The sequence below is a fragment of the Camelus dromedarius genome, chromosome 5, assembly GCF_036321535.1.
Source record: "Camelus dromedarius isolate mCamDro1 chromosome 5, mCamDro1.pat, whole genome shotgun sequence".
NCBI lineage: Eukaryota > Metazoa > Chordata > Mammalia > Artiodactyla > Camelidae > Camelus > Camelus dromedarius.
Window position 1 is genome coordinate 200,092 of NC_087440.1, and position 121,896 is coordinate 321,987.

The 121,896-nt window shown below is 42.2% G+C and overlaps 2 protein-coding genes across 5 annotated transcripts; both read left to right on the top strand.

The window, feature by feature from the left end:
- Positions 1–29,372: 29,372 nt before the first annotated feature.
- Positions 29,373–111,647, top strand: USP3 (ubiquitin specific peptidase 3). Of its 4 annotated transcripts, XM_064485444.1 has the most exons (15): positions 29,373–29,507; positions 54,504–54,564; positions 58,582–58,713; positions 72,300–72,383; positions 75,416–75,497; positions 76,704–76,786; positions 78,023–78,136; positions 80,541–80,654; positions 86,138–86,284; positions 89,182–89,288; positions 89,463–89,543; positions 107,522–107,640; positions 108,754–108,867; positions 109,025–109,092; positions 110,854–111,647. In XM_064485444.1, the coding sequence occupies exons 1-15, from the start codon at positions 29,417–29,419 to the stop codon at positions 111,017–111,019; spliced, it is 1,563 nt and encodes a 520-aa protein (XP_064341514.1). In that variant the 5' UTR covers positions 29,373–29,416; the 3' UTR covers positions 111,020–111,647. The 4 variants fall into 4 exon arrangements, 3 of the variants coding, with proteins under 3 accessions (XP_064341514.1, XP_064341515.1, XP_064341516.1); XR_010380803.1 differs by lacking the exons at positions 109,025–109,092; positions 110,854–111,647 and adding an exon at positions 107,871–108,069; XM_064485445.1 differs by lacking the exon at positions 54,504–54,564 and having other exon boundaries at positions 29,376–29,507.
- A 5,260-nt stretch (positions 111,648–116,907) lies between these two features.
- Positions 116,908–121,457, top strand: FBXL22 (F-box and leucine rich repeat protein 22). The gene is made up of 2 exons (XM_010993525.3): positions 116,908–117,262; positions 120,299–121,457. Exons 1-2 carry the CDS (start codon positions 116,928–116,930, stop codon positions 120,642–120,644), a joined length of 681 nt encoding a protein of 226 aa, XP_010991827.1. The 5' UTR covers positions 116,908–116,927; the 3' UTR covers positions 120,645–121,457.
- Positions 121,458–121,896: the final 439 nt, after the last annotated feature.

Below are 121,896 nucleotides of genomic sequence, written 5' to 3' on the forward strand. Positions count from 1 at the left end.
TGTTCAGAAAAAAATAAAATGATACATCCAGAGACAGAGACGGGGGAGGGGAGAAGATTAAGGCAAATAGGGGACCATGAATATTTAGGGAATCTGGGCGAAAGATGTATAAAAATTCTTTGTACTATGCTTGCAACTTCTCTTTAAGTTTGAGATTATGTCAAAAAAAAAAAACATGTAAAAACTTTGAAAGCAGTAGTAGAGCCATGTGCTGAGGGACACAAGGGATTTGTGATTGGAAAAGGGACTTGTAGGCGAAGTAAAGACTTAGAAAAGTGCTCAGGGTGGGTGCTGGCGGGCCCATTTCACAGAAAGCTGCACTTGGGCAGGTTCTGGAAAGAGGTGTCAGAGTCCTCCAGGAAGACAGCAGGAGGAGAGGCCTTTCCATGAGCAGCCAGAAGTACAAAAGAGCAGGGCACTGACGGGCCAGAGTCAGGTGCGGCCGAGGCACTGTCTGTGGGCAGTAAAGCTGGATGTTCCGGTTGGGGCCAAATTTCAGAGGACCTTGAATGCCCTGCCGGGAGGCATCTGGACTTTATCCTCTGAGCAGGGAGTGGGCAACAGGTGATAAGATCTATGTTGGAGACAGTGGGGAGGGTAAATGGAGCAGAGCAGGATGGGAGCCAGGCCACATGTGACCAGCCCAGCGTTTGAGGAGTGAAAGAAGATGCCAGGGGTCTGAATGACAGCCTTTTGGCCAGACGGAGAAGGGCGATATTTACATCCCCCCCGCCACTCTGGGGAGGCAAACTGGTGCACCATTTTGGTGCTCTGATTCCAGTTTGCTCTGCACTGCAGAGGGCACAGGACAGCTGACTCACCAGCATGGGCGAGCCCCCAGCAGGCTCCCAGGGTGGAGCAGATGCAGGGTGTACAGCCAGGGATGGGGGGCCACTAGCCAGCCCCTTGTAAAAGGCCTTTGCTAAATTCAGGGAACCACCCCCACTCCCTGTCCCAGCCAGTGTGGCCTCTTACAGTCCCCTCTGTGCCTGATTTCCCAAGATTCTAGTGCGCTCCCCACGTGGCTGCTGTGGCTGGTTCTGCCATGCTTCCACCCCAGGAAGCTAAAGACCTGGCCACAAATTTGGTTCCTTTTATTGCACAACAGTTGGACGTTTTTCAAATCACATTGAGCCAGTCCATTCATTCAACACTCAGCAAATATTTGCCTGGTGCTACTGTGTGTTTAAGGGACTTGTCTAAGGAAAGGGAAGTGGGTAGGGCAGGAGAATGACTCGGTTATGTTGTGATGAGAGTGGTTTTTCTCCTTGAGATTTCACTCGGCGTATCCACGTTAGACAGAGATTCGTTTCTCATCAAATTTGAAAGGAGTTGTTATCTCTAAGTCGTTCCTGGCTTAACGAGGATGCCAGGCGACAAATGGCATTCTGAACAGCATATTAAACTCTCGTGGAGCAAAATGATCCCCGTGTGACCGGATGACGGTCCTCAGATTCATCTCCAGTTCTTTCTCACCCAGGGTCCTCTACACGGTCAGGGTGGTCCTGATGATAACGAGGGTGATGAGCACTAAGTGTGTGCGAAGCACTCCGCAAAAATGCTTTCGGGACATCATCTCCAAATCTAGCCACTTAATCCTGCAAGGTGGATATTTTACACTTGAGGAAATTACGGTTTGGAGAGGTTGATGGATTTGTCCAAGGCCACGAGGCCACTAGGGCCAGGGCCAGGATCTGAACTCAGATCTTCTTGTCTCTAAAGCTTATGACCGTTCCAGGGTCATGCCACCTCCCACCACTTCAAGATGCGAAGGAAGTTTCAAGTAAATGGATAAAAGCATTATCCCAAGGTGACTGTTCTCAAACTTTAGAAAGAGTCGACATCACCCAGAGGGCTTCTTAGAATACAGGTGTGTGGGTCTGTATCGAGGTGTCTCGGGGGCGCCTTCTGGCAAACCCAGGTGATGCCGATGCCTCCCGGTCCGGGGACCACTCACAGAACCACTGCCCTGAGTGAGAGCAGGGAGCTGACTCTACTGGCTCCCCTGGACCCTGCCTTTCTGTTCAGCTTGACATCTCCAAAACCTCCCCATTTCTCCTGTCTGAAGAGGAGGGCCGAGGCAAGTGCCACCTCCCTTCTCCCCTCCGTTTCCATGGCAGCCTGTGTGAGGCTGCAAAGCGCCGAGGTCCCTGGCTGAGCCCTTTGCTCCCTGTTCTGCGCAGACTGGTCCCCTGGTCCCCGTCCTCTCTCTCTGAGCCCCACCGTCATTCCCAGGCCCCCCCAAGCTTTCTTTTGCTCACTCAGCGCTCCTCTGGGGACTGATCCTGCTTGCACCTCCATGGTTGGTCAAGTGTGAAATGCGAGCTCTGATCGCCTCCAGCGCACTCTCCTGGTCTGGGGGACTCTGGCCCAAGAGGGAGAAATCTGTTCCAGGGCAACGTGGGACACGGAGGTTGTCTTCGTCGTCCTTGTTCCTCTGAGAAGATAAACTTTCTAGGAGCTTGGTAACCTTCCCAAGTTATAGTTTAACACAGGGACGTGTGCTTCAAAGGCTCATGAGCTTTTAGATTCGGGAGAGACAGCTGAAAAGAGGAAAGGAAGGAAATGAACACTTAGTATCTGCCATGTGTCAGCACAAGGCCAGAGGCTTAGCATGTGTCACAGTGTGTACTTTTCACAGTGACCCAATAACTTAGGGCGTGTGTGCTTTCGTCCCCATGCACAGTGGCAAGTGCTGGAGCACATGCTTAGCATGCACAGGGTCCTGGGTTCAATCCCCAGTACCTCCTCTAAAAATAAATAAATAAACCTAGTTACCTACCCCCCAAAACAGATTAAAAAAAAAAAACAAAACCTGACATTCTAAGAAGCTCAGCAGCTGGCCATGGTCACACAGCCATTTAGTAGCTGAGCCAGGATCTGACCCCAGGTCTGCCCCTGCTCTTTCCGCCACCACTGACCCATCACAGTGTTGATTTCTCTCTAACTCTGAGATGAATTGACTGAGCTTCAAGCCATATGTAAGGCCCAGAGCCTGGCTCACTAAGTCGGGGTCAGCCATGCAGTGGTCAGTGCCGGGGAAGCTGCCGGGGAGTGGCAGGAGGAGCTGAGGAAAGAGGCCAAGGTCAAGTGTTGGGTGAGCAGGTGGGAGGTGGCAAGAGTCTGGAAGAGTCGGTGGCCAGAGCGGCTGGGAGCAGGCGAAGGCAAACAGGATCGTAGGCCTCTCAAAGGAAGATGCCACAGCCAGCGGGGGCCTCAGCTCAGGCAAAATGAACGGCTGTGCTGTTCTGAAGAGCCAGGTGCCAGCCTTCCTGGCCAGGCTGTGGGTCTACGTGAAGGTACCTTCTGCCTGGCACGTCTGTCAGGTGCCTAATTTTGTGCCCAGTGTTTTGTGAGGTGTTGAAGCTACACTTTAAAAAAATAAATAAATAAAAGTATCCTGGTCATCAAAGAGCTCACAATGCAGGAAGAGGTGCAAGCCATTAACAAAATGAAGCCAGATTTTTAATATGGTTTCATTATTTAAATTATTAATAATTGAAATTATGGTTGAATAATTTAGTGTAATTTTGGGGCTTTGTAGCTTAGAGCATGTATTCACACACACACACACAGGGTGTCCAGGGCACTCCCGCAGGGCAGAGAGGAGAGGCTGTGCTCATCATTCTGCCCTTCCACGCCCCACGGGCCCTCGGCACACCCAGTGGGGCGCACAGAGAGGGGAGTCCTGACTGCTCCCCAGGGGATGGGTGAGGTTCCCCAAAAGTACAGTACTGAGCTGAGTTTGGAAGGATAGGTAGGCATTCTTTATGTAGAAAAAAGGAGGAGGAGGTTACTGCTCTGCTATTTCTTTTCCCATGATTTCGGCGCCACAGGTCCTTTTGGCCTTAGCTGGGAGGGAGCCTTGAGGTGAGCCTCTCAGCCTCTTCCGTTCCGATCTGAAAGCCCTAACTCTTTTACATCCATCTTCCTGTGCCAGTTCCCTCCGAAAGAGCCAGAACATCTACAGTGCCGGCAGGCATGCATCTCAGGGGCTGGTGGGTGCGCTCTCAGCTGACTGGGCTGGCTCGGGGACAAAAGTTAAGATCCATCTTTTCTCTCTCTCTGCCTTCCATTTTCCTTCCATGACTGTCTTCCTAGAGTCCATCCTGTAATGACCATGACAGACCAGGGACAAATGAAGGAGGAGCCATCAACCCTGCCTGTCATCTGTCCTTGTTAAGTCACTGAAAGAAAATATTAGCTGGAATCAATGAAAAATTGGGCATGAAGCTGGGGACGGGGGGGGGGGGCAGGGGGGAGATTTAAATGTGCCTCTTAACTAGTGAGAAAGTAAGTTCTGGGTTGGAAGTCAGCAGAGTGGCTTCGCCCTAAGTAGCTGAGGGGCCAGGAGCTGGGAGGACTCGTGTCAGAATCTCAAGAGGAAGCGATTAGCCGGGTGGGGAGGAGGGGGAAGGGGAAGCCTTCAGGCTACCAAATGGTCACTCAGCCCAGCAAGCGCTGAGAGGAGTTTTGGGATGAGGGACGACCAGTCCTCCACCCCAAACAGACCTGGCTGCCCCCTGGCGTCCTCCGTGGCAGGCCTGGCTGAACACTGCCCAAGCTTGTGCAGCTCCTGCATGGGGACCGCCTCTTCAGGGGAGCCCTGACTGCAGCAGGTGGAGAGCCTGGCCCTCGGGCTCTCAGCGGTACCCAGGCAGGCTGTGGCCGGGAGCCAGATGGTGGTGACTCAGGCAAGGGAAGCCCCAGCAAATTTACTGCGAACCAGTTATGCAACCTCACCCTGTGATCGGCCATCATTTGTCTCCTCCCAAGCCCAGCCCGTCCTCACCCTCACCCCGTGTAGCCGCCAGCACAGAGTCTGTGCAGAGGCGGCAAGACCAGGAGGAGAAATGATACTTTACAAACTGCATGGTGACCGAGATTTTAACAACCAGGTTGAAGTACAAGCCTGGAAAACCTTAAGGGGATTCAAATAAGTTGCTGACTCTGTGGCTAGGGGGGGAGCCGGGCCAAGAGGGGTTAATGTAATTATGGGAAGAAAGCTAGTTTCATGTTGGCCAGCATCGGATGACTATAAAAACAAACCCATCTGACTCACTTAATCCTCACAATAACCCTTGGGGTTATTTGGGTTTTTGCTTTATAATGGAGGTGAAATTCACACAAGATGGAATTAAATATTACAATGTATACAAGTCAGGAGCATGTAGCTCATTCACCATGTTGTGCAACCACCACTTTTAGCAAGTTCCAAAGCATTTTCATCACTCCTTGGCGTTGTTTTTAATGCCCTTGTTACGGTTGAGATACTGAGGCTTAGGAAGGTGAAGTGACTGATTCAAGTTCATTGATGGCAGAGACCAGACTTGAACCCACATCCTCTGACTCCCCTGGAGGGACATTGTCTTCAGGCTTTGGTCACAGCCTCTGAACTGACTTCCTGTCCTCTGGTCTCCCCTCCCGCCAGTTGTCTTACACATAATTAGTAGATTCATCTCCTACAGCCAGGCTCTGATAGTACCATTCCCCATCTCAGCCTCCCAAAGGGTCCTCATTAGCATCGAAATAAAGTCTGAGCTCCTTTATCCACTGTAACCTTTATGTTGATGCAATCACCGAGCAACTTGTTTCTTTCCAGCTCATGGTTCATGGGAAATGCTCTTGCATCCTCACCCGGCAACCCTGGGACCAGAAGCTGATCCCAGCACAGTGCCTCTCCTATACCTCATCCATCAGCTGTCAGCCTCCCTGCATTTGCCCGTTAGACTTCTTGGGCAGGATCTGACACCAACCCTGGTTCTGAAAACTGTTAAGAAACACATATCAAGTTCTCTAAGTGCTGCCATTGGAGTTTCCCTCACTTGACTTGAGGGGAAAGACAAGAACCTTCTCTCTCTCCACTTTATTAGCTAAGTTATTTTAAAGTCAAATAATGGGTGCAAAGCAGATATAGAATACTTTGATGCCACCATATATGTGTTAGTTGAAAAGATATTCCTGGTATTTTGCAAGATGCCAAAAGGTAAAATCCTATATGTGGTATATAATTCTGTCTCAGAAAAACATCTATCTATATAGAGAGAGCACATGTATGTTTTGAACCCATGCGTATATTTGCATAAGAAAAAGTTCTGAGAAATATACTCCAGAATGTTAATTGCAGCCCTCTCTAGGTGACGTAATAGCGAGTGACTTGACTTTTTCCCTTTTGCTTATGTTCATATTTGCTATGTTTGGGATATAAAAATACGGCCTGTATGATAAAAAGAAGACTAAAGAAGAAAAGGGTTGTGGTAATGCTCTGTTTACCCACCTCAACATGGCCTATATTACAACTAATTGTAATTTTACAATTTATTACAGTTTATTACAACTAATTGTATACATCTGCTTTTCCCTCACCTTGGGGACAGGGATGTCATCTCATTCATTATTGTCTTCTCCCTGACACACTCAACAGTTATTAGCTAGCTGATGAGTGGACTCAGGCCCTTCTCTCCCCTCTCCTGAGGGGCAGGGCTGGTGTAAGTCCCTGATCCAAGCTCCTCAGCCCCCCCTCCAGGAGGTCACTCTCCTGATAGTTCCCAGCCCTGGGTTCCTGAAGCTTCCTCCCAGGCAGTGGTGCCAGTGAGTCAAAGGCATACGCAGCTACCTCATCAGTCTCCTTCCTTCACTAGGCCAGAGTCAGAGGGAGAACCAGCAGGACTGTAGACCCAGAAACTCTCTTGTGTTTGTGGGTTTCTTCTCTATCTGATTTCGCTACTGGAAGGCGATGTTTCATTGCCAGGGCAACCAGGAGGGGAATCTGCACAGAGCAGCCTCCACCTTGACCTTAACTCTATTTTGTTAAACTCCCACTGGCTTCTGAGCTCACTTCACATTTGTGGTTGCGAGAATGTAAACATTCTTCAGTTCTGCTGGGGTTTTGCCTTCATCTTGTCTTGTCTGTCTTCATAAGGTCTGACTGACACGTAGAGTTTCTCCTGCAATTTACTAGCTTAACTCACTTTATTTTTACCCACTAACCTTGAAATCTTTCACTCCTCCCACACTGTCTAGTGATCAATATTGCTCACTCAAAATAGATGAATATGCATTTTCAATGTATTAAAAATGGGCCAGCATGTCAGAATTGGAAATTTCCAGTTGGGAGAAAGCTGGAGGGGACAGCTTAACTGGGTTTGTTTTGCCCTCTTGATTTGCATTTTTTCCTTGGTTTTCCTTTTCCAGCTCCATAGTGGCACAAACACATATGTTTCTAAACTACACTGGAGTGGCAGCTCTCGGTGGCGTTGAAACCAAGCAGGACCCTGCAGGGCCCTCCTGGGTACAAATGTCCCTCTGTGTCCCCCATTTCTTGTTTGTAGAAAAAAGTTTAAGCCTCCTAGGCCTTCTCTGAGTTCCAAAGAGCAGGCGCAGGCAGTTGCTAATTAGAGAAGAGAGGGAATGCAGGAACAAAGGACAGGCAGTCAAACAAGAAACATAATGATAATAGTTCAGCGATAAAACAGAGTCCTGGTTCCCCCTCAGGGTATATACGTAACACTGATACACATCTTGGAGTTGTTCTGCTGCAGGAACTGAGACACTGCAAGCTCCAACCCAGGTGAGGAATGGTGACTACATGCTGAGCACAAGCATGTAGACCCCAGACTGGTTGGAACCAGAAGGCTGATGATTGAGATTCCTGGAACATCACCCTGTTATCTCCTCACCACCAAACAATCAGAAGAAAGTCATATACCCTGCAGCCCTTACCCCAAACATTGCCTTTAAAAACCCTTCCCTGAAAGCCATCATGGAGTTCAGGTCTTCTGAGCATGAGCTGCCCATTCTCCTTGCTTGGCACCTGCAATTAACACTGTACTTTCCTTCACCGCAACCTGGTGTCGGTAAACTGACCCTGCTGCGTGAGGAGCGAGCAGACCCACCTTCAGTTCTGTAACAGCATGACCTGCTTCGGGTGAAATATGAATGAATTCTCCCCCTCCTTGAACAAGGCTCAGCAGTCTTGTTACCAAACCAAACTTAGGTCCAAGCAAGGCTGGGGTGGGCCTGGGAGGGCTGCAGGGTGCATGACTTTCTTCTGATTGTTTAGCAGTGAGGCTGTAGCAGGGCGATGTTTGAGGAATCTCAATCATCAGCCTTCTGGTTCCAACCAGTCTGGGGTCTACATGCTTGTGCTCAGCATGTAGTCACCATTCCTCACCTGGGTTGGAGCTTGCAGTGTCTCAGTTCCTGCAGCAGAACAACTCCAAGATGTGTATCAATGTTATGTATATACCCTGAAGGGAAACCAGGACTCTGTTTTATCCCTGAACTATTATCATTATGTTTCTTGTTTGACTGCCTGTCCTTTGTTCCTGCATTCCCTCTCTTCCCTAATTAGCAACTGCCTGCGCCTGCTCTTTGGAACTCAGGGAAGGCCTAGGAAACTAAAGCGTTTCTCTACAAACAAGAAAGGGGATGGGGCACAGAGGGGCTTTGTACCGAGGAGGGGGAGGTGTGCAGGGTCCTGCTTGGTTTCAATCCCCCCTTTTCTTTGATACTCTTCAATCCTGAGAGGGAGAGGTGTGGGACAAGAAAGGAAATCAAGTTTTGGATGGAGATGTTAATCATGAACTCAGCAGGGGAACTCGGTTCCCTGGACTCAGTCTCAGCGTGATGGGCAGAGAACTAGACTCCTCAATAATGATGAAACTCACGTAGTGTCCAATTTCCTCTCATTCCATCTTCTGTCCTAGTTAAAATGTCTGTGAATTGGACTCCATTTCTGGAATTAAGTCCCCAATAGAGTTGTTTTCTGGGGAGCTAAGCTTCAGCAGTCTAACACTAGCCTTGCCTAACGCCTGACTCTTAACTGCTGAAAGGAATTAAATCTAATTAAATAGAATCAAATCACACGGAACTGGTAGACTACTAACCAGCCTTGCAAGTAAGGGCTACTGGCCCTTTAAATGCAGCCCAGATTGAAGCCATGGTGTCTGAGAGGAGGCAAGCGCAGCTCAGGGCCCGTTCTGATGGTCTGGGGAGGTTTCTCTTCGCTCCTCGCTCTGTGAGTCCGTTGTGGTTTCTCATAGTCACTGCCTGTGGTAAAGGACTGGCTTTGAATCAAGCCAAAAGTGAGAGTCTCTAATGAGAGCCTGGGTGTGAGCTCAGCCTGGGTGTAAATGAGCGAGAATGAAGGAGGAGGGGTGGGAGGAAGAGAGGGAGGTGGGCTCCCCTAAGATCAGTGAGAAGCATGAGAACATTAAGATGTGAAATGAGCCATCTAACTCATCTGAAATGAGTCCAGACCACTCTGGTTAGACCCCTGTACCAGAAGTAGCTGAGAACAGCCAAACCCAGAGAAGTGTATACAGGCAACCTCAGGGTGCATCCAGACCCTGCACTGGGGCTAGAAGGGAAGGGAAGGGGGGAAATCAGCCACTCTGCTGGGTTTTGCAGTTGGTTTTCACAATGGAGCTGGGACACAGACATTATTCCCATTTTATAGATGTGGAAACTGAGGCCCAGAAGGGCGAAGCAATGTAATGGAAAGGACATCACCTTGACAGGTAGACAGAACTGGATTCTAGCATCCCGGGCTCCATCCCCTACCTTATTTACTAAAAATAAGAAACAGTTTCTAGCCTCAGGGGCTTCCAATCTGCTGCTGAGGTCTGAGTGGCAAACATACTCCCGGCATGACTTTGGGTAACTCCTGCCCATCCCTGCCCCTTGAACTGCTCGTCTGTGAATGGGAGATATTGGTGCCCACCTTACAGAGTTGTTGTAGAGATTAAACACAAAATGATGCACAGAAAACAAGACCCAGACACATAGGAGGTAGTTTTTCACTGAGTGTGACTCCTCTTGCTCCTTGCCCAAAGTCAAGCAGCTGGCAGGCCATCAGGTCACAAACCCAGGTCACTTGTCCCCGTGAAGGCGTGAAGTGGAGCTCTGCTTTAGGGCAGGACCCCTGTGCCTCCTCGGGTCTCTGTGTGCCTGCCCAGTGAGGAATCAGCCCCTGGAAGGGTTCTTCCACACCTGGGGATGAGGTGGGGGGGGGTCCACCATTCATCCTCCAACCCGGCCTACTTGCCCAGCCCGGTGACCACCCCCTCTGCTAAGCTCACCTTCAGGTGACACACCCTTAGTGTCCAGAGAAGGGCTAGTTCTGTACTAAAGCACTCACAGAAGCCGCAACTCAGACCTCAGCCTACTGACAAGTCTTAGTGCTTGAGCCTCTGTGTTAATGTTCACCACTTCCCCGCCTGCTGGCCCAGATCCCATCACCTTTCGCATGGAGGTACAATGTTTGTGGCCTCCCCCAGGAAGCCTTCCATCACACTGTTAGTTGCAAGTAACTCTACCTTCTACCGCTTATCTGCTCTTGGCCCTCTTAGAGCATTTGTCACGTCCGGCTCGGCATCTCGGTGGTTTGGGTGTGCCTCGTCCAGGGGACTTCCACTCCACTCCCCAGGAAGGAAGGCCCCCTCTCTCCTTTTGCCTTCAGTGGTTTCTCTCCTGCCTCCTCCCCAACTAGGGAGGCCCTGCTCCTCAGGGAGAGGTCAGCAGGGGACCTCCAGTTTGCATCTGACTGCCTGAATCAGGTGAGAAAGGAATGAGAAAACCATTTGGCCTCCACTTTCTCAGATAGGGCTTTGCCAACAATAAAAGCTGATGCTTTCAGCCCTGGGTCAGGTTCTCAGTTGGTTGAAACCCAGAGAGGAGAGGAGTATGTTTGCCACGCAGACCTCAACAGCAGATTGGAAGCCACCTGAGGCTAGAAGTTGTTTCTTATTTTTAGTAAATAAAAAAAAAATCATGTAATTCTTAATACACAGAAAAAATGTAGCCTATCTATAGGTTGTGAAGCACAATAATAAACACTATACCTAAGAACTAATCTGTGGTGGGGGAAGGATAAATTGGGAGCTTAGGATCAGCAGATACAAACCACTATGTGTGAAACAGATAAACAGCAACGTCCTATTTTATAGCACAGGGAACTGTTTCAATATCTTGTAATCAACTACAGTGGAAAAGAATTTTTAAAAAGAACTAATCCAATCTCCCTCCTCCCACTTAGCCCCCTCGCCCTGCCTTCTAATGAAAGGTAACCACTAGCCTGTATTTTGAGCCTAATGTTGCCCCCTATCTTTTTTTTTTTTTCAGTTTAAGTAAATATGTATGCAATTCTGACCTCTCTGTACTTTAACTGTGCTGGTTTCTTCGGATGGGGTTCCATATAAATAATATCAAACTGAATCTAATCTTTAGTGATGATAAGATTTACCATTTAAAGGTAGCTATACACCCACCCTGCAACTCAGCAATTCCACTCCCAGGGACATACCCTAGTGCCGTGTTTCTTAGACTTTTTGGATTCAAGACTCTTAGATGCTCTTAAAAACTGCTGGCGATCCCATCCCAAAGAGCTTTTCTTTTTAATGTGGGTTCCATCTGTTGATATTTACTATATTAGAAATTAAAACAGAAACATTAAAAAAATTACTATTAATTTTAAAATAAACTCATGACATATTAACACAATATATGTTATGGAAAAAATTATATATACTTTAAAATTTAGGGAGCTGAGTGGCACCATTTACATTTTGTAAGCCTCTTTGTTGTCTGACAGCCTGACACAGACATGTAATTGGAAAAGATATTTTAATAGGTTTTTTTTTGCTAATTGTGTGCAAATCAGACAGCCTCTGGAAAACTCCACTGCATATGCTTGACAGGAGAGTGAAAAGTATTATGAAAATAGTTGTGACCTCATGGACCCCATAGAAGGGCTTCAGGGTCCCCTGTGGGTCCTTGGATCATACCTGGAGACCTGTTGCCTTAGTGAAACTTGCACATGTGTGCCAGGAGGGACGTGCTAAGTTGTTTGTTGCAGTGTTGCTTGTAATAGAAAAAACTGGAAATAACTCAGTCATCATCCATCAACAACAGAATGAATAAATGAATGACGGTTCATGCACACAACGATATATTTTACAGCAGTGAAGATAAAGCCTCTTTTCTGCATCTCTGTACATGGTTAGTCCGTGTATTAACAGAGTTCTTGCATTTTGATTGGGTAGCTCATCTGATGGGTGTAGACTAGAGTGTTAAATGAGGCCATGCACAAAATAGGTATTTAAGAGATGGGCAAACAGTGAACATACCCAAAGATTGAGTGGAGAGACACAGCCAGAGTCACCCACCTTCCTGTCGTGACTTATGTAAAATTCTCAGGCTGAAACCTCTATTTTCTGAAGCACTTGATTTCAGCCTAATGATTAAAAGCTAACTTCCTGTTTTGAAATGATGTGTGTGTCACAGCAAAATAGTTTGCAAACAGTGGGACTTAATAAGCACCAGTACAGAGAATTCAGCAAATTTATAAAGGACCTTCTTCCCTTTGGAAGCTTGAGAGCACAGGGCTGAAAACAAGTACATTTTGTGTTTAAAACTGAGCCTTCTTGCTGGAATAAAAACATTTCAAAGCAAGATCTTCCCACACATCTGATCCCCAGTCAAAAGGGAAGAAGGAACAATTGAGAGCTTTGTAGAGGCCGAACTGGCCATTGAAATGATGCTCAGCAGCACAGAATCCTAAAGGTTGTAAGGAAGTAGACCCAGGGTTCCTATGAATGGAATTGTTTCCCAAAGGGCTCCCCCCTCCACATCCACCATCCCATCCCCCGAACACACGCACACGCGCGCACACACACACACACGGGTTGTGTACAGTGCACTCTTTCAGATTAGAGGTACAATTGGTGGGCTTACTGTGGCCAGAGACGACTGAAATGAGTAGGTGTCATCAAGGGCAGATGTTTTATCTGTATTTCAGACACACACTTTCATTAGCCGTTATTAACACAGCGACACCTCACATATCCAGGGGCCCTTACCCAGCAAACTCACAAGTCTTGAATATAGATTTTCCACATAGGAGCACTTTGATTTTTTTTTTGAGATCTCAAGTATCTAATTTTTCCCAAAAGATTTTCCCATTTTGTAGTGTCCCTGAATGGCCCACCAGTTGCCTCCCTAGCTTAACTCCCAAGGAGCAGGCAGCCAGGTAAGGACCCACCAGGCTGGAGACTAGAGATTTCTTCTCAGATGAAACCTGCCCAAGGGAACAAGCTGAAGAGATTGACAGTTGAAGGTCACATAAATAAACGGTGGGACCTCTGCCTAGTTATCCAGCCTGAAGCCTTTTAATCAATAACTCTCTCTCTCTTAGATTTTCCAGTCAGCTTTTTCATGCTGCACTCTCAAATAAGGATAAATAACCAAAAAATCATATAATTGAGGAAAAGGCTCTAATTTAAAAGATATGCTAAAACAAAATAGTAAACTCAGAGAAAATAGAGGTGTTCAGAAAAGAGGAGAGAAAAAAAAATGCATTCTATGATTAATCCCCAGGAAGAGAAAATAATATATCCATGAAAGAGGAACAGGGTGCTGTGTTGTTTTTTTTTTTTTAAGAAGCATTTAATTCCAAGAGAGTCCTTGGAATTAAAAATATAGCAGAGATGACAGCGCAGTGAAAGAGATGGAAGATGAAATTTAGGAGATCTCCCAACAGTAAACAAACAAAAAATCTCACAACTTTTGGTTGAAATCTGGCATTTCAGATGGACTTGCTTTATCAATAAAAATTTATTCAAGAAGCCTTGGTTTAGGAAATCAGATTTTTAGTATTTCCTCCTGAGTCTCAGACACGACGGGACTCGACCTTCCCTTTCTTGTGTTTTTGACTTCCAGGAGTGAAACTTTATTTCAAATGGAGAGGTATTTATATGAATGAGTCCAGGAAATGAAATCAAATGCTGGTTTCTGGCTAACAAGGAACGTATTACTGACTGAGAAATAGACAGATAAGCCAATAAAAAAAAGTCCAGAAATAGACCCAAGCATATATGTGAATGTAGTACTTAATAAAATTGGCATTTCAAACCACAGGAGAAAGAGCCATTCAATAAATGGTAATGAGACAGTTGACTGAACACTGTTTTCCATGTGGGAAAGCTATTTAAATTATATTGCTACCTCACTCTTTACTCTAAAATAAGTTCCAGGTGAATAAAAAACTCATTGTAAAACAAGAAACCATAAAAGTATGGGGAGAAAATGTAGGTGAATGTGTTTATAATCTTAGGTAAAGAAAGCCGGTCTAAGCACTCCGTGAAATACAGAAACTGGAAAGGCAAATACTGATACAGTTGAGTAATAAAATTGTAAAATTTCTGTACAAGAATAAACATTAAAATGGCAAAAGAAACGAATGAAAATGATTTCAATGTATATGATAGATAATTGGCTAATTTCCCTAATGTACAAAGAGTTCTCACAAATCAATAATGGAAGAAAACCCCACCCAAATGTATCAATCAAGATCCAGTCAGGAAAAGAGAAACCATGCTAGGTAATTCAAACAGGGAAAAGTAATGCATCTGATTACACAAATGCTGGAGGGTCAAAGGGCAACTGGGTAATAGATTCGAAATTAATATCATAGAGAGCTAATGTCACTTTATAAAGAGCACCTAGAACCCAAAAAGAAAAAGACCAACAACATCACATAAAAATGGGCAAAGTGTATGAAAAGAAAATTCACAGTTAAGAAAATACAAATGGGTTTTAAACACATGAAAAGTGCTCATTCTCATTCATAAGAAAATAAATAAAAGTTAAAACTAAAATGAGATGATATTTTTCACTTATTATTTTGGAAAGATCAAAAGCCATTAAAAAGAACAAGTACTGACTTAGAACCATCCAAAATAATTTAAGTGGAAAAAGCAAGTGGCTGGGGTGAGGGGGAGAGTGTAGCTCAGTGATAGAGTGTGTGCTTAGTACGCACAAGGTCCTGGGTTCAATCCCCAGTACCTCCATTAAAGTTAAATAAATAAATGAATGAATAAAAACCCAATCACCTCCTGCCCCTCCTCAATAAAAAGAAAAGAAAAAAAAAAAAAGCATGTGGCCATATGGTGTGACCATTTGTGCCCCAAAAGGGAGGAAAAGAATATATTTACAATACATATAATACAAAGACATATATAATAATATAAACACTCTGTATATATACATACATACACTAATAATCTCTGGATGGATGGAGAAGAAAGAGTGCTAATTACTGTTTTTGTCTTCAGGAAGGGGACCTGGAGAAAGGGGAACTTACTTTTTACAGAGTACCCTTTATTTATTTATTTATTTGTATTGTAAAATACACATAACATAAAATTTACCATTTAAAATATTTTAAAGTGTACAACCCAGTGACATTTAGTACATTCACAATGTTGTGCAACCATCACCACTACCTAGTTATAGAACATTTTCATCACCCCTAATGGAGACCCCATTCTCATTAGCAGTCACCTCCCACATCCCCTTTCCCTCAGATCCTGGCAACCGCTAACGTGCAAATAAGAAAATCTCTATGGATTTGCTTCTTCTGAACATTTCATATAAGTGGAATGATATAATATGTGGCCTTTTCTGTCTGTCTTCTTTCAGTGAGCATAATATTTCAAGGTCCATCCAAATACTAGCATGTATCACTACTTTATTCCTTTTTCGTGGTTGAATAGTATTCCATTGCATGGATATACTACATTTTGTTTATCTATTGTCAGTCGATGACATTTGGATTGTTTCAATTTCTTGGCTATTATGAATAGTGCTACTATGAACATTCATGTATAAGTTTTTGTTTGAACACCTGTTTTCAATTTTGGGGATATCAACCAGAGTGGAATTTCTGGGTTGATGCTAATCATTGAATACTCTTGTGGGGAGAGGGGGAGAGTATAGCTCAAGTGATAGAGCACATGCTTAGCATGCACCAGTGCCTGGGTTCAATCCCCAGTACCTCCTCTAAAAATAAATAAATGAGTAAGCCTAATTACCACCCCCTCAAAAAAAAAAAAAAAAAAAAGGGAAAGAAAACTCTGTAGTGACTTTTGAATGTCACATGCATATATTACCTAACCAAAACTTGACTGTTGTAATACAAATATCGAAGTAGAGACAAACATATTGTTTTATAGTTACAGTTCAGTAGCCCTGCATAATCAGCACTGGATCAATAAGCGGCCTCACCAGGCCCCAAAGAATCTTGAGGTGTAGAAAGTAAAATATAATCCAGTTAAAAAATATGACTCAGAACCAGTAGGTCTTCAGGCTACAAATGCTCCGCATCATTAAATGTTCCGGCAGCTGTGCCTTGGTGAGCGTGGGAAGGGCTGTGAGAATGTTTTCTAAATCCATTTTTTTTTAAAAGGTAAAGCGGTAATTAAAGTTGGCTTGGACCCGGTGATTATGTTGGTTTGTTAGTTGCGTGTACTTTCCCTGGGAGCCCGGGCGGCCGCAGCACCACGGATGTCCTCTAGGGGGCGATCCCTGGAGAGACCCGAGTCCCTGGTGTTGCTCCGCGCTGGTGACCGGGGAGTACTCAACTAGCAGAGCTTTTACAAAGGCAAAAAGAGGAAACGCTGTGATAAAGAACTCAGGGCTAGAAGGATACCTGGAAAACATACTTCTCAAGCCCTTTATTTTTTATTTGTTTTTAAACAAGGAGACTGAGCTCCAGAGTGGTTGCTGATGGTCACACAGACTTTAAACATCAAGTCTAGAAACGGCTGCGATGTTGCTATGGAGTGTGGGGAGAGTCGCTTTCCCAGTCTGATAGCACTGACTTTGGATCCCTCCTCCCTCCCTCTCCCCTATTCCCTGCTCCACCCAGTTCCCACCTCTTACTTAAAGATGAGACCTAGGACCAGTCTTAACTTTTCTGAGCCTGTTTCACTATCTGTATAATGGGGACAATAATATCTACATAACGTGGGTGAGGGAAGAAATGATAACATGTATGTATAGGACCTGGCTTATGCTTGGCGCATAGTAGGTTCTCGGTAAATCTTTGTCGTGTGAGCCAACACGTTCCTCCTCTAGCCCTCTCAGAGACAATGGTTCTACTGCTGGAATAAATTTGTATTGATGGCATTTAAGGCAGCATTCTTATGGCTTTCTCCTATCTAGAAGGCTGACCTGAGGAAGGGAAGGAAAGGAGAGTTTGGGGTGAAAAGCTCCTTTGTGGAGCCTGAGCAGCCCCAGTTGCTGCCCAGTTACTGCCCTGCTCTGCTGCCAATGCTTGGAGGCCCTCAGAGCTCTCAGGTCCAACACTCTCTGCCAGAAAGGTGGGGTCCCTAGTGAGGGCAACAGAGTCACATCCTCCTTGGCCCAGTTCCCGCCTCTTCCCAGCACTCCGACAAAAGGCCCAGTTTGGCTGTTTTAAGTAATACTAATCAAAGTAGTTAATAAGAACTGTCGTTTATGCCTGGCTATAAATGATCATGCGTGTCCTCAAACACTTCAAGATAATGTGGTGATCAATTGTATTTGGCTGCATGATGAAATTCTGATCATGATTTCTGTCTTCATAATTCATATGGCACCAAATTTTTTAAATTAGGTAAAAAGTTGTAATTGTCATAATTTTGGAGGGTGGAGGGAGCAGGGTGGAGATGGAGCTGAAATATATATTTTTCATTATAAAAAATGTTGCTGGCAGGTGGTAGAGTACATGCTTAGTATGTGTGAGGTCCTGGTTTAAATCCCTAGTACCTCCATTTAAAGAAAAAAAAAATGCTGCTGTATCCAAAACGGGGGAAATAGAGAAAAGAAAGTCTCCCATAATTCCATCATTCAACCACTGTTAGGGTTTTTCAGTAGATTTTTAAAACAGTCTTTAAATATACTTTTTTTTGGAGTTGTAATCAGGCTAACATTTCTTATTAGAAAAATTTGACTCCCTCAGTGCCTAGCAATGATATTCATTCATTCATCAAACGTTTCCTAGGTGCCTGCTATGTGCCCGGCACTCGGGTACAAAGATGAATTAGACAGGATCCTCGCTAGGATATTGTTCCTTTTCCTGTCACAGCATTTTCAGTTTGTTTATGTACCTGCTAAATAGAGCTCTTCATTGAGGGGAAGCCCTCAAAAGAAGAGGACACTGATAGATTAAAGGCAGGATGGGAGAGTGTGTCTGGTGAGGACAAGGAACAGCAAAGAGCCTGATGTGACTGCAGAAATAGGAAGTGCTCAGTGAGTACTGGTTGAGTGAATGAATTATCCCAGCATGGACTGCACACACTTCGGTTTAGTCCTTTGAGTGCCAAAGTAGTTCCCAAATTGCATCTCTCTCTGCCTCCTTTCTTGCAGGTTTTAAAACCTGTGCAGATAATATCCTCTTGAAATTTCTGACCAGTTGTTCAAGATCTCATTCCTCTCACTGTCTTCCTCTAACCTCGCTTTTCATTGAACTGAGAATCTGTTCATGACTTTTGAGTCTTCCTCTTCTGAGTCAGTTGCATGGGTCTCTGTGTCCTTCTTGGTCTGATTTCCCCAGTGCCTAGAACTAAACCTGGTTTAATTAAGTGATCAAAGATTTCTTGAATGAGTGAATACATTTCCCCTTGTGAGTTTCATATTCCTTTTGACATCGCCCTTACTTTAGGCTTTCCGTTGGTCATACCCATGCCAGCTTCATCTACTCATGCTTTTTTTGAACTCCCATGAGTCACTGTCAGTTTTTTACTCAGTCTGTTCCTTTCCCCGGGAGGGGTGCCACGTGCTACCTCCCAGGGTTGCCCCATGGCATACCAGCCTCCTGGGACTTAAAGAGGCCAGAGATTTTTTTTTTTTAGAGAAGGGAGGAGAGAATGCCTGACTGGCTGCGCACCCGGTACTCAAAAAAGCAGGCTGATCAAGTCAAAACTTTCATGCCCTGGGCCTTTCCCAACTCCACCCCAAGAGTCTATCAGAGTGTGAATCTACCGTTCACACAAGTTCCCCAGGAGAACAAGAAGCTACAGGAAGTCAGGCAAGGAGTAAGTTGGGGCTCCAATCTGTGATTAGAACAAGTAAGATTCATACTTTCTAGTCACCTCCAGATTTATCAGCCACATGATAGCATCTGCACGGTACCACACCAAAATGTCTTTATAGGGCTCTCATAGAGAAACAAGACAAAAAACCCTGGACTGGTGATGAGGAGACCTGGGTTCTCTTCCTGGCTTGGCTTCTTTTTTTAAATTCATTTTAATTGTAATTTATTGCTTCAGCCTTATTAAGGCATCATTGACAAAAATATAAGCTATTTAAAGCATACATTGTGGTGGTTTGATGGGTGTATACATTGCAAACTGGCTTGGCCTCTTTAGGTGTCAGTTTCCTCATCTGTAACAGGGTAATTGGACGACATGATGTCCAAAAGACATTCAAGTGCCAAGATCCTAGTCCAAGGTCCTGTCTCCAAGGAAAAGCCTGCCACGTGGCATTGAAATCTTCCCACAGTGACTACTCTGCAAACGAGGATCACCTCCATGCTCCGCCGCACAGCACTGCCCTATCACGGGGAACTCTCTTTTGGACAGGCTGGTGGGAATGGTGCACAGAAGGAAGATCAGCTCATTCATGGGAACTCAGCCCTGAGAAGTCTCAGGAGACTGAAATATATCAAAACGCCCATTTAATACTGTGTACTGAGAACCACAGGGGCCACACAGAGGACATTGCTGTTTCCTGCCCCACCCTTCTCTGCCCCACTCTAAACCTTGCCCTCTTCACTTCTTCCCAGGATGGCTGCTCCTGAAAACCCAGGTTAGCAATTGGTTTGGTATGTGTGAGTGTCTCCATGATGACGGGGCTCCCTGGTCCTATCGAGTCCTGTCCTGCTAGGCCTCCGTTCCCCTCACCCTCAGTGCCAGAGACATACTGGCCAAGTTCCTTTGGAAATGCCCTTTTTCCTTGCTCCTCTCTGCCTTTCCTACCTCTGATTACGCAGGCTCACGTTAAAGTATGGAGATGGCTTTGGGGAGGCTCTCTAGCAGATGCTAATCTCTCATAAATGAAACTGGAGGAGCTGATTTCCTGGGAAGTGTCTGACTTCATTCGTTAGGAAGGGTATGGCCCACCTCCTACAGGGCCCAGGGCTGCCAGCTTTTGCCACTCCCCTCTTTCCTCAGGATGCTTTCAGTCTTTGCCATCCTCTCTGACCTCCTTGCAACCAGGCCCGGGTTGCAAGGTCATTTTCATCTTCCAGTGTGAATATTCTAGTAGCCTTCTCCCCAGATATCCACTCCAGGGGGTTCAAGACAAGAGTAAAAGCTTCAAAAGTGTGTACCTGATAAAGGTGGTGACTCATATTTATCAGGAACTACTTTATGAATGGCAAGAGTTCTATGTACATTATCTCAGTCATTCTTGACCACTCTATGGGGACCTATCATAGTCCTAGGTACTATTGTAACCTCCAGTTTATAGGTTTTGGACCTAAGAGATTCGGAAAGAGTAGGCCGCTTGTCCAAGATCACACAATTATTAGGAGGAGGAGGGGCACTCACACTCACTTCTGCCCATTGCCAAAGACAAGGCTCTGTCCATCAGGTCACTGTCTTCAAGGACCAAGCATTTGTTAAGAACCTCCTGGGGCCAGGACTATGCTAAACATCCAGGTGAATGAGGGTGGGTAAGCGCTTGCAGTCCAGGGATACCAGAATCCTCCGAGATTCTAACTGGGAGGTGCTACAAACAGGGAGAGTTCTACTCCAAAGCAGACTGAAGTAGATGCTGCTGCTAAGGACAGGCAGGGTCCCATGGGAACGTGGTGAAGGAGGGAGGTCACTCCATGCTGCGTGAGTGGGAGGAGGGGGAGGGAAAGAAGAGAGGGAGGGGGAGACGAAAGAGAGAGAGAGGAAATATGAATGGCCCTTGTGCTGACTTTGGTAGATGGGAGGACTTCCATAGGCTGGAGTGAAACAGGCCGAGTAAAGAGCTGGGGGACGAAGCCAGGGCGAGAGCATTGAGGGTCTGCTCAGCCTTCAGGCTTGTGTGGGGCTGGGGAGAGAACCAAGGCCGGCAGGTCGGTCAGGGCTAAATTGGGGGGGTCCTTGATGCCACGGAAGGGCCTACGCTTGCTTCTCGGAGCAGTGGGTAGCTGCTAAAATCTTCTGATCGGGCACAGGCAGGAAGCGATGATGCAAGTTGGAGACTTGGCAAGGATGTGGCCTTTGGGTGGGTCCTCCCTTCTTTGGCCCACACCCACTGCCAGGCTGGCCACTCAGGGGGCACCAAAGAGGACTAGTTTCAGCGGTGGGAGCTCCCAGTCTTAGCAAAGGCTGAGCATGAGGCCCCTTCAGGGCCTGTGGGAGGGGTTCAGGGAAGGAAGTGTCCTTTTTTTTTTTTTTTTTTGAGAGAGAGTGGTCCAGTAGGAACCACTGATGGTCCTGGGGTAGGAGGAGGTGGTGGGCATGGGCAGAGGAATTGGAAAGGAAATGCATTCTGAGACATGGTGAAGAAGCATCTTTTCAACTCAGCCAATGCAAAATAAGTATCCTCACCCCTTACAAATTCAGGCTCACTTCTGACTTTGAAAATCTTTTTTAAGGAAGTGCGGATGAATTTTTCTTTCATGTGCTGTAAAAACTCAGTGAAATTGAGAATGCAGTTGCCTGGGCATTCAGTTCAGCAGAATGGTTTTGTTTTTTTTTTAATTCAACTGTAAGAAAAGGAGATAAATGACTATAGACGAGTTCATATCAGGATGTCACATAAAAATGCCTACTGTGGATGACCACAGGCAGAATCAGTGATGCAAGCAGAAGGTGACAGCCTAGGACCCATTTGAGGGGTGCAGGAGAGGCAGGCCTGCCTCCGGAGCCATCTCTTTCCCCAAGAGAACCAGCGCATGCATCCTGCACACAGGAAAGGCCAAATGAAGTGCACAAAAAACTCTTTTCTAGGCATTACTGTGCACAGACTCTAGCAGGCGAGGAGCACTCTGGTGTCAGAAGCTGCCCAGGGGAGTCTGTGTTGCTGGACAAACATATCTCTCTGGGACCAGTTCCCTCCTTGTGAAACTCCTGGCCCTTCCAGTTTTCTAATCATTTCTGTCCTGAGGGCTCTCGGGGTAATTTTCCATGAAGCCTTGCTGCTTCTGATCTCCATTTCCAGCCTGAAAGCACCAGCCACTCCACGGGTAAACGAGAAAAGCCAGAAGGGTTCTAAGGCCCTTTCCATACTTTTCCAGCACTGTTCTTTGGATGGTGATAAATGTTAAAGACCATTTTTTTTCCTCCTGTTGCTGCCAATTGATAACTGGGTCAACCACAGCAGAGCTTTGTAGATGATGTAATTATAAAATATGCTTATAACCTTTGGTGTGATTACATAAATGCATAAGTTGTGGATATTGGCGACTTCCGATCGTGACACATGGGTCTCTGTTCTCTGTTTCCAAACATTAAGTGTTTGGCTAAGGGAGACAGAGCAGGGAAGACACCATTTTGGAAGCAGCTATTATTATTCCTATTTAATAGATGGAGGTTCCAGAGAGGTCATGCTGCTGGCCCAAGGTCACAAAGCAGACCAGTGACAGAAGCAGGAGCCCAGCCTAAAGCCCCACCTCTTTCTAGTACATCAGGCACCCCGCAGAAGGGTCTGGCACTATGTTCTGGTTGTATAAGGAATTCATTTTCTGCTTATCTGAATATCCCGGATAGCTGAATTGTCAGGTTAAATCAAGGTTAGGAAGGGAGGGTGGGAAAGCAGAGATGGAGGTCCTCTAAGCCTAGGATCCTTTTCCCAACTTCTTAAAGTGTCTGAGCCTCTCCCTCTCAGTGGGCTTTAAGCTCCTCAAGGTCACAGTCTCAGAGATCTGGTCACGATTATGGCCAGGGGAGTCCCAGCTGCATTCGAATGGCCCCGATTTGTTTCTAGCTAGGTGTGCACTGTGGTTTTAATTTGCATTTCCCAGATGACTAATGCAGTCAAACATCTTATAAATGTTAATAATTCTTAGTAGTTCCTTTCTTTCCTCTGTCTTATCTCTGATCTTTCTGCATCTTTGCAACCTTATCCCCTCTCCCAGGGCCTGGCAAAGTGCAACCCGGAAAGATTCCAGCGTCCTGGGGACCCAGATTTCTCTGTGATGATAGTTCTCTGCTATAGAGAGTCCACAGCCCTTTACCGTCTTTCTGCTTTCCTTGCCAGCCTCATATTTCACCTTTCTGTCTCCCTGCACATGACTCTCCAGCCAGACTGGCCATCTCAGATCTCTAGGCCTCTGAGCCTTTGCAGATACGGTTCCCTCTGCCTCTCTCCCCCACTTTACCTGGTTAACTTCTAGGTATCAATCAAGTCTCAGGTCAGATGTCACTTCCTCCAGGAAGCCTTGCCTGATGCTTCCCCCACCCCCCACCCCCAAGCCTGGGTGAGTTGCTCCTTGTTTGTGGCTAAGCAACATCCTGTACTTCCCGTCGTCGTAGCATTTATCACGCTGTGTTGCAGTTGCCTGTTTGCTGGTCTGTTTGGCCCCTTTGTTCATCCCTTTGAGGCCTTTCTGTTGTTTCACTTGTATATACCATCAAGTGAAACAACAGACAGTGAGCCTTGATCATCAGTGATGTCTGTTGAATGAATGATCTGGCCTGGATCCCTTTAAAAGGATAAAAATCTACCTTCTGGGCCAGCTATACTAAAATCAATTACTTCAGGCCATCACTCTCCACCTCCCACATCAGTCCTCCTATGTGACAAGGTCTCAAGGAGATGAACATTTATTGGGGGTCTACTGCATACCAGGCACCAAGCCAGGCCCTTTATGTGTGAAGTCATTTTCACAGTCTAAAGTGTGAAAGCTCCCTGTAGAGATAGGACTTTGAAACTCAGAGGCTCTGATGTCCAATCAGACAATGAACAAGCAAGGGGAAAGGAGTGACGTCACAATTTTCATCCCGATAGTGACAGAGATGTCAACAGAGGCGGCCCCCACATAGCATGGAGCTCTAAGTCCCTGTACCTTCAGTGCCTGGTGTGTGGCAGGAGTGCAGACAGTGGTTGTTGAATAAATGAACAAATGATTGGAGAGGAAACACAGAAAGAAAGAGTAGAAGACCCATGTTTCTTTCTGGACCTGACCTAGTATATTTCCCCCACATGTTGATAAACAAAATTGGACATTGGAGTATTTTTGTCATGGGCAGCTGTCCACAGTGCCAGCCGAGGCTGATCCTTGTGATTTCTGCTCACTCTATTGACGAAAAATGACTATGCTCAGCTACAAAGGAAGCTGAGACATTTCTTTTGTGAACCCGGGGAGGAAGAGAAAGCAGATTTGGGGTGAATAGCTGGCAGTCTCTGCCACAGGATACAAGGATGGTGTTGCCTCTGCCAGTGTCCCTGGGTGGCCATGAGCTATCATTGGCTCGATCGCTGGATGTTCACTCTAGAACAGCCCTTGGGGGCCATCAAGGCCTAGGTTCAACCCCCTGATTTTACAAATGGGAATCTGGAGCCCAGAATGTTAAGTGACTCCTTCACTTGACCAAGAGTTGTTTGGTGGTAGAGCCCTACGATTTTGCTTAATTGGTCCCATGCTTTAGCTGCAAAGCGGGTCTTTAAACAAGAAAATCTTCTCATCTCCTTCAGAAAAGTGCTGCAAAGTTCACATTTCAATGATAAAGAAGAAAGCATTAAGAGCAATACAAATTAAGACAATGATATAATGATAATTACAATGGTACTGATCCTTTCTTTAGTTACGCAGAGGCTCCTCTGTGTCCTCTGCTCCCAAAGATTCTTCGTTATTAGGAATGTCAGCTACCACCCCAAAGTATTGCAGGATCATTTAGCTGACCACCTGTGTGAGGAGTGAAAGTTGTGTAAATTTGCGCAATTATTTAAGTCTTTGAGCTTTAGCTTTTTCATCAGTAAAATGGAAATAATACCTCCATCTCAGGTTTGTTGTAGGGATTAAAGAAGAAATGAAAACCACTGATACAGTACCTGGTTGGGAACCACTGAATGTCAATTTCTTTTCTTGCAAAGTTGAGGTCCTTTCTGTGACTACCCAGGCGACCATTACGCAAAATGACTGATGCAATCACTCTTGAAAGGGGGCACTTCCAACAACATTTAATCAACAAATATAATCTTTTCCTAATATCTGCAATTGCTGAACTAGGTGCTTAGGATCCATAGATGAGAAGAAAAGCATCTGCCCCTAAGGGAGACTGAAACATAAACAGAAAAAACCAGCACCATGTGACAAGCTGCAGGGACAGAATGGGTGATGATGGTGAGGTGGGGGGAAGCTTAGAAGTTTGCTTGCGTGAGTGATGGAGTGCTTCCCTGAGGAGGTTATGTGCTTCAACTGGAAGGAGTCAGAGCCAGCCAGGTAGAAGGGAAGGAAGTGGGGGAAGGACACAGAAGTGTAAGGAAGCACATTTTCTATAATGAAGGTGCTATTTTAGATATTGCTGGAACAGCTTTTTTTAAAAAGCTTTAATGAAAGAGAATGGACAGGTGACTGTGATGGCAGAGAGTTTCCAATTTTATCTTGCCATACATGGGGAGTCACTGAAGAATTTTGGGCAGCAAGATAATGCAGAAGGGGTGAATGAAAAGAAGTGGGAGAATGACAGCCAGTTGAGAGCTAGATGGCTGAAACCCACACCCAACCCCATCACTCACTTAATCATTTAACAAATAGTTACCGAGGACCTGCCATGCACCAGGCTGAATTCCAGGAGCTGGAAATCAGGCAATGAACAGGACTAGCAACGTATGGTTCTCATGGAGAAGACTGACAATAGGTAAACAAGTAAACAAGCAAGGAAGTAGCAGGTGAGTGCCTCTTGGAAAATTAAACAAGGTGAGAAAAGAGTCCCTGAGCGGCTGCTCCTCACCCTCTCCCCCTCCTTCTTAATACTCACCAAGCCTCCTCTTGATGGAACTCTGGTTTCCCAAGGAGGCTTTGCTCCCAGAAAAATCTCTAAGGTCAATAATTAACCTAGCTCTCTAGGCGCTGCCAATAAGACTTCTTCCCCAGGGCCTGGTCAGCTTGTAATCCATGCTTCGGGACCACCGATTCTGCCAGAAATCTCAAGTCTGAAAGCTAGGGGAAGGTCGCAGCAACCTTGAGACACCCCCGCTCCCCCCCCCCCCCCCGCCTGAGGTTCCCATGGCAACGTATGACCCACCCACTCCCAGTACAACCCTTCTCCCCCCTTTTATTATATGTATATATCCCCTGAAGAAGAGAAACGTTTGATAGTAGGGTTAAAATTGTGCCTTCCTCTCCTCTGAAGAACACAAACTTTTAAAACGCGGCCGCCGCTGCTGGCAGGAACGGTCCCCCTCCCCGGTCCCCGCCCCCGGGACTCCCGGAGGCCGCGCGTTCTCCAGCACGGCTGCCGGAGGCTGGTTCAGCCCCACCCGGGCTCACTCGCGTGTAAGTCAGAGCTCGTCAGCGCCAAAGGGATGCGGGCCAAGAACCAAAAAGCGAACGTTGGTTGTGTTAAATGTAGCCGAAGAAACGAGGGACTGAAAAAGCAGATTTCCCAGTATGCCCCGTGGTCTTCCCCCGCTTGACACATTTGCTTACCGCGAGGGTTTTTTTTTTTTTTTTTAAACTACGAAAACTTTCAGAGACACAGGAAAGTTGTAGGGAAATCTAGCAGAAGTCTGATTTTTGCCCAGCTTCTCTGGACTGCCTGATAATCACAGTTCCCCCTCTGCGGTCTATAGCAGTCAAGGTGACTAATTTAGGACCTCTGTTCGGAGGGGGTTTTATTCTAGTTAGGGAGAGAAGACTCTAATAAAAACATTTCTTTTTTTTTTTCTTGTCTTAGCAGTTTACACCTTACAAGGTGTTTTCACATTTCTGATGCCTTTAAAATCATAAACTCAGAGCTGAAGGGAAATTTAGAGATCAAGGGCGGGGGGGGGGCGGGGTGTGTGGGGGGAGACAATTACCTGGCATATACTAGGCCACTTCCCAAACGCCTGCCCATGGTAGACATTGCTAATCGATCACTCATTCATGATTGAACACTTAGTTATTGGATGCCCTCCACATTCCACATCTTATGTTAGGAATACAGCAGGAAACCAGGCAGACTTGTTTGCTACCTTTATGGACCTCCAAGGGGAAGACAGACATTAAACAAATAATTACGGGCCTGAACAGTGTTTGGAAAAGGCCGAGTGTGGGGGCAGATAAGGACATCACACACCTGGAGGTAATCTGGGGGTGGGGCAGGGTCAGGAAAGGCCTCCCTGAGGAAGATATATATATATATATATATATATATATATATATATATATATATATATTTTTTTTTTTTGCAAGTGATGTTTTAAGCTGAAGTCTAGATAATAAGGAAAGTGAGTCTTTCCGAGGGTGAAAAAAGAAACATCACATGCCAGGATGAAAGATGGCGTGAGTCAGGGCAAGTTCCACAGCTAAATGAGGGGGCATGGATGATAACTAGGCGTAGGTGTGCAGAAGGAAACTGAGGTTGATCCAGCCGGGCCTTGAAAAAGAATCAGTTGATAGGAGGAGAAGGTTGGGAGAGCCTGATCAAAGGTCAGATTTACTGTTTATTCTCCTACTTCCTAGGAATTATTCTCTCACATGCTGCCACTTAAGAAAAAACAAACAAACGGAAAAAAACTATAAACGATCCACTACCTACTACGGGGTGGCAAGTCTCATGAATTGTCACATCTTCCTTGCGGGATAAATATTATTTTTTCCCGTTTTACAGATGAAAAGTGCATGGGAAGACACTTGCCAAAGTTGATCATCTAAGCAGAGCTAGGATTTGAACAGCTGCACTTTTCACGATTCGTCACTGACATAAAATCTCAAGACGGAGGCTTGCTCTAACAGCAATCAAACAAAACTCGGGAAGCAACGGAAGAGCTATTCACTGAGGAATCGTAAATACTATTTGGGGTAGGGGTGGGTGGGGAGGGAGATGCGGCAGGTGAGTGAATGGACACGGTTAGGCAGAGAGGTGCAAGGAGGAAACCGAGCAGTGGCGGGTGGTGTGGGTGATGGCGAGGCGTGAGGAGTGACTGAGAGGGGCATCTCTGGACTGCTCCGGGACTGCACCGCGGGGAGGTGCCTTGCTCTAACCACTACCCGGCCCAGCCCGGTTAATCATTTCCTGACCTTCCTTCCTCCTCTCGCCCTGTCCGCAAGATTGCCACATCAGCTCCCCCCTCCCCGTTCGCCTCCTGGCCCTGCTGCTCCTTTGCCGGGTTTTACAAGGAGCCCCAACTTTGAGGCAATGTTTGTAATAGCCTCGGACATCCTCAAGGCCGTGCCCCTGAGAGATCGCAGGTTCGCTTGGGTGTAACGCCTGCCCTAGCGGCCACTTGAGGCTTGCCCTGTGCTCTTTCTACGAAGAAGCCAGAGAGGCGGGCATCCAATTCTTGCACGGATTAACCAAGTACAAACTCGGTTTCCCCAGCGATAAATTTACAAAGGGGATGGTAAAAGCAGCTGGCGGGGTGGTGCAAGGTTTAAAGGAGGTATTGTGTGTAAAGCCTGGCTAGGAGACAGTAGTAGGTGTTAAACAAATGTCAGATGCCTTCCCTTTTTATCACCTGGTAACTGGGACCTCGCGCTAAGCAAACCCAGGTTTCATCTATCTCACTTAAGACTTACACCTGATGGTGAGGTAAGACTGTCCCACCACGCGCTGGAGGTAACGCAGATGGTGAGTCACAGTGCCAGGGTTTGTTCATGAGCGCCCCCGCGGGCCCAGCCATTCAGCACCTAGATGGCTGGCTAAGGCCACTTGTTCAGAACCTAGAATCCGGTCAGTATCGCACCTGCTGCAGGGAGAAAAGCACTAACGCTGTACTGCTCTGGGATCTACGCAGCTCGCTGGGCCACCAGGGGCCAGGCGCTTAACTTCTCTGAGCTTGTACCTTCGTGTGTAAAATGGGGGCTACAGTGCCTGTCTGCCCGAGTGGTTTTTACTTTCTTCTTCACACTTTCCTGTGTGGCCATATTTGCTACCATGGTTTAGTAAGACCACCCCACACTACACAGAATCAGTCTTCTATGACTGCGAGCAATCGCTGGGCCGCGGTAAAAGCAGCAGACTGGCCAGGCGTGCCCCAGCTTGGCGCCCCACCCTTCTCGGGGCGGGGGGAAACCGCGGGTGCTTGGCGCAGCGGAGTTGGGAAAGTCACTTCCGAGCGTACCCTGACTCCGCGCCACCCTCCTGCGAGCACCGGGACCCCACCCCCGCGGGAGAGGACGGGGGCGGGGCCGAGGCTGGAGGCGGGGCCTGCCCAGGGGCGGGGCGGGGCCGGCCTGGGAAGACGGAAGCCCCCAGCCTAGGGGTGGCGGCAGAACCCGGATTCCGGAGTACCACGTTTTCCGGAGCCGGGCTCCTGGAGACGGCGGGCAGGAAAACCCGGCGCCCGGAAGCTTTTGCTTTCTTTGACGCAAGGGCTCGGGACGCAGCCGCCGTCGGCCGAGCGCCCGGCAAGGAGCGACCCCAGACGGAGCCTTCAGAGTCCCTCGGTCCCCCACCCCCCGCCGCGTCCGGGAGCCTCAGTCCCTCTCGCCGCCCTCCTCGTGGCCATGGAGTGTCCGCACCTCAGCTCCAGCGTCTGCATCGCTCCGGACTCAGCCAAGTTCCCCAACGGCTCCCCGTCGTCCTGGTGCTGCAGCGGTGAGTGCGGCCCCAGGCGGCCCTGCCGCGCACCCGAGGCCCCGGCTCCGCCGGGCCTGCCGTCTAGGGGCCGCGGGCGGCCGGCGCGCGGACGCGGGGAGGGGTGAGGGCGAGCCGGGCTCGGCGGCTGGGGAGGGGTACGCGGCGAGGTGAGCGGAGCGGCGGCGGGCGGAGCGGCGGCGGCGGCTCCTTTGTTTCCCGCGGCCCGACGGTCCTGCCGGCAAAGGAGAGGCCCGCGAGGGGCTGGAGCCCGCGGGGGCCACAGCGCGTGGGGGCGGCGGCGGGCGGGGACCCCGGCCCGCGCGGCTTGCGCCCCCGCGCCGCCTTCCAGTGCCCGGGGGCTGTGCTGGCCCGTGTCGCCGGGTCGGGGGCGGCGGGGGTGGGTGTCCTGCCCGCACAAGGCGGCCGCACGTGTGGCGGGGCTCGAGTTGCGTCTCGTCCTCGACCGCACGAGAAGAGCGCCGCTCTCGGGGCGAAGCTTTGTCTGGGCTGCGGAGCGCGCTGGGGCCCTTCGCTACCTGCCCCGGCCCCGCTTCCTTTCCCTTCCCCGCATGCTCCGGCAACCAGATCCACGCGGGGCGGGCGGGAGCCCCGAGCCCCAGGAGGTGCTCCGAACTCAGGCGGCCGAGGTCGGAGTCTTTCATCAGCTAGGGAGGGTGAAGTTTGAAAACAGGCTTCGGGCGTAAAAGCTCGGAAGGCTGATTGAGCAGCTGCTTTGGAGGGGCGGCTCGAGTCGCCTTTCAAATCTTTGGGGTTGTCTGAAATTGCCTTGGGATTCCCGAGTTCATGTGCTTTAGGACAGTTATTAGGTTTATGTAATGCTTTTGCGTTGCCTAAGCATCTTAACTCCTTCTGCCGGGCCCCTTGGAAGCCCCAGTGCCCTCTTATTGTCTGCTCTAGCGACTTAGGGTCGCACCGGCCACACTGCTTTGATTACTTCCTGGTAGGGCCCTGGTGCCGCCGACAGTCTTTGTTTATTAGCTTTGAGATGATCACTGGTAGCGTGGGTTGCAGTGTAAAATTCGAATTGTGGGGTTTTTTTTTTTAAATCTTAAGTTCATCTGACGAAATAAAGGCAAGAAAACAGCAATGATACGATTTAGCTGTGTGACGTTTCTCCTTGTGGGTTGCAGCAGGGAAGATACTTTAGAGAATGCCTTAACACTTTTGACAGGTTACTTCAATATGATGATTATGTCCTTGGAGAAAAACATAGGTAACGCCACAAAGAAAATTGTACTGTAGGATAAGGAATAGAAATAAGTGCGGTTTCCTTGAGCTCCCAGAGGTTTGAAGCTGTGCTTGCCTTTGTAAAGTCAGATTATCTTTTTCTGCATGAAGTCTATAAAGATTAACCGGTTAATTGGTTTCACAGTGCAATATTGCAGTCCTTTTATGAGGGTGCAGAAATTTACCTACGAATGTTTCTTCCACAGTAAATGTTGAGTATGAAACAACAAATAAGGTGTATCAAACTGCTTTACAAATTAGTTGGTGATGCGTTAATTATAATTGTAGCTATAGCTGTGGTGCTATAACTGTAACTTAATTTTCCCAAAAGAGATTTGAAAAGAAAAATGACCAAAGTAAACACTAGGAAAAGCATACCTCATGAGGAATGATGAAATTACCCTTGATCATCTGCGGTTAAACTACAGGGATACAAAGCAGACAGCACACTTCTGCCTTTTTCTGGGTAAAAATCACTTAAAATTTTAAAATAGCCTCACTGGACACATGCATTTAAAAAAAGGAAAGAGTTTATGTAAGTGGCAGATACCCTGTTGTGAGTCAGTCTTGCCTTTGTCAGTCAGAGTGTCCACTTGTCTGTGGAAAGGAAATGCAGAAAATTGAGTATCTCTTGTGGAAGTTAAGTGAAAATGGAGCATAACCAAGAGGTTTGTGCTGATAAAAAGAACAAACTAGTATGTCTGGCCCTAGGGGACTAGTGGTTTGTGTCTAAGGGGTAAGATGGCATCTTTGCATCTTGCGACAAAGTTTGTGGCATTGCTTTGGGAGGGTGGTTTAGTCATGTGCTTGGATTTATAGAACGAATAAAGCTAGTTTCGCACCTTTATGTGGGTTTTCCCCTTCTGTTCATGTGCTGTGAATTGAACCCATTTCGTGTGGGCCTCCCATTTTAACCTATTGGCATCCATTCATTGATGTAATCTCATGTTTTTGTATTGAGCTTGATCTTGTTCTTGCCTGCCTGTTGTTTCAGTGACTAAATGATTATTAAATCTATGAGTCCTTAACTAATTCATCATCTTGGAATATTATGTATGCTGGTATTTATTCTCCAACACTTGGATTTCTTCCTTTCTCTTTTTCTTTTTCTTTTTTTCCTTTTTGGTAGGGCACCAAAAGGGTAGCCAGTGTGTTGAATAATGTGGTGACCGGGTATTGAGTCTGATTGCCTTCTTATTAGGGAGGGGAAAATCTCTGTTTTGGCACGGGGATCATAAAAGTAATGCCCTTGCCTTGTGTTCTTTGGGAGCTTGCAGTTACACCACAGTGAAACAGCCTTGAGGCAGCCAAGCAGATTGCAAAAGACCAACATCCTAGGCTCTCCGAGGTAGCAGTACATCCTTGGAAAGTAGTTCTGTTTCCTCTGAGTGTCGGCTTGGTTTCATTATGTCATCTGTTAAAGAAAACGTTTACTTCACAGGTTGCTGTTAGGATGAACAAGGTAATTTTTGTGAAAACTTTTGAGAAACTCCTACACACTGTTCAAGTTATAGGTGGTCTTATAGATCAGAACATCTTTATAAAGCGGACTTTGGATCTAAAAATCTAAAGCCCCTTAAATAGGGCCTAGGACAGACTGGTTTTATGCTGAATTATGTTTTACAAGGAGATGTATTACTCAACAAGATTAGGCGGTGTAAGAAGTAATTATGCCTTAGAATTAACTTGAGCTTCTTATCTATGGAAGGCACTGGGTACATTCTGTTGTATTTGCCGTGTAATTGTGTACCACAATGGTTCTCAAGCTTTTTATTTTCAGGGCACCTTTATGCTCTTAAAAATTATTGAGAACCCAAAGAGCCTTTGTTTGTGTGGCTTTTATCTATTGATATTGCTGAACTAGAAATTAAAAGAAAAAATTTAAATATGTATTTATTAAATCATTTACAGTTGACAGTAGTAAGTCCATTGCTTGTTAACAGAAATAATACTTTATATAAAATAACTACTTTCAGAACAAAAATTTGGTGGGAAGAGTGGCAGTATTTTAATTTTTTGCAACTTTTCTTTTGTCTGGCTTACTAGAAGACAGATTTTCATATCTGTCTTTTTGCATTGTCTCTTGAGATGCCATACATCATGTAGCTTCTGGAAAACTCCATTGCATGCTTGTGAGAGAATGAGGGTAAACAATAAAAATAACATCAATACTGTTTATGAAAATAGTTTGACTTCATGTACCCTCTGAAAGGGTTTTGGAAACTCTAAGGGGCTCAGGACCACACTCTGAGAACTCACTAGTAAACAACTGTAGTAACAGTTAAAGACACCTGCTGTTATCAAACTAGCTTTAGAATATTAAAGAATTCCTTAAGGCCTTAAAACTAGCAACATTTATGTGTATGTGGAGACTTAACAGAGTTTGTGAAATATATTAGCTAGAACCAGATCATGGGGTCCAGTAGTCCTTTGCTCTCAAAAAAGTTACAGTCTAATCTAGTTGGGGAGAGACAGGAAGCTGACTGGTTAGAAGATAAATCCATGTTGTGGTTTAAGGTAAATGTTGAAAATAGCAATTTCCTAATAAGGTAAAAGTTGATTTATGTCTAATTTTGCTAAAGGCATTCTTGTTTTAAATGAAAACATTTTAAATAAAAACTAGGACATCCTCTCAAGGTTTTTGTTAAGTGCACATACCAGATGTTATTTTCAGAAGCTGGAGGTTTGGGCATTTATTTTTATGGGTAAAAGAGTTGAACCAGTGGCAAAATACTGAGGGAAAAAAAACACAAATTGTTTAAAAAGATGCCCTAAATACAACTGTTTTAATAACTAAGGAAAGCCAAAGACTTCAAGGGTTTGGGTTGAATAGCCAGTTAAATTGGAGATATTTTAATAGCATAGACATGAGAATTTTCCCCTGATTAATTCTTCAAAGAGTTGAGAATGCCTCTTAAAGTTTCCAGTACAGCTCTCCCTCACATTACCTAAGAAAAGTAAGTGTAGATTAAGTAAACGTTTTGCAGTTTTGGCTGTATGGAGAGTAACTCTTTTTTTTTTTTTTTTTTTTGAAGCTTCATTTAGTAGGATGGAGTTCTGAGTGTTGATTCCTTGTCATTGGTAGTAAACTTGAAGTTTGTGATAAAGGTGAGAAATCACTATCACAGAGTGATGGGTTATTTTATATTGTATTTCTCTCACAACCTACATCTAAAGAACATGCTTGTATGCCCAGTAGACTACATTTTTCTGGATAGGATCAGTCATTTGTTCATCATTAGGTCAAATGCATTTATTGCTTTTTAGTAACCCAGTATGAAATATTTATTAAGTAACTAGCACATAATAAGACACTCAGTGAACATTTACTTAATGAATGAACTTTTCCCCATTTAGATGGTGGTTGGAATGGCCTTAAACTTTATGTTGAAAATAAATGAAAAGTAAGAGAGCTTCTCCCCAGAATGCTTTCACCAGTCCTCACTCCCGGTTTTCAGTCTGTAAACTTCGGATTGTGAGCAAATGACCATCTGTGGTGGTGTTACCACAGTGAATTTGTATTCTTTTGACATTCTGTGTTTATAGATGGGCAGGTGGACATTTTAGTAATAAATGTGGATGGGCCAGTTTAAAAAAAAAGTCAGTGGACAGGTGATCCTTTTTTCACATTGATTTGGAAGATAAGTATTTGAATTTTATATACTTTTCTGGGGAATTTAAACTTTTTTGGTAATGTTTGTAAGCTTAAGTCAAATGTAATTTGTTTTTCTAGTTTTTCTGGCGGTATTCCACCCTCAGCTCCAGCTCCAGAACCTTAAAGGAGCCTCAGCATATTTCCAGGGTCTCTGACTAATTGGTAGAGATGTGAAAGGCCTGGGATTCAGAATGTGCTCCATGTGTGTGTGAAGAGGCTGCAGTCTAGGGATTCAGCCTCACATTTTGTTGTTGTTGTGAAGTTTTGACAAATGGGTCAAAGTTATTTTCTAAATGGTATTCTTAGTAGTGTACGAGGAATATCCTTCATGGCCTAAGAAGAAAGGACGAGGTGGAGGGAAGAATTCAGACTCTTTTGTTTCGGTTTCTCCTTTATTCTCAAAATAATTCATTCTCATCATTAGCCTTAGGCTCTTATAACATCCCACTTTTTCCTCATTGAAATTTATGCAATTTCCTTCTTTGCTGGAACATAATAGATTAATTTTGGATCCTTCAAACCAGATTTAGAAATACTTAGGTTCTTCTAATGTTTGTAGCTCAGTAAGCAGAACAGTGAGTAATTTAGTTTGTAGCTCATTGAGAAACTTAAATTCCTGTTTTAAAATGTAATTGAGTCCCTCTTCTATCAGGGAGTAATTTACAATTATGTTTCCCCCAACCTACTTTGTTTTTGAGTTTTCTCCCTCTTCTTGAGCTGTATTATGTTTTTTTCTTTGAAAAAAATGTTGATCTCCTTTGATTAAGTTTCTTAACCTATGGGTTTTGTGTTCAACCTAGGCATTCAGACAGACTTGGGTAGTAGTTTATCAGTGTCCGAAGCGGAAAAAATGTCTATGGCTTAATGTATTTTAGTATTTTATATTTATTCAAAGCTCCTTTAAACATGAGAGCAAATGCATTCTAGGTGTTTTAATAGAGCTTTTCTGGACAGATGGCTTAGAAGGAAGTACTTAGATTCTCAGCAGGGGCTAGTACTTTTTGGAGAGTGTATTTATGATGAAGCTTACCTTGATTGACAGCTTAGAATGCTGAGAATAACATTAACAACAGTAACAGCTTGTTCATCTTTCCTAGAATTGTTTTGTGCCAAGACCTCTCAAGATGCTTGGTGATTTGTAATAGTCTGTTTTGAGAACGTATGTAAGGGCAGGTATCTTTCAGAATGAAAGGAAATTTATCTAAAAACTGTTCATTGCGATTGTATCCTGAAATCCTTCCGGATTGTTGAATGATCTTTGGCTTAGAAATTTGTAAACACAAATCATCTTTTAACTGCTGTGAGTCTGCAGATGTTAATATATATAGCAATTCCAGATGTTTTCTCATCTCTTAGTTTTACTGAGTAGGAGGAGAACTGAGAACAATATAAAGTAACTTCAAAGCCATTTGCTAGCATTTAATCCTGGCTAATTAACTACCTATCCTTGTAGTTTTTCCTGTTTCATACATTGTGAAACTGAGACAGAGATTAACAGTTGCTTAAGATGCTTGGGGGTATTAGAGAGAGCCCAAAGCTTAAATTCAGATACCATTCAAACCATGTGTTTTAGCGTGCCTTTGTAAAAGCAGGGGCTTAATTTTGTCATCTAGTCACTTAATGTCTGATAAATTTAAAGAATTCTAAGTGTTTGGAAACATACAGGAAATAATTCCTTTGAAGATTTTTGATGTGAAAGTACATTTTAAATTCTACATTTTGAAAATAATTTATTTTAAAATTCTGTATTTGATTAGTGCTTCCTCCCCCTGTTTGATTAAAATGCCAGCAAGTTGGAACAAGATGGGTTAGTACAATTTGGAAGAGAACTGTTTTTGAATGTTTTAATTTCAGTTCAGATCTAATTTTTTTTTTTTGTAGGCTGAAATTCACATTACTTTAGTGCAGATAAACCAACCTTCAGTTAGCTTTTGGGTGTTTTATAAACGTGTCTCTCTTCTTGAAGTTGCCCTGTCCCATTCCTTCATTTTTTTTCTTCTAGAGGAAATTCTTGGAGGTGGTTTGTTATGGGGTGGGGGTGGGGGAGAGAATTCTTAAGATAGGCAATTTTGCTTTTGCCTCTTGGTAGCTCAGAGGTTATTTGAATCTTTGCTTTTAGGCAGTATACTTTGTTGATTCCATTTAGTTATATTCTAAGATTTTCCAATTGCATTTCTTATAAAAGTTAATTATAGTCTTTAGACTGCAGTGCTTAAAACAGACTTCCCTCCCTTTTTTCTCCCCCTCCTTCTTAAAGACATACTGAAAAGTAGGTATATGTGTGCTATTTACAGATGTATAAAATGCAGATGAGTTTAGGAAAGCAATTTCACTTTGAAAACTATTGAAATTAAACTTGGACATTGAAAAATGAAGTTCATAGTTGTCTTAGTGTTTGTGTTAAATACTTCACCATTAATCAGTGCTAGCTAATTATATTTTATAAGACTTTTGAGGAGGGAATTGAGAATTTATTTTGAATATGAACCAACTTGTGTCTTTGAAAAGATATAACCAACTGGATTTTATCTGGAGACTTGGTACTCTGCTTTAGGTTTGAGTAGCTCTATCCATTTTGAGTTGATGTTCTTTCCTGATACTTGTTTCTTTGTTCTTGTTGGGTTTAAGGCAGTCTTGTAGAAATCTGCTTGCCTATTTATCCTTGACCCGCCTTGAAGACCTTTATGGACTGTTCTTGTACTATCTCATCACCAGGACGAGCAGGCTGGTGATTAGCTGTCATGTCCCTGCAGGTTTAATGTAACTGACTGTGATATTACACTTGTTGTTTTAGCTTCTTTAAATCTTTGTCCTTACTGAACATGTTCAGATATTCTTTTTTAAATAATAGATTATTGTTCATTCCTTTGTTTTGAACATTTGTTGCACAGTATTGGGATGGTAAGATTTTTGGTCAAAGTTTGTGAAGATCATGCTGAAATTTCTAGGGAGCAATTTTTTTTCTTTTTGCCACAGATTGTTTCCCTGGGATAATTGATAGATAATATGTTGGAGAAATATTCTAATATAATATTTTTAAAAAGCAACTTAACTTAGATCATCTGGGGCTGACACTTAAATTGTTGATTGATATTTTTTATTTTAGTGTCACACAGTAAAATTGAGATTAACTCTATTTTCCATCTGAATTACTTTGAATGTTAATTGTGAGATGGATGCAAATGTGGATTGGGGAAATTGTTAAATGTGGATGGAAATGTTGATTGGAGAAACTGTTCTCTACAGCTAAAGACTCAAGCTTCACCTTAGGTGTATGAAGCAGCTGCCAGAGCTCTAATTCATGCTGTGAGAATTTAATTCCAATTTAATTTAACTGCATCAGTTTCATTTCAGTTATTTCAAGTATTTTGTTTGTGTATAGTTTTTTAAGAGCCTCATTTAAGAATTTTTTTCAGGCTTTTGTGTATTTTTTATTTGAATAATTAATAGATATTTTTGGGGAAGTGTGGATCAGATTTTTAAATTGTACCTATTGGTTGTAAAAAAAATTCCAACTCTTGGTTTTTGTTAAATAATTAGAACAGTTATTGGAGTTTACAGGTGCATATTTTCTGTTATATTGGGTTTCTAGCCCTTTAAGCAGAGTATAAACATGTGCCTAGTTTATGTTTTTTCTTTCCGTATCTTCATAAATAGACCCATTGATTTTAAAAGAATAGCTTCCCAGCACACCTGTAAGTACAACTGTGGTGATTCCCCGCCCCCTCCACCGCCACTTTGTGCTTTAGTGCAACCTTTATTATATAACCACAAAAAACTGGGAAGAGAACTGTGCACTGCAGAAACTAGACCTGCGCTCTAAGTGAAGTCTCTGATAATAAGAGCTCCCTAACCCTCTTAATTGTTTTACTTATTTATGGAAGTGAGTGCTTCCTCTAAAATATATATATGCATCTTTTCTTATATTGCATACACTTGCTTTTGTTTTGAAATAATAGTTGTATGGTGTTTACATTTATAGCTTGATTCATTTCTTTTGAAAATCCCCCTGTTGTTTAACCATGGATTCGCTTACTCAGGTTGTTGGCAAGAGCGTGGAATTGCATCAGATCTTGCTATATTAAATAGATGGGAATATTAGATGCCAGAATTTTTCTTAAGTGATTCATGGCTCTTGTGTTCATTCTCTGTATCATCAGCTTCCTAGGGAGAGTTCTTTTTGAAACAATATAAACTCCTGGTAATTTTTATGCAGTTAATTTGTATCTGGTCGTTTAAAGGCCAGAGTGGCCCATTTGACTCTGACTTAGTCGTCTGCTTTGACTTCAGTGGTTTTAATCCTTGTCCCCACTACCCTTTCCTCTCATTTGGAGTTCGGGGCACAGTTCCAGCATTTAGCCAAAGACTGCAGAACAGATAAAGCATGCTAGCTTCATTAGGTGGTTTTCACCAAAGTGGATGTGAACAGGTCTGAGTTTGTGATAGAACGAGTGATTACAAGTGTGTCTAGTGCTTTACAGTTTTTGAGACCATGAAGTTTCACATACCTTCTTTCTATATTTTATTTTCATTTGATGTTGAAAACTGATCTCAGAAATCCATTTCAAAATAGAATAGAATGTTTGAGCCAGTGAGGGGACCAGTCTTATGGGTCAGAATTTGCCTCTGTGTAGGAAATCAGCAGGACCAGATGCCCTGTCTTTTCTGGCTCTGTAGGTATCTGGATTTGTTAACATATAGATGACAAATTTTGACCAGCTTTGAAATTACATTCTTTAGCAGAGGAAACATATCATTAGCTCTGCAAATTAGCCTTGTAGTGTTCAGGGAATTCAGTAGGTGCCTGGCCCCAGATGATAAACTGCTATTGTAATTTTTATTTCATGTAATAGAGTTTAGGCATTTTTTTTTAAGATGAAAAAAATGGTTTGGGCAACTTCATGAATTGATATGGCTGTTACATCAATCTACTTTTTAAAGATTAATTCATGTTTTCAAAAAGTTACACACACACACACACACACACACACACACAGTTAAGTCATAGTATCAAATGGTTTAAAATAGAAGAGCAGTCTCCTCCGCCACCGCCAGTCCTCCTGTCCACAGACAACTGCTTTCAGCTCGATTTAGTTTTCTCTCTCATATTTACCTACATGCATCTAAGTAATATACTGTTATTTCTTAATTTATCCATTTTAGGTATCATCTCTTGACATCTTGCTATGGTAAATGAGGACATTAGTGTTTGCGTTACCCTCCCCTCTGCCCCTCTCTCCATTTCTCAGTATAGTTAGATTACAATTTTTGATTAATATGGTGACTGCTTCTTTTCTTGCCTGGCATTTTATTTTTCCTTGAGTTAATAACTGCCTTTTTAAAAAATTGCTTACTTTGACTTCTACACATTTTCTCCCGAATGTAACCTATAAATCTGTCAAATGTCTATGAGTATTATTTTCCTAGCACTTTAAACACGTAATCTCTTAGCTTTTTTTTTTTTTTTTTTCCTGAAGACCTCCTTTCCGGAGCGCTCTGGCTCCCATCTGAGCTGAGTCTTCTCTGGGCCGGTTGGGCAGTTTTTATCCTGTGATTCCCTTGCTGTTCTCTTGTATTGGATCTCCCATTTCCTAGATCCCAGGTCTTTCTTTTCCTTGGTTTATTAGACCATTTTTGCTGGATTACATCATTTAGCTCCCTTCTCGGGGGAGGCAAGCTTTTGACCCCATGCAAGTCTGACACTTTGATTTTACCTTTAATACTTGATTGCTGGACTGACTGTAGACTATTAGTTTGAAAAGATTTTCTTTTAGAATTTTGAGAGCAATGTTCCTTTGTTTTTAGGCTTCCAGTGCCTCTGTTGAGAAGCCTGATGCCCTCCTGATTACTGTTCCTTCATGTGGGTCCTTTTACTTTTTTTTCCTGGAAACTTTCAGGCTCTTCCCTCCAGCCTTGGTGGTCTGGAACTTCAGAACGATGTGTCTTCGCCTGGTTAGTTTTCCTTTTGTTGCCATGGGTGCTCAGGGGACTTTTCAGTCTGCACATTGGAGAGTACACTCATCCTCCCATACTGAAATCTCCTCGTTGCTGCATTCTCTTTGTACAGCTCCTGTTAATTGAATGTTGAGCGCCCTGGGTGGAACCTGTAATTTTCTTATCTTTTTATTTCTTTGCCTTTTGGTTCGAGTTCCTGAGCTTCTTCCTTTTTTTTTTTTTTCCCTTCCACTCTTTCTATTGAATTTTGATGATAATATTCTTAATTTAAGGGCTTTTTCTCATTTTTCTGACCATTGCTGTTTCATCCATTCTGTTCCTGTTCCTTTGCTATATCTTTTCTTATTACTTCTGGGTTTTAGAGTTTGTTTTGAAGCTTTTCTGTGCTCCCTGCATTGTTCCTGTTTCCTCTGGGTTCCTCTGTTTCTTTTCAAAATGATTCTCCCAGACAAGATGTTTTCTTCGAGGGTCTTGTTTTATCTTTGTCTATCTTTTCATAGAAGAGTGAGGCACTGAAAAGCTATGTAAGTTTGTCTGTAACATTCGTCTGTAAGGGTGAGGCTTGTCTGCAGTGGGCTTCACTGTGAGGTCGGGGAGCAGGCTACCTTCTTCAATGGAGAAAGACATCTTTGTGGAGTTTTTTTGTTTTTTTGCAGCATTTAGTTTTTCAGTTTTCCATCTGGCGGCTGTACACTTGGCCACTGATGTTCTGACATCAGGACGTAGGAAGTTCTGTGAATCAGTCGTTCATCACAGCCCTTGGACCCCCTTGTGTTCAGTCCCATCCGTACCTTTGCTGTCTGCTGTGCTCAGTGTCCCTGAACCCAGAGACCCCTCCTGTCTACACTTTCCTCTGCCAGCACTTAGGTTGTAGCTTCCTTCACGCTGCTTAGGTTGTTACTGCTCCTCTAACTTCTTCCTGACTCTCAAAAATGTGTTGAAATCTTTTATCTGCTTTGCTGGCCTCACATGTTCTCTTTATCTTTGGGAGTTAATATCAACTTAATTTCTTTATTGTCCGGTTTAGTGGGAAATTAGGATGGAGAAGAGAGGGAAGCAAGAAGTTGGTCTGCCATACTTAATTTGGTGTCTATTTTTAAATGAAATATTTTTAATCTGGTTTTTAGGGCAAAGTGCTGAGAAATGGATCTGATTAGTTACCCTCCAGAGAGTTAAATCACTCAAACTGAAATTTTGCAGTACTGTATTTGAGTCAAAGTTCAAACTCAGATTTACCTTCCCCAATGAACAGAGCAAAGTATTGTTGCTATTACCAGAGTCAGCAGAGAGAGTAGGTAAGCCCAAGGGTTTGACTCTGCTTGGGAAGCCAGATCACAAGCCAGACGTTGGGTATGTAAAAGAAACATAGTTGTAAAGCCACTTGGACTACTGCAGTCAATATGTTGTACTATTTTTACTAGATTAGTTCATCATCCATCAATAAAGGGAAGTTAATGTCAGGTTTATAGTACTCTTTGGCTCTGCACGATAGTAATTTAACCTTTTCCCTTGTGTTTCATAATGAAAAAAAAAACATGTTCTTAATTGGAAGTAAAGAATAAAATTTCTTTAATCTCAAAAAACCTTTTTATTTTGATACAGTTTCATACTTAAAGAAACATTAAGAATAGTACAGAGAACTCCCATCCAGTTGTCAACATTTTCCCACACTTGTGTTACGTGTGCATCTTCTTTTTATCCACCCTCTTCCTGCCCCCCCAGCCCCTGCCCACCTCCCCACTGCCTAGTAATTTGCAGACCTAATGCACCTTCATCCATAAATAGTTTAGGTACCCCGCCCCCCGCCAAGAACAAAGACTTTCTTTTCAGTAAGTACAGGATATTGGTCAAAACAAGGACATTTAATAACTAGTACAATAGTATTATCTAATGCACATTCCATACTCAGAGTTCTCCAGTTGTTCCAGTAATGTCCTTTATAGCTATTTCCCCTTTTTTGTCCCCCCCCCCACCTCCCACAGATCTAATCCAAGATCATGCTTTTCATTTAGTTGAGATCAATCTTTAGTCTCCTTTAATCTGGAATAGTTCCTTATCCTTTCTTTGTCTTTCACATCTTATTTTTGAAGAATACAGGCCAATTATTTCATAGAATGTACTTCAATTCGAGTTTTCCTGATGTTTCCTTATGATTAGGTTGAAGTTATGCATCGTTTTGGTGGGAGTACTGCAGAAGTAATGTGTCTTCTCAGGGCATCGTGTCAAGAGGCATGTGAGGTTGTTTGTCTCATTCCGGTGATGTTAACTTCTATTATTTTATTAAGGTAGTATTTGCAAGGTTATTCCACTGTAAATTTACTCTTTTCCCCTTTATTATTAATAAGTAACTTGTAGGAGATGCTTTGTAATTTTATGGATGTCTTGTTCCTCGTCAGACTTGCACCCAGTAATTTAGCATCCATTGATGATTCTTAACTGAATTAGTTATTACTAGGATGATTGCAAGATGTAGATTTTCTATCTCTTATTTCTCCTAAATATATATAGGGAAGAGCTTTCCTTTCTCTCCCATTTATTTATTCATTTATTTTATTAACACGGACTCATAGATTTTTATTTTATTCTGTGATACTCTGTTACTTATTTTGAGGCTCAAATTGTTTTAGATTTGCCTAGTGGGAGCCCCTTTAAGCCATAATTTTGAGATGCCCCCATTGTTCTTGGAGGCCGTTCTTCCTGGCACAGCCAGACGCCCCAGGCGTGGCCTGCCCTAGTCCTGAAATCAGTCATTTCTCCAAGTAGCCCTCCTTCCTTCTAGTGGGGAGTAAGATTTATAAAGTAAGATTTCTCAGCAAATAGGAGCTAAGAAACATAAATAAACAGACATGTCTGTATCTCTTTGTGTGTGTGTGTGTGAGACCATGAGTTCATACTGATACCTGAACTCCAGTTCAGCCCTACAGGTCTAGTCTTGCTCTTTCTGTCCCCATCAGTGAGAATCTGGTTCCCATTATCCTCAGCGTTCGTACTTGTTCGCTCAGTTCCATAAGCAGAGAAATCAGGTCCGAGCTGCTAACCCATACCTTATAACTAGAGATCAATATTTGTTTATAGTTCTTTTTGTCTGTATACTGACAGTGTATAAAGTATTACGTTCAAAAGTTATTTGGGTTAGTTTCCTTCCCTCTTTTAATACACTTATTTACTTGACATGCAGTTAGCTTCATTTGTTTGTGTTTGATTTCCATTTTAGATTTTTCTCCCACCTCATCCTTGCTGATTTTACTTTTTTATGTGTATAAAACATGAGTATGGTCTTCAGAGTTAAAACGATAGAGTTAAAACTATAAACTATTATACCAAAAAGTGTCACCACCTGATCCTTCCTCTCATTGCTACCCATCCCTGTAGACAATCAATTACTTTGATCTACCCTTCCTGTGTTTCTTTTTATTAAAAAAAAAAGTACATGAGTATTTTCTTATTTTTTCTCACAAAAGGTAGCAAACTAAGTAAATTCTTTTGAAATTTTCTTCTTTCATTTAATAGTATATTCTGTTTATCACTCCATGTTTGTAGTAATTTTCCTTATTATTTTTAACAGCTTCATAGTACTCCATTTGTGATGTCACAGTGAATTCAAACATTCTCCTATGTTTGGGCATTTAGGTTGTTCCCAGGATTTTACAGTTGCAGACAATGCTGCAGCTAATAGCCTCACACAGACATATATTTGTATTATTAGGTATCATCAGGGAAGAAGAAAAGTTTAACTTTTTAATTGAGCAGTAATAAGTTAGTGGTTTTATAATAATACTTCAAACTATTTGTCTGCCAGCTCCTATCTTCCCACCTACTGTGATCTTACAAATGTATTTAAGGCTGTGGACGTGGAATAATTTATTGTACTTAGATTTCTAACTGGGAAACCTTGAAATTCGAGAGCTGGAAGTGGCCTCGGAAGCGTTGTTAGTCTAGGTCCCGGTTCATTTTAAGCAACTGGCTGTTCCTTTCACATGCTGATCAGTGCTTTTTACCACCGAGTACTCAGACCCAGCTGTTTCTAGTGCTTTTCTCTTTTAATTTAATTCGTGTTGGGTTCCTTCCTGTCCTGCTGTTAACTGGCTGCTCCCTGGGGTTATAGAATGGCAGTTGGATAAGACAGTTACACATAGGGTAGAAACAAGGGTTTGGGCGTCCATTTTCTCTGGTAGGTCTGAGCACATTAGTGAGTAGCATAAACGCAGGGGCGCATCTTGGATTCCTAGATAATGCTGCTGGCTCTCCAGCAAAAGACTCCCAGTCTTTTGTCCCAGCAGATGGGCATTGAGGTGGTGGTGGGGGACCTCCTCCTGCGTTGCCGGATAACCAGGCCAACACAGCTTCCCTTCAGAAGGGCCATGAAAGGATTATGTATATGTTGAGATAATGATCCCCTCAACCTAGGGTTGCCTGGAGCCTCCAAGCAGGTCACTTCTGGCCCCGAGATGACACCGCAATTTATGCACATGCTCTATTCAGATGTTACCATTTTTCATGCATGTCCTGACATGGAAAAGGTTAGGAAAGTAGGCTAGAGCAATCTCAAATTAACCTCTAAGAGCCAAGGACAGTGCCTCTTAGAGAAGAATTGACTTATTTAGAGTAGAAGGTTAAACCTAAATCTGTAAAAATAAGCTGATCACCATATCTTAAATCTGGTGTGATTTGAGATCATTTCTGTTTACTTCTTTGCTAAAACAAAAGTTACAAATTGAAAGAAAAATTTTTTTTAATGACTTGGCCTGAAACCCTGCTATATGGATGTTGGAACACCCAAGGTATATTTTGATTTTTTAGATTGGTGCGCCATGATTTAATCTCTGTTCTGAATACCTCTCAGGTGTATTTCAGTATGGTTTTGACACCTAAGTTGCTTCTCTACTTACATGTTTTATCTGAGTAGTATCTCATTAAGTTGTCTAAACCTCCTTGTGCATCTCTCAAAATGTGCTTCTGAAGTATTTATTTTACTTAAAATATATAAAATTTAATGATTCTGACATTAAGGTAATTATTATAGTTGTTACCAATTTTGAAATAAGCTTATTAAAATAGACTATTTTATCTCATTCATTTGATGTTTTAAATATAATTTAATTTAAGGTCAGATAAAAGAGGAGTTTCTGAGGGATTTTTGCTGACTTTGGCGTAGATATTTGGAATGTTTCTCTGAAAAGGAATTGTCAGCTGCAGGTCCTTTTAATGAGTGGAAACTCAGGGGAAAAGTTCTGAGAATTAGTAGTCATGGTATATGTGGACATATGTTAACTGCTTTGTATAGAATCGCAGTCACCAGAGTTAACCCCTGGCAGCCGTTTTGCTCTCTTTAGCGTATGTTTAAGGGAAGGGAACTGAGCGTCACTGGGTGCTTTCTGTTCGCTAGGCCTCTTGTCGTGTACTTGATACCGCTTGTCTCATGAGTCCCCTTACCGAAGCCGTGCGAGGCAGAGGTGGTGTCTGTCCTGTTGACAGATGAGGAAGCAGGCTCTGGAACCACCTCCTTAAGGCCGTAGAGTAAGAGACTGGCGCAGCCAGCAGGTGAGCCTCAGACTGTTGGTTCTGGAGCCCGTGCTTGCTTCATTATGCCACATGATCTCTGACGTGTTCCTTTTGAGTCCACAGAGTAACAGTTACATCCCTAGTAGGGTAACCAAGTCAGTTTGGTACATTTTTATATTAAAGAAGGAAGGAGTTGTTTTGGCAGGGTTAGAGGCCAAGGGCAGGGATCAAGGCCAAGGGCAGGGATCAAGGCCTCGGTGTACTTCAACCAAAATGGCGTGGAGCATAGTTCTGGTCACCGTGCCCATCTCCTGCTTCCTCCTTTGGGGCTAGCTATGCACCATTTTTCTGAGAACCTTAAAAGTGTAAGTACTTCCTCAGAAATCCTGGGAGTCTGGTCAGGGTGTGGGCTCTGAGCCAGCTACAGAGGCCTGGGATCAGACATTGCTGATAGGGTGTGATGGGGGTCAAGCCACGCTGGCTGAGGACCACGTCAGGGCTCGTAGTAAAGAGAGAACTGGAAACAGAGATGGAGTAGGGTGTTCTCAACTCAGAATTATCTACAGTCAGTTTTTCAAATCTAACCTTCAATAAATGTGAGGCTTCCCGGAGTGCTTCTTAAAAAGCATAAACCAGAGAGGCAAAAGGAATGAAGGACAAGGCTCTGGAGCTTTAAATGAAGAGAAAAGGAATTCCTGCAAGTGCCAATGACACTTTTAAAAGAATCTTTATCAAGAATTTGGGAATAATGTCTTTGAGATTTTTGAAGGTTGTTTTTACAATGTAGGGCAACATTAGGAGTGTGGTTTTGCTCAAGAAAGAATTGGGTTGTCATATGGTATTAAAATCTGGGTTTAAAATATTGATGGGATAAAGAAAGAACCGTTTCAAAGGATGGTGGCAGCTTAGTGATGATGCGCTGCCATGCTTTACTCTCGTTACCTCTGTTGCAGAGAGGATAGTCTAGTCTTCAGTTTTGATTCCTGTGGGGTAGAACCTCTTGAAGGCTCTCATCCTCACTTCTACTAAACAGCAGCGTCAGTCATTCCAGCGAGTTGTTCGGCAGAGGTGAACGGCGGAAGCTCTATCGCTGATGCTCCTCCTTCTCCAGGTGTCCTGTTATCTCTTGCTGCGTAACAAACTGTCCTACATCTTAGTGACTTATAGCAACCATTTTATTTTGCTTATGATCTTAGGATGGGTCAGGAGTTCAGGAGGAACTTGGCTGGTGTGGTATCGGCCAGAGAACCTGAGGCTGGAGCATCCACTTCCAGGATGGCTTCTCAAGTCACATGTCTTGTGCCCCTGTGTCCTGGTCTCCATTTCTGCCCCTCTCCCTTTCCCACCTACCCCTCCCCTCCCCAGCCTCTGTGGTATCATATTCTGCAAGGTCTCTCTGTGTCATTTGGTTTCTCATAGGATGTTGGTCTCAGGGTGATTAGGCGTCTCATGTGGTGGCTGGCTTTCCCAAGAGCAAGCATTGCAAGCAGTAGAAAGAGGAAGCCGTCATTTTCTGAAAACCTAGACCTGCAAACTGACACGCAGTCCCTTCAGCCATACTCAGGTGGTCACGGCACTGGCAGAGCCTGTCCAGATTGCATGGAAGAGGACGCAGATGAGCCTCTGATGGGAGGCGTGTCAAGGACTTTGAGGTCATCTTTAATCTATAGTAGGGCCTTTAAACAGAGACGAGAGAGTGGCTATGAGAAATCCTGGACTGTGACTTTACCAGAAAACAATTTACTCATCTAATGATTCAGGAGAGATTAACATTGCTCACCTTGAATAAGAATGGGACCGAGGCAAGAGAAAACTGCCAGAGGAGGAAGGTGGAGAAGATTGCCTTTCCTACAAGATAAGCTTTATTTCACCACTGCCTTCCTGCCCTGGCCCTGGACGCTGGGCTCTGTGATCTCTGTGAGTCCCAGCTGGCTGCTTCTGACCGCTGTGGGTGTGGGGCTCATGCTCAGTCTCCCAGCCCTGCCTTGGCTCCCTTCCTGGGCCCTGGGCACCTCCTGTTGCTCTGTATGGGAGCTCTCCTGTTCCCTGATCCAGGGAACCCAGCACCCACTCCCAGAACGAGCAGCCTTGGGTTCGGGTGATTGAGCGACAGGCAGTGGTTCTGGCTGCCCTCAGGCTGCTGTGGCACCTCTGGCATTGCTCAGTGTAGCTGGCTTCCCTGGACTACGTTATGGCCGAGTCTCTGTTCTCTCTATGTGTTATCACTCTTCCCCACTGTGATTTCAGAAGATTCAAGTTGAAGACAGCAGAGACTTCAGGACTTTCAGCATAGAATAGGCTTGTGAACATACAATTCAAAGAGCATCCATGGTATAAAGGTTATATACCTTTTTCCAAACATTTAAAAATATGTCAGTTGGAGGGTAAGCTGGGTTACTCCTGGAATATGTTTCTACTTACATATGTACTGGAATATTTATAGAATTTTTATACTAATTCTGCCCTGTCCTCCAGTTTCAAGAGGAATAACCGTTTTACTACTGATGCTTTTATGGAGAGAGAGAGAGAGAAAGAGAAAGAATTTTGAATAACTGCTGCAAACATTTTTTCATTGATCATGTTTTTACAAACCTGTAGAGCTGTAATCTTGGATTTTGGTGGATCTTACCACATATTTAATAATTTAGAATAAGTTTATTTCATTAGGACAACATTTTAATACCAGTATCTTTAAATTTAAGACATTTAAAACAACTTTTTACTATAGAAGAAGTAATGCTTTTTGAAAAAATTCAAACAGTATAGTTGAAAGTAGGTCCGTGTGGCTCTAATCCCCCGTCCCATTCTTTTTTATGTGACTGTTAGCAGTTACTATACACCCTCCTAGACTTTAAACATTTTATATACAGGTATATAATATATACACAGAAGCACATAGTGTGGAATCTTTTTAAAGCAAAATGACAACTTTCTGGACTTACTGCTTTGCTGCAGTCTATACCTTCAGACACCAAGTTTGAGTCCCAGTTCCGTCACTTACTAATTTATTAGCAAGGCATATAACCCCTGTGCCTCAGCTTCCTTACCTATAAAACAGACCAAATAATAGTACGCACTTCCTTGGGTTGTAGAGAGTTAAATGAAGTAATAGTTATAACGGTGTGTAGTGGCGGTTGGCACATAGTATGTAAGAGATAAATACTAACCTTTAAAAAAAACTCATGTTACGGATGTTTTCTTAAGAGTTGCTGATCTTTTCGAGTGTTGCACTTTAAAACATCCTCTGAGTTGCGGGTGGGGTAGTGTTCTGAGCTTTACTGCTGTGGCAGCATGTCTGTACTGGTTTTGTACAGCGATTCCACACGCTTCCCACCCTCACTGTTGCAGTGAGTTGCTGTTACTGATGGGCAATGAGATGGGGATGTGTTTGCCTTTAGATTATACTGCATTAGCAATTAATCTTTTTGCTAAGCCTTTAAAGAAAATTAGGAGGAGAGTGGAGTTGGAGGAATTATATCTGTAGGGGAATGATGTGATTATTTAATCTACTTTTTGCTTTATCTTCTTTGAATAATTATATAATTAGAGGGGACCTGCTAATTACTTAGTCCTCATTTTATGGTGAAGAAATTGACCCAGAATAGTAGTGAAGTTCTCTGTTGTATCGCTAGTAATGGTGGGCCCAGGACTGGCATCCTGGTCATCAGATCCTCCCTTTCTACATCTTTAAGAAGCTCAGGAGCCTCTCTACCAGTTAAAGCAGCTGTTGAATAATGGATGCATTATAAGTGGCTTGCCTGTCAGTGCTGTGTGCTTGAACTGTTTTTTGTGTAGAGACAGTGACTAAGTTGTATCATAAGCACTAGTGCGTGATGTTTTATAAGAAAAAAATTTAGAATTTCAGGAGAATTGTTGATGGGCTTTGACTATCACATGTATTCTGTATTATTTGGTTCTGTGTAGTGAATACTAAGGGTATTGAAGACCAGTGGTTATGTGGGGGGAACGTCACACTCAGTGAGGGTGCCACTTCGTCTTGTGAACGCCACTCGAAAACGTTCGTGCGTAAATAGGCCGCTTTAAGCACGGAGCTCCCTGGTTTTCTGCCCTTCTGTATCTCTTGATGAAGGAGCAGACTGCTGTTCTCTGGAATGTAGATCACTTGGTTGCCTTCCCTCTGCCTCTGTGCCCTGTCAGTTCTCACCCCCAGGTTTCCGGGAGAGTTAAAGCTTTGGGCGGGGGCGGGGGGCTTCAGGAAAAGGACATGAGTGTGAGCGTGTTTTGGAGGCTGGGCTCCTGCACCTCTCTCCCCGCTTCTCCTTTGTGGGGAATGGCCCTAGCTCAGGAGAGGATCAGACTCTCCACTCCCTCCCGAGGGGCGCTGCCGCCCACTTGCAGGGCTTGTGACGAGGAGGGGAGGAGAGCAGGGCTGGGGAGGCTCCTGAGGCTGAGGCTGCAGCAGGAGGAGGGGAGAGGAGGGAGCTCGACAGTACCGGCCTCCCAGGCTGCGAGGCCCGGGGGCTGAGAAGGGAGACACCCAGCTGGGGTTGGAAGAATCTAAGCATATGGGAGAGATGGCTGGAGGAGAGTAACTTTGAGGACGTTGTATAATCTGAGCGAAAGAAGACAGGACTGTTTATGAGATCCAGAACCCTGCTATGGCCACATGTAACTTGGGAGAAATACACTGCATGGCTTCCTGGCCTTGACGTCACCTTGAAGTGTAATTAGGCATAATAAAAAGAGCCTTTATATAAGTTTTCAGACTTACCTTTTTGAACTTCTACAAGGTTCCATCCTTATTATCCTCTTTCTCTCATGTACCAGCATTTAAGATTAAGACAATAAAAAGCTTCAGTTTAATATTTTTATGTTTTGCTGAATAGATAGTATATTTATAACTTAAAAACATTTTATTGCCTATGGTTTTATATACACACACATGCACACACAATATAATATATCAGTTATATTATGATTCTTGTAGTGTTTTATAGAAGAGCCTGGAAAATTCTAAGGCAGTTTCCATAGGAAATGTGTTCATTCTACAGATAAATTTGAAACTTGTCTGCTATAAGTTGAGACTACCTTTCATAATAAGATATTTCCTCTGGCTCCAAGTTTGGCAACACGGCCTCCCTGACCGTCTCTGGGCTCCGGTCTGAGGACAAGGCTGATTATTACTGCGCCTCATATAGAAGCGGTGGCCCTTTTGCGCAGTGGTCCAAGTTCATGGGGAGGTGAGACCAAAACCTGCCCTGAGCTCACTCAGCTCTTCTCTCCAAAGTCAGGCTTTCATATTTTTCTTATTAGTTTGTTCTGAAGTAATTAGGAAATTAAATAAAAATTTAAAGATTTCATGAAGGAAAAAAAAAGGTATTTCCCGCTAAGGTAATTAAATGATTTTAAGATTATTTGTAGTATTCTTTTATTCATGCTATGCTCTGTTCTATTCTTAGTTTTTTGAGATTTTAAAGTAAAAAAATAAATTTAAAAATTGAGGGTTTAAAGCCAATATTTTTTGTTCTATTCTTAGCTACAACTCTGGATAAGGTGTGTGTATACAGAGTGAATATTCTCCAAAGCAATGTAATAAATGGCTTCAGAATGCCCCATAATACCCATTGCTATAGCTTCCTGGCCTTCAAATGTTTCTGGTGGGAAAGTATTAAGCTCTCAGAGAGTACTGTCATTTAAATAGCCAAAATCAGCTGTCCTAACACACATCGTCTTAATTTTCTTACTGTAAATATTTATGATAGAAGAAAATGGGTTTCTTAACTCAGAAAGTGAGGTCTTTTTTGAGATTTGGTAAAAGGCGCACTTATTTCCAATGTTTTAGAAAGTCAGTACTATTTTATTTCCTTTTATTCTTTTTCCTCATCCGTGTCTTAAGTGCCTATTTATTTATTTGAAATGCAATTCACATAATATAAAATTAACCATTTTAAGGTGAACGGTTTGATTCAGTGCATTTAATACATCTACACCTACCACCTCTATCTTGTTCCCAGATATTTTCATCACCCCAAAATAAATCCCATACCTAGTAAGCAGTTACTCCCCGTTCCTTCCTCCCCTCAGCCTTAGGGTACCTTTTTTAAAATTTGAAATTGAGAAATTAAAAAATTAATACAACTTTGTGTTATAATTGATATAAGACTAGGTTTAGTCTGTTCTAATGGTTGTAAAATCAGATCACAAAACTGTGTATGCTTCATGTATATTTACAACCATAAGGGGGAGAAAGGAATACTTGGTAGGAAACACCAAAGTAACAGTGATTTTGCTCTAGATTTTCTTTTCTTCATTTAAAGGAGGGGGGAAAAAATCTTCCTATAATTACACAACAAAACAAAAATAAAAACAGATATTTAAAAGCTTGGGCCTAAACTTACTATTATTATAACATGATTATTTCAGGATAATATTAAACTTCTTTTGGATTGAGTACAATTTTTTTTTTTTAGTATTTTTTGAAAGAAAAATATTTGCTGGAGGAACAGAACTACATAATATTTGTAGTTTTTCAACCCTCCAGATTATCTCAGATCATGAATTGTTGTTTCAAGTAAGCTGCGTTCTAATTTATTTTTCATTTAAAAATGAATTTCATGGGACTTTGTTTTCAAACTATAAAAACATCATATTCTTGTTGATAGAAATAAAATACCACAGGGGTGTACAAATAAAAAGCTACCAGTCTCCCTTCACAATAGTCTTCTTTTGTATCTGCTTAAAATAATTGTAGCAGTTTGGCAGTCTGGTTAGCCTTTGTCATGTGGCTTACACACACATATAATAAAATCGGACCTAATTGAGTGAAAATCTCAAAATGCCTTTAGGGTGGCCCCATCTCTCTCTCTCTCTCTCTCTTTTTTTTTTAATTGAGTTACTGGGGATTGAACCCAGGACCTCAGGTATGCTTGGCATGCACTGTACCACTGAGCAGTCCTCCCCACCTCCCAACCCTGACTCTCGGGGGGGGGGGGGCGGGGGGGGCGGCTCCACTCCCCCTTGCTATCAGTTAATGTAAATGTGTGAATGCACCTGGGAAAGGCAAGGCCCCAGGCTAACTGCAGGGGGACTCTTACCACTGAAAGCTTTCTTATTGAAAAATAGTGCCCTGTTGTGGCCAGACGGGCAGTGCATCACTGCACTCTCCTAGTCTTCCTTGCCCTCTCCTCCCTCTTAGCATAGAATGAATGTATGTCAAAAATTTATTCGTCTCCTTAATGAGGGAACCAGCAGGATGGTAAAGCTGATTCCAAGAGCATTTGAGAAATTAAGTGTATGCAGGCACTGAAGAACGAATGTTGAAATAAATTGCTAGACTAAATAAATTGCTAGACTAGATACAAAATTGGTTAACGTCCTGCAGGTAGTAAAACCATAACCTTTGGAGTCTGCTGGACAGAAATTATCTCTACCAAATAAAATATATAAGTTTACCTGTAACGTTATGGAATTTGGGTCCTAATCAGTAGTAAACAGCAGGCCAAACAATGGTATTTTAACTAAATAATCTTTGGGATGTTTATTGTACAGTGTGTTTCATCACACACTGAAAGTGCTTGCAGTTCTTGATTCACTTTATTTCCAGGTTTGGCTAATTTTTCTTAACAGTGAGATGTATGATTAAGCAAGACCAATATAGTGTAGATCAGATCTTGGAAGAGCTTGGTATCTTAAACTAAGAAATTTAAACCTCCATTCAACAACTGTTTATTGAGCACATACTGTGTGCCCGGCGGTGGATTTGTCATAGTCCCGAGTGTGTAATTGTGCTTTGGTGCCCCTCCCGTGCCCGTAGGAGGCCCACTGGTGGTTCTCAAGTGTTAATATTAGGGAGTCACCTGGGAAGTTGTTTTTCTCAAAATAGACATGTCCTTTGTCCTTCTGTCCCAACCTCAATGTAGATGTCCCTGCTTGAGTAGAGCATGTGTGTTTAGAAAAAGCTTTACAGGTGATTTTTATATCCCTTTCCTTTAAAAAAATGTTGTGTTTATTGGGCTTTCGTTAAAAGGAATCGAATGAGTAAACAGCAAGCGAAATTGCAATCAATATTTTTAAAAGTTTCCATACCCCTTCTTGGCTGCCCCATCTCTATAATAAAACTAAAATAATGTCCTGATTATACCCTCAGCAAGAACTACATGCCGTTGTCGTATTAGAATTACATTTAATCCAACTCAGACATTAATTTGGGAAGAACTGGGCTTAGTCTTCTAATTGTATCCTTAAGTTATGCCTCTCGCTGAAGAAACTTAAAGAGTTGTCATTTATTTGTGGACGTATATGATCTGCATGGCAAAGACGCGATTGAAAAATTAGACTTTAAAATGTTTTTAATGAGGAAAAAAGACTGTCATTAACTTATTGGAGACTGTGGTAAAGGGAATAAGTAATAGAGGAGAAAAGTGTATATGTGTTTAACTTGTGGTGAAACTGTTTAAGTCAACAATTAAAATGAGCAGCTGTTGTGGACATGAGCTTAAATTCTCTTTGGTTTAACTTTAATTCGGCAACCACTTTGTGTAAATGCACTCACACAGCAGGGATTTGTGATTTCACTACGCCTCAGCAGCCGTGGAATTTATAACTTAATCACAGGATGTGATATTACAGATTAGGGGAGAAACTGGGAAATAACATGATACAATTGGTATATTGTGTATTTTTCTTTTTATTAGTGTGCCGGTCCAACAAAAGCCCCTGGGTCTGTCTGACTTGTTCAAGTGTCCACTGTGGAAGGTGGGTGACATACTTATTCTTGCTTTGCTACCCAGCTTGCTTTTTTCAATTTACCTTAAGCTTTGTGTCAAAGTTTTATTGATTTGGGTTTATTTAGCACCACTGCTTAATCATAGTGTGTACGTAATTCTCTGTAGGGCTTCCCTCTCCTAACAGAATCCCTGTTCGGTGATGGAACTGAGGAAAATCTGGAGAACCCTTTTTTGTTGGTACTCAGAAGAATTAATTTGATGAATAAGACAACCTACTAGTAATATGTGACAGTCTGCTAGTAATAAAAGATGAAATAAGGAACTCTGATGTCTTATGGTTGTTTTAAATCCCTTTTATTAGGGTAAATTTAAGCACACTCAGAAGTAGAGAGTATAATTAATTGAACCCTGTATTTTTACCGCCCAGCTTCAACACTTATCAACAGGTGGCCAATTTTGTTTCACCTATTACCTGTGCCAGCCTTACCTTTACTGACTTTTGAATCAGATCCCAGATAACACATTATTTTTCTAAAAATAAAACAAAACACTAGAATATTTACAGATCGTTCTCCCTTGAGAACGATCTCCCTGTTGGGGTTATTAATGCTGTCTCAAATGTACCACATGTTTCATTCCATTAAGACTTAACACCCCCAACCCCAGTTCCAGCCTGAGCATTTCCTCCTAGGTCTTTGCTCCAAAATGATGTTACTTAAATATTAAGTACGTTAGTAACTCTTCTAACACAAACTCAAATAAACATCCACCTTTGTGTGCCTTGTAGTAGCGCATTTATTTCAGTCTCTCTTTTAGCTTGGAAAACCCACTTTGAATTTACTTTAGAAGTTAATAGCCCGGCAGCAGGGAGATGGGAAATCATACCAAGTGGCACAGGCTGAAATCTGTACTGCATTTATTTGGACTGTTTCCCCACTGTTATTTATAAACCTTCATTGCATGAAGAGAGCATCTTATTTTCAGTCCTGGAATTGAGTATTTTTTTTCATGTACACTTAAGAGTACCTTTGGAGAATGTTAACTGTGTATCTTAATTGTGGTTGTTGTGGTTTTGAAATCTCTAGGATTTGGGGAACCTGAGAATACTTTGTACAGATAACATTTTTTTAAAAAAAGAAGAAAAGTAGAAGCACTTAAATACTGCACTTTGAAGAGACAGATTCCTCTCCTAGATTTTGAGAGGTGAGAGTTATAATGTAATAAAATTTATGTAATTCTATTCTCCAGTTGTCTCATAGTGCTCTACAGCCTAAATCTTGAAGGTCATATGTCAACAAAAAGACCTGACAAACTCTAAAAAATTGGAGAGATTAATGTCCTTAACAGCAGACAACAAGCAGTTCTCTAAGCAGGTTTGGAGAAATAATCAAGCTGTGAAAATTCTACCTAATAAAACTGAAAAAGAAGAAAAAGAAATTGAAAACTTTCTAGACTCTGTAGACAGTATGCTTCCAATTGTAAGCAATCATAAATTTAGAAATTTGACATAGGTTCAGAGATACATGATTAAGTAGATTACACAGATGAGAAGAGCCTGCATTTAGACCTTCATTTTACATAGCTGATTGGCTAATGTTCTTTTATCATGTAATCCTGGGTATTGACTGCCAAGGATTCTGTTTTTTTTTTTTTTTTAGTGATTTAGCCCACTTGTCTATAGGGAAGTCTTAAATTTATTTTTTCCACTAGGAAACATAGTTTATCCATAGCATATTTGAGTTATATATCCTATTAGTCTTCATGACACCATCCCATTTAAGCTATTTTTCCAATTTTTGCTGTTGTTAAAAAATCTGTGATGTGTATATTGACACTTTTCCTTTTTAGACCAAATTGTCTAGTTAAAATCTAAAACTGGATGAGAGAAATGTTTATTTTTAAGTTGGCCAGTTTATACATGTCGGTTAACTTCCGACTGATGTTTTGATTATTAGCCAAAACATTGTTAATCTTAATGTCAGCAGTGAAGTAGCCCTACTGTGTCACTGACGTTGACATGTGAGCATTTAGTACATTTGGAGACTACAGTATGTGTGTAAATGAACTATATGTAATGTAACCAGTTTCCAAAGATTTGAACGTGGTAATGCCTTTATTATCATTCCCTATTGCCTTTTCTTGGATTCTGAAGGTACTCCTCATTATAAATATTTCTTTGTTTTTCATGGCGCAGTGTAAATACATATAAGCCTAGGAAATGAAGCTGTAAATACATACAAGCATAGGAAGTTAAGCTGATTAGGTATTGAACCTATAGGCTCCCCTGGAGTTTATCTTTTAATTAAATATGGGGTGTTTCCTGACCTGTGCAATGTGTTATCTCAAAGTATGGACTTAATATGATGGCTTTCCAAGCAATTACGTTGTTTGGATTCTGTATAAATAAGTAGCTAAGCAGGAGGCGGGGTATATAGCTCAGTGGTAGATCGTGTGCCTAGCAAGCATGAGGTCCTGGGTTCAATCTCCAGTACCTCCATTAACAAAAAAACCCCCAAAAACCTAATTACCTCCCCCTCTACCACCACAAAAAAAAAAAAAAGTATTTAAGCAGATAAAGGAAAATACGAATAAAAATATTGCTAACATTCATTCATTCATGCATGCATTCTGAGCCATGGATTATTTAATCACCAAACAACCAACAATATAAGTATTGTTACCTGCATTTTACAGATGAGAAAACAGAAGCACAGAGAGGTTAACTCACCTGGGCTCCCCTGGCCAGCATGTGACAAAGCCTACTTTTGAACCCAGGCAGTCTAGTTTTTGAGTTTATACTCTTAATCATTTTTTAAAAATTCATTTTAGTCCACTTTTATAAACTTAAGACCCTTGTACCCACAAGTGTTGGTTATGTTTATTACAATGAAAAAATGTGGGAAAAAACCATGACCAAAGTCAGAGTTGAGTGGAGGTTGGTAGTGCCTCTCATGCTTCCAGCTTTCCTGGGGACAGAGGCTGGGCTTGCGGTTGGTCCTCCTCGCTTTCCCCAGCTTTCCCCAAGGTAAGTGTTGCTCCTTGCACAGTTAAGGCGCCTTGTGACAAAAATGTCACCTTAACTCTCTGAGCAGAGTTATTTTGGTGCTGTTAAATCAGCATTCGTTTTGGCTGTTGTGAGTTTTCCATTAGGCTTTGCCTTCTACAAATTAGCTGCTTTCTAGGAACTGGGGAGTTGTAGTTTTTGTTTTATAAGGGTCTTCAAGTAGTGGTCGGTTACGGCTTTGTACATATTTAGGTGAAGATGTAGGTGAATTTGTGTGCACAGCATATGCATGTGAACCCTCAATTCAGTTTCATTTTGCTTTTTGTGATAGATTTATTCAATCTGAATTGGAAAGTGTTAATTTTTATGACTGTAGTCAACCTTTGATTATCTTTGTCCATGTAGAGAAAGAACAGTTTATATAAGGTTAACATGAGTTGTGTTTTGTTTGGGTTTTTTCTAAACAAACCTATTCCATATGAGTGGAGTGATTGTGCAGGCATTCAAATAAAAGATTTGCAGCCGTACTGATGAGAAGGAGATGGGAGGTTGTCCTGTTTCACTATCTGATTCTCATGTGTTTTATTAAGCAGAGCCCGTGACCCTGTGGGCAGTGACTGAGTAATTTAGTTTACAAAACCTGTCTTTCATAATAGCCTGAGTTGGGGGTTAGCCATCTGAGAAACACTTTAGAAAAGGAAAAATGCTGTAACAAGTATCTAGCAAAGGAGTTGATAAGTGATAATAACAAAGGTGTTGAAACTGATTTGCGTAGGTAACACCTTCCTTGCCCGGCCCCAGTCTTGTGTATAACTAAAAGCTGACTGTCATATGTGATTGCGAAAGAAGAGCATATTTTAAGTACTCAGCTTAATAAATCACTAAATGACTGAATGCTTTTACAGGATTGAATGCTCTTATTAGGAAGAATTCTTTCTCATTTCTGATTTGATAACCATTTAATTTTATTATCATTTCCTACTACTTTACCTTCCAAAGCAGTGTTTAGACTAAAATAAGTTTTCATTTGGTTTTTGTAAGGTATGTGAATGGTCATGCAAAAAAACATTATGAAGACGCACAAATACCCTTAACCAACCATAAGAAGTCAGAAAAGCAGGAAAAAGCTCAGCACACGGTGTGTATGGATTGCAGTAGCTACAGTACGTACTGGTAAGTATTACTGTTTTCTGAAAACGGTGTTCCTTTACCGTGAGTGCAAGTGTTTTCTCATCTTCCTCACTCTTTCCGCTCTCCCCAGCCTCTTAAAGCAGTCGAGACGGCCACTGCTGCCTGTGAGTTCTGTGAGGACTCACAGGGGATAGGGCCACCAGGACCACGGTCCGTATTCATTCCGATTTCCCTTTGCTTTGCCCATTCAGCGTCTCGGCCGCCTCTTCTTTCCCACCCCCCCGTAGGCTGCAGGGAAATGAAAAGTAACTATTATTTGTTGTTGCTCACTGTAAGTCCTTTTCTTTTTCTTGTTTTGTTTTTAATTGAAGAATGAAATGATTAAAAACTCATGCCCCACCTCAGATAAAAACCCATGTTCCTATTGTCCAGTTAACATTTTGTTATATAATCTTAAAATTTTAACTTCTTTGTTTAAAAAATTATTTTGACAGTCTCCCCACTCCCAACACAGTTCCAGTCTCCTGTTCTCCTCGGTAGATACATGTCAAGAATTTTGCGCGTAGCTTTTCAAACCAACTTTTGTTTAAAGTATCATATTTTTTAAACATATTGGGAGCCCTGTTCTCTCCTTGTAATATAGTCACGTGTCTGTTTCATATAAATGACAGTAAAGTGAGTATCTGTTTTTGTGATGACTTAGAACTAGGTTATTTGCATTACAAGTGATCATGTCCATTTGGTCTGCTCAGAAATACAGTGTGTTTTACAGTTTTAACTTTAGTGTGAAGCAAATTTCTTTCCTTGTCTAGTAAATTATGAACAATTCTTTACTTGTTTTAATCACTTTACTGAATTCAAAAGGTGTTTGATATTGAAAGGAGAAAAAAACCCAAGCTATTTAAAGGCTCTCTTTGGATGTGTTGTAGCTGCCACACAGCCCTTGAATCAATGTCACACAAAGGCCGTAGGTCATACTGGGCAGGGATGGGGATTTAAAGTCCAGACACCGCTTTTGATTCATACTTTGTACTGGAGTTGTGTGCTGGTCCTTTCTGCATTGTCCTTAGCTGGTTATTGTAGAAAGCTGTCCATCAAAAGGAAGGAAAGAAAGGTCGGTGGTTTAACATTGCTGTGACGATTGAGTAAAGCCTCGTGAGGGCTAGCCATCCAGATCACTACCATTTCGGTGATCCTTTGTGCAGAAGGTGTCCAGACCTGGGTGAGAGAGAAGCTAGAGGCAGATGGCAATGTCAGTAGAAGTGAAAATCTTCTCAAGATTTTCACACAAGGCCTAGTGTTCAGTTTATTGTCATTTGTTCTCAAAACACCCCTTCCTACGAAAGCTAAGTGTTAGCCAAGCTGTTAAAGTGTTTTCATTAGTTTCCCCTCCTTCCCCTCAGGAAACTAGAATGACAGAGCTACCTAATTGACAGAATCATGTGTTTCTGTAAGTTTGTAAGTATTTCTCTTTAGACAGCAGAAATTAAGATCGTTCTTGAAGTATCTGTCTCACAGTCATCGGTGTAGGTCATGGCATCCTGTTCATACCAGACGTTGAAAACATTGTCTTCTTGGTTTTCAGTTAGCAATGTGCATGAAAGGCTTAATGGGGAAGTTTGGAGATACAGCTAAATCTCTGTGTGCAGTGGGTTTTCTTGCTATTGGTGAGATTATGAGGAAATAGTAACTCTTTGAGGAAATTTAAAGAATTACCTTAGAATTTTCTTAATGGAGTGGAATTTTATTCATAGGTCTCTTTAAAGATAAAGATTATCTACTTTAACGTCTTTGTATATTGCATTTTGGAGGAATACGTTTATTAACTAGAATTGGAATTTTAATTGTTTTATGTTGGAGTAGCGTGCTAAAGTACAAGTCGTTTCACGGCCGAATTGGAATTAAATGGCAGATCTTGAACCTTGGGGAATAGACACCATGGCAGGGGCTTCTTGGCCAGTTGCCAGTCTTTTGTGTAAAGCTGTACAGAGCCGTGAGTGTGTGGACACCCAGAGCTTCTGAAGTGCAGGGAGCGGCAGCTGGTCACAGAACCATCCCATTTGTGGTTTTAGAACAAAATGCCAGGGAATTTTGCTCCTGTAGCGTGATACTGACAGCCTACAAGGAACCTGTGAGAGCGGTAGACCCATGAGGCTGCAGTTGAAATTCACATTTCCCACACCTCACTATGATGAAGAGACAAACAAAAAAGGCTTTCTTCTGCATGGGGTGTGTGTGTGTGTTATTTCCCAGTGTACTTAAGTATTTTCACTTTAGTTTGTAAATTTTCCTTGTGCATACATTTCTTGTGGTTAGACTGAATGGTTTGCTTCAGAGGTAAAATGTCGGTATATTAGGTTGAACCTATTTGATTGTTAATTATTATTTGTAGTCAAAAAAAGACTTTGACTATAGCTAATGTTGAAGCTCCTTTTCCAAGTGCTCTGTGGAAGTTGAAACATGCTCTGAGGCTGACAGTTTTTCTGTCCTTATCTTCCCTTTTCCAAGAGGCCCTGTGCATCTGTCTGTGCAGATCCTTTATGAAGTTATCACTGAGCTGTCCACACTGCGCCACCCCCCGCCCCCGCCCCAGCTCCAATTGTAGCTGGATGTAATCTCTCCTAAACTCAGAGTTCCTGAGATACTTGTAATTTCCTGCTGCACGTTAGTTATTTGTAAATGTCCCTGGAGCCTGCAGGAGCCATATGTCACATCTTTGTATCGACCACAGTACTCAGTGTCTGGTGCAGAGCAGGGCGTAGATGTTTGAAAGATTGAATTTTGTTAACTTATCTTCCAAAAATGGGGAAGGTTATACCAAATTTGTATTACTGTGCCCTCTTGATCCTCTTGGAGGACTGAAGGGCTGCGGAACATTTTTCCTGAAGATCTAAAATCATATATTCCATATACCTCCCAAGAGGGACACCCTTGCAGAGCAGCTCGCTTCACTTCTGATGTAAGGAGGGCATCCAGAAGAGGCACGTATCAACCAAGCAGAACAGCATAAAATAGGTCACTGTTTCAAAAGAGGGAAAACAACACCAAAGGGAATAATTCTGATTTGGCACAGACCCACTGCTTTGAGAATCAAATGAAGATTTCAGTAAAACTGAAAATCTCAAGATTTTCACACAAGGGCAAGTTTATTGTGTATTCAGTAATATTTCCTTTCCTCTCACCCCAACTCCCCTCCCCCGGTCAACACAAATGGAATTGTATGTGGTGTGCAGTACTGGATCAAAAAGAAAGATTAAACAGTAGGGACCTGGATTTCTTATGTAGACAGACATTTAGAGTTAGTATATTTAAAAAGTACTGAACAAATAATTTTTGACACCTGACATAGCCTTGTTAACTTATAATAGCTGAATTTCTGAGGATTCAAAAGTATGAAAGGGATATTAAAACTAAATTACCAGAATTTTTCCTTCTCGGCAGGGTAATGTTTTAAAGCACTCCTTCAAACAGAGAAATATGAAATGTGAGTCAACTCATTTGTCTAGAAAATGGACTTCTAGTTCAGATTTTAAACACCTATAACAAATAGTTTTAATTAAAACGAATAAAAATAAAGCTTTTATTTGTGGGCTTAAATTGATATTGAATCGTTTTCAGAGGCAGGTGTAATTAAAAATGGGAAGATCTTTTGTTACTAGCCTTATAAACTTTTGGGCACAAATTTTCAATGTTGTAAGGATTAGATAAGAATTTTTTAAATTTAAGAACAGTATTTTGGAGTTTTAGTAAAAAGAAACCTTTTAGTGCATGATCTGAAAACAAAAGTTTCTTTGTTGATAAGCTGGTGCTTGTCTGCTTTTAACAAAGAAAATGGATTTTCTCTGCAGGTATTCTCATTTTCCAGAATTGGCTTATTTGATGGCAATACATTAGAATTGAATAAAAGAGAATTTAAAAATAAGCCCATTTGCTGGAAGAGTTCTTTTGATTTTAACTTTTCTTGGTTTGAAATAGGTGAAGTCATTAGAACATCAGCTTTTCTTGTTTTTTTCTTTTCTGTATCTGTATCTTGTCATTTATAATAAAACTAGAGGTCAAAGTTTCCTCTAGATATCCTATTATGATGATATTATCTATTAAACAGGGGAATGAAAAAGAATTTAAAACTTCATTTATTTACCCTTGTCTTTCTTGAGGGTTACTTTTTGCATAAAAGTTTGGTTTGTTTGTTTTTTTTTTTGTATTAGTGTTACACATGACTTACTGTATAAAGATTGCTTTGTAGCCAGCAGATTAAAGGACTTGTTTCTTTACTGTTGCTTAAAATATCAGTAATTTGTAGATGATTGCTTCTTGTTTCAAGTGAGTTAAGAAACGGTTTGGTCTGAGAATATTTTCTTAGTTCTTCAAGACTCTGATGTGGAGCCTTATGACTTGGGTAGCTTCAGTAGCAGTAACAATAGGCATGGAAAAAGCTTCAGAATTTTAAAGCTGAGAAAGAGAGAGAGAGTTCTATTTTGGGCATGACATCTGTCCCATACAGTTTGGTAGCAGTTGAGCAATTAAAAGTTGCTAGTGGGCATTTACAACAGCTAAGACATGGAAGCAACCTAAGTGTCTTACCAACAGATGATTGGATAAAGAAGATGTGGTGTAGATGTAGATACAGTGGAATACTACTCAGCCATAAAAAGAATGAAACATGCCATTTGCAGCAACATAGATGGACCTAGAGATTATACTAAGTGAGGTAAGTCAGAGGAAGGCAAATATTGTATGGTATCATTTATATGTGGAATCTAAAAAAATAATACAAATGAACTTATTTACAAAATAGAAAGAGACTCACAGATATAGAAAACAAACTTACAGGCTACCAAAGGGGGAAAGGGGGGAGAAATTTAGGAGTATGGGATTAACAGATACACACTACTTTGTAAAATAGATAAACAACAAGGATTTACTGTATAGCACAGGAAACTATATTCAGTATCTTGTAATAACCTATAACAGAAAAGAATCTGGAAAAAGAATGTTCATATAAATATGTATACCTGAGTCACCTTGCTGTAAAAGAGAGTGGCTAGTGGGACTGAGGAATTGAGTGTTTTTATTTTATTTTATTTTAATTATTATGTTTAAATTACCACTTGGTTGGTAGCTACTGCATCAGTGTGGCCTCAAACTTAAAATTTAACATTAAGTATATTACTATTATAAAACTTTCAAAACCTTAAGACAAAAATCTGATAGAAACTCCAAAAAGAAGTCAATTTTGCTAATTAAAATAGTTGTTAAGTTTAACCAAAGCAAATCTAATCCAGTAAGATGTGTCAAAAAGACATTATATAATTACTGAATTAATTTCATAAGCCTCCATATTCATATTTATTCATATATTCATTTTCAAAGGAAAACTCAGATTATTGTATCATTGAAGCAAAATTACATTTATAAATAAACCACTTCTGATTTTTAAGAAACTGATAACATTGAAATAAAAGGAAATTATTAAAATATGATAGTCCCCCCAAAAAAGAAAGCAGCTATCACATACTAATTGGTGAAATATTAAAGTAAAGCCCTCTCTGTTACATCAGAAACAAGACAAATGTTTCTGTCATCATTTACATCACTGTCACTATTTTTAAACATTGCTTTGGCAGTTCTAACCGTTGAAATAAGACAAAGAATAAGTAAATAATTGCTATAAATATTGGAAAGAAAGAAAAATTATTTCTGCTTTCAAATTATATAATAGAATACCCAGAAAACTCAAGGGCTTTATTTAGTACAAGTAGAATTAATAAGAAATTTTAAAATAGTGCATGATAAATATGCAAAAACTAAGTTTTTTCTTCATTAGCAGTCATTAGTTAAAATTGGAAATGACCAAACAAAAAAAATTCAACATAATGACAAAAACTATAAACTATATCTAGAAATAAATGTGTTAAAGAAAGACACAGAGCAAAGATACAGATCCTTTATGAAGGAAACTCAGCATTATAAGCAGTTCCTTTCTCTTCCCCCCGATTTTTACCTTCAAAACCTTTGAGACAAGTTCCTTTGAGACATAATGTGAGCAACATCTTAAGAAAATAACAACATCAGAATAGTGTATATTGTTTTTATCCAGTTAAATATTCATTGAGAACCTGCTATGTGTTAGGGGCCTGCTTTTTAGAGCAATGGTCTCCAAAATAATGTACTTGGGGGTATGGGAAGAAAATATCAGAACTTCTATTAAAACCTTTTATCTGAAGAAAAAAAAAAAGCTTTGCAAATATTTACTCTGCCTACTGCCAGTGGTCGGTGAGTGAGACGGTTACGTGGCGTGAACCAAACGCGGAGGGTCCCGGCTCGGAGCTTCACGTGTTGTCCTCACCCTTGCTGACGTCTGGCCGTGGCCAGTGTGTTACAGTTTCTGTCTGCCTAGTTAATGTGGATTTACTTGATACTACCAAATCAACCCTCATCAAATGGATACATATTTTTGCACAAGAAAAAATCCTCCAAGATAACACTAACAGTAGTAACGCAAATACTGGTGAACAAGGCAGAGGCAAGCTGACATACGTTACTGTGAGCTCATCAGACGTACCGCAAAGTAAAGATACTGGCTCTCTAATAAAAACACAGACCAAGCAGATCTTATTAGTGGGACAAAAAGTTCAAGAGATCATAGGAAGTAGGAAATTACATCCACTGTCATTTATGTCAAATATCACCCTATGTGTATATTGTACTTTGAGATATTAGTTGAATAATACTCTGAAGATATCCTGAATAGCAAGAAATTTTAAAATAGTTTATTTCATCTCTAGGTGATTCTTCTAAAAGTTTTCTTTTTTAACTATACGTGTATTATTTTAGATTTACTTGCGTATGTAATTAATACAATTAATACAAACGTATATTGGGTGTGGTGGATGCTCAGTTTTGTGGCTTATTTTTTAACTTGATTAGGAGCCATTGACAATAATTTGAAGGTTTTCTCTTAGCAGACTGGTGTTTTGTCTTTTATAATTAGAGGGGGCATGAGGTGCAGGGCAAAAATAGGAAGGAAGCAAGCGCTTCTAAAATTAGGGTTTTTAAAAGGAAGTAAACCTACATTAAATTGTAGGACAAGCAAGTGACTGAGCCGTGCTGCATGTTTTAATTTTTGGAGAACGGGGAAAGGGTACACATGGGGGTGGCCACGTAGGGAATATTTTTTACTATTAAAACAACTAAGTGGTGCTACTTGGAAAATACTGAGGAGGGTAGGGAGTTGGTGGTGTATGGGACGAAAGCATAAATCTAAACGTGAAGCAGGTAATGCTGAAGGGAAAGGGAGGATTTAGGGGGGAAAGGTGAGAGAGAAGAAAATTTAGGTGAGGTCGACATTGCGCAGACCATCAAGTACTGTAGCTTAATTCAGATACAGGTATCTGTGGATTTGAAAGTCACTGTATTTGGGGGTTGGGGGGATATCACCCCAAAGGAGGTAACCAAGGTATAGAACAGAATGTTAGTTGAGATTGAGGAGAAAAATGATGAGTTTGGGAGAGATTATATAAAGAAACATAGAAAGGATTAGGTATGATTAGATGCTAGAAATTAGAAAAAATCAAAATTAAAAATGTGCACATAAATTTTTTTTTCTTATCTCTTTAAAAATTTTTTTTTCACAATGTAATGAAAAAATTGGACAGTTTTGCTATTTATTAGAGTAAGCAGAATTTAAAATAACTTAAGCTGTGGTTTTTTTAATCAATTTTTAGCCTAATTATATAATAGTATAAATAACGTGTGTTTCTTATGAAAACTTACCTGCTACCTGGTAGATACTCCTTCAGCACAAGGTAGTCAAATCAATTGTGCATCTTCTGCCCTTAACAGTATGTAATACTCTGCATTTAACTAGTTTGTTAACCTTTGGCTTAAAGTAATGTAAAATTACTTTAGGATCATATTTGGCTCAAGGAGTTTGGTTTGAGGCTAAGTTGCACGTAGCTAAGATGATGGTGTAGTTTGTCTCAAGGTGTTGGGCATAGAGGAAGTGCCCGTCCTCCTCCTGCCTTTTTATATCTGACGTCCTCATCTAACGTCTCTAATATGTTGCCTAATGTGATTTCTAAGTGTTTTTTTGTCTTTAGTGTTGTGTGCCTAAATTTTCTTACGCAGTTCTCTCTTCTTACTAAATACAGAAGAAAATGTTTTCCTTACCTGACAAGTGTTCTGTTAGAAGTAGAGCTCATCTTTTCTGGAAGGATCACCTAAAATCACTAAATTAAAACTTGCCTAAGTGTTAATTTAATAGCCAAAATATTGGTTGTATAATATAGGTAGTTCCCGACTTTTGTTTGTTAGACACATGAAGTCCTGTTTATATGAAGGGGCACCAAAACCTGGACATCTGCTCCAGTTTCTCAGTGGAAAGAAGAAAAAGGGTAGCACTTTTTATAATATTATTTCAGTTACATTTTGGGAACCAGGTGTATTTTCACTTTATGACATGTAACCATATTTTATAACCATATTTCTTTCAAAATGGGAAAAAGCATTCCATGTTTCAGAGGACAAATCTAGAAGCTTTTGAAACACAACCTACAAGTTACGTTCTTTTTTTGTACTTCTTGTTCTGGTGTGACCTTTCTGAAGGGCAAACTAAGAAGAGTGGCTACATTTGTTTTCAGGTGTTGGAGGAAAGCATAATTCTGACTTGGTAGCTTCAACACAATGGTAAACGAGGAAGAGACTTTTTAGAGCTTTGTTTACTTTAAATCCTTCTGTTTGCCTTGAGACTTTTTAATACCAGTATTAGTAGGATAGTTTCCAGTTTAAAAATCAATGTCTCAGCTAAAGACAGCATTTAAATTCTTATTCATTTCCTACTTTTGTAACTTATTTTCTTTTGACCTCTGGGTCAGGGAGGAAGAAATCAAAACAGGGGGATGGGGGCAGCCAGAGGAGAGAGGGCTGTGAGGCAGCTCTTGGGTCCACCATGGAAGGAAGCTCACACGTATCCACCCTCTACCACGTGCCAGGCGCTCCTGAAAGTTTTGACCCTTAGAGGCAGGTGCTTTCCTTTCATTATCATCAGCCAACACTTACAGAGCGCCGTAGATTCAGGCAGTGTGCAGTTTATAATCTTAGCAGGAAATGTCCTTCCGAGTGACTGTAAGAAGACCTAAAATTGACTCTTGACAAACAGGGATAATTGCGAAAACTTAAAATGTGTTAAGCCAGTGAAAATATGTCCAGTTAAAGTTGATTTCTTGTAATTCAGTAAAGTTATAGTTGTTACCTCTTTATGATATTGGGCAGGTAGCGTCTTAGATATTCTTTAGACTAGCAGTGCTGTCCAACAGAAATAATTTATCCCATATGTAATTTATAATTTTCAAGTAGCCACATTAAAAAAGCAAAGAGAAATAGGTTAATTAATTTTAATTGTGTGTTTTATTTAGCCCAGTTATCCAAAGTATTATCATGTCAACATGGTAATTTATATAGAATTATTAGAGATAGTTTGCATCTTTTTTTATGAGACCTTCAAAATCCAGTGTGTATTTTATACATAGAGTGTGTCTCCATTCAGATGCTAATTTTTCATCCGAAATGCTTGATCTGTATTTAGTCATTAAAATTGCATAAAAATTTAGATTACAAACACTATTAAAGTTTTTCCAATTAATGAATAAAGTACCAGAAAACCCCATTTTCTCTAGTATTTGCATCTGTATTGACAAGACAAGATGTGACTCATCTTTTTAGAATAATTGATTTGACTCTGAAGCAAGAGCATATCAGTTTCAAAACTATCTAAGTTGAGTAAATCCACTAACTCTTGTAACAACTCAGTATTATTGAATTCAGGGGGCGATTATGTAAACTGAAAATCACCTCTAAATTTATGCATATCGCAAAGCAGTCTTCAATTTTTTTGTAGGTTCTGCAGCCAACTTAATGCTTTATCATGAAAATCTTATGCATATTTGTTCATGCTGAAGTGTGTAAAAATCATTATTGATTTGTATTATGAATAGTTTAAATTTTAACAAAAGTTCTAGTACCTGTCTGTCTAGGTCACAAACAAGCTTGCTCTCTCCTGGGATTTGTAAACTGAGCTCAGGCGTGTGCGTTGTGATCCAGGTGAGAAGGTGTAAACCCCGCTGTGATGTTTTCTCTCTGTCGAATACTGGCAAGTGTGCCTGTGGTTTCAAGAAAATCTTGAATTAGAGTTAACAGTACAGTGAACCTTTGTTAAATTCTTCCATGACTTCCAGTGAACATTGGCAGAGAACACATAGTCATTAAATTCATCATCTTCTATTTCTTGTAACAGCTCCATAAACTGGTGATGATTTGTAGCATTTGTACGTATGTACTGAACGATTTTCATAACTGCATCCATAATAGTCTACTTCAGAGCACACGTATTTTCAATATGTTAACACGCACTAGAGCAAATAAGGGAAATAATTCCAGTAAATCTGGGTTTTTGATCCCACGTGTCTTTTTTCTTTTAATCTAGCTGAAAGTGACGGATGTAAAAGATTAAGAAATATTTACAGCATGAGACTGATTGTTTTTAAGGTTGCGGATAGACAAAGATCTTTCAATTAGGAAGTCACTTGAGACAAAGCATACCCAAAGTATTAATTGGCCACCATTTCTTGTCTTGTAAAAGTCATCTAAAGCTAAAAATGAAAGTACTTAAAAATTTCAGATGTTGAATTGATTGATCTTACTAGAAAGGTCTTGTATTCACTGACAGTTGCTTGGTGGATCAATTGAAGATTTTTCACTTTTTATGAAATATCCTTTTTAATCTTTACCTCAAAATTTTAAACATAATTCCTGTAGCTGAAATAATAATTTATTGTTCCATCTTGCCATCTGAAAATGATTTTCTTTCTTGAGTAAGAATTACAAGTGCAAATCCTAAAAATCACTAAGAAATTTTTTTATTATACATTTCATTCTGATTTCTTTGTGAAAAACTGCATTGATTATATTTTGACTTGTAGAGAGGCAACTTCTCATTAAATTATTATGCACTTGCTGAAAATGACTCAATATTGTCTACTTTATTATCTTAAAACTTTTTTCCACACAGCTTGGTAATTTTGCTCCTCTGTAGTAAGTTGTAATTGCCATTCTTCGTAAAATTTGTGATATACCTTCTCCACTTGATTCTGCCTCATTAGTGTGCCTTCATTTGGAAGTGAAAAAAATTTTCATTCTTAATTTTTAAGCCAGAAGGATAATTTGATTATATTATAATTAAAACAAGTGTTTATTTATTTTTTTTTAATGCAGGCACTGGGGATTGAACCCAGAACCTTGTGCATACTAAGCAGGCACTCTACCACCCCCCAAATAAGTATTTTAATTTAACTACCAATTACAGTTTACATAGGTGTCCCTGTAACTCATGCTGTCTGCATAAGATAACGCAAATAAACACATGGCGCTGCATTATTGCATAGAAAAATAACTCTAACTGAGTCTTTCTGTTGACACAAACTAGACTGGTGATGCGCTTAGGTTCAGTCCTAGAAATGACACGTGCACCCACCGTGTGCACTGCAGTACATCCTACATTGTATAATCATAAAAGTGAAATATAGTATTACCAAAACCATGAAGTTGTATTTAATGGAGAAGTATTGTATACTGCTTCAGTTGTTAAGTAAAATTTTGTGTCAAGTAAAATGTTTAAATTCAGCTTCTCAGTTGCATCAGCCACGTTAGCACAGCTCTGGAGCCCAGAGCAACTTGCTTGAATGGTGACCATTCAGAGAGCGGGAGCAGCTAGACCCGGTTAAGCCAGGTTAGTTCAGAATGGAGCAAGCCATAAATAAATCTGTATTTCAATGTATGAAAATGTTACTTTAACAAATGTTAAAGCCTGAATCCATGTCACACCAAAAAGAACTACTTTAATACGGAAAAAATTAGTTATTTCATATCATGTGAAACAATTTGTTTCTTAAAGCAGCCATTTCTTGGTGGAGGTTAAGGGGTTCACGTTCCAATCAGCTACTCCAGCAGCATGTAAATACATGAGAGGTGATCTGTGTTTGCTCTTAAACTTCCTTTCCTAGGTGAACATTAGCATTTGGAGTTGTTTTTGTTTTGAACGCTGAGCACAGTTTTAGCTGAAATACACGCATCTATTTATGCAAAGATAACATAAACACGTGAGCAGGAGTTAGAGTAACAGAGCAGTTTCATTCGTCAGTGACGCCTGGGGTTCCTGGAGGAGCCAAGTGCCTTAAGCCCAGGTTTACGGAGCAGACCTTACCCCCTTCACATTTATGCCGAGTGGAAGCAGGAAATTAAACCTTTTCAGTAATTTAATTCCTCTGTGTATTTGTCGTAAAACTGATAAGGGATTATTCTCCTGCCATTGCTGGTATTTGACCATAGAGAAAGGGTCCAGGATGTAAAAGGCAGCTTTTGCTCCTCGTGGAAATGTTAGGGGTTGAGCACAGGCACTGGGAGAGCACGTCAGGGGTTCTTGATTGCCGGCGCAGGTAGGTAGTTAATGGGGAGAGGGGGTGTTGAGTAATTACCTATATATTTCAGTTAAAGTTTTCAAAAGCATTCACAGTTTGACTCCTGTGAATAAAAGATGCAAGCTGTGCTTTTGTGGGTAATTTTTTAAAAATTGCTTTCCATCATCCTCTTTTCAATTTTTTTTATAGACTGGTTTCAGGTATGTAAGAAATGTTTTTTGGATTCTGCTAGAGATGACCTAATTTTTACTAATCGCTATGCATTCAAAGTTTTGTTTGCTCAGAATGGCAGTGTTAATGTCATTATTCTTCGGTAGTTACAATAAGTAGTTTTGTTCAAAGCTGCAGTATTGGTACTAGCTTGTAAGTTGTTACTGTTAAGACTGGGCTTATTTCAGGAAAAAAAAAGAATGCTGATGTATAAGTTGAAGTTACTATGTGTGATTCCTTATGTTATTTGCTTGTTGTCTTGCACAGACACACACACACATACACACAAAATATCAGTCATAAAGAATACCTTAAATGTCTTTCTTCAAAACGGTTGTCAGTTTCCTGAAAGATGTAGCCACTCTTTTACAGTTTTGTCTTCTAACACTTCAGAATGAAAAGATGCATTCTTCTCAGCCATCTGAATTCAATTTATTTAAATTAAATTATGGGTAAAACGTATAGCTTTTCATTTTTTATCCAGCTATCCCCACAGGTTAATTGTCTTTTCCCTGCTTTTCACTTAAACCTCTCCTCCCCGCAAACTCCCCGTTAATTTGAGTTGGGAAGGATCACATGATGTTAAAGCTTCAGGCTTCATGCTCCAGGAATAGGATTGGAGGTTTGTGTTTCATTTTCCATGTGTTACACACCACTAAAAAGAATATAACACATGTAGCAGCTTATTTCATTTTTGAAAGAGGAATTGGAGAACCTTTGAATAAAAATGTGAAAAGAAGTTAGTGTTCATTGCCTATGTGGCTTTTTAAAAAGGTTCTTAAAAAACATTCCATTGTGGATTCCAAGTCCTCTTTCAACTCACCAGCGATAGTAACTGCCTGCAGAGCCATGTGATCGTCTTGACAGCAGCCAGGCCTTTCAGTGATTCCATTACTGTGGTTTCCGCAAGCTCTGTACACGCATTGATTAATGTTTTCCTTGCAGTTATCGCTGTGATGATTTTGTGGTCAATGACACCAAGCTGGGACTGGTACAGAAAGTCAGAGAACACTTACAGAACTTGGAAAAGTAAGTAACAGGCCTTGGGAGAGAAGGGGTGGAATGGGATTGAGGGGTCTTGTAGAATTTCTGAGCAGGATTTTTGTTCATGAGTTCTGTACTTCATCATGTTTTTAGTGTGATTGAAATGTGAACGACTCAAACCTCAGATATGGGTGTCTGAAAATCCTCACGGTTCCTGATCATAGCTCAGCGTTCGTGCCATTTAACATTTGTATCCGTATCCGAGGGCTCCAGAGCCCGTTTTCTCAGTTATCACCCCACCAACCTGTCAGCTCCCCAGTTTATTTGCAAGGGGAATTTTGGGACTGCACAGGATGGGCAGAAAACAAAATAATCATTATAGAGTTTCCTTTGTTATAAAGCCTTATGAAATGTACTATGAGGTCTTCATAGAAGCTCTGAAATTGATCATTTTTAAGGGAAATTAGGATGAATTACATTGTTCTTCACTTTGCATCACTGTTAGAGCACAGGATCCTACTTTCTTTCCCTTTTTTGGTAGGGACGGTATATATCACAGAAGTACAGGAAGCTGTGAAATGCTTTGTCATCATAAGGAAGTTAAAGTACCTATGTGGATAGTTTTTTTTGTTTGTTTGTTTTGTTTTGTTTTTGCTATGGCTAAATCGGTTAGTCACATAAAACCCACTGGACCCAAAATTCAAGCAGTAACAGAAGCCCAAGTAGCCATGGTCTTTGAAGCTGCAGTGGATAAAAGCATGGCCCAGAGTGATTGCTGACTCAGGTGGAATTTGTGTAATTCACCCCTGATTGTCAGGTGCTATCTAATGTATTTGGACACTATTGTGAGATCACGCCAGAAGTGAGGTCCCTTAGCAAACTTACATGCAAAGCCGATAAGAGTATTTTGAAATTGCATACTGAGGGGGAATAACCCAAGCTCTTTGCGTGAAACACTGTCCAGCTTTGGTTAGCCAAAGTCTCTTGCATGTCTCCACCAGATAGGTTATAAGCTGATAAAGAAGAATTGATTCTTTAAAAGTCTCAACCAGTTAGAACACTTTGGGTTTAAGTACTTTTAGGCTTGTCATCTTGTGTCTCCTCTCCTTTTCAAAGAGCCTCCTCCCTTCTTTTAATTTGAACAAAGCAGCAGGAGCCCTGTCTGGAATGAGTCACAGATACAGATGCATAGATGCAACGTACTGAATTTTGTCTCAGATTGTCATAATTAACTGCAAAGTAGGAGACTCCTGCAGTAATTTATGTAACATCACTCTCTGATGTGGTGATGTCGTTGTAAAGATCTCACTAACCTGATTCTTTGTTAGAGAAGTGGGTAGCTACCAGGTTATTTTTTCCTGCTGCTTAGAATTTTCTCTAAGAAAAGGCTGCCATCTCAATGCCAGATAACTTCCTCAGAACTAAGTCAAACAGAAAACAGGACATTCGGGAACCTGCTTGCATTTATGCAGTTATCAGATCTTTTATTGCCATTGACCGCGTCACCGGGGAAAAGATGTCACCGATCGCCTTGTCTACACTTCTACTTGGCCCCACTGGAAAAAATCTACCTTGTAGTCCTTTTCGTATGTCGAGGAACATCACCTAGGTTTACTTTTATGTTTTTCAAATGCAGGCTGGAATCTATAATGACCGCTACAAGTTAGAGCTGTGCTTCCAGTCATGTTTGATTTCAGACCGTGGGGCACGCGCTCGAGAGCAGCGCTGTGCGACAGAAACGTTCTGTGATCGGCGCTGTCCAGTCAGGTGGCCGCGAGACACACGTGACTGTTGAGCACCTGAAAAATTGCTCGTGTGACGAGGAGCTGAGTTTTAAATTTTACTTACGTTTAATTAGGTTGATGTAGCCGCATGTAGATGTAGTGCGTGGCTACCGGATTAAACAGCTTGGATCTAAAGGATTCTGCCCTTTTGAGAATCACTGATGGTAAAATTTAGTAACTTACATTTTGAAAAGCTAAATGCCTTATTTATATAAGTTGAAACTAAAAGTCAACTATCAGGCATTGTCACTAAGTAGCATATACACAGTGCTTGTGACTCAGCTTCTTTACTGACAGGATTTGTGAGGAAGTAAGTTAGCATCGCAGTCCATGGGGTTGATCTTTTCTTGTCTTGTAGTCACCAAGGCACTGAGGGACACACACACAGTTCTGAAGACTTGTTTCCTAAGAACATTTTTAGATTTGAAGCAACTGACTGTCACTAATATCTGATGCTCCAAAGACATTATAGTTCCTGTGGAAATTCTGAAAAGAAAAATAATTATGTATTTACTCTGGATTAGCCTGGTACTTTTGGAATACAGGAAGGAGTTGGTAGACTTAAAAGTCTGTGTTGTTTAATAGTAGTTTTTACTTCCTTTAGATCAGTTCTCCTGACATATAATAATTTGAAAGTGATGCTTTGAAGATAGGAATTGCTTTCTGGTAAATTTCAAACAAAATCTCTTTCATCAAGAAAAATTTAAATAATTTAAATTCAGGACTTATGTGCTAATTAGGATTTCTTTTAGAATATGCTTTGTACCATAGCGGAGTCAAATGAATTTATATATGCCTATGACTTATTTATCATTCTGCAGACTCAGTATATCATCATCTATTACAACATATGAATAAAACATGATCCCTTTATTAAACTTAAGAAAGAAGTAGCATAGTGTCTGAGACTTAGTGTTAACTCTCAGAATAATCGTGTCAGACCAGGGCTGTCCTTTTGTTACAAGGAAGGCCTGTGCTCCTGTTGGAAGCTTCACCATCATTTAGATAGAGAGAGTGGTGGCGGCGAGGGACTGCCCCACAAACCACATCTACCTGGCCAGCTTTTCTGGGAAGCTCCTGCCGGAGGAGCAGCGGGGATTTCCAGGGAAGTGGAGCTCCTGCGTTACTTGAAATCCTTGTGGGCTGCAGTGGGCCCAACGTGTCCCTTCCTGGCCTGTCTGAGCAGCCAGGCTCCATACCCTGGATGCTTCAAACAGCCACGCTTATTGTTTACTTTGTTGTGGAGTGTGTCTGTACTAATGTCTTTTTGACCATCTGTTTGTGTTTTAATAGCTCAGCTTTCGCAGCTGACAGGCATAGGAAAAGAAAACTTTTGGAAAACTCATCACTAAACAGCAAGTTATTGAAAGTAAATGTAAGTAATTAAAATTTATTCAGCTGTAAGAATTGGTTGAGATCTAGTCACTGTTTGATTACAGTTCTAACATTAATGTTGCCCCTTGTAAACTTTTGTAACTGCATGCCTTGGACTTGGATTATTTTACAAAATGTTTGCCACTTGTACTAATGATCCTTGATGCGACTCAGTCCCCCAGGGGGTCCGTCTGTCAGTGCCTTCCCTCTGTCAGGGTTGCTGCCCTGCTCCTCTGCCTTAGCAAGCGTTAGTTCTTCTTGCTTACTTGGCTGCCTTACTACTCCGTTTCTGTAGGATCCCAGAGTTCTTGCTTCCTTCTGTTTAAGGTCCCTAGTGCAAACTCCAGGGGTCTGAAGTTTGGGTACGTTTTCTTTCTTAGGACTGCATTAATACAGTTTCACCGTAAAAGAATATGCTTTCTCATTCTGATATGCAGCTGTTACCAGATGTATGAGCCATGAATGGAGTAACAAAACGTAAAGATCACTAAATACTTCTAAATACAACAGTAATTTCAACCTGCATCTACCCCCGTGCTGTCACGCTAGCTATGTTTAGACACGCTCTTAGCTAAAGTGTTACAACTTCGTGGAGGAAAGAGCTGACGTGACGCTTTGGCCTGGATTGGTAGATTGACTTCCCACGTGTAGTATTCAGACATCGTGGTGCATTTGTACAGCTAATCAGAAAACTAAACCTTAGTCTTTAAGGGAAGTCCAGGTGGTGTTTTAAGATTGGAATTCCACTGCTAGGAAAACATGTATTGATTATTTACGTGGCTTAGAACTAAAAGGTGGGGGACAGAAGTACTTGGGATGTATGTATTTATATTTTTTCCAATTTGTAGTAGCTTTAATAGAATCTTACACAAGTATTAAGTTTTTCTAAACATATTTCTTTGAAGGACCTGCCTGGTTTCTGCAGTGTGTACTACACAGTAGTTAGTAATGCCGATTCCCTCATAAGCTTCCATAAGATACTCCCATTTAGAACAGTTCTAAGATCAGAAAGAGCCTCCTAAAAATATCCAGACACTTACACAGAGAGTAGAAAGGGAATTTGAAATATTCGTTGGGCAGAAAAGAATCAGTTCCAAGCTGGCTTGATGCTAGAGTTTCAAGTTCAGCCCTTCGCTCCGCTTTGATGTTTGGAACAGTTGGCCTTCTCTTGGCGTTCCTGATGGCTGCCTCTTGTTCCGTTTTACAGGGAAGCACCACTGCCATTTGTGCCACAGGCCTGCGGAATTTGGGGAACACGTGTTTCATGAATGCCATCCTTCAGTCCCTCAGGTAATGTTACAGCCAGAGCCTAAGTACCTGACGTCAGTTTCGAGTGGAACGATTAAGAGCAAGGGCTGTGGGTTCCGATCCTGCCTCTGCCACTGACTCTAGTCTAGGAACTTGGGGCAGGTACCCCAGCTCCCTGTGCCTTGCTTTTCTCATCAGTGGAACGGGGGATAGTAGTGAACCTCACAGGGTGGTTGGTAAGCTATTACACAATTTGTACAAAGTGCTTAGAACAGTGCCTGGCAGCTAATAACTGTTAGCTGTTACTATTATTTGGTTCCTGTTGCTTCTTGAATAGGGTTGAGCACAGGCCTGCAAACTTCTGTAAAAGGCCAGGTTAAATACATCTTTTTAATCTTTGCCACATCTAGTCTTCTCCCTTCAGCAGCCCCTCCCTTTTACACAACTCTTCAGAAATATAAAAGCCACTTTAAAAATAAAAGCCCACTTGTCCAGGGCCAAATTTGTCCCCGTGGGCCACAGTTTGCAGACTCCTGGGCTATAAGGAACCTTGTTCAGAGAACCTGGTTCAATGATTCATTCTTAAGTATGGTCATAAGATCAGAGGTTTAGAAGATCTTGAAAATGTAAGATGAGCAGTAAAAATAAAACTGACAACAAGGCTGAGCTGTTACATAAAAGAAGTTATTTTGAAAGTTGTGTACTTTTAGATTTTTAATGTGGCATCAAAGACCAGAATAAATTATATTTTCCCAAGGCCACCTTGCTAATGAGGAGCAGAAGCCGAGTTCGATCTCTCCTTAAAGGCACTGACCTTTACTAGGTACTGGCTTGTCTAGTCTTGCTCAAGGAAGAAGTTCTAGTCACTGCTGAATTCTCCTGGTGACTCTGGGGGGCGTATTTAAACAGCGTGATTGGTGTCGTGATTTGTTTTTATTTGAGGAAATTATTGAACGCTTGGGAGCAAACACCCTGAAAAGAAATGATTGCAATCTATAGATTGTGTGTGTGTGTGTTGGGGGTGCGCGGAGGAGAGGGGATTGGGGATTTTTTGAACAGAGGTTTTGCTCTGAGGTCTTTATTTCTGCAAAGTCATCTGCTTCTATTGTTTTCTTGGAGTAAATGAGGAGACTTAGTGAAGAGATTGCACTGAGTGTACAGTTCTAATGAGAAATTGCAAGGTGACATTTTCAAAGTCCGTATGTAGGTCTCAGAGTACTTTCTTCACAGTCTTAGTACATTAAAAAAAATAATTTTCTTCCCTTCCTTTTAAAATAGTAACATTGAGCAGTTTTGCTGTTATTTCAAAGAACTGCCCGCCGTGGAGTTAAGGAATGGGAAGACAGCAGGAAGGCGGACGTACCACACCAGGAGCCAGGGGGACAACAACGTGTGAGTCTAAGAATGTGTCCTTTCTGGCTTTGAGCTGCTGAGCAAATGACCCTTACTGGTGATTTCCATTGCATTATGCGAGTTAATAGGCACATGCATTTCAAAAACAGCCTCTTCTAAAAATTGCGTGTAAGTATCTAGCTGGCAGCCTTAATAATTATTGGAATTCTTTTGTGTCTATTTACCTAATAGTCAGGATAAATTTAGTACTCTGTCTACCTGCTGAGTCTGTGGATTTGGACATTCTAAAAGTGACGTGTGTATGAAATACAGTTCTGGGTGTAGACCAGCATGAGTGTCGTTAGGCTTTGTGAGCTGATTTGTCTGATAGGGTTAGGTAAACTGGTCTTGGATAATTAAATTAATTTGTAGTTACCAAATTATTTGCGGGGGCAGTACAGTCAATTTTTATTTGAAATGGAAGGGAAAAAAATTGACAATTGAACCAAACCAATATGCATTCAAATTCAGTGCAGCCATGTTCTCGTTTGGGTTTAAAGATGTATCATATTATGAAAGCCTTGACGGCTGAGAGAGAATAGGAGACCGTGCTGGAACATTGTGCAGCGTGGAGTGTGCAGCAGGCCAGGGTGGGCGGGAACCTCCACGCCGGGCACGGGAGTGGGGAGGGCGTGACCTCACTGGAAGCGCTGTGCCAGGAGCTTACTTCAGTAGCAGCATGTGGATGAGCTGGAACGTGCTGCGTTCCAGGAGACTTCACGCTTTGGAGTAATTGGTTAGAGGAAATGGTGAAATGACAAGGAAGAACTACATGTGCACAGAAGTTCGGGAGGAATTAGTAGCACTTGATGCATTAGCGTCATTTAGGATGTAGTTACACATTGCAGAAGTTGCCTCTGGCCATGTCGGCAGAAAAGGAATGTCCTGAAAGTGTGTTGGTGAGCTCACCGTTACTGGATGGGTAGAAAATCGGGTCTGGAGTCCAGGCCTGCATAAGGATGTCTCATCAGGACCCCTGCCCAGGGCCACAGCGGAGTTCCCACTGCCTGCACGGCTGGAGTTGGGTGCCGGCTGGATGCTGTCACTGCTGTCCCTGCTGTCCCTGCCCTCCCGATGGTGCTCTTGGCCACCAGGAAGGATTTGGCACTGTCTCGGCTTCTTTGCATCACTAACTCCTGCTTCACAGAGGCAGAACCCAGGCCATGTGCCTGAGTCCTGGCTGCCAGGGGTGCTGAGAAAGCAAGTATCAGCCTTTTCAGCTTCCATAGTGGGTGGCAGGCTCGGACTCGCACAAGACTCTTCAGGTGGGGCTCCTCAAACACAGGAAGAGGGTTCAGGGACTAGGAAGTAAAAAACACAAACCTGTTGGATGACAGGTGTTGAGAAAGAAGATACCGAGATCCTCTGAGGCATCAGGCAGGTGTCCATGAGTATGGCAGCTGTAGTGACGGACACAGTCTGAAGTTGACGTTTATCAGTTTACCTACGTGCACAGAAAACCAAAACTGACAGTGACTTAAATATTCGTGGTTTATTTTCTCATGTCAAGTTGGAGGTTATCCATCTAGGTTTATTTCACATGACCATCAGGCTCCTTCTGGCTTTCTGCTGCACTCTCCCTGGGGTGAGGCTCTCATCCACAGATTCCAGGGTGACTCTGGAGCAGCAGCATTTGGTCCTCATTCTAGCTAGAAGGGCGGGCTTAACAAGGACTACTCTTTCTCTTTCTCGTTAAGGAAATTTCTCAGAAGTTGGACACACTCAAAGGAGAAAATGGAAGTTGTATTCCTGTGAGAGAAGGGGCGATAGGCTATAGAAGGACAGCAGGGAGGATACAGAGAGCAGGTTTAGTGCACACTGCGTCTCAAGAGACAAGAGGACATGCAGTAGAGAATTCCTGTTGGAACTGGGAAACTCTTGAATCAAAGCGGTCACGAAAAAAATCTGGCTTTCAGATTTGGCTTTGAGAGTCATTGGTATAAACTTGAGTGTTGACCCTTGAGTCCAGATGAACTCTCTGAGGCAGAGATGAGCAGATGGTCACACACTGAGGTCTGGGAAGTGCTCCTAGTGAGGGCTAAGAAGGAAAAATTTAGGAGATGGAGAAAGAGATTCTGTTCCTTATTTTAAGTTTTTTAAAATGAACATTCTTAACTAATTGGTTTGTAACTTACCCATTGCTTTATTCTATAAGTATGACAGTACTTGGCACACTCAGAGTTCACTATGTGTTAAAAAAAACTAGTTTTGTCAGTAATTACTGCTGTTTATTTGGGTTTTTGAGATGCTATTACTTAACTCTCAGACTTAGTTCAGAAGAGACCACACCCTTTTTATGTCTTCAATTTTTTTATTATGAATTTTAGAGAATTGAACATTGTATATTGAAATACTAGCCTCTCACTAAATGCCAAGAGTCCCATCATCCCTTCCTCTTTTCCAGGTCTTTGGTGGAAGAGTTTAGAAAGACACTGTGTGCTTTATGGCAAGGTAGCCAGACTGCATTCAGCCCAGAGTCCTTATTTTACGTTGTTTGGAAGATTATGCCAAGTTTTAGGTAAGTATTATTTAATAAAGGCTATTTGAAATATTAATATTAGTCCTTACCCTGTTCCTGAGACGATTTCCAACAAAGTGGTGGTATTTTAAACAATAAAGGCTAGTATTTGTTGGTTTTTTTTTGGTTGGACCTTTTTTTAAAAAACATTTTCTTATTGAGTTATGATCATTTTACAATGTTGTGTCAAATTCCAGTGTAGAGCACAATTTTTCAGTTATACATGAACATGCATATATTCATTGTCACATTTTTTGCACTGTGAGCTACCACAAGATCTTGTATATATTTCCCTGTGCTACACAGTACAATCTTGTTTATCTGTTCTACATTTTGAAATCCCAATCTGTCCCTTCCCACCCCCCACCCCCTTGGCAACCCACAAGTTTGTATTCTATGTCTGTGAGTCTGTTTCTGTTTTGTATTTATGTTTTGTTTTGTTTTAAGATTCCACATATGAGCGATCTCATATGGTATTTTTCTTTCTCTTTCTGGCTTACTTCACTTAGGATGACATTCTCCAGGAACATCCATGTTGCTGCAAATGGTGTTATGTTTTCGGTTTTTGTGGGTGAATAGTATTCCATTGTATAAATATACCACTTCTTCTTTATCCAGTCATCTGTTGATGGACATTTAGGCTGTTTCCATGTCTTGGCTATTGTAAATAGTGCTGCTATGAACATTGGGGTGCAGGTGTCATCCTGAAGTAGGGTTCCATCTGGATATATGCCCAGGAGCGGGATTCCTGGGTCATATGGTAAGTCTATTCCTAGTGTTTTGAGGAATCTCCATACTGTTTTCCACAGTGGCTGCACCAAACTGCATTCCCACCAGCAGTGTAGGAGGGTTCCCTTTCCTCCACAGCCTCTCCAGCATTTGTCATTTGTGGACTTTTGAATGATGGCCATTCTGACTGGTGTGAGGTGATACCTCATTGTAGTTTTGATTTGCATTTCTCTGATAATTAGTGATATTGAGCATTTTTTCATGTGCCTGTTGATCATTTATATGTCTTCCTTGGAGAATTGCTTGTTTAGGTCTTCTGCCCATCTTTGGATTGGGTTGTTATTTTTTTTTTTCTTACTATGTCATATGAGCTGCTTATATGTTCTGGAGATCAAGCCTTTGTCAGTTTCATTTGCAAAAATGTTCTCCCATTCCATAGGTTGTCATTTTGTTTTACTTATGGTTTCCTTTGCTGTGCAGAAGCTTGTAAGTTTCATTAGGTCCCGTTTGTTTATTCTTGCTTTTATTTCTATTGCTTGAATAGACTGCCCTAGGAGAACATTTTTGAGATGTATGTCAGATAATGTTTTGCCTATGTTTTCTTCTAGGAGGTTTATTGTATCTTGTCTTATGTTTAAGTCTTTGGTCCATTTTGAGTTTATTTTTGTGTATGGTGTAAGGGAGTGTTCTAGCTTCATTGATATACATGCTGCTGTCCAGTTTTCCCAACACCATTTGCTGAAGAGACTGTCTTTATCTCATTGTATATTCTTACCTCCTTTGTCGAAGATTAGTTGACCAAAAGTTTGTGGGTTCATTTCTGGGCTCTCTATTCTGTTCCATTGGTCCATATGTCTGTTTTTGTACCAATACCATGCTGTCTTGATGACTAGCTCTGTAGTATTGTTTGAAGTCTGGAAGAGTTATTCCTCCAGCCTCTTTCTTTTTCTTCAGTAATGCTTTGGCAATTCTAGGTCTTTTGTGGTTCCATATAAATTTTATTATGATTTGTTCTAGTTCTGTGAAATATGTCTGGGGTAATTTGATAGGGATTGCATTAAATCTGTAGATTGCCTTGGGCAGTGTGACCATTTTAGCAATATTGATTCTTCCAATCTAGGAGTATGGGATATCTTTCCATTTTTTTAAGTCTTAATTTCCTTAATCAATGTTTTATAGTTTTCTGTGTATAATTCTTTCACCTCCTTGGTTAGATTTATTCCCAGATATTTTATTACTTTGGGTGCTATTTTAAAGGGGATTGTTTCTTTATTTTCTTTTTCCATTGATTCATCATTAGTGTAAAGAAATGCAACTGATTTTTGTACATGAATCTTGTAACCTGCTACCTTGCTGAATTCTTCAATTACTTCTAGTAGTTTTTGTGTGGACCTTTCAGGGTTTTCTATATATAGTATCATGTTCTCTGCATATAGTGACACTTTTACCTCTTCTTTTCTGATTTGGATCCCTTTTATTTCTCTCTCTTGCCTGACTGCTTGTGGCTAGGACTTCCAAGACTATGTTGAATAGGAGTGGTGATAGCGGGCAGCCTTGTCTTGTCCCAGATTTTAGTGGGAAGCTTTTGAGTTTTTCACCGTTGAGTACTATGCTGGCAGTAGGTTTGTCATATATAGCTTTTATTATATTGAGATATGTTCCCTCTATACCCACTTTGGTGAGAGTTTTTATCATAAATGGGTGTTGAATTTTATCAAATGCTTTTTCTGCATCAATTGAGATGATCATGTGGTTTCTGTCCTTTCTCTTGTTGATGTGATGTGTTACATTGATTGATTTGCATACGTTGAACCACCCTTGTGTCCCTGGGATGAACCCCACTTGATCATGATGTATAATCTTTTTTATGTGCTGTTGGATTCTATTTGCTAATATTCTGGTGAGGATTTTGCATCTATGTTCATCAGTGATATTGGCCTATAATTCTTTTTGGTAGTGTCTTTGCCTGGTTTTGGTATCAGGGTGATGGTGGCTTCATAAAATGAGTTTGGGAATATTCCCTCCTTTTCAATCTTCTGGAAGAGTTTGAGAAGGACTGGTATGAGTTCTTCTTTGTATTTTTGGTAGAATTCCCTGGTGAAGCCGTCTGGTGCTGGACTTTTATTTGTAGGGAGGTTTTTTATTGCTAATTCGATTTCATTTCTAGTGATCTGTTTGTTCAAGTGGTCAGTTTCTTCTTGATTCAGTCTTGGTGGACTGTATGTTTCCAGAAACTTGTCCATCTCCTCTAGGTTATCCATTTTGGTTCTATATAGTTTTTCATAATATTCTCAAATGATATTCTGTATTTCTATGTTATTTGTTGTAATTTCTCCATTTTCCTTTCTTATTTTGCTTATTTGTGCTATTTTTTCTTTGTGAGTTTCATCAGAGGTTTGTCAATTTTATTTACTCTTTCAAAAAACCAGCTTTTTGTTTGATTGATTTTTTCTATTTTTTTTTTTTAATCTCTATTTCCTCCCTGATCTTTATTCTTTCCTTCCTTCTGCTGCTTTTTGGGGTTTTTCTTTTGCTCTTCTTTTTCTAATTCTTTTAGCTGGTGGGTTAGATTATTTATTTGAGATTGTTCTTTTTTCTTGAGGAAGGCCTGTATCGCTATAAACTTCCCTCTTAGCACTGCCTTTGCTGTGTCCCATAAATTTTGTGTGGTTGTGTGTTGATTTTTTAAAAGGAGAAGAGCAGAAGTTCAATATATTCAACTAGATAGATGAATGTGTTTATATAAATAATAGATAGACCTTAGAAATGTCTTTAACAAGAGGGTAGGGCATTTTGTTGTTATAAAAACAAAGCCCTTGTAAATAATTTATGTGCCTTTGGAAAACAAAGTAGACAAATTTTCCTTGATTCTTTCAAAATCTTCTAAGCAATAATTATGATCATACACTGTATCGTTATTTGAACTTAAAAAAAATTCCAAATGTAGTCAGTAGGAAACTATGGTATTGTATTCACTGTTCTGGATTCTGAAGACCTTAGAAGACTAGTGAAGTCCTTTGGGATTCACTTTCCAGAAGATAACACAATGACCAGGGTCACCTAATGTGGCTGTAAAGTCACTGTGTTTTCCACATTCTCTATCTAGTCTTACGTGAGTAGAGAGCCATCCCTGCTGTGAGAGGATGCGCCCTCTTGCCCTAGGTTGGTCATCCCTGTGGGGAATCAGGTGTCAGCAGATTAGGGGCCCTGCAGGTGTTTGACAACAGCCTTTGCCACCTTCTGCTGATTTTATCTTTGTGAAGCAAGTCGTGGTTCTTCCTAGTCATGGTTTTGGCGCCTAAAGTACATCTGTCCGTCTTTTTTGAAACAGCATGCTGTAGTGAGACAGCAATGTATCTGGCTCTATTGTCTAACAGTGGTTTAGACATATTGATAGTTTGGAGAAGTGTTTAAAGGGTAACAACGTCAAAGGACTATAATTTGTTGCCTTACTGAAGAGTCTAGCCTTGAGGATCAGACGTAATTGACTCTCATTACCCTGGTCTTTGTTGTGAAGGAAACTTCTTTTATGTTTGATGTCATTTAAATCCCCTCTCAGGCGAGACTAATTTTGTAAGAACTTCAGAATTTCTTGACTCTAAATAGGAAAGGTAGAAATAACTGTTAAGTTACCATTGATCAGGCTCGGATTTAATAGAAAATTTCTAACAATCACCTACTCAGACTCTTGATAGGGATTTAATCTTTCTTTCCGTTTTATTATTATATAAAAATAGCTTCCATTTGGTCAGAATCAAAACAGTTCCTAGTCTTAGAAATAGAGACTTTTTGTTGTCTGGGGAAGGTCACAAATTGAAACAGATGCCTATAACTTACCTTTATAAAACATCTAAGTGTTCCATGATCTTCTGTAGGTCAAAAAATGTGTTTCTAATGGTAAAGGAAACATTAGAAAATAATGTATTTTGATACAAGAGAATCATGGTGTGGTTGGATATACTTGTTAATGTACAATGTACATTACTTGTACAAGTCCATATACTTGTATATTATTTATACAAGTCCATACACTTGTTAATGCACAATGGCAGATTGTTTTAAAAGGGGATGGATGTGTGTTTGATGAAAATGCAAATTGATGTAACTACAAGGTCCTAGTTTTCATGATCCATTTTAGAAAATGCTTAGACATTAGGTTATTTTGGTAAGAGAAAAAAACATTTTTATATGTGATAGAATTTGAGATGTGACCAGAAATACTAATCTTACCTTTGAGTCACGAAAAAAAAGTTGTGTTGAAAAAGTTTAAAGCACCTCCTTGGATCTCAAAAGGAGCTGTTAACTTTGAATACTTTTGACTGTGAATTTTAACATTTTATTCATAATAATCTTAGAAGAAATACTTGAACATATGTTGATATTTAGTTGCTAAATAGTTTAGAAACATTTACAGTGAAATGCTAAATTGACTTCTGATTTAAGTTCCATTGATTAGGCAGATCATTTCCATAATTTATAATTCCCAGAAGAAACTTAAGGAAAAGGGGGAAAATATGTACTGAGGGAAATTCTGGTTGTAGTCCGTATTTTCAGACTTGTTTTTAAGTTGTAGAACTCTTTCTTGAAGAGAATTTAATGTATAACACGTGGAGAAAGCGAGGAGGAAGGAGCAGGGAGCCTCCCTGAGCTCTGAGCGGCGGCAGCCCTTCCCGGCGCGCTGCCCTCCCGCTCCGGCGGGGCCCGCGGGGCCACACGGGGCCGCACAGGGACTGACAGTTTCTGTTTGCTCCAAGGGGCTATCAGCAGCAGGACGCCCACGAGTTCATGCGCTACCTGCTCGACCACCTGCACTTGGAACTCCAGGGCGGTTTCAACGGGATTTCCCGCTCAGCAATTCTGCAGGAGAATTCTGCTCTGTCTGCAAGTAACAAATGTTGCATGTAAGATTTGGCTTCCTTTTGCTTTCTAGGAAGACTTCAGACATTCCTATTGCTGTTATAGTTTATTGCATTTATAATGGACAGCAGAGAGTGTTCCTGGACCTCTGCTGAAACTTTTGTGCACTTGGAACTTTGTGACCAAGTGGACTAGCACATGCCTCCTGCTTCTAGACCAGAGGCATCTTGTATTTATTTGCATCTTGTGGTAGCTAGGATTGTTATTTACTATAAATTAATTTATATACAATTTATGCACTTAAAAGTTTTCCTCCAAATGTACTGAATAATGGGTAGGAGACAATTTTCATATACTGAAATAATTTGTTCACTAATAACGAAGGCTTACAATATTTTGAATGTGAATTTTCCTAAAGCCTCATTTTGGACTTACATTTTCCTAGAATATGTCTGTTTTTAGTCAAATTGAGGCATTTGTAAGTTTTCAGAATTCTTTCTTTCCTCTCAATATGAACAAAACAGACCTTTTAGTTAGCTTTCCCAGGTACTAAGGCCCCCAAATGTACATGGAGTTCAGAATGTTTGTTTTGCTTGAGGAAGGGATAGTTTACTTGTATTTCAGCTTGGATTTTGGTTAATTGTAGTCTCCTATTGCTCAGATTTTTTTTTTAAAGTTTTATATTGACCTGTGCAGGAAAGGAGTGTGTAAGACAGACTCCCCAAAGAAAGAGCGAAAAGAGTAAGTAATACACAGGGGAGGCTGCAGTATTACTGCCTGGCCGTCCGCAAACGGGATTTTGTGTGAGATGGGGCTTTTTAATCACAGAGCAGTCTCACAGCGACCCTGGCCTTGTCAGCAGCGCCAAGAACTGCCTGCTTCTTCACATGCTTGGCCCTCCAGGTCCTGTGGCTGAGATTCGCATTAGACTCCAGTACAGAAGGGAAGGGGCCTGTGACCTGGGGGCACTGTCCTTGCTGCCAGCACCAAGTTACACACGGCAGGCAGTGAAAACTTCTGCTCTGTACCTGATGCTGGTGCTTCATGCCCAGGGGAGATTAGGCTGGGTTCTATCACGGACAGTCCGTGTGAAGAGGGGAGGGTCTTCATTATTTGACACCCAGGTGCCCTGATGGAGTGAGCGTGTGACACTCACAAGGTGTTCCTTCAGTAACTAATGAGTTTTCAGTATTAACTCTTTATAATATTTTCAAGAATAGTAGTTGTACATTCCTTTAGTGAGTTAGGAACATAAATTAATAACAGATATTCAAAATTCAGGTTTCCTTATAATTTCTTAAATTCACTGGATATATTTCAGGATCAGGATTGTATTTGCTAAAACTACAAAATCTATTTACTTGTATAAACACATCCAACCCTACTGAAGGTGGGGGTGGCAGACATAAATGGCAGATGGGTTTTATGAATATGTAGAAAATCATTAGTGCCAATAAAAAGGGCCTTCGCAGCATAACAGCCTGTGCAGGTAGCCAGTATGTAAACACTTAGTGTTCAGTATAACAAATAAACAGTGACTTTGAAATTGCAAATGTTGTTATAAGTCATTGTATACCTAAACTTAATGTCATACACATCAGATAGCCAAGACTTGATTAATGTCTTTTTTTCAGAGGAAGAAGTTCTACAGGAAGAAGTACATTGAGTTTAAATGTACTGTTTGTAATAAGGCAGTTTCCATTTTAATGAAAGGCAGCTGTGTATGTGAACATCAGTATGAACGGATCAGGCCTTTTATTTCCAGTTGATTTTTTAAAAATGTGCCCCTTGTTTATGACAGGCATTAAATCTAAAACCTGAAATAGCCACTATATCCTGTAACTCCTAATGTATCCTCCCTTTTTAATTAACTAAAGCCATATATCTTATGAACAACTTTTAAGAAAAAAAGCCATTATATTTCTTCTGCCAGTAAGGAAGGAAGCCCTTTCCTAGAAGAGGAAGCAAACTTTAAAAAGAAGAGAATTGCTTGGGTAGGGTTTGTCTGTATCTGCAGTAGGTTTAACTTGGAGCAACTCACAGTACAGTTCAGTGTACTGGAAGTGTTACTGACTGTAAGTGACAGAAACCACCTCAAATTGCTGTTAAGAAAAAAGAGCAATTCACAGGCCTAAGTAACTGCAGAAGTGCCATCACGTGTGTGAGTGCACTAGGTGAGGGTATGTGTCTGCTGCAGTCCTGTTAACGAAGCACGCAAATGAAGCATCCTCAGTATCCATTAATACCGGTTCAGTTCAGAGAAGGAGTGCAGTGTTAGGAGCAGGTGCTCATGTCAGACCAGCTGTGTGAACTTGGACCAAGTTACTTAACCTTGAACCTCAGCTTCCTGGTCTGAGAAATGGGGATAATGGTGGAATTATAATAGTGTTTTACGTGAGCTTTTTAAAAGGCTTGTTGACAGTAACACCCGGCACTCCAACTGTGAAGTGATACCTCCGTCAGTAATTACTAAATATGTATTAAATTTGTTTACCCCCGCCCCAAATCTGACCATCTCAAAAATCTAAAACATCTTAGATGGAAGTTGTTGTTCAGAGTAAAGCGAGAGAGCTCCCTGAGTAATAGGAGGCTTTGCAAAGGCTCCAGTGTACAGCTCCCTCTTTCCTGAGGGTACACTTGGGAAGAAAGGGGCCCGCCTGCCCTGAGAACAGGCATGTACGTGATCTGCTTGTTAGTAACGGCAAGCGTTCAGTGTTGCTCATGGAGAAAGTGGTGAGACTGAAAGAGGGCTGGGGGGTGGCCAGTCAGTGGCTTAAACCTTTTATTTCGTATACGTCTACTAGAGCTTTGAAGGTTTTGTGTTTTTAATATTTAAATGAATATATATGACGTATATGTCCCCCCAAAGGGAGTCACCTGTAGGAGCTCTTAGACATATTTAGTTTTTTTACTGAGTTTCCTGTGTGGTGATTTTCTTTAGAAATGGAGCATCTACAGTCGTCACGGCGATATTCGGAGGCATTCTCCAAAATGAAGTTAACTGCCTCATATGTGGGACAGAATCTAGAAAGTTTGATCCATTCCTAGGTAAGGCATATTTTGCATCTGGATGCATGATCGTGTATTAAAATAGTAACTATAATGTTTCCTTTGAAAATGAAGACAGTAAAGAGATAAATGTTAAAATACATCAGTTTTTGAAATTATTTTTTGAGTGTAGTTATAAGCTTTTAACAGTCCTCTATTTTCCTTTCTTTTAAGACCTTTCATTAGATATTCCAAGTCAGTTCAGAAGTAAGCGCTCTAAGAATCAAGAAAATGGACCAGTTTGTTCGTTACGAGGTAAAGATACTTTAACGGTCTAGAATTCGTTTTCCCCCTTGAGTAGCTGGACAGATTTCTAAGCTCCATCTACATGTGCTGTGTTGTTAACTGTTCTGATGAATTTGTGTTATAACTGAACAAAAGTGAAACCTGAGTGTCGCTTTCAAGCCAAAAAAAAATCGATTTAGCAAGAATGCCTGCCAGAGATTTTAGGTCAAACTAAACATTTCTCACCTTTCTCCTCTTTATAAATACTAATTTTAAACTTAAAAGTCTATAGCAAAACTTTTTCTGATCTAATGAAACACAGTTTATTCTCTGGATGTTCCACTAGAACACAGAGAAAGAACACTTATAAAACTTTGCTAAATTACAGTGTCATTTAATCTGTTGTATGACTAATGACTCTAGTGATGATACAGCTGTTGGTTAAGCCTGAGGCCTTGCTTTTAATTGCAAGATTTTTAAAATTCACATTTACTTTGAGAGATTTTTGAACAAACGTTTTCCCTTGATGAGTGTTAACTGCTTAGTCAAGGCAAAAGACCTGCCCTTGACCAACCACTAACATGACTATGTTTTCTTTTTATTTATAAAAAGAAACTAGGATAGAAAAAAGAAACAGGATGTAGCTTGCGTCCTCTCATTAAGCACCTCTGCACTGAAGGCAGATAACAGAATTCCTACCTTGAATTGCGTGTCCACTGCAAGTAATTTTCTTTTCCTCTTCAACTGTTTTAGGAAGTATTGTCATAATGATTAATAAACATATAATATCTTTTCTTGGAAAATAGAGGATTCTATTGATCTAAAACTGCACTGTCCAATATGACAACCGTGAGTCACACGTGCCTATTAAAATTGAAAACTGGGCTGCTCAGTTACACTAGCCGCATTTAGAGTGCTCGGTAACCACGTGCGGCTAGTGGCTGCTGTGCCGATCAGCACAGACGCAGGGCGTTTCCATTGCTGCTCAGGGTTCTGTTGGACAGCGCTGCTCTGGAATCAAGTTACCCTGCAAAATGTACCTGAATACACTTTGTAGATGCTTTTAGTGTGTTCCCCACCTATCCAACAGTGTTGACTGTCTCTTTTGAACAGAAATACAGAAGAAATTTAAGGAAGCCCCCATCCACTCCACTTCCCCCTAAAATATGTGGCTATAGTATGTGTCTCCAAAGCTCTTTTTTGGCCTATCTGAGATTAAGAAAATAGCACAAAGTAGCAAATGTCACCACTTTCCCTTTATATTTATGGCACATGAATATAGGCTAACTAAATCATAAAACAAACATTTGATCATTGAGAGGGGAAGTCAGTGAAACTATATAAATATAATTGGATTGTCAGACTTGATTTTTATTTTGTTAAAGAGCTTACTGTCAGCTTTAAAAAGTGTATGATAGGGTCTGGTAGTGTTGCATTCTCTTTTTGTTTACCACTAGTATCAATTAAGAGCTCTGTTTTTTTCTTGGACAGTGCAGAGTGTGATGAATTAGAGTTGACTGATGCCCATTTCTTTACTAAATGGGGATGGAGATGTGTGATTACCTGATAAGTCTTTTGCTTTAACATGCTTATAAGTCTACCTGGCAAAAATTTCTTGTGTGCTTTTTTGGATCTGTAATTGTTAAGGTTAGCTTTCATTTAAAAAGGAAAGGTGATGGTGAGAAAGACCACTGGCATCTGAAATTATTTAACTTTGAAAGGATGCATAGTAAGACAGGTTAAAATAACCCCAGGTCTAAAGCCTAACAAAGATGTATTCGAAAAGAAAAGAAAATGTCGCTTATTCTTACTAATATTATATAAATCAAAGACTCCTAGATAAAATGCTAGCAAATAGAATATAGTGCTGTACTAAAGCAATGGAGACCAAGTAGGATCTATTCCAATGATACAAGCCTGATTTAATCAGTAATGGATTTGGAATTTTATCAAAATCTGTATTTGGGCATTTTGATTTTTCTTCTCCCCCAAAATCATACTTTCTAATTTTTTGAAGAAAAAAAGTGCTGTTATTACAGGAATAGGCATGGATTATCCATGTCGTAACCACCAGTGGAGCACTAATGACTTTCCATTACAGTCAGGAGTCTGAGTGAGGGACGATGAGGAAGAGAACCAAGAATAAATAATAAAGAGGGAAGACCAAGGTATCGACACACCTAGAACGTTTCAAGAGGATCAGCTGGACGTGGGGGAGGAGCGTGTCCCGGTAGCCGTCTCTGGAGAGCAGGACTGAGCGGGAGGTCTGCCTTTCCAGCCTTCAGTTAAAAATTAAATGCAGATACTAATTTGGTAAATAAGTTAACATGGAGCTAAAAAGTAAAGTTTAGTCAGATGGCCAAATAGAAAATTAATAGGCAAAACAATTGCTTTCCTGTATATAGCAAAGGGTCCTATTCGCAGTTGCAGTGAAAGCTCAGAGTACTAAAGAATACAGTTAATGAGAACTATGCAAGACCCCGAGGAACAGATTATAAAGCGTTACAGGACAGACAGAGCCATGGCATGTTCTTGGGTGAGAAGACCCAACATGACAGAGATGTCAGTTTTCCCCAGAATTACTCCCTAAACTTATTCTAGTTAAGCATTTCTTCCTTAAGCAGATATTTTTAAGAGAGACTAAAAAGGTTTTAAAACAAACATGATGGAGCAGGGCAGAGATGAAGCAAGTCATGGCCTAGAAGTACTAATGCAGCAGGTGCTGGGCAGGAATGTGTAGGTGGGGATGTGTTATATGGCAAAGGAAGAATTTCAAATCAGTGGAGGAAAGAAGAAAGTAGTCAATAAATGGTATTACTGTAAATGAAATTTTATGTGGGAAACATGAATTTTTGTCCCTAACTCATATCTTCCCAAAGCAGTTAGAGGTTTCGGGATTTAGTGTGAAAAATGAAACCACAGGGACATTATAGGAAAACATCTTTTTGATCATGTTGTCGGAAGGGGATCCTTCCAAGTATATCACCAAGGCCAGAAACTCATAAATTTAACTGTATAATGGTAAACGATGCCATAAACAAAAGTAGAAAAAGATGATAAACTTGAAACAAATATTTGTAATGTATATATGAAAAAAAGTAGTTGGGCAAATACATGAATAAGGAGGAAAAATGCACGTGCTCAATTTACATCTGAAGAAAATAAGTCTCACTTATTCAAGAAAGTGTAAGCGATACAGATGAATCCATCGTTATTGAGTTTTGGGAAGTGGGCACGCTCATACTGATGGAGTGTAGGCTGGTACAACTGTTTTCAGAGGGTGGTGGTCACCATTTTTAACAGGCGTTTTTTTTTTAGACATAGTCGTTTCACTTGTGAATGTGGACAGTAACATATATAAAAGGTATTCATGGAAACAGTGTCCACCAGTAGGGCCCTGGTTTAGTATCTTGTGGCGTTTAAGAAAGATAAAACTGATCAACAGCTAGGCACAGAACGGTAGGTATAAAATACTGTAGAGCAAAAAACACTATCCATGGAAGTATGAACAGAATTACTCCATGAATTCTACCATTTGTATAAGGGTAAAAAAATATGTGCATTAAAATCCTTGAGCAGCGTACACCTTCTGTACACCATGGCACGTGTATATTGTTTTTTCCCTCATGAAATACAGTCAAGTACAAATGAAAAAGTTAAGCAGTTTCCTCAGATCCTTCACGAGAGACGTGAAGGTACGTAGAGAACAACAAAGCTGGGCTGAGATGTGGGTGCTGGGTGCCTAGGGGACTGTCCCCTGGCCACCTGACACTTCTACATATGAGGTCTCAAGTGAGATTCATATTCGTGATGCTGCAAAATATTTAAGTAATACATTTGAAGACCATTCAGACTTCTCAGATAGTGAAAATGGCAAGTGTCAAACCTGTGAATGTCAAGGTGTTGTACCTAGACAGTCTGCCTTTTAAAGAAGTGTTTGTGTGTATATGTTTACATCAAAGAAGGAAAAACCTTTCTGTGTGTATGGTATAACTCAGGGACAAATTAGAAGAACACAAAGAGTAAAATAAACATCCTTTATAATCCTGTAAGGATAATTCTATGTAATAATAAAGCTTGCAGTGAAGGCCTGTGGAAGCAGATCTGTGTTCTGGGCATTGGTAAGGGGTTAAAATCCTCCTCCTGCCCCACTCCATTTTGGGAGTCATAGCCACAGCAGTCAGAAGGAAAAAAAATAAAAGAAATCCAAATTGGAAACGAAGAAGTAAAGCTGTCACTGTTTGCAAAGGACATGATGCTATACATAGAAAACCCTACAGAAGCAACCTGAAAGCTACTAGAACTCATCGATGAACTTGGTGAAGTTGCAGGATAGAAAACCTATCCTACACTTTCTATACACTACCAATGAAATAGCAGAAAAATAAATTAAGGGAACAATACCATTTAACATTGCACCAAAAATAAAATACCTAGCAATAAAGGTACCCAAGGACACAAAAGACCTGTACACCAAAAACTGTAAGATGCTGATAAAAGAAACTGAAGGTGACATTAACAAATGGAACGATATACCATGTTCTTGAGTTGGAAGAATCAATATTAAAATAGCCATACTACCCAAGGCAATCTACAGATTCAGTGCAATCCGTATCAAATTACCAATGACATTTTTCACAGACCGGGAACAAAAGAATGTTAAAATTTGTGTGGAAACACAGAAGACCCCAAAGAGCCAAAACCATCTTGAAAAAGAACAGAGCTGGGGGAATCATGCTCCCTGACCTCAGACTATGCTACAGAGCTACAGCAAACAAAACGCGGCACTGGTACTGGCACAGAAACACACACACAAATCAATGGGACAGGACAGAAAGTCCAGAAATACACACACACACAGGTGGTCAGTTCATCTGCGACAAAGGAGGCAAGAGCATACAAGGGAGAAAAGAATCTTTTCAAGAGATGGTACTGGGGAAACTGGACAGCTACATGTAAAAGACTGAAATTAGAACATTAGCTAACATACACAAAACCAAATTCAAAATGGATTAAAAGACTTAAATGTAAGACCAGATACTACAAAACTCCTAGAGGAAAGCATGGGCAGAACACTCTTAGACATAAATCACAGCACTGTATTTTTTGAACTAGCTCCTGCAGTAATGGAAATAAAAGCAAAAATAAACAAATGGGATCTAAGTTAACTTAAAAGCTTTTGCACAGCTAAGGATACCATCAACAAAACAAAAAGACAACCTACAGAGGGGGAGAAACTATTTGCAAATACTACAACTGACAGGGGACTAATTTCCGATATATATAAACACAGCGCATACACCAATATCAAAAAACCAAATAATCCAATCAAAAATGGTCAGAAGACCTAAACGGACATCTCTCCAAAGCAGAGATGGCCAACAAGCACATGAAAAAATGCTCAGCATCATTAATTGTTAGAGAAATGCAAATCAAAACTACAATGAGCTATCACCTCACAGCCAGAATGCTGGAGAGGGTGTGAAGAAAAAGGAACTCTTCCACACTGCTGGTGGGAATGTAAATTGGTGCAGCCACTATGGAGGACAGTGTGGAGGTTTCTTAAAAAACTAAAAACAGACTTACCATATGATCTAGCAATTCCACTCCTGGGGCATATACCCAGAGAAAAATATAATTCAAAAAGACACATGACATGCACCCTAATGTTCATAGCAGTGCTATTTACAATGGCCAGGGCCTGAAAACAACCCAGATGTCCATCAACAGATGACTGGATAAAGAATAAGTGGTATATATACACAATGGAATACTACTCAGCCATAAAAAATAAAATAATGCCATTTGCAGCAACATGGATGGACCTGGAGGTTGTCATTCTAAGTGAAGTAAGCCAGAAAGAGAAAAATGCCATATTATATCACTTATATGTGGAATCTAAAAGGACACAAATGAATACTTATTAATAACTTACATGATTGATTTCTTGAATACGTAGGCACATTTGACTGTGCTTTATGATTGGATTATTGCATTCTGTTGATTCTTACTCTGTGGTTGCCTTTATTCCTTTGATAACTACGTAGAGCTTTATAGCTTTTTAAACTTAAACTGTTCTTAGAAACAATGAAACAGTACATACTTGTAATTTTTAAGTGGTTTTATCTCTAAATGAGTTGCTCTTCCTAGAATAAACTGTTTACCTCCCCCCAAAATCTTATCAATAAATTTAATACAGCAGAACAAATAAAACCCATAGGGAGTTGACTGTGTTGTTGGGGTAGTTCTCTACAAGTCCAGCTAGGATTTGTTACGTTTCTTGATTAAAACTCCCTAGAGGCTGCCCACGGGCATGCCAGTCTTCTAACCTGAGCACTGTCTGGGGTACAGAAGCAGGCACGGGGCTCCTGAGCCTGCCGTAGTGTCGGGACGACGTGTGAGAACACAAAGAGGGCTCCTAGAGGCAGCCTGAGCCACCATTTTTTAATCTGAGAGTTAGGAAAACTAGGCTCAGCTTGTACTGCTTGCTCATGAATCGTCTGGTGGGCCCTTCACGTCTTCTATTCCACTTTGGATTATGACGTGTGGCCTCATCTGCAAAGGAAGGAACTCTGTACTGCCTAGTGCGTAAGCCGGCTGTGTGACCACCTGGTGGTCAACCTGGGCTTAAGCCTTTTGAAAAGACAAAGAAAAATACAAAGGGAGAAAATGCTGGAAAGCAAAAAGATGCTTGGGGAAGGTGAAAGGAGCCTCTTTTGTGTCGGGGAGAAGATAAGGACTGGATAGCTGCTGGAGAGAGAGGCTTTGTTTTCAGAAAAGGAGCAGGATGCTGCAGGGCCAGGGCCAGGTGCTGCGCTCGGGGACCTGCTCGTGGAAAGCAGCCAGGGCCTCCGTGGAGAGCGAGGGCGGCCCGGGCGCTGCAGAGGCGCCCACCAGTGTCGTGGCGGGAGCAGGAACCAGCGCGTGGTCCAGTATTTCTATGCATTTTACATTTTGGTCTCAAAACATGCAAGTAATTTGCTGTGAAATGTTAATATATTCTTTCAATAATCTCAACATTTCTAAGGGTATCATAGTCTTGAAATGAGAGGTTCTAAATAATTATCAAAGGAGATTTCACAATGCCACCTGCTAACTTCCCAGTAGCCCCCTCTGCATGACCGCACGCTTCCATACATGGGGAGGGGCCCTGAGTGGACCGGTGAGGCTAACTATAGGGAGAAAAATGACTCCCCACCGTCGAGTTGTTTCTGCTTGTCAGTGCTGTGTGGCTTGGGGAGACCCAGGGAACGGTGTCTCGCTGGCAAGTCACACAGCCACTTGCTTAGTGTGGGACTGAGAGGCTGAGTGACTTAGCATCTCAGTCATCGTTCTTGGCTACTCTCAGTTTGTTTACGAACATTTCAAGCAGATACTGATTTTCACTTATTTTACAAAAAGGTTTTTTATGTTGGTAAAATATACATACATTTTCTCATGTTAATTTTTCAGTGTACCATTCAGCAGCATTCAGTAAACTCACAATATTATGCTGCCATCACCCACCACTATTTCCAGAACTTCTGTTTACCTTCTGGAACAGACACTGTACCAATTAAACAGTAACCCCCATTCCTGTCTTTCTAGCCCTGGTACCTCTGGTCTATTTTCTGTGAGTCATACTGTTACCCTTCTATGACTGGCTTATTTCACTTAGCATGTTTTCAAGGCTCATCCATATTATGGGCATGTGTCAGAACTGCCTTCCTTTTTAAGACTGAGTAATATTCCACTACACATATATACCATATTTTGTTTACCCTGTAATTTGTTGAGTAAACTTGGGTTGTTTTTGTATTTTGCTTATTGTGAATAATGTTGCCGCACATGTAAGTGTACAAATCTGTTTTGAGTCCTTGCTTTCAATTTTCCTGAGTCTATACCTTGGCTATATATATATATCTAGATCATAAGGTGATTCCTTTTTGAGGAAATGCAGAACTGTTTTCCACAGTGGCTGCCACATTTTACATTCCCACCAGCAACGCGTGAGGATTCTAATTTCTCTATATTATACCTAACACCTGTTATTTTACTTTTTTAAATAATAGCCATCATATTGTGAAGTGGTATCTCATTGTGCTTTTGACTTGCATTTTACTAATGATTAATGATGTTGAATGACGTGCTTAGTGGCCATTTGTGTGTCTTCTCTGGGGAAATGTCATGAAGCTTTTCCCCTGCATTTTCTTCTAAGAGTTTGGAGTTAATGTTTGGATATGGTATTAGGGAAGGGGCTAACTTCACTCTTGCATGTGGACATCCAGCTTCCCTGGCACCATTTGGTGAAGACTGTCCTTTCCTCACTGAATGATCCTGTTATTCTTGTCAAAAACCTACCGACCCCTATCTTGGAGGGTTTATTTCTGGACTCCCTATTCCGTTTCAGTTTATGTCAGCACTACAGCTGCATATGGAATAATCCATGAACATGGGATCTATTTCTATTTTTATGTCTTTATAAATTCTTCAGCAGTGTTTTATAGTGGTTTTTTGCCAGTGTTACCTCCTTGGTTAAATGTTTTACTAAGTATTTTATTCCTTTTTTATGTTAATGTAAATGGGATTGTCTTAATTTTCTTTTTGGAAAGTTTGAAACAATTTCAATTTTTCATTGTCAGTTTACAGAAAGTTGATTTCTATGTGTTGATTTTATATCCTGTAGCTTTGCAAAGTTCATTTATTAGTTCTAGCAGGTTTTTAAAAACCAATTATTTTTCGGGTTTTCTACATAAAAGATCATGTCATCTGCAAACAGATAATTTTACTTTTTCCTTTTCAATTTTGATGCCTTTATTCCTTTTTCCTTCCTAATTGCTCTGGCTAAAAATTCCACTACTTATGTTGAATAGAAGTGGCAAAAGCATCCTTGTCTTGTTCCTAACTTAAGAGAAAAGCTTTTAGTCTTTCACTACTCAGTATGATTATTTGATAGGAATTTTTCATACGTGGCCTTTATCATGTGGAAGAAGATGCCTTCTTTTGCTACTTTATTGAGTGTTTACATACTAATTTTTAAATGTGGAAAGTTCTGTTTTTCTTTCCTGTATCTAACCCCACCTCCTCCCCTGCCCCCCAAGGCCACACGCAACTTTTTACGTGACACAACCAGTACTTACTGCTGGAAGTTCTCATGATTTCAGCTTGAGCGATTACAGGCACCATGGTGATCAGACTACAGGGATTTACAGGACCAGCCAGCCTGCGGGAAAGTCAGGGCTCCTTGTAGCTAGAGATGTGGAACTTGGGAGGTCCCTAAAGACAGCATCACTTCAAGTTTACTGTTTGTGTCTCACTTCAAGAAATAAAAGGTCAAAACAGTATATCCTTTCCTAGGAACCATCCTTGACATAAAATAGCAAGTAGGCAATGTTGTATTCCTGAGATCTGTTAGGACAAAGGGCTCAAAAAAAAAGGAAAAGCCAAGGGAAGGCACGAGCAGGATGCACACTCAGGCCCTGGGACCAGGGAGCAAAGGCACATTCGGTAGTGCCTGGTGGGGGGTTTCCAGCTGAAGAGGGCGACACAGGAAGATCCTGAGCTTCCCTCCTCCACGGATGCACCAACTCCCCGCCTACGTATGGCGCAGCTGCCTCTGAAAAAGCTCTAAAAGCAGACGGACTCCCGCACGTTGCTGAGGCATGCAGTGAGGCGGAGACTGTCTCACCGCAACCCCACACCGGGAGGGAACGCAAAGCCCACAGCTTCTCCCTGAGGAAGGAAGGGTTTGAAACCCACACCAGGCACCCCAACTTTTAAAACCTGCACCTGAGAAACGAGGCCTCAAAACATCTGATTTTGAAAACCAGCAAGGCTTGTGTCCACAAAACCCAGGATGCTTAGAAATGTCTCTTAAAGGGCTCGGGCTCAGAATCACTCACCTTAGGGCCCCCTGCAGAAGCAGCCATTTGAAAAGCAACCAGACATTATGTGGAAGAGGTTATCTGTCCAAGCATCATCCTGAGGGGCAGGGGCCCACCGGCACGTTCTCCGGGGATGGGGGGCGGGCGCCGTCTTTGTGTTCCCCCTCCGCCTGGCTAACACCTGCAGGTGCTGCCGCGTGTGTGCGCGCACGCTTTTTTTGTCTTTGGTGGGTGCCATCCTTAAGCTCCCTCTCTATCTTTGCTCCTTCCAGCAGGCACCATCTTCAGGCTGTCCTCTGCCTGAGCACCTGTATCTCCTGGAGGGGAGCGTTTACATGCATCTGATGCCCTGGTTTTTGCAGCTCCCGCCCAGGGCATGCCCCTTGATCTCCTAGTTGTGGACCAGAGGGGCTTGCATTCACTACTGGGGCCCCTGAGACTATAACAATTGAGAGACAGTTCTTGGCAAATGACCAACCCCAGGGCACTGCACAGACAGCAGACTGAAACACACCGGGTCTTTCTGAGACTGCTTGTCCAAGAGCTTGGGTCTGAGGGATAGGCGTCCAGTCTAGCGCATTTTTAGGGACCTACAGAGTTGCTCTCAGGGAACAGAGGCCAGTGGATGCAACCTTTGTGCTCTCCCTCTTCCTTGCTATAGCTCACCAGTATTTTCCAGAAAGGAACTTACACCCTTGTCTGGCATCCCAAATTTCACAGTTGCTGTCAAGGGACACCTTTATATCACCTGACTCTGGGGCTTATGTTCACAGGTCCCACAGGACTCTAACCAATGGAGAAAGCTCTTAAACAGCTATCACCCTCCAGACACAGCACGAAGCAGCAGACCTAGGAGTGCAGTCTTTCTTTGAAAGAGGCATATTAGCGTATCATCATAGCTACAGCCTGAGGGGTGGACTTCTAACTAAAGACACATCTAAAGGCTGGCTGTACTCCTTTCCAAAGACCGTGGAGGATGGGCACTGTCTTTACTTCTCCCTCTGCCTTGCTCCACAGCTCCAGTATCTCCTGGAGGGGGGCTTTTACCCATGTCTGGTGCCCCATTTTTTTGTGGCTTGAGCCCATGGGATACTCCTTGGCTGCCTGGCTCTGGGGACCAGGGCAGGCTTGTGTTCCTGGATCCCACAGGACTGTCACAATTGGAGATACAGTTCTTGGCAGGCTACCACCTGAAGGTCACTGCCCATATAGCAGACTGAAACACATGCCAAGTCTTTCTGTAAAAGAGACCAGTATGCTTATCCTGGAGTTTTGGGGCATGCTTCTGCTTCAGCACACGTCTAGGGGGGCTGAGGAGATACTCTCGGGGAACACAGGCTTGGGGACGCCACCTTTGCACTCTCTCTCTGCCTTGCCACAGCTCACTGGTACCTTGCAGAAAGGAGTTTATAACCTCGTCTGGAACCTTGATTTTTTGACTCTGGTGGGACAGCTAGAAATCACAGGGCTCTCGTGGCCAGTGGGGCTTGCTTGTGGTCCCACAGGACTGTATATATTTGCATACATTAAAAGCTGCTGCATGAGATTCTTCCCCTTGGGACAGTGACGTGTCTTGGCATACCTCCAACAACTGGGAACTATTAAAAAAAAAAAAAAACAGGCATCTGCTTGGACCATTACATAGGTTTGAGGGACAACCAAGAGCTACCGCATGGTTGAACAATAAAGTTAGTCTTCTGAGTCCTTCAGGACTCGGAGAGGGGGCCATGGTAGCAAATCCATAGAGTCAAGCAAAATGAAGAAACAGAGGGCTATGTTCCAAATGAAAAAATAAGATAAAACCTCAAAAAAAGCCCACCTTAATTACACAGATAAGTGGTTTACCTGATAAAATGGTCATAAGGTTGCTCACTGATCTCAGAAGAATGGATGAACACTAGTGAGAACTTCAACACAGAAAATATAAGTATCAAATACCAACTTCAGCAAAGAGAAAATATAAAAGCTGAAGAATAACTGAAATGAAAAATACACTAAAGGGGATCACAAAAGATTTGATAAAGGAGAAAAAGGTATCAGTGAACTCAAAGACAGGGCAGTGGAACTCACCCAATCAGAGCAGCAAAAGGAAAAACTTTTAAAAAGTGAATTTAGCTTAGGGGACTTATGAGACAACATCAAGCCAACTAACATTTGCATTAGAGGAGTTCCAGAAGAAGAGAGAAAGGGGCAGAAAACTTACTTGAAGAAATAATTGCTGAAAACTTCTCTAACTCAGGAAAGGAAACAGACATCCAGATCCAGGAAGCCCAGAGAGTTCCAAAAAGTTGAACCCAAAAAGACCCACACCAAGACGCATTATAATCAAAATGTCAAAAGTTAGAAACAAGGAGAGGATCTTAATTTTTCAGCAGAAACTTTGCAGGCCAGAATGGTATATAGCACAAAATATTCAAAGTGCTGAAAGAAAAAATTTCCAACAATAATGTTCTACCCAGCAAAGTTATCATTTCAGAGTTGAAGGGGAAAGAGTGTTTTTCCAGTCCCGCAAAACCTAAAGGAGTTCATCACCACTAATGAAGGGCACTAATTAACAGAATTATGAAAGGAGAAATCTCACTATTGAAAGTAAATATACAGTAAAGGTAGTGGATTAATCACTTATAAAGCTAATATGAAGATTAAAAGGCAACAGTAGTAAAACAAAAATAAATTACTACAGTAGTTAAAGGATACACAAGATAAAATGCTGTGAAATCAAAAACAAAATGCTGGGAGGTTTAAAATGTGGAGCTTTAGAAAGTGTTGGAACTTAAGCTTTTATCAACTTAGATTGATGTAAGTTGTAAGCCTTAGATATAATAATGTAAGCTTTATGGCAACCACAAAGCAAAACATACTAGATACACAAAAGATAATGAGAAAGGAATCTGAGCATACCACTAAAAGTCATCAGACCACAAAGGAAGAGAGCAAGAGAAGAAAGGAACAAAGAGGAACTAAAATACAGCCAGAAAACAGTGAACAAGGTGGCACTAGGTACATGCCTACCAATAGTTACTCTAAATGTGAATGAAGTAAATTCTCCAATCAAAAGGCAGAGCAGCTGAATGGATAAAAAACAAGACTTATTTATGTGCTGCCTACAAGAGACTCACTTCAGATGTAAGGACACAAAGAGTGAAAATGAAGGGATGGAAAAACATATTCCATTCAAATGGAAACTAAAAGAAAGCTGGAGTAGTTCTATCAGATGAAATAGCTTTTAAAACAAAGACTGTAATAAGAGACAGTGATGGGTGTTACCTCATGATAAAGGGTCAATCCAACAAGAGGATGAAACATTTGTAAATATTAAGGCACCTAGGAGCAGCTGACTACATAAAGCAAACATTAACAGACCTAAAGTGACAAATAGACAGCAATACAATCAATAGTGGGGACTTTAATACCCCAGTTACATTGATGCATAGATCATCCAGACAGAAAATCCAGAAGGAAACATTAGCCTTAAATGACATGTTAGATCAGATGAATTTGTTAGATATATACACAACATTTCATACAAAAGCAACGGAATACACGTTATTCTCAAGTGCACATGGACTATTCATCAGGTGGATCATATATAAAGGCACAAAACAAGTCAGTACATTTAGGAACACTGAAATCATATCAGACATCTCTTCCGCCCATGATGCTATGAAACTAGAAGCCAACTACAAGAAGAAAATTGAAAAAAATCACAAACGTGGAGATTAAAACAACTTGCTACTGAACAATTGGTAGGTCAAAGAAGAAATCAAAAGAGAAATCAAACAATACCTTCAGAAAAATGAAAAGAAATAAAAGACACCAAACTTAGGGGATACAGCAAGATTAGTTTTAAGAGGGACGTTCATAGCAATAAATACCTACCTCAAGCAACAAGAAAAATCTCAAAGAACCTAACTTTACACCTCAAGGAACTAGAAAAAGAACAAACAAACCCCAACCTTTGTAGAAGGAAGGAAATAACAAAGATCAGAGCAGAAATAAATGAATTTGAGACTGAAAAGAAAATAGAGAAGACCAATAAAACTAAGAGTTGTTTCTCTGAAAAGATAAACAAAATTGCCAAGTCTTTAACTATGATTTACCAAACAGAAAGAGAGAACATTCAAATAGATACAACCAGAAATGAAAAAGAGACATTACAACTTACCAAACTATGCCACGTATCATCAGAGACTACTCTGACCAATTAGTATGCCAACCAGCTGGACAACACAGAAGAATTCCTAGAAACATACAACGTACCAAGACTGACTCATGAAGAAACGGAAAATCTGAACAGACCCATTACTAGTAGGGAAACTGATCAGTAATCAAAGTCTCCCAAAAAACAAAAGTCTAGGACCAGACAGCTTCACTGGTGAATGCTCCCAAACATTCAAAGAAGAATACAATATTTTTCAAACTCTTCCAATAAACAGAAGGGGAGGGAACCCTTCCAAACTCATTGAGGCCAGCATTACCTAATATCAAAATCAGACAAGGACACCACAAAAAAGGAGAAGGAGAAGAAAACTTAAAGGCCAATATTCCTGATGAACATAAACACAGAAATTCTAAAAAAAAAAAAAAAAAAAAATTAGCATACCCAATTCAGCAGTACAGTAAAAGGATCATACACCATGAGCAAGTAGGATTTACTCCAGGCATGCACGGATGGTTCAACATCTGCAAAGTCAGTCAGTGTGATATACCACATTTACAAAATGAGAGATATACATTATATAATCATTTCTATAGATGCAGAAAAAGTATTTAAGAAAGTTAAACATCCATTTATGATTTAAAAAAAAAAAAACCTCTCAAAGTGGGTATAGAGGGAGTACACCTCAACGTAATAAAGGCCACATATGCCAGGTCCAAAGCCAACATCATACTCAGTGGTGAAAAGCTGAAATCTTTCCTTCCAAGATCAGAGGCAAGACAAAGATGTCCACTCAAGCCACTTATATTCAACATAATGTTGGAAGTCCTAGCCAGAGCAGTTAGGCAAGAAGATGAAACAAAAGACATTCAAATCTGAAAGGAAGAAGTAAAACTATCACTGTTTGCAGCTGACATGGTATTATTATATATAGAAACTCCCAAAGACTCCACCAAAAAACTGTCAGAATAAAATGAATTCAGTAAAGTTGCAGGATATTAAGTCAACATACAAAAATCTGTTACATTTCTGTATGTTAAGAATGAACTACCAGAAAGAGAAATTAAGGAAACAATCCCATTGACAACTGTATCAAAAAGAGTGAAACCCAGAAATCTAACCAAGCAGGTAAAAGACCTATATTCAGAAAACTACACAACACTGATAACAGAAATCAAAGGTGATACAAACAGAAAGAGACACTTGCTCACAGGCTGGAAGAATCAGTGGGGAAAATGACCATACTGCCCACGGCAGTCTACAGGTTTAATGCAGTCCCTATAAAAATACCAGTGGCATTATTCACAGAACTAGAACAGATAATTCAGAAACACACACACACACACACACACACACACACACACTGAATAGCCATCTTGAGAAAAAAGAACAAAGCTGGAGGTATTATGCTCCCTGATTTCAAACAGTCATCAAAACAGTACGGTTTTGGCATAAAAAGAACAACAGAGAGCCCAGAAATAAACCATACGTACATGGTCAGTTATTTTATGACAAGGGAACCAAGAATATACAACGGGGAAAGGACAGTCTCTTCAATAAATGGTATTTGGAAAACTGGAGAGCCACATGCAAAAAATGAAACTAGACCACTATCTTACACACGAGTTCACTCAGAATGGATTAAAGAATTGAATAGAAGACTGGAAACCCTAAAACTCCTAGAAGAAAACATACCTAGTAAGTTCCTTGGCATCAGTCTTGGTGACGATTTTTTGGATCTGAGTCCAAAAGCAAAAATAAATAAGTGGGACTACATTAAACTACAAAGCTTCTGCACAGCAAAGGAAATCAGCAACAGAATGGAAAAGCAACCTACTGAATGGAAGAAAGCATTTGTGTCACTTATCTGATAAGGGATTAATATCTAAAACATATAAAAAAACTCAATAGCAAAACCCCCAAACAATCTGATTACAGTTGACCCTTGAGCAATGAGGGTTTAGTCCGTGTATAATTTATACTTGGCCCTTCATACCCAGTCCTTTGCATCCATGGATTCAGCTCACCACAGACCATGTAATACTGTAGTATTTACTGCTGAAAAATATCTGCACACAAGTGGACCTGCACAGTTCAAACCTGCGTTGTTCAAGAGTCAGCTATAAAGAATGGGCAGAAGATCGGCCTAGACATTTTCCCAAAGACATACAGAGGGCCATCAGGTACATGAAAAGATGCTCAACATCATTAATTATCAAGGAAGTAAAAATAAAAACCACAGAGAAATACCACCTCACACCTGACAGAATGGCTGTCATCAAGAAGGTAGCAAATAACAAGTGTTGGCAAGGACGTAGAGATAAGGGAACCTTTTGTGCGCTGTTAGTGGGAATGTAAATTGGTGCGGCCACTGTGTATGGCGTTTCCTCAAGAAATTAAAAGTAGAACTATCATACGATCCAGCAGTTCTACTTCTGGCTTATTCATCCAAAGAAAATGGAAACACTAATTTGAAAAGATATATGCACCCCCATGTTCACTGCAGCATAGCCAAGATATGGAAACAACCTAAGTGTCCATTGATGGATGAATGGATAAAGAAAGTGCGACACACACACACACAGGAATATAATTCAGTCATGAAAAAATAAAATCTTGCTATTTGGGACAACATGGATGGATCTTAAGGGCATTGTGCTAAATAAAGTAAGTTAGAGAAAGACAAATACCATATGATTTCACTTATATATGGAATCTGAAAAAAAAAAAAAACAGTTCATAGACACAACAGATTGGTGGGTGTCAGAACCAGGGGTGGGGGTGGGCAAAAGGGGTGAACAGAGTCAAAGAGCCAAAATTTACAAACTTGCACTTAGAAAGTTAAGGAGAAGGTAATGTAAGGCACGCCGACTATAGTTAATACTGCACTGCATATTTGGAAGTTACTAAGAGGGTAAATCTTAAATGTTCTCATCGGAAGAAAAAAAATGTTGTCACTTATGTATGGTGACTAATGATAAGTAGGTTTACTGTGATCAAAGAGGGCTGCCGCACAGGGCGCCCCTGCACCACTCTAGGGGGTGCCATTCACAGAGACTGGCTCATCACGTACTGGAGAACCCATTTCTTTATCGTAGTGGAGGGTACAAAAGCATGCATATTTTTCTCTGGAAAACATTAATTCTTTACAGAACAATACATACATGTTTATACGGACTTCTGAATATACTCCTAATATAACAGGAGGCAGCAGACTTTTTTTTATAAAGGGCTAGATGGTAGCTATTTTAGGCTTTGGGGCAAATACCGTGTCACAACTACTCGGTCCTGCGGTTGTGGTGTAAAAGCAGTCAGAGCATATAAACGAGTGGGCAGACTTTAAATGCAGTTTGGAGCAGAACCAGGTGGCTGGACTGGCTTGGGGCCAAAGTTGACCAAACTCCAGATTACAGTTAAATCTTTAAAAGAAAAAATATCCAGGTTATCCAGGGGGGGTTGAGTAGAGTATGAAACAAAGGATTCACTGGAGATGAAGTAGCAGGAAGGTCAGAAATGCAGCTTCTGTAATCCGTGTTTGCTTTTTAATAAGTTATGGCTGTGAAAATGTTTGATCTAAATTTGACTTTTGTATGAACTTGGCACTTTGTCCTTTGTTATGTAAGATATGAGAGAAAATTGCTATTTTAACCTTGATTTCATTAGGGAACCATTTTTGTCAGAATTATCCAGATTAATTCTTTCATTAATAATAGCAAACCCAGCAATATCATCTGTCATTCATTGATTGTCCCCAGATGCCAGGCACATCATACACATTATTTCTCTTCCACACAACAGTTCTTCAGTGCAGACTTTTTTTGGTCTCCATTTTGCAACCAAGAAAGGCTGACTTTCTCACGATCATGTAGGTGATAAACCTGAGATCTGAACCTGAGCTGCTCAGCTTCAGAGTTCAGTGTCTTTTCTGCAGCACGCTGCCTCTATAAGATATATCCTGTTTTAATGCTGCCGCAATTTGGTTTTAGATTGTCTTCGCAGTTTTACTGACTTAGAAGAACTCGATGAAACAGAGTTATACATGTGCCACAAGTGTAAGAAAAAACAAAAGTCCACTAAAAAGTTTTGGATTCAAAAACTACCCAAGGTAAGTGTTGAGTTTTAAATTATAATGCAATTTTGAGGGGAAAAATGCTTATGACCGATTGGGAGACAATCTGTTCTGCATTGGTCTCTAGGGTTTTCAGTAAAGCTAAATAAACCCTTTGAGAATTCATAAGTAAATGTGTCCTGGTCACCATTTATAGTGTGTGGAGGGGGGCGTTTTCCCACTACGCCACTAACAAGCAATTCTTTGACACCGTGGGTGTCCTGCAGTTCAGCTCAGTTCTGACAGTCCTACAAGGCCGTCCTCCCCATCAGACACCCGCCGCAAGCCCAGGCTGTTAACCTGTGCATGCTTCTCCACGAAACTACAGACTGACGGCTCCCACGGCCCCCTCCTCGGACTTCAGACACTTGAGCTGCAAGTCCACGTTGTGACCTGTGCTTCTGACTGACTGGCTATAAATCAGAGGTTCCCACGGCCCCCTCCTTGCGTTCTATTAATTTGCTAGAGCAGCTCATAGAACTCAGGAAACACATTTACTCACTAGATTACCGGTTTATTACAAAGGATGTTAAAGGATATGAGTCAACCACCAGATGAAGAGATACAAAGGGTGAAGACTTGAACAGAGGAGCTTCTGCCTCGTGGAGTTTGGGGCCCGGCATGGTGGCAGGTGGAAGCGTAATGGTTCCCCAACCTGGAAGCTCTCCAGACCCTGTCCTTTCGGGCTTCATTCCACAGGCATGACTGGTTAAGTCACAGGCAGCCCAACTTCCAGTCCCTCTCCCCTCTGGGCGTTCGGGGGGTGGGGCTCAAAGTTCCAGCTCTCTCATCTCAACTGGCTCTCTTGGCCACAAGCCCCCGTACCTCATTAACATAACAAAAGGCACTTTTATGGCACTCTTCACTTGCAAATTTCAAGGGTTTTAGAAGTTCTGTGCCAGAAAAGGAGACAAAGACTAAATACATATTATTATAAATCACAGTATCACAGTGAGGTATTCATGGGAGAAACCAGTAACAAGAATCAAGAGAAAACCTGGTAGGCCGCCTAAAAATTATTTAAGAGACAAGTAGTTAACAAGTAGTTAATTTTGACTGAAAGGTAAACCAGGTGTGTGTTCATAATTTTTGTCTTTCTCTCTCATCCAGGTGCTGTGCTTACATTTGAAAAGATTTCATTGGACAGCATATTTAAGAAACAAAGTTGACACATATGTAGAATTTCCACTGAGAGGCCTAGATATGAAATGCTACTTACTAGAGGTAAGGCGACCACCGCCGTCAGCCCGGGGGGAAATGGCTCTTCAGTGAAGTCAGGTCTTCACGGAGGGAAGGTAGAGGAGGCTGAGGGAGGGAGGTGCTGATGTCACTGACCACTGCTCCTAACTCAGCCTGGGGCCCCGTCTGCCTTGCCCTGCAGCCCGAGAACAGCGGCCCGGAGAGCTGCCTGTACGACCTCGCTGCCGTGGTGGTGCACCATGGCTCTGGGTGAGTGTGCCGGGGCGCTCCTCAGGGCGGGGGGTGGCACAGCGAAGGCCCCCAAGTTTGCACCACTCTTGGTAATTCTCCTCTAACTCCCTGAACAATGGATTCACTCTGTTAAAGTGAAGGAGTGAAGGAGAACTTTCCTTCAGTGTTGGTGGGCAAGAATAGGCCTGAGAGGATGTTGCTAAGCATGAAGAGAAGGCACACAAAAGCAGAGGGGAGAAGCGTGCACTTGAGCCCAGCGTTCAGAACCCACCCAGTGGCTACAAAATTCTGACTAGTCTTTACTCCAACTGGTATTTAAATGGGCGGAAAGGGGGGATTATTTAGAATAACCTACTTCATGTCATCTAGCTCACAGGTGCATTTCTTATTTTGTTAGGTAACATTCTTGATGGCTTTCTTTCCCTGAAAGCCTGGATTAGGGGCGTGTACCTTCTGATAGCTGATCTGCTTGAGAATGGCAGCTTTTCCTGCAGACTTGGCAAGCCACTCTCCATGCTGAAAATCCTTTTTTCCCTCTGAACTCTGTAGACACTGTTCCACTGACTTTACCATTCATAGTTATAAATGACAAGGCCACTACATGTCTGTGCATTTCTGGTGTTTTTTGCCCTTCGGAAGGTTACAGGATCCTGTCCTTAGGCTTAAGGAGTTACATCAGACGTATTTCTGTTTGGTGCTGACAGGGACACCTTTAGTCCAGTGTCTTCAGCTCATGGAAGTGTTGTTTATTCCACCCCAACCTGTTTTCTTCTGGAACCCCTATTAAATGTATAGTGAATTTCCTAGATCTTTCACACATTTTAATTATTCTTTAATGATTTCCATCTTTTTGTTTCTAAAGACTGCCATGGCTCCCCCCACCCCAGATCACCACTTTTGGCTCATCTGTATCCAAGTTGAAGATTAGCTCCTCCATGAAGTCTTTATATTGTGGCAATCACATTTTTCTGTTAACTCTTTTTCATAACAGCCTATTTCTGTTTCATGGTTGCAGTATCTTTGTGAAGCCATTGGTACTAATTTGATTTTCTGCATTAAATTCCTCAGTGGTTAACTATTTTATCATTCTTCCTGGCACTTCACTTCCATATTATTTTTCTCCCCTCAAGAGTTTGCTTTTTCGTTGTTTATTCAGAATCATCATAACCAGTGCAACTGGCTGTTCTTGGTAAAGGGGAAGGGCTTCTCTAGCAGCTGACGATGGTCTCTGCTCTGCCTGCAGGCTCCCCGCTTGCTGGGAGGACTGACCCGGGGCTCCCTGTGTGAGTGGGGGGGGGGGGTCACGCGGAGAGAGAAAGGCCCTTGGTGCCAGAGGAGGAGGGAAGGTGCTTCCTTGAAGGCAGATGATTGTGTTCCCAGGCTTCTCCTAAGGCTCTGACGGGAAATCTGGTCCTGAGTTTTCCACAGGCCTTGACCTGTGCTTGTTAGGGTGAAAGCTCCTTCCCTGTTTGGTTTCTCCGTTAATCCAGTGCCCTGTGAATACTGCTTTGTGTGCTCCAGAAAACCCTCAATTTCTAGTCAGTCCACAGCTCTCTCCCCTGCTTTCCAGGGTCAGTATAATCCTGGTCATTTCAGTGGGTTTTGCAATGATAAATATGTGAGCTCAATCAACCTTCTTAAACTACAAGTCTCCAGAATTGGTTCTTAAATAACAGTACTTATTAAAATGTATTGCTTATCTAATAATTTATATGGTTGTACAGATCCCTTTGTGATTTCTATAGTCTTTTCCTTTGATCATTTGACTTTCCCTTGCAGAGTCGGTTCTGGACATTACACGGCATATGCAACTCATGAAGGCCGCTGGTTCCATTTCAATGACAGTACTGTAACGCTGACTGATGAAGACACCGTGGTGAAGGCCAAGGCCTACATCCTATTTTATGTGGAACGCCAGGCTAAAGCTGGATCGGATAAACTTTAATACCTCCTCCAAATCATTATTCATCAACTATACCGGACAAACATTTCCAATTTTCCATAAATACTTGATCCAAGATTTAATTTCATTATGCACTTTTCAGTTTCCTATTTTGAGTTTAGTTTTATTTTGTCAATGGTAGTGACTTATTGAACATGGGCACCAACTAATTTTTTTTTTTTTAGTTTTACCAGAAAACCTCAGCAGATATTTTGATTTGCTGCTTTAGTTGTAATAATTCAGTTTTTATATGTAGTTTCAGGAACTTAGTTCTACTTGACTTTTTTATATTACTGTTTTCAGTTCTCACTCTGAGGCACATTTACATCAATGCTTTGTACTCTCACATGCCGAAAGCAAGACGTGTTCCTGATGGTGAAGAGCAGAGTCACCGCCTGCTGCCTTCCTACAGCTGTGGTGGAGATCAGGTTGGCTCTAAGTCAAGGATCATGTGTGCACGTAGCCTGTGGCCACGAGATCTCAGTGACTGCTCAGTAATCATTCTCTTTGCTTGTAAACGGTAATGAAGGGCATCATTACGTAGACCGGGTGACTGCTGCTCTTGGTACCTCTCAAAGCTGCTGTTTATCAGCACCCATTAAATAAATTTGTTGGTTCAGTTGTACCTATACTGCAAATTCAAAAATTACTTATTCTTTTTCCTTCTGGTTTTGGGACATTTTTTGTGTTTTCATGGAGGAGACGGGTATGGAAAAGTCCAAGTAAGACCAAATACACTTAAGTCTTTAAAAAACTCTGTGACTCAGCTACATGTATCCAGGTGTCGTCCGGTGTGATGAAACCATAGCTCTGTCTGCCCTTCTGAGCCAGCGCCTAGGTCCCCGCTTAGCTGCGGCTCTGGGATGAACTGCACACCCACGTCAGTGCTGCTGCTTGCTTGGCCATCTGAGGCTGAGACGATAACCTCAGAATTGATTCTGACTGCACCTGCACTTCAGGCAACACCGTGGGGTCTGTTTCCACCGAAGGAAACTAGAGTTTTTCCTACTCTGTAAGTTTTAACAACCCTCATTGGCCTATCCTGATAGCAGAGCAAGATGAAAACATTCTCACTTTGCATGAAGTAAGGTTTCTTTTCTTGAGTTTAGTAGCCTTTGTTTTAAAGTTGTTTTCAAGGAAAACAGGTACCAGCACTATTTAGATTCAACTCAACTTCAAGTCTGGAACCAGAATCCCATCTATGAAGGTAACTGTGATTTCTGCCAAGTGCTCCAGGCCAGCCCGCTGACCTTAGGGCGCTCGGGGCATGATGTGCAAGTTCATGAGAAGGAAGGGCCTCCAGATGGGCCTGTGGGCTGGGGCCGCGCACATTTTCGTGTTCACTCCTTGTCCCAACCAGTATTCTCCTCCCTTCCCAGTTCTCTACGCTTGTTACAAGGGGCAGGATGTATTTCATATTAAGCCAGCCAACCAGGCTTTTTGTTAATTTTGTTTCTTCTGTTAAAAGAAAAAACGGCCCAGAGTTTCTTAAGTGTATGAATGTAAAAAAAAAAAAAAAAGGTCGGGTGGCTCTCCTCCTAGGTCGGACATCTGAAGTTGCAGGAGCGACATGCTCCACTTCCACTTTAATACTAGCTGGATAATCCCACATTTTCTCAGAGCAGAATACATCTGTGAAGCACTTTAATATGACCAGGAGCAAATTACAACTGTGTGTAAACTTGTACTAGCCAGTACAGCGGTCACTGGCCGTATGTGGGTCATTACATGTTCATTTTTATTAAAAACCCAGTTCTTCAGTCACACTGGCCACATTTCAAGTGCTCAGCGGCCACACCTGGCACAGGACCGGGCAGGCCTGGGACAGCTCCACCCGTGCGCAGAGTTCTCTTAGACAGCCTGCTCTGCACTTTCACTCCAGAGAAAAAGGCTTTGCCGTCATGTTTAGAACTTAGACACAGAGAGCACAGAGGATAACTAAGAAGGAAGCATGTATTTAAAATAGCTTACAATGCTGAATTACACAGGTCAAGCTACATGAAATTATATTTGATTTTTGATCTACAAAAATGACAAGTTTCACATAGTTTGATCTATATCAGTACATTAACACATTTCATCGAACTTGAAATGTGCATCTCCTTTGATCTTGCTCTTATGAATCCAGGCCCTTTTGCTTCGAAGGCACACAGCTGTAACTTCTAACACAGGCTTAGATCATCAGTCTCTGAATAGGCAGTGGTTATAACTCCAACAAGGAAGCCTCGGGCAGTGCTGATGGGGGAAAGTGGCCTTTATACCAGATGGAACTTACAACAGACTAGACTCCTTTGTTGGGGAACTGGTCCTCAATGGGCAACACTGTCGGTGTAGGAGATGAACATATCTCCCCTTTGAATTTTGTAGTGTTTTTCTTTCTTTTACTTCAGCAGAAGTGTTTTAAGGATATCACAAAGGTCCTTTGGAAAAGTGACTGGATCCATCTGAACTGTGCACTTGAACACCAGTGATGTAAATGTGCCTATTTGTATTTTAAAATTTAACTGTGCCGCCTTATCACACCTACTTCAAAGGCTGACCTTTGTGCTCTTCAGGGCTCTTCCCTTGTGCCGCGTCGCCTCTAGCACGTGTGTGGCTTCTCACTCGAGCTCGTGCTGAGGCAGGGCCTCGTGCCGAGTCACAGGGCTCTTTGGAACAAGAAAACTTGCTCAGAAGTCCTCCCACACAGGTGGGTGACAGGGACAGTGTGTGACATCACAAATCTCTCTCCATGGTGGAGAAACCTTTGCTTATCCACTGTATTCTGCTCAGTGTCTAGTGATGACAAATGTCACAGAATTAAACCAGCAAAGCGTACGGCCCGGGTTAAGTGTTAAATGTGTATCTCACCTGTGGAACCTCCTCAGCAGCTTGGTTTCTGGGGTTGGGGACATGCTTATTTCCTGAAGCCAAACCTCTCCTTCACTGGGTTAGTGTATGAACGTCTGCTTAGATCCACTCATCCCACCTCCATCGTCCTCTGATTTCTCTCACATTCCCTCTGTTGCTGACGTGGCCTTTCCACTCGGGCCCTGGGGAAGCTTCTGCAGCCAGGACGTGTGTCCCAGGTGACTAGCGTGTGGCTGCAGGAGGGCGCCCCCAGCAAGGCAGGGGGGGCGGGTGGTGGCGGCGTGCTGCAGCCCAGGGTCTGGCGTGGCCTCACCGGGTGCACACCTTCCCCCTCAGGTCTGCCTGCGGCCAACTCCAGGCTGCCCTCCACCAGCATGGCTGGGCTGTGATGTGATCATTCCCGCTAAAACCTAGTTTGTATGATGCTGAGAGGATTAACTAGTGCAAGTGATCAATTTCATTTACGTTGTAATCACATCCCTTTTCTGCTTCACCAGCCTGAACTGTTTTATGGAAATATCATTAAAGATCTGGTCTCTTTTCTTTTGACATTATTTCTGAACACTTTTCAGTGGAGCAAAGTAAATGAGGCACCGGCTCCAGCTCCAGGCCTTGTGAGTCTGTCAAAAGAGAGTAGTGGGTTTTCACAAACCCCTCACCATGAGGGGCTGCTGGAGTGACCCCAAGGGGCAGGTGGTGGTCGGAGCGCTCCTCTAGTGCCTGCAGTCAGGCACCCTCGCTAAGGGACTTCATCCTGTCTTTCCTCGTGACACTGACTGTATAAAACTGAGGCCCACTTGCCTCCTTCAGAGCCAGATTCTACCCTGAGGAACCAGCTCTGGGGTTCTGAGCAAAGGATCACCTTTTAAAGTCAAAGAGGCCAAATAAGTGCTGTTAAAAAATACACGTTCTGCTTTACGGTAAGCTCCTGAACACCGCCTGGCTTCCCCATGCCCCCTGCAAACCGAAGAAACAAGAACCACCCTGTGTCTACACCCAGCATTTTTCTGTTATCTATTTGGCTGTTCATATCAGTCTTCTAAAATTGAAGACAGAGGCGCCTGCAACCCAAACAATTTTGCCTTCAGCTCCCGTATCGCACGCTTCCTCTTGGCCGCTGCGCTGCTCAGAGGCTGTGCAGCTGCCGCTGCCGCAGCCAAGGAGCAAGAGGCAGGGCGCTGGCATCACAGCACCCCGGCCGCAAGCCAGGCCCCTCCCTGCAGGCAGGCCAGCGCGCGGGCCCCCCTGCGTTCTGGGATGCTTCCCCCAACCCAGAAGCGGCAGAGGGGCCAAGCCCCACCGCTCGCCCGGCCCGTCTCCTGCTGCTCGTGCAGGGCTGCAGGAATTAGGCTGGGAAGCCGCAGGGACCAAGGTGACTCCCCGCTGTGGCCGGCACGCTCAATGCTCTGCCTTTTAAGAAGGTGAAAGACCCAGGGGTCAGCGCTCCGACAAGTACTGGTTTGGAAAGGATCTGGGAGGGAACGCGGAGATGAGGCTTCCTACTAAACCCGACTGCGCTGCAGCACTGCCTTCTGCGTGGATGAGCACAATGAGAGCCCAGAGAGGGACTGTGGCTGTCCGCTGAAACTCTGAATAGCTAAAATGATTAGCTTGAAACATTAGCAGTAGCTAGTTATCCTTTCCTTGAGAAACACTTCTTCCATTTAGCTGTTTCTTGATTTATGTTGTTTTTAAGAAAAGACACCCCTTCCACTTCACCTTGTCAATGTTTGGGTAGCTGAGGCCCAGAGGACACAGGAGTGGGCTGGAGCGGCCCCCGTCCTTCCTTGGCTGCGTTCTGCTTTTACAGGCACAGCTGCACCAGGCCTAGAAGGCTGTAGTTCCAGGAGAGGGTGCCATTCCTTCCAATTCCAATTACAGGGGAGAAGGAGCAAAGGTAGCCCCCGAGGTGCTGTTCGCTGGTCTAGCAGAGGACAAGCCGGTTCCTCACCTCACCACTGACCCCCAAACCAACCAGCCAGTACACGGAGCCGGCAGTTCACAGGAGGGTCCGGGACTGTGGTAGTGTCGGCCGAAGGACTGGGAGCAAAGCGGTATTAGATAATGGATCCGTGGATGAAACTCAGTTACTTCAGGGAGGGAGAACTTAATGCTCCTTACTGCCAGGAACTGAGGACGTAAGGAGGATGGTGTGTGGCTGGCTCAAAGGGCAAGCTCAGACTGAAATACTTCAATTTAAAGTTGTCTCAAAAGTTTTGTAATAAAAGCGACCTCATTCATCCTGACATTTTGGGAAATACAGGCTCGATACAGCAGAGCACACCACTGGAAAAATGTAACGCCAAGTGAACTTAAGATGTGACACAAACACACAGAAGAACCTTGGAGAGAGAAGCTACTTAAGATAAATCTTTCTTGAAACAACTCAGGGTAAGAATAGAGCCAGTTGGGAGACCAAGGAAATCCCTTTGCCTGGAGGAGGCAGCACGATTGGAATAATTTAGCCTATTCTGGGAACTACCACTACTGAGCAAAAGTATCAGAAAAAAAGAGGCGTTACCCATGGCTTCTGCTTATATCTCTGAGCACAAAACTGTCACCCTTAGCTCTTTATAGACAACAGGTTTCATCCCACTAAGAACAGAGCAAAAGACTCATATTGATGTCCTAGAAAATATGAACAGATACTGTTTACAATTACAGTCCCTCCCAGTGAGTACAGACTGCAAGCGCAGACAGAGGGGTCTACCAGCCAGCTTGAGTGAAAATGCCTCGGGAAAAGCCAAAAGAGCTCTCTGCCTAACACCACTGTCAGCTAAAAAGAAAAGAAAAATCCCTTTTAAGGAAGCTATTTAACTTCAATATATGCTGCTTTTCTGCCAGGATTTTCAATTCCTCTGAACAGAAGCTGAGCCACAGACTGCTGCACGTATGTCTGGGTCCTGGCTTCCCCGTTCCTCAGAGCGGCCGCACCAGTTGCTGGCCAAAAATAAACACCATTCCTCAACCATATATGTCCACCAGCCCAGAGCTGGGGAGGAGCGGCAGGAGGTAGGTCAGGTCCCTGGGCTCCAGCCACACTCAGTGGCTGCCGCGCACCATGCACATCACCCAGCTCAACCGGGAGTGCCTGCTGCACCTCTTCTCCTTCCTGGACAGGGACAGCAGGAAGAACCTTGCCAGCACCTGCCCCCAGCTCCAGGACGTCTTTGAGGACCCCGCACTCTGGCCCCTGCTGCACTTCCGTTCCCTAACAGAACTCAAGAAGGACAACTTCCTCCTGAGCCCGGCGCTCCGGAGCCTCTCCATCTGCTGGCACTCCAGCCGCGTGCAGGTGTGCAGCATTGAGGACTGGCTCAAGAGCGCCCTCCAGAGGAGCATCTGCAGCCGCCACGAGAGCCTGGTCAATGATTTCCTCCTCCAGGTGTGCGACAGGTAGGCCACATGCCAGCTCTGCCGGCTCTGTCATCCAGAGCTCTCTGAGGCCTCTGTGGGCAGGGAAGAGCCAATTACAGACCAGGATGGCTCCGCCTCAGGGAGCCCCAGACTAGGCCCAAGGTAGGCCTCCTAGGCCCGTGCACAGCACAGTCCTCAGACGATGCGTAACATCACGGGGGAAAACAGGTGCCAGTCCTCCCCCTAGCCTCACACGTCCTCGAGCTGCTTCTGCAGAAAGGAAGAACTAGGCTTCTGCTGTCCCTGCCTTCCAGGCAGCTGTCCTCCCTGGCACCCATTAAGTGATGGGTGGGTCCAGCTAGGCCTCAGTTTTCAAGGTCAGGCCCCAGGAAAAGGTTCCAACATTCAGCAATCAGCCCACTCCTTACTTTGCCCCTGGGAAGCAAACCCTGTGAAATGCAGCTGAGGAAGCAGAACTAGGGTGCCCTGGGTTAGCGGAACCGAGCAAGGTCCTGGGAGCAGGGGTAGCGATAAATAATGGTTTCCTTATTAGATAAATAATGGTTAACTAATCTCTACAGTAGAAGGACAGAGTGTTTTAGCCTAAGTCTTCAAATGAGTAAACCAAAGCTCTGCGAGGTTATGTCATTTGCTCCATAGTCTATGATTGCCGAATTTCAGCGAATAAAAATTCAAGAGGCCCAGTTAAATTTGATTTCAGGTAGATGGAATAATGTTTGGCACAAGTACACCCCAAATACATCTTGTATTTGATGTGTCAACCCACCCCGGGCACAGAGGCTGAGCCACAGGCAAGACTCCCTTTACAGTCACAGCCTCCTGCCCAGCGAACTCCAAGCAAGAACATATGTCTTCAGCCAGGCTCTCGCTGAGCTTTTACTGTTCCTGTCCTGCCTCTGAGGAAAGGCACTCCCTTGGTTACTAAGTTCAGCCAATTTGCTGCCACCCAGGTTTAACAGCTGCTGTATCCTAGCAGCCCGGCAAGGAATCAAAGGAAATAATGTAGTGGCCCCACCCCCCCCTTTTTTTTTCCCCCCTAAGGCAGTAGGAAGAAAACAGAAGATGGGCTTGGGGCTGGACAGGACACTGCCATTTTGATGGGTTCAACAAGGCCCAGACTCAGACAGGAGGGTGACATATATTGGAGGTAGTGGGGCTTGCCCTGAAGTTGTTCCATTCTTGTAAGAGAACCAGGTTTAATCGCCTCAACCAGCAAGGTGTGGAGCGGACCTTCCAGGCCACTGTGTATGCACAGCAAGGGTCCCTAGTGTCACACATAAAACCAAAGGGCTCTGTGGTCAAGGTTCTGTGCTGAGTCCCCCACTTCTGCTACATTTGAACATGTGACCCCAGCCCAAATATTTAGACACTTTCAACCTCATTTCTTCATCTGTAAAATGGGATAAATTACCTCATCTCACAGGCTAAAAGGATTTAAAGACAGAGCAGCACTGGCACATAGTATTGTTGAGTATCCACTAAATCTAGTTCTTCCAGTAATCAGCTTGGTGGGGGGAGGTGTTGAGAGGAACAGCTGAAGACGGCAGGGCAGGGAGGGCGCTGGCTCCTTCTCTCTCTGGTTTCTTCCTGCATCAGCATTATTCCAGATTCTTAGAGGAAGGGATCATTTAACACCTTTGGGCTTGAACACCTTCTTAATCCTTACAACCACCCTAAAGGTAATAATTTCTCCCACCTGATGATGAGGTGGTTCACACCTTTGTCCTGGGTCACAAAGCAAGTAAGTCAGAGACAAATCACCTGAGCTCCCTGGGCCAGTTTCCTCTTTCACAAAACTGGGGTGGAGGGTTGATGTGAAGACTAAGGAAGGCATGTGAACTCAGGAAGAAGGGATGTACTCAGTGTATGGATGTGGCCATGCTCAGTCTATTTTCTTTCTTCCTTCCTTCCTTCGGCACAAGGAAGCTGAGCTGGCCCAGACAGGTGTAGTCAAGGGACTATGGGGGAGACTGATGGGGAAAGGGAATATCCCGGGGCCAGACTCCAGCTCCCTCTGCCTACAAGAAGCCAAATCCTGCACCCACCAGACAAGTCCTTCTGGACTGGAAGCAGTCTGGTTCTGCTTGCTCCAGGGAAATAATGGGTTACAATTGCCTAGAGAATACCCTGTGAAGGTTCTTGACACCCCAAATCTCACTTAAACCTCACAATCACCCCACTGGTAGGCATTATTCCTCCCTGCCGTGCCCCACCCCCCTCCAAGGTAAACTAAGGTTCAATGAGTAACTTAATCAAGTTAACACCACAAATAAGCCAAGTCCAACTTTGCTCAAGGTCTCTCTCTCCAGCAGGTGCTGGTAAGGTAGGGCAGAGAGACCCCCAAGCTTTCTGGACAAGCTACCCATGCCCCTGATTGTACCACTTCAGGCCTGGGTCTAGCTACCCCTGGTTCCTGACCTTTTCCAGTGGGGTTGCAGTTACTGCCCCACTCAACGGAGCTGAAATCAGGTGCTTAGAACCCACAGCCAAAACTCGGAGACCTCCTCCCATGGCCTCAAGGGTTGAAATGGACCTGTCTCTAAGCCACCCCACAGGACACCCTTCCTCCTAGTTCCCTACTGTCAGGAGCATCAGGGCCTCCAGGGTTTGAAGCTAGACTGGAACGGTCACCATGCACTGCTTCCCTCACCCACACTCAAGTCCGTAGAAAACCAAAGGAAGTACAGTCGTCCCTCCTGCAACCAGCATCCCCTAAGCCCACAACAGGACTGGGACTTGGTTCTCCAGTGGGGGCTCCTGGGACTAAGAGCCCAGGCAGAGGCAAATATGGTGGTGTGGAGTAGCAGAAAGAGCAGGGGAAGAGACAGAAGCCCTGGATCAGATCCCGGCTGTGTCACCGCGGACAAGTTCCTGAAACCCGCTGTGCCCGTTCCTCCTCTGTAAAACGCTGGGGGCCCTGCCGGGTCTCCCAGAACTGGCGCGGGGACCAACCAGGGAGCTCCGGGACGGGGCGTGGCCTGCGGCGGCCGCGCGCTACCACGCTAACCGCACCCTCCAAGGCCCCAGCCCGCGGTCACCGCGTTCTCTCCGCAGGTGCCCCAACCTGGCATCCGTCACGCTGTCGGGCTGCGGCCACGTCACCGACGACTGCCTGGCGCGTCTGCTGCGCTGCTGCCCGCGCCTGCGCGCGCTGCGCCTGGAGAACTGCGCGCGCATCACCAACCGCACGCTGACGGCCGTGGCGGCGCACGGGCGCGCGCTGCAGACGCTGCACGTGGACTTCTGCCGCAACGTGAGCGCGGCCGGCCTGCGCCGCCTGCGCGCCGCGTGCCCGCGCCTGACTCTGCGCGCCGAGCACAGCGCAGCCATGATCCCCGACCAGCCCCCGCGCGGCCCCCACGCGCCCAGCGCCGCCCTCCGCAAGCTGCTGCTGCGCTAGGCCTGTCCCGCCGTGGGGAAGACACCTGTCCTGGGCCTCCGGGGGGAAGGAGCGACGTGGCTTCGAACTCTAGTTCCTAGACTGCCGTCACATCCGCAGCCAACACGGGGATACAAACGCCTACCTCACATTACGATTTTATACATGGGCTGACTGCGAGATCAGGTGGCGGAATAGGAAAACACTCAGGTGTTTCTCACTGAACACTAGCATCCTTCCCTGTCCGCCCTGCGCACCGGGTTCTCTTCCTGGCTCGACCCGCAGTGGCAGGAGGCCCTAGCCCATCCTCGGGGGCTGAGGCTTCGGAAGGAGAGGGGTGAAAATAACCAGGGCGGGGAGGCGGGGCCACCCCGAGCTCGCCGGCCGCTCGCTGGGCGGCCGCAGGGCTCCGAGCTGGCCAAGCGCAGGGCGCCCTGGGAACGGGGAAGAGTGACCACCCCCACCCCGGCCCAGCGGTCCTGCGAGTGATCTCGGTGCTACCACAGCGGGAGGAGAGGAATCGCGGGCGCAGGGACCGAGGGAGCCGTCCAACCGGCTACCTAGGCTCCCGCAGGGCCTTTGCTCCACGCCCAGCCCAGCCCAGCCCAGCCCACTCGCCTGCTTTTGGGCAGATGCATTCCTAGGAGTGACTGCAGACGCAATTCTAGAAAATCCGCCTGTCGATGTGATTCTTTCACAAATTGCATTGTTATCCTTATTTTCTACCGTTTTCCCATAATAAAGGGGGGGGGGGGAGTCATTTGAAAAGCCTAAAGCAAAGACTTAAAAACAAAAGCAGCAGCCCTGGTTAAATCCTTTGATAATAAAACCGTTAAAAGCTGATGCAAAGTTAAAATTTTACCTGCTAGATTTGCTGGACGTGGGCACACGCCTGGACTTCAATTTCAGGGCTTTAGTCTGATGTCTCACCTTTAGCCACCAAAGTCTCTCGGTCATCGAGCAATCTCTTGGTCCCAGGTACACGAGAGGGGGTGGTGGTGGAGGAAACTTTGGGCAAGGGGAGAAGGCAGGGAGGATTGTGGTCTGACTCCTCCCATCACCAGCTGAGACCAAGGCCCTATAACTACCTGAGGCCAGGTGTTTCTTGTTAAAGGGGCTCTGATCCTTACTCACAGGTACCTTAATTCGTTGCCAAATATTGGGAAAACAGCAAGGAAAAAGAGACATTCTATTCTCAAGGAGCTTACGTTCTAGTAGGGCAAGAGACAGTAATTGGTGTCTAAGAAGATAGTAAGTACTGGAGGAGAGGGGA

Coding starts and splice junctions, on each gene's coding strand:
- USP3 (XM_064485444.1), top strand. CDS start 29,417: ATGGAGTGTCCGCACCTCAGCTCCAGCGTCTGCATCGCTCCGGACTCA. Junction 29,508..54,503: donor GTCGTCCTGGTGCTGCAGCG/GTGAGTGCGGCC, acceptor TCTTTTTATTAG/TGTGCCGGTCCAACAAAAGC. Junction 58,714..72,299: donor AGTAGCTACAGTACGTACTG/GTAAGTATTACT, acceptor TTTTCCTTGCAG/TTATCGCTGTGATGATTTTG.
- FBXL22 (XM_010993525.3), top strand. CDS start 116,928: ATGCACATCACCCAGCTCAACCGGGAGTGCCTGCTGCACCTCTTCTCC. Junction 117,263..120,298: donor CTCCTCCAGGTGTGCGACAG/GTAGGCCACATG, acceptor TTCTCTCCGCAG/GTGCCCCAACCTGGCATCCG.